At 40.8% G+C, this 144,179-nt stretch overlaps 1 protein-coding gene across 3 annotated transcripts; it reads right to left on the minus strand.

Annotated features, from left to right (window-relative positions):
- Nucleotides 1–14,683: 14,683 nt before the first annotated feature.
- On the minus strand, nt 14,684–89,230 carry NCK2 (NCK adaptor protein 2). Of its 3 annotated transcripts, none has more exons than XM_063126217.1 (5): nt 89,007–89,230; nt 56,544–56,614; nt 42,996–43,237; nt 28,291–29,012; nt 14,684–17,867 (listed from the first exon to the last, which is right to left on the minus strand). In XM_063126217.1, the coding sequence occupies exons 3-5, from the start codon at nt 43,219–43,221 to the stop codon at nt 17,673–17,675; spliced, it is 1,143 nt and encodes a 380-aa protein (XP_062982287.1). In that variant the 5' UTR covers nt 43,222–43,237; nt 56,544–56,614; nt 89,007–89,230; the 3' UTR covers nt 14,684–17,672. The 3 variants fall into 3 exon arrangements, with proteins under 3 accessions (XP_062982287.1, XP_062982289.1, XP_062982288.1); XM_063126219.1 differs by lacking the exon at nt 89,007–89,230 and adding an exon at nt 88,119–88,139; XM_063126218.1 differs by lacking the exons at nt 56,544–56,614; nt 89,007–89,230 and adding an exon at nt 47,125–47,248.
- Nucleotides 89,231–144,179: the final 54,949 nt, after the last annotated feature.

Raw genomic sequence — 144,179 nt, forward strand, 5'->3', positions numbered from 1 at the left:
TTATGAACACCTATCACCCTACACAAACCCTATTCTTTTTCCATGCATCACACCTGGGTGCTGGATCAGGGCTATTGCTATTCATACCATTTCTTTTTAAGACTCTAAAATGGTCATTTAAATTGCCCAGGCAGACGGTGAAGGAGGAACACCAGTGATGACACAGGCACCAATCAACTTGCGCCCATGACAAGCGCACAGCCACATGCCATCCCACACTCAGCAACATGATGGATGTGCTACCTGACGGAAGGACTGGGGTTTCTAAGCAACAAAACATTGCAGATTACGTGCTGGGAAAATGCAGTTTCCCTGAAACCAAAGCACTACCTTAGGGAAAGATGTTCAATTCTCCCATATTTATAGTACACCAAAACACTGGCCTAGGATACCCTTAACACACTAAGGGTGCAACTCCCATAGGACGGGAGTTGTAGGACTTTTTATTGTTATTATGTCTAAGCATGCATAGGATTGCAGCTGAAGTACGTAGAATGGCTGACCAGAGACTGCTGCTGCAAACCATAAACCATTCACTACCTTTTTTTAAAAAAACCTTTTGACAGAAAAGTAGGATAAAAATTATTTTAAATAACAAATATATTTAAAATACGTTAATAACGTATAGTTTGCAGCAACAACCCCAGGTCAGCAAGTAGACGGAAAGGTGATGACACATAAAAGATCTCTAGTCACCTACCATCCAAAGAAGAGAAAGCTGCCACAGAGGTTAGAAGTGCTGGTTTCTTCTACTAAAAGAGTCATTAGTGAGATGTGGGCCCTTCTTTGTCTCACGTTCAGTGTATAATTTGATAAATCATTCAGCACTCACACAGAAATGCCGTACTAGCTGGAATGTCAAATAATATACAATCTAACTCAAATGTTCTAAATGTGCAAGGACAAATGTAAAACTAACACACGTCTCTCAAGCCAGAAGAGCAGAGCTATAAAATGCAAATGGTTTAAGGTGTTATTGTTAACATATAAAGCACTAAACCACTTGGGACCAGGTTGCCCTAGGGATGGCTTCACCCCTTATGTCGCTGCCTGGCCTCTGCGATCATCCAAGGGACCACTCCCAAGGTTGCTGCATGCTCCCAGCTTTGCCTCAGGAGTATTTAAGAGTTGTAGCACCCACCTCCTGGAATGAATGCACTACCAATTGTCATGAGATGGGCACCCATTGTTTTGACATTCAGGCATCTTCTTCAGACCCATCTCTTCGTACACACTTTCCCTGAAGTGTTAACCTAGCCAGATACGTTCTGCCGCACACAGGGTGCATAGTTTTTATTGCTAATTAGTAATTATTTATTACTGCATTGTTTGATGGATTTATTGTTATATTTGTGATTTATTGTTATATTTTAGAGACAAAGATACTGTATGTTCATTCCTTTGATAACTTTGAGGGAAGCAGTACATAATTTTGCATGACAAAGAATTTAAAAAACTATTCAATGGCCCAGACCTTGTACTTCATACTTTAAAAACGCACACACACAAACACACACTACTGTGACCTTTTAAAGGATGATTTGGGGGAGTTTGGGGGCCTTCCCCAAGTCCTCCCTTTCTAGACAACTTGGCACCTTACAAATTGTGTTGGGGCTACAACTCCTATCACCCGCAGCCAGCATTGTTACCTGCTCTCTGGGATAATGGGAATCCTGCACTGTCAGGTTGGGGGGAGCTGCATTAGATGTTACATCTGGTGCCCCCAAAAACATTTTGCAATTGTATCTGGTATTGTAAGACCCTTGGGAGGAGATTTGGAGGGTGGGGAGTGAAGGAGGGAGAAGAGAGGATGCAGAAGGCCCATTCAGCAAGTGATACCCTCTGCTTGTAGCACCATGATGCTGGATCCAACCCTTGGACTGCAACTCCTAGTATTCCTGACTATTACCCCTGATGGCTGGGGTTGATGGGAGCTGAAGTCCAAACTATCTGGAGGACACTAGGTTAGGGAAGACTGAGTTACACAATCCCTGATGTTACCTGGGAAGGGTTTGGAGGACTTGTCTTCTTTTTCAGTCCCACAAAGCAGGTTAAGCAATCCCTTTAACCAAAACAAAATTTGCTGGCAAGGGGACAGGTGAAATGATTCACAGAGCTCCACCTTTCCATTCTACCTGGGAAAGAACTTTCTCTTTTGGGCGGGGAAGTGAAACAATCTGCATTTTCCTACCAACGGTGGCTCACAGTCAGAGATAGAGGCACCTGTCATCTTTGCACCATCCCTGCAAATGTCATCTAGTTCCACCAACAAAGTTGTTGTTGTTTGCCCGCCCACCCCCATCCACGCTTTTAAAAGTAAAATATAAAGGTGCATAACACAAAAAACACTGCATCTATTTGTCTGACTCCTGAGTAAAACCTTCCTAAAGGGCTACTATACCTGCAAATTTCACCCCAATTTGACAAACAGAAAAAAGTTATAGCCATTGTCAAAATTTCCCATGATAGTCAGTGGAAGGCACAAAGCCTCAGATTTCTGAATCTCAACTCAGGTCAGTATCCAAGTTAAAGCAGGTAGCTTCTGAATCGGTCCGAGCAGGACTGTTTTCCGAAGTGTCAGATCAGGGTCCGAGTCAAATCTTGTGGTCAGTGCACACCAGAATCTAGTTTCAATTGCTTAAGTCAACCTACACTTAAGGCCTTCTCACTTTAAAGCTATACTAGCCTTATTCTTTCCATGCTTGGCTTTTCTATAGGTTTAATTGCAGCCAATTGCTACAGCAAAGTTGTAAATTGTTACAGAATGACCTTCCCAAGACCCATCTCTTCATGTGTTATGCTCCCAAGTTTAGCTGAAAAGTTAACTTACCCTTTTCCTTGCACAACTGCTTAACCAACTTGGCTCCTCTACTGTTTGAACTTTGCAGGTGAGGCTATGATGTTTTACCACTGGGATCCGTTGAGATCTACTTTTGTCCAGTTCTCAGCCTTTACTAGGGCCAAAGCTAGACCTAAGGTTTATCCTGGGATCATCCAGGGTTCGCCCCTGCCAGAGCACTGGATCCCCTGTGTGTCACCTAGATGAACAGGTTTGACCCCTGGACGATCCAGGGATAAACCTTAGATCTAGCTATGGCCTAAGACAGTACAATACTTTCTAGTTTGGCTACAATTATCCCCCCCCCCCTTTCTATAATGTTACAGAGCAAGAGTGCACTTTTCTTTTAGCTGTAACTCACATGGCTGTTTTTTATTGTTCCCATCCAAATATTTCTAAAGAACTTCTCAGATAATGTGTCCTTGCTGGTCCCATTTGTTAGTTAATAGCATTTAACAGCTGTACTCCACAAAATCTCACCATTTCTTGGGCTTGACCCATCTCAGTCTGATATCTGCAAATCTGCTGACGTTAATGCAGGAGTGAGTAACTTGCAGCCCTCTAGACGTCTTGGCCTACAACTCCCATCAGCCCCAGACAGCACAGCAAAACCTGAGGGGTGTGGAAAGCTGCAGGCCAAAACATCTAGGACCACAAGTTGCCTGCCCTTGCATTAATGGGATGGACAGTTCCTTAAACACAGAATCATAGAATAGCAGATTTGGAAGGGGCCTACAAGGCCATCTAGTCCAACCCCCTGCTCAATGCATCTTAGGATGCTACCAGTCAGAGGCAATCAGAAGCAAACCACCCCCTTTTCTGGCTCCACCCCATTTCCTTCAGTTGGTTGGTTTCCTGGATTTTGCCATTCCCCCCCCCCCATTCTAAAAGGGTGACATGCATCTCCTGAGGATGAGTTACTGGCAGTGAGCGCATTAAGCTAAAAAATATTCTAGTCTCATTGGTATTTTTGTCCCTCCCCATTTTGCGTTTTGCCCCACCCACCATTGGGATTCAGCCCCAGCTGAGAGCGATTCCGACATTGAAGTCGTCCCTCAGGCTCAAAGAGGTTCACCACACACACACCTTAAACAACCTAAACATTTGTAATCCTTGGTTGCTGTTGTTGTTTTCTTCTTAACTCATTGCTTTATTGTTCTTATCAGGACCTTGCGCCTGAAGTAGAATATGCCTCCAAACTGTGCATAGCCTAGTGAGTGAAATTCCGTCTAGTAATTAAGTAGGGCTATAACGACTCCCATAATCAGACCGCACGTTCCAGCCAAATATGCTATTCCAAGTCATGGGTGCAACGGGACAAATCAACTGTAGAGTTCCTCGTTTCCTCAGCCACTTCTTTTTTGTATTCAGAGATTACTCTCTGAGTAATGTATTCAAATGAAAATGAATAATCACCAGTTTAACAAAAGTCATTAATCCCCTTTAAGTGCATTCCTGCATGAATCTATTACTTTGCATTTCAGAAGCTTCGGAGCTAAAAGAAATGTTTGATGTAATATGTGCTACCTACTCTGTTTTAATTAAACAACCTCCGCAGCCTTAGTTGGGGAGATATGTCATTAGTCAATAACGCATTCATCTTCAAGGAGAAAGCTTTGAGGGCTGCCTGATAGATACACTTTTGAAACAGTAGGAACTATCAGTTAAGCCTTCCCAAGCACTAATACCCTTTAATGTAATGTGAACTGGGATCCCACCCCCACCCTTGCCTTCCCTCGGAGTGCAATTAACCAACATGTCTTGTCCTTCTTCCCTGAAATGCAGAAACAAACGAGGGATTTTGGGTCTATATGAACAGTTTACACTTGGATGGATACTTAATAACCACTCCATATATTAGTCAGTCAGTCAGTCTGTGGTCCCTGGATTTGAGCAGCCTGGCAAGATGTGAGCTCTGTCCTGATTGCACCAGTAGTTGGAATACCAACCCTACACTGCCCAAGCAACGCTACACAAACTGGGGCCGCCAACTCGGAACTCTTGGGCTCCAATGTGCCCACAGTTACTGCTCTTTGCACCTGCCACGTTCCTTGACCCTCCTGATTTTTATTTTAGTTTTAAAGTTTTCTTTAAACAAACAAACTGGGAGGGGGAAACAGGCATGCTGCAAAATGAAGCACTGTCCTCAACTGCCATTTTTATTTGGGTTCAGATGAGTGGTTTTGTGTTTTAGAGCTCAGACCCCACCTCGGCCTTGTATTTAGGTTCTTTGGAAAGTTACTTTCCATTTCCTCAGTTTGCCTGTGAGGAAATGAGTGTTTTGTGACAGGCTGTACCCACCATGGCATCAGAAGTACAAAGAATCTTTAGAAAAACTCCCATTGAGAAAAGAAGCCAATGAGGACTGAGCATGCTCAGTAGCTATGGAATGCTAAAGGACTATTGAAGAAAAATGGAAAACTTTAGTGGACGGGAGAATGAAATGGAGTATATAGAGGAGGACATGGCTGGCTGCAACATTGTATTACAGGTCCCACCTATAACTAAAATGTAGGGCTGTGCACCCACCCCCCGATCCGCCTTGGAGGCTGATCTAGAGCCCCCGAAGCAGCCATGATCTGCCTCAGGGCTGCCCGACCCACCTTCGTGCCAAAGCCGAAGTGAAATTTGGGCCCTCTGAGGCGACTCAGACTTTTCTGGGGGCCAGCTGCACAGCCGGCACCCAGAAAAGTCTCCCCACTTATTTGATGCTGCCACAGACAGTGGAAGCACCAGGTAAGCCCCCCTTCCCCACTTAACTGCATCCACCAGCGGCTTGCGTCCGGTGGCTTCCATTGCCGATGATGCAGAAGCCCAAAAGTAGGCTGCAGCCTATCAGTGGCCATACAGGTATTAATCAGCAGGGGCCACGTGATACCTTAAAACCACACGGCCTACTTCCTTTCACTTCCAGTGGCAGAAAGATGGCAGTGGCGACAGAGGCAGCAGGTAAGGAGACTGGGGACAGCAGCTCTGAAGCACCAAGGCGGTCCAAAGCTACGGAGCCAATTGGCTTCAGCTTCAGACCGACTTGGCCTTCGCCTGAACCACCTCAGATCCATGATCTGGAGCTCCGAATCACCCCAATCCACTTCGGATTCGGGGTTCGGAACGGAGGTGGTGCACAGCCCTACTAAAATGTATACACTTTAAAAGCAGTGAACTGAGGAGGAAATAATCAGGTAGATCTTGAACAGGCCAAGCACCCAATTTTTCAGTTTAGCACTTCTTCACATACCAGACCAAGCTTCCGGAAAATTCGAAGTATATTTATTTCAAGAAGTTCACAACACAGTATTGCATCCTAGTAGGGGAGGAGGAGCAGCTGTGGAATACAACTGTATTTACCTGGATTTGTAAAGTGGACACACAACAAGATCTATCTGTAAATAATTTTTAGAGCTTCCATATTGATGAGTTTAGTGATTCATATAAAAATTGACACAAATCAAACAAAAGTCCTGCAGTGTTCACTGCGAGTTGCCTCCTCCCTCCCCAATATTCTCTAAAACTCTGGAGGCAAATTCATGGCATCTGTACTCCTACTTTGCAACAGAGGAGGAACATGGATTTTAAAATATTCTAAGATATCTAATATCTACATTTTGTGTAACCAGGAAGTTTGATTCAGGCTTTGTATAAGCTGAAATGAGTTGTGTCAGCGGTCTTCAATACCCCAGGTGGTTTCTGATGGATCCTTTTCTCCTGTCTGTCTTCTGGAAGGTATGCAACTATTTTTTCTAACCTTTCCAGTTATTCTCCGATTCAGGTTTTCTTTGTATAAAATTAGTACCAGATTGCCTACAGCAGTTACTCTGCACTTCTGAATAGGTTTACCAAAGCTCTGTAGTTACAATAATTCCTATAAATTGCATGTATGCCATTTTAAGGCAACACTGATACTTTTGAGCTAGTACAAGCAGTACAATGGCCATTTTCTTTGTCAGGTCCACTTTCCACCCATTTCGTAAAATCAAGAATAGGACACTCTCTGGAAATTTGGTAGGCCACAGCTATTGAGAAATGCCTAGCCACTTAGGCTGACACTTCATGCTTCTGAAGAACTGGTCCACAAAAGCTTATGCGATAATAAATATGCAACGAAAGGAGAACTGGATTCTCTCTTGTGAGCCCAGCACCAAGTCCAGAGCTTGTGGCCTTTTCAGCAACAGAAGACATTTTTCTCCCAGGCTTTTTTTATCCTTCAGTTTAAAAATAAAAATGTGTATTTTAAGACCTTTGCATGCTGCTAGTTTTCATTGTCTTTTTTTAAAATTTATTTATTTATTTATTTTACATTATGAACCATTTTGCACAATTAAAACAAGACATGGTGGCTTATTTAAGCTATGAGAAAAAGAGGCTACTAGCTCTGGTGCTAAGAAATGCCAAAAGAAATCTCTTTGTTTTTATCCGAAATATAAAAATTTAAAATGTTCAAAACAACTTTCAATCAAACTTGTACAATGTTCAACAGTTTGACTGCTGATTGAGACAGAATGAACACCACTGTGGTTTTGTAAAGAAATATCTAGAAAGTTTTTTAAATTTATAATTACTTCAAAAAGTAATTTATTTCGTTGTACAGCTCCTGATGAAGAATCTCCGGATCCGAAATGTTGAGCGTTGTACAAGTTTGATTGAAAGTTGTTTTGAACATTTTTAAATTTTTATATTTCGGATAAAAATAAATTTCTTTTGACATTTCTTAGCACCAGAGCTAATAGCCTCTTTTTCTCATAGTCTTTTCATGGTGCTTTCCCCCTCTTTTTCCTCAACTGGTTTATTTAAGCTACCACGGCTAATTTTAATTCCCAGCATGTGTCAGGCACTATTTAGAGAAATAGCGCTCAACCCACACTGGCACTTAAAACAAGCCACCTTGGCTTGTTTGATGGTTCAAATTGGCCCTATGTTTTATTACATTTTTGCAATCCATCCAGACTTTGGCTATTGGGCAATATGGGAATTTAATAAATAAAATTTTAAAATTTTCCTCTTTGGTTTGGGATGGATTTTTATGGGGAGGAGTGTTATACATAGGAAGTGTGTGTATGCAGGCAGGTTTTTATGCATCCTGAGAAGCAGGGATCTAAGGGGGACGTGAGGCTTGAAGGAAAGAAATAAGCAGTTGACAGCTGGAGGGTGTTCTGTAAGATTGCAATCAAACTGAGTGGGGTAGATATGCAAGGGGAATTTTCAAGGTTGGGGGTTGGGGGAACCTAAGAAGGGGACCAGGAGGCTGAGATGATGCTCCATTTTCTATATTGATTGGAACATGCCAAGTTTGACTTTATCAAAATTCTTAACAAGGAGGACTCAACATTATAAATGATTGATCTACAGGAAATGAATAGGCTTTACTTGAAAAGCAGCCCTTTCCCCTTTCCCCTAGGAGTTAACCTCCATTTCAGCCACATTGATTTTTATCATACTTTTGAGTCTATATAGTTCGCATTTCTAAGAAATTAGTTCAGCCCTGAACATTTGTCTGCTCTCCGCTATTAATGTTTGAAGACAATATATTGTCAACCCACAGATTTCTAAATATACACATCTCCTGGTTCTTTTTGATTGCTGCATTGAATTGTTACTGATCTTCGTGAGATGCAAGAAGACCAAAGAAGACATATCTGGTCAGCAGTTAAGAGAGCAACCTAAGGTCCCTAAACATTGTCTGAGGGGGGGGGGGAGAGGGGGCATGTCAGTGGTTGGGGAGTGGGGTGTGTGAAGGAGGACAAAGGCCGGGATATGAGCTATCCTGAATGTGTTCCAGCCTTCTTTCCTCCCCATCTGAAGCACCGTCCCTAGATGGGCAAAAAAGCCCGCCCAGCCAAAAACGCAGGGCTGGAGGACAGGGAGACAAAGAGCACCTCTCCCGCTCCTCCCAATCATTGAGGGTGCAATCAATAGGATTGCGCCCTAAGTCCACATGGAGTTCAGTGGGGCTTACTCCCAAGTAAGTGGGCATACGACTGCAGCCTAAGTCACTCTGATAGCGCATGCACGCACGCACGCATGCACACACACAGCTCCCAAGCCACTAGGAGAACAGAATCGCAATGACTGTCTGCATTTCCATTTCAGATCAAGACAAGTCCATCAGCTATATCTGAAAAAGCAACAATACTTTTGTCTTCCTCAGAAATGTTAAATACTTTCAATGTAAGTACAATGAAAACTTCTTATTTATAAAACTGGCATAAGAGGGACATCAGGCAAGAAACGTGAAGGAAAGATAAGGACATTACACTTCAGTAACAACTTGCAGACACACACACAGAGAGAGAGAGAGAGAGAGAGAGAGAGAGAGAGAGAGAGAGAGAGAGAGAGAGAGAGAGAGAGAGAGAGAGAGAGAGAGAGAACATAAAACATGAACAGCTGTGCTGGTTCATGGGGGGGGGATCCACAGTTGAGTAATATTTTTAATAGGAGCAACCAAAATTCCACAAAAGATTGTGCAAGCTTTCAAGTTGCCCAGAACTCTTCATCAGGCTAGTGGTTAAAAAAAAAAGAAAAGGGAATGGGGTAAGAATAAGAAATTCTTAGAACATTATTCTCTTTGGAAAATACAGTGTTCAGCTGTTCAGGGTAGACTTAACCACCAGAGGAAAATGTGTTTCTTTCTACCCCTTGAAGAAGGACTTTGCAATCCAGAGCACTAATTAATTTGGCCTCTATTGACTTCTTCTTTTCTTCTTTTTTTTACCTAATGCACCACCTAAAACTCATCTCTGGTTTTGCTAATCTAAAGACTACTCTGTTTCTCTTTACCTCTGTTCTCTGCCTGCCCTGGAACCGGTGTGCTTCACACAGAGCAAGAGACAGATTTGAATTAAAACCAATCAAGCCTTTTCTTTCAGAAATGGGAGTCAGCTATTGCTTCTTTGTTTTAGATTGCTAGATATAAACGGATACCTGCAACACTTACCAGTGACCAGTTCATTCAATCTGCAATCACCATTTTGAGACTGAGATTAACAACTGACCTTATTTTTGGACTTTTCTGTTCTTCGCTTATCTCGGGCAGGGGAATATATTGCCTGCTAGATGTTGCTGCAACTCTCTCATCAGCCCTAGCCAGCAAAGCCAATGGAGAGGGATGATGTGAGTTCCAGTCCAACAACATCTGGAGGGGTGCACATGCCCCATCCTTACCCTGATTTTTGCCACAAATTCTGGAAAACTCGAAAGCTTGTGCAACCTTTTGTGATATTTGTGCTGGACCTAATCAAAGGTACTGCCCAACTGTACATTTTTTTAACCTAAGGATAGAAACCGTTTTAATCTCTGATTCACTTGTTGGTGCCCAAATCCATAATCCGAGAAAGTTGTCCCAGAATTCTCAATACATTTATTTTGAGATGAACTTCCTATTTAATAGTACAAAAAGGCTTACATTAAAAATATGCAACTTGAAAGTCCCCTTTGGATTATTATTGCTGTTTGAAATACTGCCAAAGTACAATTCTATCATTATCAAATTGCCCCTACACGTTTTATTTTTAAGCCTCCTTAAAGCTTCTGTTTTTATTGTTTTCCTCAGCTTTAAGCTCCAAGTCAAATTCAACACATTTGATGGAACCTTCCTGTCCTCCCAAAAATAACAAAGGCAAGCACAAACAATGAGTTCAGAAGTGGCCTCCCTCAATCTCATTTCTGTGACTGACGTACGACCGCAAGAAATGGAAGTGATGAAACCTGAAATACAATTTTAGAGCTTTGCAGATTATTGAAATCTAGCATAAATCCAAGGTTGCATGCCAAATGAAAACAGGTTTCACATTTCTATAATAATTAATGTGTCAAGCCCAGCACCCTTGCAACGTCAGCAACCAAACATGTGTTAAAGAAACAGTGAACTCATTACAGTAGGATACAAAACACAAACAGCTCACCAGAGTCCACAGATCAGAGTTCTTAGTGAGACCAAGTTCAAATAACTCAGATAATCTAAATAGAAGCCAGACAGGGTTTTATAATCCAGCAGTATACTCCAAAACAGGGTCCCAAGGCACTGGATTCAAGGCATGCAATAGTTCAGGGTTCAAGAGTAGTCTCCGCAAAGGAGTGGCCAGGATTAGCGATGTTGTAACCATAACCCTCCTTGCCTGCATGCCAGGTTTATGTGGGGGTGGAGAACCTAGCTTGGAGTCAAGAACACGACCTAACCAGTTGTTTTTCCTCTTGCCTTTTCAGATGCCGTCTTTGCTTGAGAGACGGTCTTCAGCATGGGCTTTCCTTGGTCGAGTCGACCCGTTGACCACCTATCAAAGAATAGTCCTTGGGCTGCAGCAGCTTGGGTGCTTTTTCCCAGGCTAGCTTTGGTTGAAATTGGGAAAGAGCGGCTGCCTCTTTCAGGCTGCAGTCATCTGGGAGCAAGCCAGAGACAAATTCCCAGGATCCTGCCCCTTTACAACGCCCCAGTTCAGATTCTCTTATCTCTGAATCCAATTCTTCCTCTGAGACCACGCTGTCAGCGAAAGGTATGACATTATGATTGCAACAGTGAGTTTACTTCGTACAGCAGAAGGCATTTTGCAAAGTTCTGCACTGATGAGATTTGTCCAACTAATCCTCACCATCCATATGACCAGCTCCCAGTATTGGAATTATGGGGGCAAAGGGAGAGGGAACCCTTTGTGAAATCTGCAAGGCCTTATCCCTGCCTCCCCTAATTTTACCCAGATCAGGATTCCCCTGTATGAGGGATGAGGAAACTACAGCCACGTGCCTAATGGGGCTCATGAGGCTGCCCAAACTAGCACGTGGCACTCTGGCAAGCCACACCCCCTCACAGGCATGATTGATCTTCATGCCCATTTGGGGCGCCCTGGACAGAGAGCTTTAAACTGCCCCAGCCAGCGTGTCCCAATGCCCTATATACCCTTCTCATAACTATAGCTAGGGGGGACAATACCAAAAGGTAAGGAGATGGTGCCCTCTGGGTACCGCATCATCCAAGATGCAGCAATATGCACAGCACAGACTGCAACCTGAAAGGCACACTTATTGGAAAGGGCATTGGAAGGTAACAAAAGTGTAACAACATAGATGTTATTTTCACTTCCTAAAATATAACATTGCAATCGCATTTTACAGTTCTTCTGCATTTGCAGTAATTACTTCTCGTAAATGCTGATTCTGGATTACCCAAATGTGTAAAAAGCTGTGCTTAAAAGAAGTGGTGAGCAGAAGGCATAATGATAGTTTATTCACTGTATAATTTTCTGGTAGGCGTTCAAAGAGAATACCTAGCTCATTGCCACTGGTAAAAAAAATTAAGTTAAATAAATGAGCAAAAAGATGGTGGTGGTGGTGGGGAAATCTTAGTGTGGCAAAACAAATCAATCTCTATGGTAGCCTTCCCCAACATTGCGCCCTCCAGATGAGTTAGAATACAACACCTTGCTGGGAATTGTAGTCCCATCACATTTGGAGGACACCAGTTAGGGAATGGTGCTCTAGAGGCTCAGTTCACACAGAAAGAATGATGGAAGGGATGGACCTCCCTACCACTACCAGAACAGAGGTGATTCAGGATGTATCACTAAAACGAACCAAAAGAGTCATCTCTGTTTCTCCCCACCAATCCATCATCAGGAACTCCAATTTATTTCCTAAGTGCAGCAGTTTCTTCTTTGCTCCAGCAACAGCCAAACATTATAAAAAGATGCTGATGGTATTGGCAACCTGGTGCCTTCCGTAATCCCAGCCTGATGTGAGTTGTAGTCTGCAATACCTGGAGGGCGCTAGGTTTCCTATCCTGGTGTAGGGCATCACCTGCCCTTTTCTCCTCTCTGAACCCAAGGCAGCCCCCAAAGTCAGACTTGCCTCACCAAGTAGTTTGAAAGAGAGAAAATCCTGAGAACCCTTTCCCTGGAGAACTACCAGCCAGTGGAAGGCTGCCATCAATATATAAACCAAGCCAAAGGTTACTGCTACATCTATCATGTATGTGCTTGAAACAACAAAACAAACAGAAGGCAAATGGGAACTGACACAGTCAAAGAGCTGATTCAGAGTGGTATAGTCCTCCCCCTGAGACTGTAACCCCCTCCATTTTCATGTGGGGAGTTCATCTCTTTAAAAGTAACCCACATGAAAAACACAGCTCAGTTAAAACAGTTATTGCAGTGAGAAGACACACAGATAGCCTTGGTGGCTCTGACTGACGACCTACTCCGGGTGAAAGATGGGGGAATGCTACCCTGTTGATCTTTCTGAATCTCTTGGCATCTTTTGATACCATTGGTCATGGTATCTTATTGGATCGGCTCTGCAAGATGGGAGCAAGAGGCACTGTGTTACAGCGGTTCTACTCCTACATGCAGAACCGATTCCAGATAGTGGTATCGGGGGGATTCCTGTTCCACCCCATGGCAATTAAGCTGTGGGGTGCCACAGGGTTCTATTCTGTCCCCCGTGCTGTTCAACATCTATATGAAGCCATTGGGTGAGGTCATTAGGGGTTTTGGGGTTGGGTGCCATCAGTATGCTGATGATACTCCGCTCTACTTCTCCTTGTCGTCGGAGTCAGCTGGGGCTGTGAAGGTGCTGGACCAGTGCCTGGAGGCTGTAATGCGCTGGATGGGGACCAATAAACTGAAGCTGAATCCTGATAAGACGGAAGCTCTGTGGATTGGTGGTTCCTGAGTTCGGGAATTGGGTAAGCAACCTGTTCTGGATGAGGTGGAGCTCCCTCTGAAGGAGCAGGTACATAGCTTGGGAGTACTCCTAGGTCCATCATTGTCACTGGAGGCCCAGGTTGACTCCGTGGCACAGAGTACTTGGGGTCAGCTTTGGCTGATCTGCCAGCTACGGCCTTTCCTGGGCAGGGACAACCTAGCCACAGTGGTGCATGCACTGGTAACTTCCCGATTAGACTACTGCAATACATTCTATGTGGGGCTGCCCTTGAAGACGACTCGGAAGTTGCAGCTAGTGCAAAATGCAGCAGCTAGACTGCTGGCGGGTACATCTTACAGAGACCACATAACACTGGTCTTAAAGGAATTGTACTGGCTGCCTATACATTTCCGGTTGGAATTCAAGGTGTTGGTAATGACGTTTAAAGCCCTAAACGGGTTGGGACCTCGATACTTGAGGGAGCACCTCTTCTTATAGATGCCTGCCCAAGACTTGAGATCTGTTGGAGGAGCCCTTCTCCGCATCCCACCAACGCAACATATACGCTATGACGGGACAAGGGGGAGGGCTTTCTCTGTGGTGGCACCCCGACTGTGGAATGCCCTCCCCTTGGAGGCCCAACTGAGGCCAACACTGATTTCATTTCGACACCAAGTAAAAACATGGCTTTTTAACAAAGCCTTTGATGGTTAAATTCACTAAGATGGCACATTGTTTTAACTGCTTTTAAATTACATATTGTTTTAACTTGGTTCATCGTTTAATTTGTTTTTAGCTGTGCATATTTATTGTTTTATACTGTATGCTTTGTCTGTAGGCCGCCCTGAGATCTTAATGATATAGGGCAGGATACAAATGTTTTTAAATAAATAGCCACCTCAACGTCTGAGAAATGCGGTAGTATAGCTGCATGAAAGGACTGTGCCACTTCAAAGACTGAACCTTATTTCATCACCATGGAAACACAGTACACCTTTTGTAAAATAAAATGATGCCTTAACAACCTTTAAAAAGCCTTTGGAATTAATGTTTTCTATATTTTATGAAGACTCGTTTTTTAAAAAATCACTTTTGAGATTAAACCCAGAAAATGTAGCAAGTAACTTCAAAATGTCTTAAAACAAGTCTGATGAATGTGCAACTCAATTACTGAATTCAGTGTTGACAAAGTCAAGCTGGTACCCACTGGAAGGAATAATTTGAGCTATTTATTTTTGCATTTGAGGTGTGATAAATTAAGCTATCAGTCAAGAAAAAAATTTCACATCTCACTGTCAAGAGCTCCATCATCACATTTATAAGTAATGGCAAACAGATTCGTGTTGAAATAGTAAGCAACATGAAGAATATAGATCCATTATACAAAACTTATTGCAACCTTTTTGACCCAAGCAATTTGTAGGGTTTGGTTTTCTAACCTCTAAAGAGATTTTTTTTTTTAAGTGTTGAGTACAATTCATCAGGAAATGCACAAGCACCATTGAAATAAATTTCAACAAGGCTTGAGCATGAAAAAGTTTTGGTGGATTGCAATCCAATTCGTTGAGCATTCCCACTGGAATTCTTACTTGGACTGTTCAATTTTAAACTGTTCAAGTTTAAAATCACAATCCAAAGAGAAGAGTTGGGTTCACTTATTTCTCTCCAAGAAAATAAATACAATAAAAGTGTGTAAACGTAAAAGTAACACCATTTAAAATCAAAGAAAGCATCTGTTGTTGTTTTATATCCATAGTGAATGGTTTTCTGAGGATCTGCCACCATGCTAAGGCCAGCCGCGCACTTAATAAGATGCAAAATACATTAGACATTCATAGATGAAATCTACTACAGTTACATCAGAGGAGCTGGAGTCATTTTAAATGAAGTGATTATACATGTAGAGCTTAAGCCAGTCTTTAAGTGGTGGAGGTGGAGAAAAAACCTGCCTGTGGCTGTGGACAAACGGATGCCTTGCCAACTGATTCTCAAGTGTCTGCCACCAGCTTCTGTTAGACAGGATGTCAGAATAAAGGGGCAACTTCCTGATTTGGCTTCAAAATGACTTTGTTCCTGGCTGTTGGCAACTGAGCATGTTTTCAGCTGTGGCACATAAGCTAAGGAGTGTACATACTTGGATGTAAGCCTATTTAGCATCAGTGATGCCTACGGCTGGATGCCACAATCATCTAAATACTGAGTATTCCCATTGATGTCAATACAAGTGATTCAAAATAAATTATTGTGGCCTAAATATGTCTGTGTCTAAATATACATGTGGCCAGACTCTAAGATGATTGTGAGACTCCAATAACTGCAACACAGCGAAAATCTGTGAGAGCAGCCCTGCAGGCTCTTTCTAGCATCTTATTTGCCACGGTGACCAATCAGATGCCCTCAGGAAGCTCACAAGACTTCAGGATCTACCTAGCAACCAGTAGTCAGAGACATACCAATTCTGAACATGGCGGTTCATTTAACTATCATGGCTAAGAACCATTGACTCATCTTCCATGAATTTTGTTTATTCCCCCTTTAAAGCCACCCAATACTATTAGAGCTAAGCCAAAAGGATTTTTCATAATCTTGAGAAGATATCTCACGCATTTTCTTGCTTCTGTGATACAGAGCACTGTGTACAATGGCTATTGCTGACAGGAGTTAAAGAACTGCAAAGCCTACTAGGTGACAGGCCCTTTAACACGGGCAGTAATCAACTATAAAGGGTTGCTGAAACCCCAGCACAACATTGCATTAGATTTCAAAAGAATGAAAGAAAGCATCCGGCCATACATATAAAATTCTACCTGCTCATGAAGTCAAGAATTATTACAAAGAATAATGATATCAGCAATTTGTTTTACCCAAACTGTTCAAGTTACTCAAATCCTACACAATATATAAATGGGGAATTTTAAAAACACATTTCATCATGCTATACCAATCTCAAGGCCATTACCAAAGGATAAAGTCAATACTCCATCTTCACATGATACCTTTTTTTTATTACAATATCCAAAAAAAAACTGGGTATGCAAGTTTCTGGGATCAAGGTCTTTTTTTTTCCTTTCAATGTTCAGGAATGCCATCAAGACTATATTTAAAACCATAAGAAAGTTAAAAGTAAAGAAAAAGAAAATGCAATTTCTTCATATAACATTCCGTCTGTCTTATTACCAATCGCACCACCTTTTGTAAACCCTGATTTTTTTCTGTAATGCAAATATATATATATTATATATATTATATGTATGCATGTATGTGTTGGAAGCCCCGCCCACCCATAATTAGTTATGTTCATTAAACTTCTGTATTAGTGTCAATCAGCTACAGATACATATTACTTTAAGAATTAAATACATAACTGTTTAATTCAAACAAGCAGAAGGGCAAGAAGAGAAAGCATTATGTGGATGGCACATTTGGCTGTAGATTACCAAAACATTCAACCATTACAATTCAATGATTCTCTAAGTAATCAACTTTCAATGAAACATTTCTGTTGCAATTACATGTCGAAGTAAGCTAGATAGTTTTCTTTTACTACAATCTTACCGTAGTAGTTTAGGAAGTACTATTACAAAATGCTTAGTTAGTGTACTCTTCACCAAGAGTCAAAGGAGGCAATGTAATAGTTGAGTAGAGAGTGTAAAGAGTGCTTCTAGAAACTAGGAATTGCTGGAATATACTACTTGGTAAGCGAAATAGGTACAGAACTCACAGCCACAACTGTTATGTCTACTATATTTCACTTAGTTAGCTGCAGGTTCAGTGCATTCAAACTGTGCCCAGTCTCTTAACGATGAGTTCTGCCAGCGTTCCGCCAGCGTGAGCTATCTGAACAATTTAACACTGTTTTAAATTGAGGACTCCCCTCGTTTATGTGAACTAACTATGTAAACGTACACAGAAGAGAGGAGTTTAGAACCCAGGGAAGAAAGCGAGTGCTTGCAATGGCCACTTAAGTGAAATTTTCAACCTGAGGGGAATGTGAAACAACTAAATTTTTTAAAAAGACAAAGTAGAAAAAAAAGAGGGGGCAGGGCAAAGAGAATATATCCAACAGAGCAAATGCTTTAGGAAGAGTCCACTCTCTGTCGACTGTCTCAGACTGGTGTAGATTGCTCTGCATTCGAAAAGTGAATTCAGGACCTAAGGCTTGTAAGTTATAAGGGCCCCCAGCAGGCCTAGTCCATCTTCAACGTCACTGAAGTGCTTTGACAAGATATAACTTTTCCCCATGTTCACTGGTGAAGATAGGAGCCTTTTTGTAGTGTTCCACCAACTCATCCATAGTATTAAATCGACGCTGCCCAATGCAATAGACATTGTCCACCAGCTGCACCTTGAAATGTTTGTTCTTCCCTGATGCCTTTAGAGATACTGAAAAGTCACTGGGCTGTGAAGAGAAAGGAAAGGAAAATGTTTAAAGGAAATATACAAAAGTGTGATTTTAACTTAGCAAATTTGCTGTGCCCAAACTAGAGACCTACATGTGTCAAAAGAAAAACTTATGATGCATTGAAACATTACTGCATGCTCATATGCAGAAGGAGTGTAAGTATACCAGCACGATATTTAAATCCATGGCCACAAGAGGGCCTGTCTTGCTTTGTGGTGAAAAAGCACCTCTCTCACCTATAATTCACATGAAAATGTCTAACAGTTCATACAATTTTACAACAAGTCACAGAGCAAATAAATGCAATATCAAGTTATTTACATTTTTTTTAACATTTGTAAATCTGTTCAACTATCTGTAATTATTGTAATGCGTTTCTCTTATTCCATTATAAAACAGATATGCTGAAATTGCTTCAAGAATTAGTGCTTCAAATGCCTGATTTCCAACGCCACCACTCCTGTGTGCTATGTATAACCTTGTAAAGGGAAAAACCACTCAAATAAGAGCACTGTGCAGATATAATTTCTCTTGTTCCCCCCTCCCTTTAATTTAGGATATGCAGTGTTTCAGTCAGAAGCACTGAATCCATTTCTCATTTTTAGAAATTCCATATATGCATTTTTGGGCCCAATTTATTTTGTGTAGCCCAATTAAATATTCCCTCTGTCTATTCATTAAGGTCAATGCATGCGCTAGTTGTTTGAGGAAATAGAGGAAATAGGAAAGCTATTTTAAATTTTAATTTCTGAGTCAGTTATAGGTTGCCAAGAGTTTTTATTATAATTCTTCTTCTTCACCATCATCATCATCATCATCATCAACATCAAAGAACTGGATGACTAACATAGAAGATCCATCAATTACTCAGACTGCCTACTTGTGTAGGCTATTAAGAAGCACCTATCACTGTTAATTTCTCTATGGTGATTGTTCATGAACATGACTGCAGTTTTAATTTATACTTCCTATGAATTATCTCAACTCTTTTATCTCCACCTTCACAATGAGGCAGAGAGCTATATACAGCTCTTTGCTAAAAAGCAGTGACATCAAATTTACCAGCAATTATTTTGGATAACACTCCTTTCATGGGTGGAGCTTTTCACTACCCTATCCAGGCAATCTGGTAATTCCAGTAATTTAGACCCTCCGGTTGTAGCTGACTATTCCAGACACTTTGTCTTCCACATCCAACCCATTTCCCAAATTGTTAGGCAGCTTACACACTTCTGGCTCATTCTTACTGAAGTACACTAGGCACTACTGTCTAGAAGCAATGCAGAGAACAAGAAATGTAACACCAAATACCTATTAGTTACTAGTGTAATTCTAGACAAAAAAGGCACTAGAGGGATATTTACATCAGTTAGGAAGGAAATGGCTCAGAAACACCATCAAAAATGTATAGGCTTATCTTAATAACTAAAATGTTTGACATTGAAGCTCTGCCGTTTTCTGGCAACAAATTCTATTGTTAGAAAATCACTAAAGTTACAAAGGATTGATTATGGAAAGTGTATCTTAAGTATGGAAAACTGCATCATTGGCCACTAGAAAGTAATTTTGATATGACTGTAGATTAGATATACAGTCTATATAGGATTGTATGTATGTGATACAATTATGAATGAAATATAAACTTGTATTGAAATAAAAAGTGTCATTTGCAAAGATAGAATCTGAGAGCTGAATACTATGGCAAAGAACTAGTAACCACATCTTTCTATTGTTTCCCTTTCCTCTCTTAAGGTGCAATCTTTTGCATGTTTGGATGAAAAGAAGTCTTACATGTTTGCTGGGGATGCTAGGAGGTGCAGGACTTTGTTCTGTCTGAACATGCTTAGGATTGTGCCCTTAGTTCACTTATATTTCACCCATCCCTCAAGGAGCTTAGCTGATATATAGTATATGGTTCCCCACCTCCATTTTATCTTCATAACAATTCTGTGAGGGAAGACAGGCTGAGGGAGAGTGAGTTCTTAGAGGTAATTTTGGTTAGCTAGTTCATTACCAGTTTGGAGTGGGTTACATTAATTCTAACTGGATTTTCTCTGCTTTGCCCTTATTTCTTGCTCTGGGTTATAACGTGATATACTTCTCTCTTGCACTGTTAGTCTTTTTGAATAAAAGTACAGCTCGTCTTTATTGATATGTATAGCTAATGAAAGCTGGAGCCACAATAAATGCCTTAGTGTTTAAGATGCCAAAAGTTTTCTTGTTTTTTGCTACAACACTGCTGTTCCTCAGGAATCTCAATCACTGGCCATCTCCAGCTAAAGGAGGTGAAAGTCAGACTTCCACCAACTGGGAGAACAATGTCTTTTGGTAGTGGCTCCCAAAATTGTTGTAATTTTATTAGTATTGTATTTTTCTTTTAACTGTAACCTGCTTGGAGAACAATGGTTGAAAAGCAGGCCATACAGTGGTGAAATAAATGAATAAAACTGGCAATAACAGAATGTCAAACAGTAGGGCTGTGAAAAGTCTTCTCCTGCCACAAGAGTATCCTCTGTATACATCCCTATATTTTTGTGGTTTTATAGTGCATTTTATATTATGCTTTTATACTATTTGTTTTATATTTTGAATGGTTTTTATGGTTTTAATTGTTGTAAACCGCCCAGAGAGCTTTGGCTATTAGACGGTATAAAAATACAATAAATAAATAAATAAATATTGCTGACTGGGTATTAAACATCATTAGTACTCTCTCTTAGTACTGTAGTATTGCCAAATCCTTAGAACAGTTGATCTCATAAATAAAAGTCAGATTCATTATAGATAAACAAAACTAGAAGTCAGACAGACCTGCAGGAGGATCTATGTTAGTACGGCACTGTGTTTTCACAGAGCAGCGTTATGACAGCCACATCAGCAAAGTGACATGGAAAACAAAGTACAATGCCACAAGCTGCTTTCTATGCCAGCATCGGATAGTCACCCGAAAGGGAGGGGATGGGGTGGGGACTCAAAAGAGAGTGGAGCAGGGGATTCGCAACTGCTCCAGACCAATCACTTGCAAGGCAGACATAGAAAATCGAACAGAGGTGTGTTTTTTCCTGTTTCTTGGATGAAGTTCATGAACGTTTTCCATGTCTACAATTCACTACTTAAATTCACACGAAAAATAGACACATATATATCACTTTTCCTTCCGCCACATTACAAAGTGGACATTCTTTCATTGACTTTATACCTTGCAGGGGGTGGGGAAAGTAGAGAGAAGGCCTCTTTAGAGAGAAGCATCACCAGATACGAGGATCAGAAGAACTTGAAACAGCTGCTGCCAAATAATAGCAGCCTCCCACTCCCTTCCTCACTATGGGCCCATATTTTCAGTAACACCGGAAACATGAAGAAAACGTAAAAGTCATTGGGCTTATTTGTGCTCCCCTCCTTCAAATAGTCAATTAAATTAAAGCCTGAAAACTTAACACTGCCACCCTGTATACTATCTAGAGGTTAAATGCAGTCCAAAGTTATTCCCTGCTGTCTTTCCTGAACGTGTTCCAAGAGTGTTTATTTTTATATTTTGTTTCTGTTTGCCTTTTTCATTTCAGCTCTTGGCAGATATTTTTGCTCTTTTTCCCACTGGACATAGCTGCTACAGTTGGCTGGCTTGCACGCAATCTTTCCCATGCTTAGAGCTCTAGAACTGCACACAGTGCTCACAGGCTCTTTAACGGCACGTCTGAACTAGTTATTTGCCGCGGTTCAATGCCTACAATTGGCACCTTGAATACGTTGTCTGCACTGTAGTGCAGGGCTGATCTGCATCATCCACATTGACACAGCTAAGGAAATCTGTGTGACAGTACTGTTCAACGTTTAACTATTAAAAAACCCCGTTATATTCATTTGTAAAACCCTGCATATTCATAGGTTATGTTTTCCCTGCTTGATATAAATTGTGTGTGGATATAACAGAGTACAAATAATTGCCTTGTCCACTCCTACCTTATTGAAAGAGTGATGTGTCTGGGACTTTCCTCTCCTTGATTATACTTGTAACAACTGCACAAATTCAGTCTTACTAGATCAAATTGTGAGAAAAACCAGTACAAGAACAACAGCAACAGCAGCAGCAGATTAAAGGGAACAGTTTCAGACAGAGAAAGAAGAGTGGAAACAGTGTACATTTCTAATACAGAAGTAGTAAAAGTAGCAGTGAAGATATAAATACCCTGCAAGAAGATAAACCAATACAAAAAACAGGCAGGTTGATGAAGTGACAAGATAAACCTCCTTCCCCACCCCCACAAAAAAAGAAATCTTTATAAGGCTGACTGTTCTATAGGAAATGTTTTTTGCTAGAATTTTTATTTTCAGTTTGCTCCTTAGTCTGTCCTCTGTTCAAATTAGAACTCATCCTTGGGCATGTCTAGACAGGGCGAGATCCCAGGGATCTTCCTGGGATCGACCCTGTGCATCCACATGATGCACATGGGATCCCGGGAGCAGGGAGGGATGATCCCTCCCTTTCCCCAAGACATCACCCTACCCTTTAATCCCAACTTTTCCTGCGGTTTCGGGATCATCCCGAGACCACGGGACATGTGGCCGAGCATCCTGTTTTTGTCCCGGCTCCTCACGAGGAGCCGAGACCCAGGCATGGGGTGTGGAGCTCCTCAGGAGCTCCATGCAGCTATTGGGGGTGTGGGGAGCGGGACTAGTTTTTTTTTTAAAAAAAAAACAAACGACTTACCTTTGCGCTCAAGCGCTCATCTTCAAAACAAAACAAAAAATAAAATGGTGGGCACGATGTTCTCCTGGGACGTCGCATGTAGGCTGAGGGGGAGGATCTCACAATCATCATATCGCGAGATCATCCCCCTCCACCCCCCTCGTCTAGTCATGCCCCTTCTTTTTCATTCACAGTCTTTGGGATATGCATATGTGTCCTTAAACCTACTGTCTGCCCTCTCTCCTCTTGACTCAGCTCTGCCAATCCAGCACAATCCTTTTCCACGATCTGAACTCATGCATGGAAACCCATCTCCACTTATAAGCCTGTAAGGCGTCCTACTGGATCACATCAATAGTCCATATGCTGCTCAGCCTCCTGTCTTCCAAATTGACACAGGAAGTTATAATAGTACAAGATTACTGACAGAGCACTCTATTCCCCCTTCCCTACTCTCTAAGATTTCCCAAAAATTAGTTCCAAAAGCAGACCTGCAATGGCATATTCCGAAGGCTAATTTCTGAGCATGTTCAAGTCACCTTAGATTCAAAATAATCAGTAAAAATCCTATTTGAGAACAACAAAGAATTACAGTAGCAACATATTTTTAATATTAACTTATCCAATGCAATTTTATACAGAAGTGATGTTCTCTTCTCTCTCTCCCTTCCTCCTGCTACAGAATAAAACGGTACGTACATGTAGAAGTACTTGAACATTACAGATCAGATGCAACAAAATTCACAATCAGCAACCAAGCCCACATGTATACATTTTACATTTACAAACGTGGAAAAAGCTCATGCTTTCTCATCATCATCTTGCACCATAGGCTACCTTGGCTAGAGCTGTTAGGAGCTAGGCCAAAACCTCTGGAGAACCACAAGCTGCTGACCCCTGCACTAATCAATATACGCTTCAATTATTTCCTCATGTGGCAAGCAATGAATTGCACATTGAATATGGCATGCTCTGGTGCAGCCTTCCCCAGCTTGGCTTATGCATTGTCTAGCTTATGCAGGGCAATGCTTGATGGGAATGATGGTATTTGTAGTGCAACACACCAGGTTGAGAAACACAGCACTAACGCCATCGACTCAGTCAATATATTTTTTTTTAATGTTTATATAAATGAATGTTTAATTTCTCTTAGCAATGACAGCTTGAGGTTTTTTGGTCTCCCCCACCCCCCAGTAGAAGTGATTCTGGGTGAAGACCAGTGATCCTCCTGAGGCTGATAGACTCTAATTCCCATGAGCCCTAGCCAGCATGGCCAATGGCCAGGGATGACGGAAGTGAAAGTACAACAAGGGGTAGGGTAGAGGTTCCCCATAGTGAAGTAGAATAAAACCTTGTTTTTCCATATTCTTTGATAAAGAATACAGCTATAGCTTCATATTCTATCTCTGAGCAGTGAGAGATTCTTGGCTTACCAGTGTATACCATACCCTGACCTCCTATAATTAACTAACTAAACAAATAATATTGTATTTGCTTTTATATTTAGGGTAATTCATGAAACCTTTGCCCCATACAGCAAATGTCCCATACAGTTCAAAATGCATCTCAGTCTGGAAATGTGTTGAATATTTTCAGAATGATCATATGGGAAACCAAACTTTGCTTGTTCCTGCACTGGAACATGCAAGGGACATTATTAGTCAGCAAAGGAAACTGAGAATTCATGGTTAGTAATAAGGCTTTGCATGCAGTTTCTAAAACCCAGAAGTTACTTGAAAGCAGATTTGGGGACTTGGAACCACAACTGGCCGCCTGACAGTCTTCTGTGTCTAAAATTTCATAGGAAGGCTCGGTTGCCTAATAACTGAGTATTGACTTAGAACATTGCCAGAGACTAAAAAAGGAAGTAAAGTACTGAGGGTGACAAAGGCAACATTTTAATTGTATTATTGTTGTAGGTTATGTTTTCAGGATCTGGCGTAGAGCACAAAGTATGAGCAAGAGTCAATGATCCCCACCACAATCATGAGATCACCAGATGGCTTTAGCAAACTACTGTTTTCTCACCCCCATCTATAAAAGGGGAAGGTGATGTTATCTACCTCTCAGGGTTATTGTATGGGTTACTGAGAGCTTTGTGTGAGGCATTATGATTTATTTTTATGTTTTTAAATAGCCCATAAGTAATATTTGAGAATTATGCAGCATCTCAATATTACTATTACTATGTTGCATAATTCTGAAACAATTTTTATGGGGACATGTAAAAACGTAATTGTAAATCATGAACTTGAACTAATTACTTCAAGTAATTGGAAGTTTCCCATTGGAAAACTGTATGAATGAGTATGGTTTTATTGATGAAGTTAAAATATTATAAGAGGGCGGTATGCAGATCAGGGTTTTTCTTTGGTGGGATGTGTGGTTGTTTGTTTTTACAAAAAAGCCAGGTGACAAATTCTGGCTCAGTGCACAGAGCCAATTCCCTACTGAACCCCATGAGCTCCTAACTGGGTAAAAGGGCAATAAAGTGACAAATTTCACATACACAACATGAGGGCTGAGCTAGTAGTGACTGATCATGAAAGGACCTTGGGATCGTCGTGGATAGCTCACTAAAACACCATCACAGTGTGCAGGTGCTGTGAGGGATCGTCAGAAAAGGGATCGCAGTGAAAGCACATACAACGTTGTGAGCACACTTGGAATACTATATTCAGCTAACACCGTACCTCAAAGAGGATATATATGGTAGCGGTAGAAAAGGTACCAAAAAAGGCAACCAAACGATCAGATGGCTGGAACAACTCTTCTATAAGGAAAGGGTACAACGTCTGGAGCTATTTAGATTAGGAGAAAGGTGAGTAAGGTGGGACATGATAGAAGTGAGAGATTTTTCTCCTGCCTCATAATATTAGAACCTGGGGTCCCCCAATAAAGCTGAAAGGTGGGAAATTCGGAACAGAAGAAGGAAGGACTTCTGTATATGGTGTTTTGTTAAACTCTACAACTGGCTACTAAAAGATGTGACGTTGGCCACCAAAGTGGATGCCTTACAAACAAATTTATGGAGGATAAGACTATCAATGGCTATTAATTATGAAGGGTATATACTACCTTCCAGGATCAGAAACCACATGCCAGTTACTTGGGAAAACAGCAGCAAAGGGCTTTTACTTGTGGGCTCCCCATAGACATCCTGCTGGCTGCTGTGGGCAAAAGGAAGCTGGACTAAAATAGGCCTTTGATCTGATCCAGCTGCGCTGTTCTTATATTCTTATAGAAAGCACAATGAAGCAGAGAGAGAAATAGTTAGCATCTTTGCCAGCCATGGCGAAGTTATTTTGTTTTTTACTTGTAATTTTACTTGTTATTGTTGCTCTTCTAGCTGCACTAGAAGTGTTGCAGGGATGGGTGGTAGTGGCAGAAAGCCGTTCTGTTCTAGTGCAAATCACCCAGAGATCTACCAACAGATCCCAATCTACCTTCTACCATCCCTTTTATAGGAACCTGCAAGAAGAGAGGACTCCAGATAGATTTGCAGAAGCTTTAATTATGCTTTGGAATTGTAACTCTCACAAAATATTCTTACTGCTTTCTTTTTATTGGCACTGCACACTATGTTCCATCATCTGATTTGTTTTAAAATAAATAAATAAAGCAAGGAAGCACGAAGCAGGCACACATGAAAACGGAGATATAATTGTTAATCCTAGTGTGGGGGCATGGATTAAGAAGGGACAGCAAACTGCATGGAGTTGGGAGCATTTTGCCTCACTGTCCAAGCTGTGCAGAGCCCAGCCGTTGTCTGTTGCTGGCTATGATGGTCAAAACTGGTATCTTATTCATTCACTCCCTCTGAAGTGGAGTGTGAGCCTAGCAAATGTTTTCCCTAAGCCCCTTCTAAGTGCAGCTGGTCTTAATTTCATGCCCTGTGAACATACATTGGACCATTCAAACATACCAGGATGCACACAGCTATCCACCATAAGATGACTTTTAAACAAACACACACACACAATTTCTCACGGTGGGAGGGAATAAAAGTAGGTCAATGACTGTTTTAGTAAATCTGCTAGGAAAACAAACCAGTAAAAATAAAACACGTGCAAAAAAGCAACAATCATATCAAGCTGTTGGGTGTATAACTACAAAAAGCATTACCATTTGTATGTGTTATAGGGCTGCTTGCTTTGGCAAAGTACCTACTGACAGAAATTGTTAGGTGCCCGGGCATTGTGGTAAAGTGTATGGTTGCTATAGAAAAATTATTAAAACCACAGACCATCATAATACCACCATGTACAGACATCTCATATTTACCACCCACTGTCAGCACAATTCTGTACATGTTTTGTCAGAAGTTAAGTATTTAATGGGGCTTATTCCTAAGTAAGTGTGCATGAATTGCAACCCTGAGGTTTCTTTTTCTTTTCTTTTTAAAAATTTTATAGCCTGCTCTATATCACAAGGATCTCAGGGAGACCAAAGAAAACGACACCAAACTCCAATGGGCAAATTTTCCTTTTGCTAGGCTTGGCTTTGTAGCAAACGTAAGTTGCAGGCTGACAAGCTCAGCAAACAGTCAATACACACTTGATAAATGATACAAGAAATTAAATAGGTCTGCTTAGCACATGGGAGGATATCACTTGTTTATAACATATAACCCAAGCATCAGTCTGTAAGAAGGTAACTAGCAAAAATGAGAAAAGGTATTAAAAGAACTACTGGAATAAGCAAGAACATTTACAGATTTAAATCTAACTAAAAGACTTGATTTTTCACTCAGTGTTACTTAGGAGTAGTCCATTTTGTGGTGGAAGGTGTAAAGAGCCCTAGCGTGAAACCCACAGGAAGCGGCAAGAGAGAAAGGCCATCTAAGCAGAGTTGAAAGTTATTCAGCTGTAACCAATGACAGCTGCTGCTCCAATAAATTAATTCAGTCTTTAAGGTGCCACAGGTCTCTTTGGCTCCAATCCTATGTCCAGTACAATTTCAGGGCAATTACTCCATGTATGCATAAGACTGGATTCCTTGTCTTCTTGGCTACAAGAAACTAACATGGCTTTTCCTTTGGAAGCTTTTCAAAGTTTCTTATATGACAAAACCCAAAGCAAAGGAAGCAAATTTAATGAGTATGTAAATGCATATAAGAGGGAAACAGATTGAGAGAAGTATAATGTTTTGCTTTGGCAGAGCCTGTTCAGATTTTGAATGCATACTGCAACACTGGATTTTCATGTATAATGGAACAAATACAAATAATTAAAAAATACACCAAGAAAGTTCTTTCAATTAACAATTGAACTAAAAATCAAACCTTTCCTTTGTCATGAATGCAGGTGTCTCAGTATAGGTGAAACCTATTTTGTGAAGTAATTGCTAGGAAACCTAACAAATTTATAGATTCCAATCTGCAGAGAAATTTCATTTTTAAACTTAACAGAAATCCCACCCACTTCCAAAGAAGATTAGAGGTGTGAAATGGAATTGATCTAAAATTCCAGTGCTGTTCCCCTTTAAAGTGTACCCCACACATTAAGTTTTTGCTCTGTTTTTCTCTAAAGACAACAGCTTTTTCAGTAATGGATGAAGGGGATCCTACTCATATAACACACATACGAATATATTAGTTATAACCAATTTGCTCTCTTTCCTGTATGAGAAATGGTTGCTTTCTCTGCGATTTCACACCATTTCCACGATACACTGCAAAATCAAAAGCAAACACTTTGCAACATTTCACGTTCTGAAATAAGGGTCACTTACCGAAGATTCACTGTCTCTGACGAGGAAGTCCCCTTCCACTCCCCTTTCATTTAGAGCACATTCTGCCTGATGCCGAGTAACGTTCCCATAATACCATTCTCTTCCTGCAAACCGTCCTGTAGAAGAGGGCCCTGTGTAGCTTATTGGAGGTGGATGGGAAGTGTTAATGGTAGGGCCATCACTTACGATTACTACATAGTTTTTGGGAACAAGACCAATTTGCCCTCGGGAATTTTTACATTTCCACCATTCTGGGTCATTTTCAGGTTTCTCTATGACTTCCATGGTTTCACCTTTTTCAAAGTTGAGCTCTTCTTCTGTGACAGAACTGAATGGATACAACGTCTGAACAATGTGAAGTACTTTCATGGCCTGACCATTACTCATGGATGCTCCCTTCCTCAAACTTAGAAAACTCGGTGAATCAGCAGTTGCTTCTTCAACTTCCTCTACTACATAGTTTGAAGGAAACCAGCCAATTTGTCCATTGTAGCTCCCTCTCCACCAGCCATCGCTGCATTTTTCCATAACAATGACTCGAGATCCTTTCACAAGAGACAGTTCATCCTCTCTCTCTGCTACATAGGCAAATTTAACATATGCCGGGATGTTCAGATCATAAATCCGATCAGCACTGCTACCATTGGATGGGTATTCGGCATCCGTACTAGGGGTCGGTGAGGCATCTCTGGCACTTGTCTTTCGCTTTGTTTTACCCAAACCTGTTAAAATGAAGGGGAAAAAAGTAGAAATTTCAACTAAGCATTCAATAAAAAAAATAATCTAGCAAAAAACTGGGAAATATCCCAACTGCTTCTTAGAACTAACAACAAAAGAATTCAAACACACAAGACTACATGGCCTGGGACCACAATACCTGATGGAACACCTCTCCCAACATGCACCTACCCATACACTGCGCTCAGCATCCTCCTCCAGGTGCCTATTCCGAGGGAAGCTCAGAGGATGGCAACAAGAGAGAGGGCCTTTTCTGTGGTGGCCCCCCAATTGTGGAACAATCTCCCTGACAAGGCCCACCCGGCACCGACATTGTTACCTTTTCAGCACCAGATCAAGATTTTTCTCTTCTCCCAGGCATTTAGCAATATGTAATTAGCCTGGGTTTGTTTTTGCATGTTTTTATGGTTTTAAATTGTGTGTTTTCGTGATTTTAAATTTTTGTATATTGTTTTTAAGTGTTTTCATCCTATGTAAACCGCCCAGAGAGCCTCAGCTATGGGGCAGTATACAAATGTAAACAACAACAACAACAACAACAGAGCTATAACTCCAGAAAAAGCTGTCTGGGGCGGGGTGGTGGTGGGGGTGGAACCCTATAATATCTTAAATTTTTTAAGAAGTTTCTTTCAATCTCAGAAGGATAGCTATTAAATGAAGCTCTGATGTGCCTTTTCAGTGCATTTCTTTTCAAAGTCACAAGAGCCTTAACAAACACACAGAATTGTATGCAGCAAGGAAAAAGAAATACTATTTTTATAACCAGCCATGCTTTAGGTTGCAGTATGGGAATGTAATCCCTTAAAATGTAACTAGCCAATTTTACTTTAATTTTAGTTGCAGCGAGTGAAGTCGAGAAATAAAGCAACAAGTTAACGAAATATAAAGTTAGTGCTTTGCAAGTTCCATCTGGCTTCTCCTTGTCCTTCAATTTTGACACCACTGCATTATAATCTAATAAAAACTCATTTCTACGAAGAAATGGTGTACACACATCAGTTAGACTTATGCATCTTATAGGAAGTTTTGACTCTAAAGATATACCCACATGGGCACAGTTTACAAGGCCATTTTACAGGAGATGCATTCTGACATGTAGTAAACCTGTCAGAATATTGGCAACCTGCCAATATGTAATCAAGCTGTGAGATCTCAAATGCAGAGTAGTATGATCATCATACTACTTAGGGGATGGGCCATTGTTCAGGGGTAGAGCACATGCTTTGCATGAAAAAGGTCCCAGGTTAGATCTCAGTTATTTCCCCAGGAAGGCTGGGAAAAACTAGTGTGGTGTAGTGGTTAAAGTGTTGGACTGGGACTTGCGAGAATCAGGTTCTACTCCTCACTTGACCATGAAGCTCACTGGGTAACTTTGGTCCAGACACTGACTCTCAGTACTAGCCTGCCTAACAGGGCTGTTGTGAAGATAAAATGGAGAGGCAGAGGATTATGTACACCACCTTGGGCTCCTTGGAGGATAACTAACAAACAGTAAGCTAGACAGTCGAATGGTTTGGCTTGGTATAAGGCAGCATCCTACATTGTTACAGTTCTGGATTAGAGTCAGCACAGGGACATCTAGAACCTTTCATTCTGCTTGCACCTCTCATATTGCTTTTAGTAGTGCCTGATCTGCAGCAGCAAAAGATTCCAACAATTACTAAAAAAAACCAACCAACCTGGTACTAGTGCAACTTTCTGAAAGAAAACACTTAAAAATAGAATCCCAAGGTATATATTGCAACAGAATCCCAAGATATATACTAAACAGTGGGTACTATAAACCAGTAGTATAACCTCAATCATTTCACACAATATTATTCTCTCCAAATATTACTGTAATCAAATCCAAAACAGGAACAATGTCTCAGTACCCCACCCACAAACACACAATCCTTATTTCTTAGTTTACACCACTGAACCTTATGGTATATCACTTAGGTTGAAGGCTCAGGTTTATCTGGGGACAAGCTGAGCCTAAGTCTACTTTGCAATTTCAGCTGTGGAAAACACACCAAAACAAAACATCCACCCCTCATTTTAAACATAATAGGCAAACAACAGGATCTAAGGTGCTTTGGCTAACATAGTGAAAATAATTCCAATGTGGACAAACAGAAAAGGATCACAAAAAATACCAAAAATAAAATAAAATACAGCAGCATTTTAAAAATACATCCTATTCTAAACAGTGCTCTCTCACACATACCAATTTGGTTTGATTACATCACCTTAATTACACACTAAAATTTCAACTTAAATGCTCGTCTAGGGTAGCTCCACATACCTGGTGCATTCTGGCAGATTATTCACCTAAGTGGCATAAACAAAAATCTGCTGGGCAAAACGGAAGTTGAAACAGTAGAAGCAAAGGATTGGGGGGACACAATCACGCTAGTGAAACTATCCGAAGGAGCTTCAAGCGCCACAGTAATTAAATGAGGAAAAGAGCCTCCTGATATGTTCCACACCGGCATGTTCCAACAGTTCCCCCTACTTCCCTGTTTCTGTGTGCTTCTCTAAATAATTGTCAATAAAGGCTTTCCTAGCCTAGAAGCCATCGGCTGGGCTCTATGGCAAAGTGACAGAAAAGAAACCATGTTATTGTCTGTGTGATACAATCACAGGAAAACAGTACTTCTACTCCTTGACAAAACACAATGCTCCAGTAGACATTGGTCATGGTCTGATACCTGATGAAAAATGCTTGCCTCTGTCGCTGAACAAAGTTTGACGATTAGCATACTAAGCACCATACAGGAACCACAGATGTTAACTGAAGAATTATTACTACCAAGACATTATATAGAAACTGGACAAGGACGCAGATCTGAGGTTCATGACCTTATTACTTCCTCATTCAACTGTGATGACTAAACCATTTCCCATTTCAGTGGACAATTCTAGAAATTAAGATTTGTAAACATTTAGAACAAAACTCTCCTTCTAACATCCATGACAAAGTGCAATTAATACGAGGCGACAATCCTAAATAGCAGCAAAACTCCATAATAATGCCATAAATAAACACATAAACACACACACACAAAACAAGGTGCAGTAGATCTTGATATATTTCATTAGTGAATGATTCAACACTTTTTAATGTGGTAATTCAAGAAAAGATTCTTAAAAAAATTATTTCTATACAACATTTGGCTACCCTGGGGAGAACTTTTAATGATAATTGTTGGGGAACTCTGAGACCACACAACACTGCTTGTAAAGGTTTAGCCAAAATGCCTCTCATTATGACAAGTAAAGTAAGTGTCAAGAACAAGAGGACCACAGTGGGTTTCTTATCAGCTATGAGCAGGCCACCTACTGTCATGGAAGGCAGTGAACTCTATTGCCCATGTAGGCTTCAAGATTACAAATAAGAAAAAGTTAATTTATTCACATTGGGAACAGATGCATTCAGTAAGCATGAACAGAATCAAGGCTTACAACTAAGAATGTTCTTTTGCACAGAATCTTTTCAAGACTTAAGTTTCAAATACAATAAAATATCAATTCAATTCAGATATCTGTCACCCATGGCAATGGCAGAGCACATCAGGACACATAATGTCTGGAATGGGCCAGTGCCTGCAGTCACGGCCTCTTGCTAAAAAAGCAATAACCCTCCAATGCCCTCTTAGCAGCACTGACAGGCTGGCCATATGAATGCAACCCCTGCACATGTGTACTTTTCATTCCTTGTAATTTGGCAGCAGATAAAGTTACTGGTTTCTGTAGACTTGTATGCTATTTTCTAATTATAGCCTGCAATAGGTTGCAGTGAAAGCAGGTTTATACAGAGGAAGCCTCACCTCACCAAGCCTTCACATGTTTTTGCACATTTGTAGGTTCTGCTGATGAGTTACCTCATTGCAGCATTTTAAAATCTCTATGTTATCTAGGTGGATGAGCAGAAATGCTGAAAGCGGTAGTGCTCAGGTTAAAATCTATTCTACGCCATATCATTTTACCTACAATGTATGTGAGAAAGACTTAGTGGAGCTTTAATTATTCAGCCATAGCAAGTTCATATCTGGTCATATACAATCAGTAGTGCATTTTTGTTTTAAAACCAATTTTTCCAAGGAAGAGCAGACTTGCCTATATGCAATTCAACACATTATATATATTTTAAAAGAAACTGATGAAATAACTGCTAAAGATGCTCTAAAGACACATGGATCTCCAATGACAAAGTTGGATCAAGGAGCACCCCTGAACTGCAAACATGATCCATCGGGGGAGTGCAACCCCATTTCAGAACAAGTTGAACACCATTTCCCTGAATCTGCAGACCATCTGTAGAACTTCCATCTTGTTGGAATTGAGCTTCAGTTTCTTGGCATTCATCCACCTTATTGCCAAGTTCAGACACTGGTTTGAAAGTTCCACCACCACAGTTAATTCAGATATGAAGTTTAGATTGTGTTTAGATTACTGCAGTGGTTTTTATGCAGGATACCTTTGAAAATGGATCGGAAATGGCAGCTGGTCCAAAATAGAGTTGCAGGGCTGTTAACTGTGGCTGAGGCATGCAACTGTATTATGTCTGTGCTTTATTAGCTGCATCAGCTTCCCAGTCTGTTTCTGGACCCAAGTCATGATGTTTTTTCCCCTCACCCTCATTTAACAATTTGGGGGCCAGGTTATCTGAATATCACCTTCTCCTACATATACCTACCCGATACTAGAGATCCTTTTCAGAAACCTTGCTCTAAGTGTCCCTGCCAAGAGAAATGGCAGGTGACTTCCACGGAGAGAGCCTTTTCTGTGGTGGCATCACAGTGGTGGCATGCCCTTCCCCGAGAGGCTTGTCTTGAATATAACAATGCTTACTTCTGAGTGTGTATGCTTAGGATTGTATTTGCTCCACTTTTCCAGAAGGAACGGCAGGTAGTTACTGGGCAGAACAGCATTTATATACCGCCCAGAGAGCTTCGGCTGTGGGGCGAAGCTCCACAAATAAATGTAAAATAAATTACATTTATTTTATGTAATAAAATAAATAAATAAATAATAAGTAAAGGATTTGGGGCAAGCACTCAGGGGCTCCAGCAGGCCTTAACCACTGACTTTTCTTTGCTACATTCTTCAACCAACAATGACCCCCACACCACCATCCTTTCCCATGAGGAAAAAGGTGGCAGGAAAATGGCTGGTTGGACAACGCTGTCTGGAGGTGCCTCAAGTGTCTTCAGTCAGGCGCACCCAAATTTACCCACCTTCCTTTCCTACTCCACAGAGGAAAGGCTGGTGTGTGTGTGTGTGTGTGTTTGATATGGTTTGCCACTTATCACACTTGCCAGAAGGCAGCATCATGCTTGCTATAGTGAATGGATTTATTGGACCCTGTCTATTAATTTCAACTGGAAAAAATAACAAACAAACTGCAAAGGGACAACATTTTTTGAATGTTTAGCTCCTATCCCCCAAAGGTACACCCCTCCAAACATATGCCTGTTGCAAGTGATAGCAAAACATCAAGTAGCCTGGACTCCATAGACCTGGAGTGGGGAACTTGGATGGAACTTCCTGTCTAATTATGGTAGTCATTATAGCCCTTCTTTTATTAACTCCCAGAATTTCACCTGAAATTTTATTCACAGTCTGGAGACATATTCTATATTCTACTATGGTTAAAAGAACAACAATAAAAACCCTTAGGGATTACAAATGTTTAGTTGTTTTAAGATAGGGGTGGTCTCTCAGCCCAAGGGTCAAATTTAATTTCCCAGAAGCTCTTGGGGGCTGCATTGCAGTGGCAGATGAGCCAAAAGCAAAAGGCATGGGGCCAAAAAGACATAATTATCAAAGAAACAAGCATATTGTATCTTAAAGCTCTTACTGCCAGTAACTAAGCCTTAGGAGTCTAAACATTTCAAGATTTTATAATGGGTAAAAAATCTGCATAAAAGCAAAAAACAACAACAAACTACTATGCAACAATCAGAAATGGTGAAACAAAAGGGAGACAAGCCATCTGGGGAACACTGGAGGGCCAGATTAGGACCTGAGGTTTCCCACCCTGTGGTAGGCAGAGAAGCCACAAGGTCCAACATCTCTTGTGTGTAAACCGCCCAAGGACACATAATGGCCCTGTTCAGACGCCACAATAGTCAATGGTGGGTTAATAGTCAACTGAGAGTTTGTTATTTTGCGGGTACACCCCACACAATCAGAGAAATAACCAACCATGAGTTGGTTATAAACAACTGTGAGTGTATTATTAATCCACGGTGCGCTGAGTCCTTTGCCCTCCCTCTTCCTCTCAGTGGTCCTGCTTGTATCCCACCATTCCTTGCTGCTGAAAATAGAGTTCTGCTGGCTCGAGTAGAGTGGCAGCTGTTACCACTCTTCCCTAGCTGACAAAAGTAACTAATGGTGCTCTCCATATCACGAGATAACCAACAGTAGTTTAAATAACGCACTCTGTACGTCGTTGGTTATTTGCATAGGTTATATTTCAGCAAAATAACCTACCGTAGGTTTTAAAAAATCCTACCACACGACACAATAACGGACCGTCGGTTATTTAACTCGCCATGGGTTATTGTGACATCCGAACCCAGTCCATGTATCTTTTTCCTCCCTCCCCACCCCCATGATGCCAGTGCCCCTGAAAAGCACTGTTCTTTCCTCCACTACCTCTCTCATCTTATCCTTAATTATAAAAAGAGGCATTTTACTGGTTTTGTTAATAATACTCTGGAACAATTGCCTTATGCCTGCTTGAACTATTGGGTAGGCGTACATTATTTACCTTGAACAAGTAAAGTTAAACAGGAAGCAAACTGTGCTGAATGAGGAAAAAACACTTGCTATAATCATACCATGATTCTTGTATGGAGAAGGGGACAATTAACCATATCCTTTGGAGGAGAAAAGTTGCTTATATAGCTGCTTAGGAAGTCTTCAAGGCTATGTTTGCATACATGGCATTCAGTATTTGACAGTTTATCATATTATACTCTGTAAATAGAATTGTTTTAAATCAGGTAACCATAACTTCCAAAAATGTTTAATGTAAAGATATATTTATTTGTATTTTTTTTTAGATGCTGATGATTGTTTTGATGATGAATTTTATTATTTATAGAATACCTGTATAATTTCATGCTAGCCCCAATTCTATGTTAGTTTGGGACAAGGTACACCATCACATCATAAAAATGAATAACATTTGGAAGCTTTATATTAAAGATCCCAAAGATTATAACGTTACAGAATTTATTGTTTTAAATTGCTGCACATTGCCTTGATGGGTTTTTTTTAGCAATAGGGTGATATATATAAATGTAAATAAATAGATAAATAGTTGTCATAGGTTTGCAGATATTTCATTAGTCAATTTAATTCAACATCAATAAAGACAATTAATATAATGGTAAGTATGTTTGGGACACGTGCTCCTATAAATTCAATCTCATTGAATTTAGCAGGACTTAATTCTGAGTAAATATACATAGAATTTCTTTTAGATCCAGGTTATCTAAAAGACCGTATTCTCCCTTACAAGCTTGCCCATCCTCTGAGATCTTCAGGGGAGGCCCTTCTCTACCACCATCACAGGCACGCCTGGTGGGAATGAGGGAAAGGACCTTCTCGATGGCTGCCCCGGGGGCTCTGGAGCTCTCTTCCCAGGGAAGCTAGACTGGCTCCCTCCCTGGTGTGTTTTCAGAGGCAGGCTAAAACTTTTCTGTTCTGGCTGGCCTTTGTGGGTAGTCTGGACGTCTGTCTATGCTTTGTTTATATATTAGTGGGTTTTTTTTTAAAAAAAAATCGTATGTTAAACGTTTTAATATTGTAGCATGTTTAATTATTTTTTAATTTTTGTATAACTCTATCTGTTTTAACTGTACATGTTTTAATTTTCGTGAACCGCCCAGAGAGCTTCAGCTATTGGGCAGTATAAAAATGCAATCAATCAATCAATCAATAGTAAAGCTGCCTTGACTCCCAGTATTGGGGAAAAGGCAATAATAATAATAATAATAATAATAATAATAATAATAATAATATCATCATCATCCCATTCTTCCACCAGAGGTCTCCAAAATAGCCCGCAACATATAGTAATGATCCATTACATTAAAACAGAGCCAACAAAATACTACAACCAAGAGCAGATCTAGCAACCAAACCACTAAATAAGGGAAACACAGAAACCAACACCAATCAGATGCTGTCAAAGAGCTGGACAAATAAAAATAAAATACTTAAAAAGGTAACAAATGAAGGCAACTGATGAATACGCTGGGGAAATAGCACCAGATTCTGGGTGCTATCACAGAGAAGCTCCTATCCCCAGTAACCACTGACCTCACCTTCAAAGGCTACCTAAAAAAAATTCTTAGCAAAGGTCACCTGTCCATGGATATCAGCATGCAACTCAATGTTGGCCAGATTAATATGTTCTGACCATTCCCAGAATAGCAAACCAAGTTCAGGTCTGAGAAATGGCAGCAGTGTTATTGGTAGAGGCACATAAACGGAGATATTTTTCTAAGTAGCTGTCACGAACTGAAACTTTAAATATACATAAAGCATAAGGGCATAATTGGCACAGACAATGAAGATCAGAAGCAAAAAATGTATGCAAGAATATGAATGACAAAATAAAGTGAGACCAAAAAAAATGACTGACAGCACAGAATGAGGAAATAACTCAATTATCAGCATGATGGATGGGCATTGAGGTAGGATTCCTCTTAAACAAACATGTCAATCAGGGAAATTAAACATTTCTTTTTAAAAAAAAAAAAAAAAAAGATGTACTTAATAATAGGAGAAACAAACTAATAGCAAATAATTTGTGGTAAATTAAACTAGGGATCAAAGAAGTCAGTAACTAAGAAAATGAAGAAAGATAATTCATATACTTAACAGGTCACTGGCTGCTGGTCCATGTAACTCAGAGCCAATCTTGATGTGACATTTATCACAAGGTTTGCCGTTTTGTGTTTGATATTTTTTTAAAAAAAACTAAGAGACTGCATGGAGAGGTCTCTGCATGGGGGAGGCTTTAACTCTTTCTCCCCCTCTGCAGTCCAAGGCCAGATCTACACCAAGCAGGATATGACACTTTGAAAATGGTTTGAAAACTGTATATGGAGTATGTCCTGTGCCCCAACAGTTGTCACTACTGTTATAAACCATTTTAAAGCAGTATTGTAGATCCGGCTCAAATCAGAATTCCTCACCTGCTCACATGCCTCCTATTTGTAATGGGAGGAAAGTGCCCATTGACACTGACAAGAGCTTTAACCACCCACTGCAAACAGCAGGGACAGCTGGTTGATGCAAAAAACACAGCGATAGCGAAGGATGACAGCCCAATTCTACCCACGCCATGGACCTGATTTGGCTTGCCACCCCTCCACATCAACTGTTAAAAAGCTATCAGCCTACAGAACAATGCTTGTTCTGTGGGCTAGACAGTCCAAAGATGCTTTCTTCTAGCAGTTTAGCAGATAAAGGCAGAGTGGGAGATTTTTTCTGCTTGATTGTGCTTCTGAAAGTTACAGTTGAAGATGCAAGAACTTCTCCTTTCTCTGAACCAGAAGCTGAAGAAAGGCAGTTGTGGGAGGTGGGCTGACAGAAGCAGGAGACAGGGCCTGGCCTACCTCCTCTCCAGGTAGACTAATTGTCCTCGCAAGAGGCAGGATGGAAGCACCATCATGGTGTTTAGCCGCTCAAGTCTCTTTTCTAACCATTCTTAAGGCTATAGCAAGATGCACTGAACAGGACATGTATTTGTATAGTGAGCTTTTTTGATCACAACCGTTGAACATGTTAACATACTGACATGTTGAAAATGAAAGGTACCTCTCGTGCAAGCACTGAGTCATTACTGACTCTTGGAGGGATGCTAGCTTTCGCTGACGTTTTCTTGGCAGGCCTTATAGCAGGGTGGTTTGCCGTTGCCTTCCCCGGACGTGATTACCTTTCCCCCAGCTAGCTGGGTACTTATTTTACCGACCTCGGGAGGATGGAAGGCTGAGTCGACCCAAACCGGCTGCCTGAAACCAGCTTCCGCTGGGATCGAACTCAGGCCATGGGGAGAGTTTCAGCTGCAGAAACTGCTGCTTTACCGCTCTGCGCCACACGAGGCTCTACTGACATGTTAGCTTCATATTAAAGAGCACTAAAATCCTCACTGAAGCAGTAAAGAGGCTGCATGATGTTCACTATAGTTATTATTTATTGTTGTTTATTATTATTTATTATCTGTAGGTGTGAAGCATCAAGTAAAAAGAATCTGCTATACTTGCACCCAAATTCTTTGTTACAGTACCATTTCACTTTGAAAATTACTTTGAAGTTCAATCCTCACATCTGAGGATTCTAAGACTTGAGGCTGTAGCCACAAGAATCCTCATCAGGCGAAACAACTCTCTTCCAAGTGAGATTGGAATCCAATTTAACAATAATGTAAAATCTAGATCTGAAGACCATGTAAATCAGGCCTCAAAGCAGGCTGTGGGGAGGAGGTACAGCAATACAGAAAACATTATAGCAAGAGTTTTAGTGAAATAACAGACTGAAGGCCCCCAGACAACAAAGCCAACCTCTAAACAAATGCTTCATTTCCTTTGGTGGCAAAATGGGGAGGGGCAGCATCTAAAGAATCCTGTCTGCTAACAACCCTCGTTGCTTCGAAAAAGGAAATCGCTGACAGTTTCTAGCAAATGTTCAAAATAAACAGGAAGTGAAAAAAAGCCAGAAACATTTAACAGACATGCATATTTAGCGTTAAACAATTGGAAAACCATAAAACAGGCAATGTGAACGTTTGTGCTCCTAACTTCAGCAATATTTGGATTTGAAATAATTACCACACACCACTAGTGCAATGATATATAAAGAGCTGTGAAAAAACTGGTAAGCCTGTTATAACAACTTCACAGCAACCATCAGAAGCCAATTCTGAACAACATAAAGAATATATTTCCTACGAATTTCAGATATTGCTACTTCTTGTGTTTATTGTCATGCCATTTGGCAAAACCTATGCTGTCAGTATGATTTCAGATTGCTGAAGGAGTCAGAAGCACTTTCACCAACACTATCTGGAGAAAAGGTTGTGACCTTTTCTTTCAAATTCACACTGTCATTGTCATTCATGCCTTCCTGACCTCAAGGCCAGAAATGCACTCTAAGCAAGGCTGTTTGAAGGCTGTAGCTAGTGACCTTCAAACTGGCCCTTCGAACTGGGGGCCTTCGAACGGAGTAAATGGCTGTAAACACATAATATTGGAAGTCTAAAGTTTATATTGGCTTCTTCCAGCCTTCCAGGCACAATTCATGATGCTGGATTTGACCTATAAAGCCCTTTGTCCTAAATGGCAAATGTACATAACAAAAGAATTTCCATGACTAATCTACAAATTATGGAATTATCTCCTCAGGATGCCAAAAACTATCTTCTGAATGTACATTTTTTAAGACTTATTTTATGTCAAGGGTTTTTTTTAACTGGGTTAAAGACATGGGGTGAGATTTATACCTTGCCTCAGTTCACTGGCCCAATCCGATTCAGTGGCCGAAACAGTTGGTATTTTTTTTAAAAAAATTAAAAAATCCATAGGTCTGAATTATAGATCTCCTACATAACATACAGTTTGGCCCTAAGTGACACAAACATTACAGATTTTAACAAAAAATTAAAGTTCTTTTTCTGATGTTGTTGTGCTAAAAAAAACACAGCTATCAGCCCCAACGCATACAGAGAGACATCTAAAATTAAGAAAAGCACGGTTGATAATTCATTTAAAACATACCAGGGCTGATAGGCTATCAGGGCTGAATCGTGTGGATATTATCCTACTGTTATCCAGTAGAATTGAAACAGTTTGTTGAAATTACTGGTGCAAGGAAGAGGGGAGAGAATGATAACTAAGTTGGCATAAACCTTCTGCTGTGTGCCATGAGAAATGGATACTTGTCTTTTTCCTAACAGATTTCTTTATCAGTGAATGGTAGGGCAGAACCAAGTGTTACAAGAAACATGGAGCCCCTTCTTGAGTTCCCACTCTATAGAGTCTGGAAAGAACAACTTATCCCATGTCCGGACATCATTCCCTCTGTCTGCTTTCACTCTGGCAATGACAACCAGTTATGTGAATTGGAAGGGGGGGGGACGGGACAGCAAGAAACAACGTATTATGGGCAGTATCCAATACTACCCCATGCTAGCAAGACCTACTTCTAGCACAATTGGTACCTAGCAGTTCCCCAAAGCAATCGGAAACTAGCAGAAACATTTGTATCCACATCAACGCAACTTGCAAAAGAGATCTCTGCTGACCTTTCCCATTCCAGAAACAAGTGTTTCTGATCATTTTTGAGGGGGCTTTAAAAAGCTCTAGTTCTTCTTGTGCTTGCAAAGGTACAGCAGCAGTATTAGATGCTGGCTATTGTATTAGCAGAATATTTGGATAGCAGCCCAGTATTTCTCGTAACATTTAACTACTGTCTTGATAATCCTACTATTGGAGCAGGATATGCTATTTTTACCTTCCAAAAATTATACTTGCTGTATGGACCAAGGTACAATAAAGAGCTAGTTTAAAAACATGGACAAAATTGCCAGTTTTAAACTGGTCAATGAGTCACATCAAAAATAAGAATGCATGGACAGAATCCAACGGTGTGCTAATGCCTTTCCTGATTCTCTTGTGGAGGTGGTGAGTCCTGCCAATTCTGTTGTATGACTGAGGCCCACTGTTCGTGCAAGAGCGATTTAGCACTTAACCAGAGGAGCCCACAAGCAGTGGGTGCTGCTTGTGGATGGAAATTGGAAGGGCATAAGGCAGCCTTCCTCAACCTGGGGCGCTCCAGATGTGTTGGACTGCATCTCCCAGAATGCCCCAGCCAGCTGGCTGGGGCATTCTGGGAGTTGTAGTCCAACACATCTGGAGTGCCCCAGGTTGAGGAAGGCTGGCATAAGGGAATTGGCAAAGTGCCCTGTTGGATTCCGCTTTATATATTTTCTCATTATTATTATTATTATTATTATTATTATTATTATTATTATTATTATTTACTGCCCCATAGTCAAAGCTCTCTGGGTGGTTTACAAAGATTAAAAGACTGAACACTCCCAGATAATCACATAAAATGCACCCCTACACACAATCAAGTATGTACATACATTTTCTGCCTCTCTCAGGCACACAAAGCTGCACATCTGCACACTCATCTAAAGACAAAAAAGTAGACCTCCAGCAGGCAACAGTACTGAGCAACAACTAAACTGGAGGAATAAACACAGAACATAGAGAGGGGTGTGGGACACATAAACAAAGATACAGAAATTAAAATACAGTAAAGGAAAGAGGCATCACTGAAGCCACAAATTTCCTCAAGTGTAAAGTATGACATTTGAAATATCCAAGCTATCTGAATTGCTCAACTTCCTTATGATCACATCAACTGAGCAGATACCATTTACAGCCAAAATTAAAAACAAAACCAAAAAAACAGCCTAGCATAGGAAACGTTAATAAGGAAAGAAGTTCCTAGTGTATGATGTAGAAGGTAAATGGGAAATACTTCAGAATCATTTTTTCTCCATTACCATTTTACAGGACTAGAAAAAATTCACTATGTCAGAAACAAGAGCTGGGAGCGAACAGGTTTCATAGAGTGGCTTTGGAACATACAGCTTCAGATGAGTCTAGAAAATAAACCTAGATATAAAAGTTATAAGGAAAAGAGGAAAACAGATACACAGGATTAAGGACAGAAAAAAAAATAGACACTAGTTGCATTTCCTCTGAGGGGAAAAATATCTCCTTACAAATTCAAATCCTCTTGTACTTAATTTATGTTTACTGAATTGAGAGAAGCAATTACACACTCCTTTTCATATGAAACAGTGACATGCTGCATACCCCACAGGCGTTTTTTTTTGACATACTTTGTTTCTTGATGAAATTAACATCAGTTTCCAAATAAGGACTTACCCAAGGTGTCTTTCAGATTTTTAACTAAGGACCCTTTCTTCAAGCTGTTCTTTCTCTCAACATAATTCGATGGCACGTATCCTGTTTTGTTGGCTGCATTTCTTACTCTCCACCATGTCTTGGAATCATCCAGCAGCCAGAGGCGTTCGTTCTTCTTTATGTCAAGTTCTTGGTCCTGTTGTGCAGTGTAATCCCACTTTGCTATAACAATAACTTCTTCTGTCATCTTTCATGGAGTCCCTCTGTCATAAAACAAATACATTCATTGAAACACTGCACATTTTCCTCCACCACTTTTTCAACACTAAGCCAGAAAACATAAAACAAGCTTTAAACAGTAAGAACCTACTGGCCAAGTACAGCAAACCCATTTCATTTTTGAATCAGCATTAAATCACATTGGCTCCTAGAATGCGTGATCTGTTACTAACAATTCTGTGAGGATGTGGCACAAGCCATGCATCCCATGATCTCTCAACCCATTGTTACTTTTCAGGATTCCACTACTAGGTTTCTTTGTGCAAAATCTTGCTCTCCATTCAAGAAGAAACAAACCTTCCCAAAATTGGTCAGGACAGACATTTTGCACTTCTTCTACTTCATTTACTGGAGCTCTGCTCATCCCCAATCACACACCAAATCGTTAATTGGCAACATAGAAGCAAAGCACCATGGATAACATGTTTATTTTGTTGCTTCTATTAAGCTTTTTTCTTTTACCAGAAATATACCCCAGCCACTATGCATTCTAAAAACTTAGCTACTTCATGATCCTGTCTCAAGGTTCACCATTACACCGCGTCAAATTTATTGCATCAAATGAATGGATGCAGATGCTTAACTTTTGCATCATTTCATGGGGTGGGGTGAGACTACCATTTTTATGAGGATGGGACGATTAGAACCAACACAATGAGACACAAAATGAAAGGAAACACAAGGATGCCCAAACTAGTTTTTGCTATTACTGAAATACCCATAATCTGAACTCTAACGCAACAAATGAACGTGGATGAAATATTTCCAGAACCTTTTCCAGAACTCTGTGCCTATTCCTTACTGCCCGTAAAAATCAAGGCCCCACCCATGATTTGCTAAATTTCAGCCATATCACGCTACTTATGATTCTCTTAAACCAAGACACAGAATTAAAGTACTCCAGCAGTGCTACCCTGATTCAGAAACATGGGGCATAACTTTTATTTTTGTTTTTCTTATGAGAAGGTACACATAGTTGTAAAAGCAGAGAGTGTTGCTGAGAATGTGGAAATCCCCATATTGGGTGAGGTACAACTGATTTTCCCTATTCAGTTATAAAACATGAAGAACACAAGATGTGTAGCTTATTACAATTTCTTTACTAACAAGATAATTAGGTTTCACCAAGTATAGGCTGAATCGAAGGATTTCTGCACTTACATAATGGTCTGTCAAATTGCTACTTTTTAAAAGGTGGAGGAATACTTGAGTTTCTAGAACAACACAATTTGGTTGTTTACATGACACAACAGCCCACTGTCATTTTTTTTATTCCAGTGAGGCTGTGGTGCGTGCAGCAGCCATTTTGAATATACAACCCAGCTTGGGGGTTGTTGTGTCATGGGAACCAAACGAGCAAGGACTCACCTCCAATATAGTCCAAAGGAAACAAGTATCCTCCATTACCAGAAGAGCAAAGGGTAGAGAAAAAGGCCAGTAAGGATAGTGGAGTTCACAAGAGTGATAAACTGCTTTAGGATTAGCATGTGGCATATCATTATTTGGCAATAAAACGTTATAGCAAAAGATAAAGATGAAAGCAGCCATGTTGATCTGTTGGGGGGGGGGGTGGACCCAAAAGCAACAGCAGCATGCCTTTGTTAGGGCCAATTAAATCATTAAGAAGTGAGCATGAAGAGTTGATCAGAAAATAATCTCCTACCACCACTCCAATGATTTTACTTTGCATGTGGGGGAATCAATGCACCCTCTTAACCACCAGATTATTTATTTATTAATTTATTACATTTATATAATGCTTTAGGGTGGATTCCTGCATTGAGCAGGGGGTTGGACTCGATGGTCTTGTAGGGCCCTTCCAACTCTGCTATTCTATGATTCTATGATTCTATACTGCCCCATAGCTGAAGCTCTCTGGGCGGTTTACCCAATGTACCTTCTACTGACTCTATAACTACAGCATCACCTAAAATTAATATCCTGTTCTGCAAATATAAAAATGACCATGTTTTGATGAATTTAGAAGATATTTGCTCCCATCTTTGTGTTTAAAAACCAACTTTTGCTTTTAGATAAGCACATCCAGTTTGCTTTTCAATATACAATCAACAAAACTGCCTTCTCACTGAAGAACTGAATTTTGGAACACTTGATAAACAGCTGTATGATATCTAAACCAACTATTCTAGTTTTTAGAACATTTCCTACATGAGTGTTATACAAGGGCAAAGCACAATTTCTGAACAAAGTCAACACATTGCAATTATAAAATAGACAAGCTACAGGTCAATAATATGATCTAGCCATGGGGAGATTACAGTTGAGCCTGCTCTGTATCCTTTTATTGTCAATACACATTTAGATTAATTTAAATTATTTCAAGTAGGGGAAGCTGAAATTCTCCATTATCAACAACTACAATATCAGCATGAAGAGTTGCCAAATTGTCATCAATAGGGGTAACTAGGTGCATAACGATCGCAACACCTCTCATTCACCCGAAATGTTCTCAGTTCAAAAAGAAGTTAAGTTGCAACACACATTTAAAAATATCCTTAGAATAAAAAAGAAATAAGGTGCAATAAGGCAAGGTCCTCTGCGTAACCACCAGGGCCCCACAAATGCTGATCTTAGTAGCCAGCCAAAACTGGTCATTGCCAGAACTAGGGGGAAGGGTCTTGCCTTCAATGTATAAACCAAGTTTTAGAGGTGCTCACAAAATGGGTGTGCAGTTATGTGTGAGGCCAGATAAAAGCTGTACTACCAAAAATACCTGGAGACACACTGGGTTGTATACAATGTTAGTGTAACTTAAGTCCCATTCATTTCCATGAGTCTACTCTAAGCAGGACTACTATGGGATACAACCCATTCTCTTCTATAGCTTTTACCAGAGGTCTTAGAGTAGTACAGAAATGAAAGGACTGATCCATGGTGATGTGGCCATGTTATTTTATAACTTTCAACAATGAAGTGACTGGACAAACCACAAGGATAATGTCCCATATTCCCAAATATTGCCAGTATTAAATTCTATTTTGAAAAAGATTTTCATATATGAATGACAGCTTATGCCATCTCAATACACCAAAATCTCTATTTAAATTAACAGCACAGCTGTTAATTTATGCAACTACAGCTTAGTTCCCAATATGGCCTGGTGCAGACATACCACTAGCTCCCTGGAAGGCCAGCTTCAGGAACAGCTGTTCTTGCGCCATAGCCCTGACCCTGCCTGGAATAAATCTCCACCTCCAACCCATCATGGTGAACCAGATTGTCAGCTTCTCATATTAGCTAGGCTAAAGTTTGTCAGCGTTTCCCTAAAATCATACTGAGCGGGAAGAAAATGTAGCATGGAAATAGGCCAAAGGCAATTAGAGGACTCATACAAGACTAAATTCAATATCAGTTAAGTCCCACATGACAGAGATACACTCCTACTTTCCAAAGTTACCCCTAAAATTCTCTCCCTTGGTACAATACACCTATGGGCACATAGCTGCATTTTTGTAAAATATAATCTCTTGATCCCGAAGCATTTATGTTGTTACTGGAAATAAGGAATGTGGAAAGCACCCACACACTTTATATTTATGCATTGAACCTGGAATACATTAAATATTTAGCATATCTCACTCCACTATACAGTGTAACATTGCTCCCATATTTGCAATAATTCATGCTAGAATATGAACATTGCATTTGCTAGAGCAATGCTGTAAATTTACTGTAAATAAATAAGAAAAGGTCCTTTATCCGAATTACAACTGATAAAAATGATTAGGATTATGTTTCCCCTCATCTTTATTTACCATCATTTATCATACCTTTCCAAGATTAAAATTTTCAACTAATTATTTCTCATTTTACAGCACTGTAATCAGATAAACCAGGTCAAATATCCTACCTTGTTTGCATTGTTTCTCTGAAATGCAGGTGTTGGGCACTTATTTTTTTAAAAGATTTTAATACCAACTTTAAGCAACACCTGGTCTTCTATCCAAGTGTGCAATATATCTGATAAAAGACACAGAACTTGCGTATTCTTTGCTGCACAGATCTGCTTACAGGAAACCTCAAGTTAGTTTACTGTTGTGGCAAAAAAAGTAATATGCAGTTCCCTTACAAGAGGAAAGTCTGTTGCATGCACCACTAATGGTACAGTTGTTGTACATGCACATTTCCTTTAAAAAACAAAACAAAAAAAAGCATTACTAAATGTATTTGGTACATCATACTACTAAAGCTTAAATGTGGATGAAATGATTTATAGCCTTTGCTGCTTCAAAGTGTGACCATAATGAAATCTGAAAGCAGTATTTTGTCAGTCATTTCCATCAGAAAGATAACCAATCTTTGAAATGTTGAGCATAAACTCTCACACGCATAACTTAGCAGACCTCTCCTTGGCCCAAACACGTGGTTTCAACCCCTAAGTTGCAGGTAAGTTAATCAGCACCCTGAAAAATACATGTGCTGGAAGTCAAAGAGAAGGCAAGGCATATTTCATCAAGATTACAAACCCAAATGCTTTAGAACAAGCAACATCCTCTCTGAAGAAACACACACACTCCTACATGATCCAGAACAGTGATAAGCATTTTAGTCCCCTGCAAAAGCAACTTGCTGCCCACAACACATCATTCTGGTGCTTATTCTGAGCACTGACTGTACACCTGTTGTCAGTCAAATTTAAATGGTGGTCTATACTCCTAGTGCCCCCAATGAAGTGATGCTTATAAAGCATTACAATACAATGCACCAAGGCAAACAGCTGTCTCAAGTCAATGTTCTGCTCTGGAACAGCTATATAATTTCTGTAAAAATTGTCACTTGATTTTCCATGCCTTCAGGGGAGAAAAAAGTTTTAGAATTTTTCTGCCCACTCCCTTTCCTGCTTGTTGCACCATTTCTCCTCTTACCTCCATATCTACTGCTACTACTCATTGTCTTTCCCATCTCAGGCGTCTGTTCCAACCCCACATGAACCACCCTTTCCCAACCTAGCGCCCTCCAGATGCTTCAGACGACAACTCCCAACATTCCTGACTATGGACATGCTGGCCATCAGTTTTCCTTAACCTGGTGTGCCCTCCAGATGTTTTAGACAAATGAAGAATACATCTTTCACAGTACTGTGGTGCTACAAAAACTGCTTACAGTTCTATTCCTTGTTGAAGGGACAGAACGTTATGCCATGAATGGAGATACTGTGTTGTAACTACCTGAAGGTGTCCAGTAATGTTCTAAACTACAAGCAGTTCTAAACTGCTGTGGGTTTTTAAAAAGGAGAAAGCATTACTGTCTGATGATTAACCAGATGACTTCTCAAATTATGACAGCTGAAAACCACCCCTGATAAATATCAAACTGCTAAAAAGAATGTAACATAAGATTTATCACAATGGACTCTAAGGGCTCATCTACACCATGAAGGATATTGCACTATGAAAGTGGTATATAAAAGGCAAGAGCCACACCATACTGGATATAGTGGTATGAAAGCAGTATATACTATGTGTCAGTGGGCCCCAACAGTTGTCAGTGCACTTCAATACCGCTATAAAGCAGTAGTGTGGCTCCTGCCTTTTATATACCACTTTCATAGCGCAATATCCAGCATGGTGTAGATGAGGCCCAAGTTGATTTGATTTAAATCATGTTTTAAATTATGATTTAAATCGCTTCAACAAGTGTCTGGATTGTATATGGCTTGCTTGTTGTTTTTCAAAATGCTATTTCGTTGTTTTCCCAAAAGAGATAAAGATGCAAGTTTGGAGCAGGTTTTTTTAATTCTTCCTGAGAACATAACCAGATATTAGGAGCTTGTAGTTTTAACTTTTGTACTGCTGTTTTTGTATTATCTGGGGAGATTGTGTTAGCTGGGCCAGAATTATCTTAAGAGACCGTGTGTGTGTGTGTGTGTGTGTGTGTGTGTGTGTGTGTGTGTGTCTGTCTGTCTCTCTCTCTCTCTCTCACACACACACACAGAGAGAGAGAAAGAGAGAGAGAGATTTGGATTGTGCTGCAGTTTGGGAGTGCATTGCTGCATTTTTTGGCTTCCAAGGCATCTAGCCAAACTAGGCACCCATTTATGTGTGTATACATTCCATAGACTTTGCACTACAATCCCCCACAACAACTATCATATTTAGACCTACCTGGAGTCTCACATGTACCATGGGCTTGCTGCTGAACTGGTCACTCAAATTCTGCTATTAGGAGGATTTCTGTTGAGGGAAAGCCATGAAGCAGCATCCCATCACTGAGCAAAGTATTATACTGCACAACAAATGCACAAAGGGAAATTCACATAATGGCCTAGGTAACTTGCTATTTCCTCCAAGTCATGGGGGGAGGGGTAATACAATGCACATGTATATGCACAATCCTCATGAGTGTATGTGCACAAATATGAACCAGGAAAACAACAACAATCAGCTTTCACCCCAGTTCTTGCCGAGAAAGCTGGTAGGTGCCAAAGGCATACCAAATCAAGCCATTCATCACTACAACTACGTTCTTCTATAGTTAAAGCTTTTCTGATCATCTAGTACCAGGGAGATCATAGGATTACTGGAAAACAGATAGTTCTGGTAGCGGTATAACCAGTGTCATTAACTTATGTACATAGAAGAAAAATTCAGTTAATCGTAGATATAATAAAAATCTAAATGTTCAGGCCTATCTTTAAATGTCAAGACTTTTTTTTTTACGTGTTCAAGGGAAGATGAACAACTGCTACAATTATATTGAAGCAAAGACAGCCTCTCACAAGCAGCACAAAAATCTGCTAAGACTTTGTTTCTGTGTAAAAATAACTCAACCTGCTCTGACCTTTAAGAGTGAAAATGGCTAAGGCTGAAGACTGCTGTCTAATATGAAAGGGTACGACAGTATGCTCAGCAAATCTGGGAATGCCTGCTAGAAAAAGGCCATCACTGGGAAGTCTAGGATTAGGAGTAAGAGTATTCACACAGCCTTTCTGAAATTAAAACGGGAGGTGGGAAAGAAAATGGAAGGAAGCATCAGTCACCTCTCCACATACAGTATGCAAAAGAAAAAGAAGAAAAAGAAAAAAAAACCCACCCAAAAAACACTAGTCCAGTAATTTGGAAAACAAGGAGTGTGATATAGTCTGCCACAAAGCCACTGCTAGTAAGCCAAAGGCAAAATCGCCCTCTTGTACAACATTTAACTGAAAACAAATTATCAAACCAGGATTACCTAGGAAGCATTTTTAATTGCAATATTCACAAACAGTTTAGCTGCCAGCACTGCAGCAAAGCAACAGAGAGAAAGTCTCCTGTTCAAGTCTATTCGCACCTGGAAGCATCCCTTCCATTGCTCTCTCCAAGGCTTGCAAATGAGCAAGTGGCATGCCAGTGGCTGACTAAAGGCAGTAGTGTCTAAAGATAGTAGCTTCATAAAAGGTATTTGCCTTCCACCATTATTTTTGCTATGAGCATTAAGGATAGGGACAGAATTCAGCATGAGGTCCGCAAAACAATCCTCAAACAACATTGCTGTTTACTTATACTAGTTAGATCCATCCACCTTTAAGAGTCCACCGGCAGCAATAAAGGAGGAAAGGATTAGAATTATGTACAGCCCAGAAAGAATACATCAAAAGTGTTAACTTGGGGAGGGGTTGCGGGGGAGGGAACTCTTCAAGGTTGGAGCAAGAAAATTGAGGAGGGTGGAAAAGGCATATGCTGACCGATAGCTACAGCCTCTTAGCCCGAGAGAGACAGAACAGAATAACTGGGGAGTGAGGAGAATTCTTGGCTAGCTATTAAGAGAAAAGATAACCATTTAGATTACAAGAAGAGAAATTTTACTTTCCAGTTCCCCAGTTCCAATGTCAGCCCACATCTGCCTACTTTAAATAAGGAGCCTTCAGGACAGAAATTACTCTTTTATGTTTGTGACTGTAAACTCCTCAAAAAGTTACCCAAACAAACTGCCAGGTTTCATAGCCACCTCAAAATTCTAGGTTTCATAGCCACAAGTCTAAAGAGGCCTCTCTCTAGAATCTTAATACATCACAGCTAGAACTTGGTCAGAGCACAAGTGCCACACAGGAGCCTAGTCCTTTCCTTTCCTTCAAGTCTCTTTCCCATTCCACCCACCACTGCTTAAGAAGCAATCTGCTCCCTGGCTCAGCAGGAATCCCTTGGAATCCACCCTTTAGGAAAGGCCTTTGCCCATCACATCATGTTTCCAAACAAAGAAAGGAGAGATGAAGATTTGGCCACCCAGATCCAAAAAAACCCCAAGATAAATAATGAAGTGAAGAAGGACACAGTCGAATTCTGCTTGCAAAATGTGTTCTCCAAAACATTCTGCTCCCTGTGCCAGTTCAAAATGTTATGAAAAGTGGAGGAAGTGGAAGGTGGGTGGCAGAATACTCTTTAGAGATCATCCATGTCACATGAATCTCCCCTTTGGTGAGATCTGAGAATGTCCACTTCACATATTAAATCAGAAAAGATGATCATGCTTACTCGATTTTCTTAGGCCAAATACCATCAAGGATTTGCCATGTCAGGCAAAGGATCAGCGATCCTCTGCTTGCTAACTCTCACTGTCACTGAGGCTCTAGATTTCCCCCTAACGGGGGGGGGGGGGGGAAGGGGAGGCAAAGCCTGATCCTTCCACAACAGCTAAATCTCATCAGTCCCCTTTGCTTATGGGAAAGAGAGAAATCCTACCAACCTGATGCCTTGGCTATCCCCTGAAGTGGTCAGGCAATGATTAATGTAGGACAAAGCTTAGAAACCTTATATGTTTCTATGTTATTACTAATCCCCTGGACCACCATTACCTACTTTCTAAGGGATTTCACTATGTGCTGTCTGTAAATGCTACTATTGACCTTCGGTTCTTTAACAGGAAAACAGGTATTCATTCTGTGTTATAATCAGAACAATGCACATATTTTTACCATTTAAATTAAATTACAAGCTGGGTAGAGGGAAAATCTTGCATGGCTTCCATATTATTAAGTTACTTATTCAGTTCTGGGTTCATGTAATATATGCCATAAACTAGCCCCAAATCAAAATTATAGCTCTATTTTTCATATTTGGTTCATGTGCTTTCATTCCTTTTCATCCATTTCTTTTGCTCTCTTCACACCAGCCATTTTAAGGGTGCAGTTTTTCTCCCCCATGCAAATTAATGGAGACAGTGATGTGTATGTTAAACAACACAATCCTATATGTTCTACTCAGAAGTGCCACTGAGTTCAACGGTACTTAATCCATGTAAGTGTGCACAGGACGGCAGCCTGAATTAGTTTTGCAAACCTCACTCATTACATTCAATGTTAAAGACAGCTGAAGAATCAGCAACAAATTCTAAAAATGTGATATTAGAAATTCTATTTCATAGGATCAAAGTCCCCCCCCAAATTGTTTCTAACAGCTAACACTGCACAACATGATTTTTAAACCAGCAAAGTAGCATCGCAAGAAAGGGGCAGGTAGACCAGAAACTCAGTGGCTAGAGACATAGAGAACTTTTGCCTTATTCACAAGCATGGGTGGATCAGAGGGGAGAGGTCTGCTCAGGTCTAGCATTGTTCCACCTCTGAACTTCCAAATGATTGGCTGAAGGGAGGAGACTAACTGCATGAAAGAAAGGCAGAGCTAGTCATTGGTGGCTGGTTGGCTGACATGCAGTGTTCCTTCTGCCCTGCCCTGCCCTGCCCTGCCCCACCCCAGCACACCAAGAAGGTCACTGGTGCAAGTGGGGACCCAGCCTTCTTCTTGGACGGCTCTTGTAAAACCTCATATTGCCATGTGCCATTAAGTCCTTCCAGACTTTTCTTCACAAGGTTCAAGCCCAAAATCTATTCTAACTGCAAAATAAATGACTATGAATAACATGAGCCAAACCAATGTTCATTGCAAGATATAGAAATGTGCATACTTTGGTCATAATAGACAAACAGCCTCATGACAGCATTTTAGCTCCAGTCAGATTGTTCTTTAGCTATTCTTGTTATGATTCAAGTACATATTTCAAACTTACTACAACTTCACACGTATGCTGTGGAATCGTTCCTTTATCACAGTAAATCTCCATTATCCAAAGAAGATTAAATAAAGAATTACTAGCAGAGCTTAGGAAAGCATATGGCTATTTTCCTTTTTAATCTGCATCTTTAAAAGACAGTAGATTCTGAACTTCTGACCTATCTTAAATAAAATCACCCAGTAAAGATCATGGAAGTTCTGCCTTTAGTGATAGTGTAATACAAACTCCGTAACACAGTGTTAAAAAACACTTTGGTAACCTAATATTATCTGGGAATTTACCTATAATATTCTGAAGTATGATACTTGTAGCATACATTAATTCTGGCACATTTTAAACCCTAGAGTCATTTCAGCTCAGGAATCATCAACTGATATAGTCAGATACATGACATGTTACGGTATGAACTGTATAATCCCTGCAACAAAAAACACAGAACTATCCAAAGAATAAATGGCTTACTGTATAAATTGCTCAAAATCCACGTGACTTCAGTGATTGAAGGCAAAAATTATTAATCCTACTAATTAGCCGTGTGTGCCAATTTTAAATATCAGAGTTCACAAATTGTGTCACCTTTAAAACTTCAACATATACCAAGGATGTCATGTAACACATAACTGATGCCATTTTCCCACTTTATTTCAGACACTGATAAGAGATTGCCTTTTTGATTAAGAGATGACAATGGTTAGTTAGAACCACCACTTCATAAATTTTTAAAACAAAGATGAACTTCCTTTAAATAAACAGAAAACTGTTCATGTCACCACAAGTGTAAGAAACAGTGCTTCAGCCCAAGCTGGTGGCTACTGGCACTAACTCAGAGTTAGAAACAGCCTGTTTCCATTATGAAAGAAAGCCTCCACTTTCCCTTTTACCAGAAATATGCAAATCATTTATCTAACAATACCCCTACGAGAAAAGCAGAAAACTCCCTTCCTTGCAGTCTTGTGAGTCTTTGGGACATCAGTGATTACCAGAGAGAAGGATGGGTTTGTAGAAATCTGCTACTAGTCTCTAATTGGTGCTGCGTGGTCTGATCTGTGTCTCATTTTTCACAAGGAAAACACCTTCATGCAACAGATGATTCCCGTGGGTTCATTTGCTTCCTTCCCCACTCCCCAGACTAAAGATCTGCAGAATAGTATTTATGGCTCAAAATAAGGAAGACTCCCACTGTTTCTTCCCTTTAGGAATATGGCTGCCTCAACAGTGTGGTTTGACTGTTCAAACAGCTTCATAGTCAACTGCATCTAGAGATGTAGCTTTTCACCAACGTTGCACTTTTAATTTGTTTCTCTTTTTCTAGCTCATTTCTCAGCTTAAGCTCCAAGTGCAGTTTTAGCACCAAGGAACTGGCTGCCTCTACATTTTAAACTGCTGGCTGCCTACAGCGTTATTATATTCTTCTAGCTGGCTCTGATTCTGCAAGGTAAACAACCAACACACCACCCTCTAAACGATCACAGAGTACTCATATAATCCAAATGCTTATTATTATAACCAGGGTAGAATAGAGTATCAGATACCAACCACCTGGAGGCAAGCACAGTTAACAGTAAGAGCACAGATTACAAAGAGTGTGCTATTGTGAATGGTAGTTGCAGCTGTGTTAAGAGCATGGACAGCGGTCTACTGACATTTACATAGATTTCTTTAAATTAATAAAACATAAGGAAGCTTCACTGCAAACACACCTGCAATTATTTTCTAAATATATGTGAAAATGTGATTACTGAAAGTTGCATTAGAGTGATCGCTTCATCTCTTAATAATACCAGTGTCATAAATTTACTTATTCTTCCTGTGCTTGGAATTATGGTAGCAACATGAAGATAAATTCATCATACCATACAGACACTTACGACTATCCTCATTAGCAAATCTGAGAATGAAAAGATATGCAACCAAACCCTGCTACTCATAAAGACAGCAGAATCAAAGATATGATGCACTCAATATGTTTACAGACGTCATATACTAAACCTTATGAGGTGGCTATTGAAACAGAATTGAGAGGGAAGGCATGTGCCCTCCCCTGTAGGCATGCACAGGGTTTCCCCTTGTAAGGGTAGGAGCTAGAACTCCTTAAATACTGTTTCTAAACTTCAGTAATATCCAAAACGCTAGTTTGAACAGCCATAGTTCCCACATGTGTACCTGCAAAAGACGTAGAACCCACTGTCCCTAGCAGCAGTGGGAATAGCCTCACAGGATCAACAAGAATCTCTTCCTTATGCCTCTCAGGTGCTGATGTTAGAGGTGCCTAAGGAAAGAACTGGTGAACCCTCTGTTGCTATTCACTCATGAATGCAGGATATTAAGGACCTCCTGGGCTGTAGTTAGACCTAAGGTTTATCCCAGGATCATCCCAGGTTCATCCCTACCTGAGCGCTGGATGCCCTGTGTGGCACTTAGATGAACAGATTTGACCCCAGGACAATCCTGGGATAAACCTTAGGTCTAGCTACGGCCCTGGGTTGTATATCAGAATGAGCAGTTAAGGAGAACAGCGGGAAGGATCTTCCAACGGCTCTGCTGAAGTGCCCTTTGCTTTCATTTCAGTTTGGCTAAGGGTCACAATGGGATCAGAGGCTATGCTTGAGATCAGACAGCCGTCCAGTTGCTCATCTCTGCATTAAACTGTCACTGCTACACTTTTTATCCACTCTGTGTTTTAGAAAGCTTACATGCAATACTCTCAGTAACTATAGTTTTCTAAAATTAGCAGCGTGCTATAGCTTTGCCAGTGAGCGACACTGAAAAAATATGAAAACAAAAACAACAGAGGGGTCCCCAACCCTTACAGGCACCACTGCACCTGCCAAGGCCAGGCTGAGGGGCCCGCCAAACTATTTTCCCCTTGCGCAAGTAAATGGAGTGATTCCTCCATTCACTTGTAAAGGCGAAAAAAAGCTCTCCTTGCTGAGAAATGTGAAGTGCACCCCCCCGCCCAAAGGACCTTTGGGGCAACAGAATCCTTGGTGGGGGAAGTGGACTTTGTGCCTGCCCCCTCCAGCCAATTTTTTTAGCAAGGAGGCTTTTCTACCCCCATGGAAATTATTGAAGAAATTGCTCCATTCAGTTGGATATCTGTGCTATAATATATAAACCACTCATATGTATATTTAAAACTGGACATGAGGAACATGACAGAGGCTGCTGCCAACCTTCTGGAATTACCAATAAGGCTGCAATCTTAAGCACACCAAATTTAGCTCAATAATGATCACAGGGAAAGAATAATTCCAATTTAAATGAAATAAAAATGAAACTTACCTTTGGCACGATTCAGGATCTAGACACTGAAAGTTAAAACTCTTGAGCAAAGTTATGCTTGCAAGAAGATTCTGAAAACAAACAAAGACAATTTAATTAAAACGATATATATGACTTTTTATCATGCTAGTTTACTCAGTGTATGCTTTAGTCTTAAGTTAATATAAATCAGTATGTGGACACAATTTTCATTTCCACAAAATGGAATTATATCGAAGAAAAATCATGGAACTCTAGCCACCTTAACATTTACAAATTTCATCCCATGATTAACCTTCGAATACACACTGTTTAGAACAACAACAAAATTTAAAAGGCTAGCAGACCATTCCTATATCAGCCTATTCAAAAGTAAGCTCCATTTAGTTCAATGAGGCTTACTACCTAGGCTAAATTGGCAAATGAAAACTTTTGCCCACTTCTTTTTGCTTTACCAAATTGTATTTTTTTATCACACATTTGCTATATACTGCCCCATAGCTGAAGCTCTGTGGGCGGTTTACAAAAATTTAAATACTGAACATTAAAACCAATATACAAAATTTAAAACCATAAAAAGCATAAAAACAGATTAGTTAATATCCATTTAAAACAACTATTCTGGGTCAGTTAAAACTCAGCATATGCTGTTAAATGCCTGGGAGAAAAGAACTCTTGACCTGGTGCCAAAAAAGATAACAATGTTGGCGCCAAGCAGGCCTCATCGGGGAGATCATTCCAAAATGGGGGGTCACCACTGAAAAGGCCCTCTCCCTTGTTGCCCTTCGAGCTTCCCTCAGAGTAGGCACCTGCAGAAGGACCTTAGATGTTGAGCGTAGTGTACGGGTAGGTTCATATCGAGAGAGGCGTTCCGTCAGGTATTGTGGTCCCAAGCCATGTAAGTCTTTATAGGTTAAACCCAGCACCTTGAATTGGGCTCGGAAATGTACAGGCAGCCAATGCAAGCAGGCCAATATATTAAGTTCATTAGAGCTAAACCACAGTTCTACAACAAATTCCATCAAGTCCAACAATAATATATTGCTAATCATATCTGAGTTTCTTGAAATGCTCAAAAGAAGTGACAATAACAAGTTACTCATGGGTCCTTTCTGCATACTTTCAAGCCTTATGTGAAGAAATCTGAATTTGCCTTAGAAATGTGTGATTGCCTGATGTGGAGACAAAACACACATTTCCCCCTATTCTTCAGACCAGTTATCAGTTTCAGAGAGATGAAACACAAACGGTCCAGTATACTTCTATGGAACACTCAAAGCACCCCTTGGTCTAGACATCTTAGTAGTTCAAACTCTTTACATCTGTTAGTTCATGTTGAGCACCAACTTGCTAGCTAAAAGCTAAATCCCCAAATATCTAACCCACTTTTACCAAAACAAAACAAAAAATCCAATAAAAACAATCAGAAGGGGAGAGATACAAGCTTGTGTTTCTTTTGGAGCTGTAACATCATTTTAAAACCAACAGAATTTTTCAGAATTGGCAACCTCAGGAGTTTTTAAATAATATATACTATTTTTTCCATTCCTTTAAGAAAAAAACTTTTCCCCCTTTTTTAAAAACTCTGCTTGTTTGTTCAATAATACGATGCAATATTCTGAATGAAACCTTGCTCCAGACATACAGGTAACTGTTGCTGGGGAAAGAGGCGACAAAGGTCCACTAGTACAATCATCAGCAACCTGTCCTCCATAATGTCCATTCAGACCTAAATACTGGGGGGGGGGGGGGGAGGAGATTAGCACTCGATAGGAAGAAAGAATTAAATAATGTGGTGTTAAAAGTTAAAACATAAAATATTGGAAAGTTTAACACACTCTGAAATGGAGCCATGTAAGTCAAGGAGCGTCAAAAAGGGATTGTGACTTTTGCACTTGAAATTTTTAGGTAATCCTTCTAAATCCTGTTCCTCAACCACAACAAAGCCTGAATACATGCAACTGCATTTGCTCACACTCATTTCTTGTTACCTTTCTCCCTCCTTCTCTTCTGCTTACCACAGCTGGGAACATAGGATATTCCATGACAATAGGCCAGATAAATGGCTTCACAAACAAACAAGTACAAAACCCACCAGTATTGTAGATATATTGTGTTATATTCAATAGTGGGCTTTGTCTTAGCAGAAAGTCAAGTTACCCAGTTTTCGCTCATTCTCCATTTAAGCCCCCTTACACACACCCAAAGGCCACTCCTGAGAGTTGAACGGGGAAGAGGAGGGGTCCAGGACCGAATAGGAAGAGATGGTATATAGGTGGTATATACTGCAGACAACTGCGAGAGGTACTGAGGATTGGTGGAACTCAGGTGCTCTGACTTGCTTGAGCAAAGTGCTTTCCTAAGGTAAAAGAAACCATTGGATACAACCCATTAATTTCAACTAAGGCCTTTACTAGACCAGGGGTTATCCCGGGCTGATACCCGGGATCGCCCCTGTGCGTCCAGATGACGCACAGGGGATCCCGGGCTCAGGCAGGGATCAACCCTCCCTGGGATAAAGCCTACCCCTTTGAGCCCGCTTTTTCTTGCAGTCTCGGGCTGAGCCGAGACCGTGAGGCTCGTTTTTGCAGCTTTTCCTGGCTCCGCGCAATTACTCATGAGGAGCCGGGAGCTGCGCCCATCGGGGGCAGGGTGGGGGGGAGCGGGGAAACCCACCTTTTTTTTAAAAAAACAACTTACCTTGGCGCATGAGTGTTCATGTGCTTTGTTCCTTTAAAAAAAAATGGCGGACGCGACGGCTCTCTGCTTGAGTCACCTTGTGTTACATGTAGAGGAGGGCGGGATCTCATGCTATTCACAACACAAGATCACTCCTCCTCCATCCTGGGATATTCGGTAGGTCTAGCAAAGGCCTAAGTATCATCCTCAGTTGCTCATGGCATTAGCCTGAGCTATTTTACACTGAAAGGCAAAGTACATGCCAGTTTCAAATATAAACTGGAAGACATCTCTCTTTCCCCAAACCTACCACTGCAGCAATTGTCAAGGAAATTTCTTCAAGAAAGCAAACCCTCTTCTTGCAATCTTTGCTTGTCAGTCTTACAAATTGTAATCTACGCTTAAAAGTTTTAGTTGAAAAACACGTCATGCATTCAATTACTTGCAACATTTATAAACTGGCTTACACCTAAAATATTCCCAAGTGGTGAAGAGTGGTACAAAATGCCGTAACAGAAAAGAATGAAAACGTTTAAAACCAGACTACCTCAATAAAACCGTGACTCGACTTTTACTCAGGGAAGGCTTGCTTAAATAAAAAATTATTTAGGAGATGCCGAAAACAAAGTAACATTGGCATCTGCTGACATCAACAGGCAGGGATTTCCATAGAAAAGAAGTCAGTACATTAAAAGCTTTATTCTAAGTGGACTCTAAATAGACCACTGCCCCATGAGGAACCACCTGGAGCACCTTATCCAATAACCTCTGTGATCAGGCACGTTGATAAGGGATAAGAGCCAATAATCAGCTACTGCTTACAGCAAGAATGCTTTTCTTAACCCAGCAACTATTAGAGATTTAGTGTAGGTTTCAATTGCTCCCAGGTTAATCTTCAGCACACAACATGAAATACAAGTGAGAAATAGCTAACGGGGGAGGAGGGGGATTAAAAGAAAAGAAACAATGAAGCTGAGGAGGTTCCATGGCTGCTTTTCTTTTAAATTCTACACAGTCCACATAGACACAGCCTGCAATTGTGTCCCTTGCAGATCCTTGAATGCACTGAATAAACATACCAGAGACTTGGGGAGAAAAACTGTATCCTAATATACAAACACACCTTGGCCTCAAAACATGTGCACTAGATCAGTTGGCTTTGTTCCTCTCTCCCCTTCTCCAATTAGAAGAGTATGTGTGACTTAATATGAGTGGGGCACAAGTGCTTTGTAGTTCCTGACATCATTGTCTGGGCCAATTTGGCCCTCAGAGCAAAGTATGTCCCCAGCCCTGATATAATTCCATTTCTTTGGGGATTAACTTCTCTTTTTTTGAAATCAATTTTTATTGTGAATTTCAACAAAACAGACAAACAAAAGCAAATAATTTTTAAAAGCCAGTGTAAGAACGTGCTTTAAAGGCCTCAGTTTCAAATATTGCCACTTTCCTTAAAAAAAAAAAGGAAAAAGGAAAAAGGAACCACTCTTTCAAATGTTGCTACTGTTGTTAGTTCTTCAATTCATTGCATTATAGTCTTTTATCCTTCCAGTATTGTTAGTATCCGTCAAGGAGGCATGAAAAATCCATTTGCGCTGACATTGTTTTACACTCAAAGCAGGTAAATCGTTTAAGACAACATTTTCAATACAAAGTTTATCCATATGATAACTTCCTCCTAAAAGGAGACAAATCTTGAAAATTTACAAAGCATATGAATAGAAGAAGCACCCCGGCTGTGGAATGAGCTCCCTAAGGTGGTTCACCTGGCACCTACACTATATACTTTCAGACGCCAGGTGAAGACCTTTTTATTCTCTCAGCATTTTAACAGTCTATAAATTTAATTTTAACTTTGCTGTTTTAAATTTGTATTTTAAATTTGTATTTGCGCACTGCTGCTGATTTTATCCTGGTTGTGCTTTTATATTGTATTGTATATCATGTTTTTAGACTGTTTGTTTTATACTTTGAATGGTTTTAATTTTTGTGAACCGCCCAGGCAGCTTCAGCTATTGGGTGGTATAAAAATGCAATAAATAAATAAATAATCTGTATTACACCTCCAACAAATAGCTGAGTTAGATAAACCTTTACTGAAGAGATGTTGTGGCATCCAATATACCTGAAACAAAAGGTTTTGCTGAATAAAACACAATCAGAGGCCCACTGACATGTTGGATACAGATACAGAAACAGTGATGCCCAGCCACATGTTCCGCGGTCACAGGATGATCACAGAGTAACCACAAGGAGTCGGGCATAGGGGTGGGGTGGGCGGTTTTTTGTTTTTTAAAAAACTAACCTTCTGCGATTGAAAACAAAAAAAAATGGCAGGCACCCTCTTCCTCCTGGGACGTCGTGTGCTACGTGTAGACGAGGGCGACGATCTCGCGAGCATAAGATCGTCGCCCTCAAACCTCCTCATCTAGCCATGGCCTTAGCCACAAGTGATAAATTTTCTGTAAGCACTCTATCAGCGGTTTTTACAAACTGTTTCAAATATTTTATCAAAATCAGTAATAGCTCAAATCATAACTTATATCCCATGATTTCATCTATGTCATCCAAGTCTTTCAGTCAAAACCTGGGCATTCCCAATAGAAGCATTGAAAATCAATACTGACAAGATTATATATCCCCCAAACCTAAATCAAATTTATTTTCATAAAGTGATACACCTAACTTTTATTTTATATAAAAGGATATAATCCTATTTTGCCATTCTGTTACTAAGGAAAATCTATATTTTGTCACTTTAAAAAATAGCTGTTTATAGCTGACATCAAAACTAGACTAGACAGCCCAAACACTTCATTACTATCAGAAATAACCAAGCAAGAGACAAAAATGGCTTGCTGTAGAGAACTCATTTCTTTTGTGAAAAGAACATTCAGTGACAAGAATTGCATTCACCTCAATCTGCTCAGATGGGAGCAAAATAATTTCACAGTGTTAAAGAGCACAAAGCTGGGAAGGCTTTGCTGGTGGTGTCCTTGAAGAATGTGGCCTGAGGGGCTATCATATGTGGCAGGGGCTTCTTGGTAGCAACACCTTGGCTTTGGATCTCCCTTCCAGTAGAAATTCATCTGTCTCCCACATTGTTGTCATTTAGGTGCCAATTAAAGACGTATTTATTTGAGCACATTTCTGAGGTGTAAATGCTCTATTTGTTTTTCTGTTGATTGTGCTGATCATTTTATTGTATTTTATTATATATTTGTGATTTCAGAGTTAAGATTTTAAAGCTATGTGTTGTATTGTGCTTTATATAGGTTGTTAGCTGTCTTGGGCTCTTTGTGAGGAAGGACATAAATGGAATCAAATCAGTCAATCAATGCGTACAGTCTTTTTCCTTTTACTTCCAACTTGAGCACCAGTGTAATGGTTTGTGGGATAGCGGAGAGTGGGAAATAACGAAACGAGACACAAGAATGGGATTAAATACGGCCACATTTATTGGAAGATCTGCAAAAGCAGTGGAGGCCTAAGTGGGCATCTTATCCATGCCAGTATGCTGGCGGTTAATGAATCAGGCGAGCATTCACATACTGTGACATGGTGCCTCTCAGTTCACTGCCCCTTTTGAGGTAGAAAGGCTTTCGGTTGTCACACACCCCTCATGCCGTGGGGCTCCAAGTGAGTGAGGAAGGTCAGCCCCAAAGGTAACCCTTATCTTGCCAGCTGGGGCTACAAGGCTCAGAGCTGGGAGCCTCAGGCATTACCCATCACCAGAACCGTTCCTCAGAGTGCTCACCAACCTTAATCCCGCTCCAGATGCCCGCACGTACCTGCCTGATGCCAAATGTGACCAGAACATTTTAAACGCCAGATTGACCTATTTAATACATTCAGCCTGTCTTACCATGTGAAGTAGGCAGAAAAATATATAATTGAAAACATAAGTGGGCATCTTATTCTATGCCAATATGCTAGCAATTAAAGTTTTATTATATTTTATTATATATTTGTGATTTCAGATTTCAATTATATGTGTTGTATTTATTTATTGCATTTTTATACTGCCCAATAGCCAAAGCTCCCTGGGCGGTTCACAAAAATTAAAACCATTCAAAGTATAAAACTAACAGTATAAAAAAATGATATACAATACAATATAAAAAAGCACAACCAGGATAAAATCAGCAGCAGTGCAGAAATACAAATTTAAAACAGCAAAGTTAAAATTGAATTTATAGACTGTTAAAATGCTGAGAGAATATAAATGTCTTCACCTGGCATCTGAAAGAATATAGTGTAGATGCCAGGTGAACCTCCTTAGGGAGTTCATTCCACAGCTGTGGTGCCACAAAAGAGAAGGCCCTCCTCACTTCCTTTGGCAGGGGCTCACAGAGAAGGACCCCTGAGGATGACCTTAGGGTCCGGGCAGGTACATATGGGAGGAGGCGTTCCTTCAGATAGCCTGGCCCCAAACCATTTAGGGCTCTAAATGTTAATAACAGCACTTTGAATCGGGCCCGGACCTGGACTGGCAGCCAGTGAAGTTGGAAAAGGACTGGCGTGATGTGGTCTCGTTTGCCAGTCCATGTTAATAAACATACTGCCCTGTTTCGTACCAGTTGAAGTTTCCGGACCGTTTTCAAAGGCAGCCCCACGTATAACGCATTGCAGTAATCCAAATGAGAGGTTATGAGAATAGCTAGGCTACTCTCGGTCCAGATAAGGGCGCAGTTGGTATATCAGCCTAAGCTGATTGTATTGTGCTTTGTATATGTTGTTAGCTGCCCTGGGCTCTTTGTGAGGAAGGACATAAATCAAATAAATAAGTGTGTACAGTCTTTCCCTCTTTACTTCTAACCTGAGCATCAGTGCAACGGTTTCTAGAAGTCAAGCAACATACTGTACTGCTTTAGTTGTAGACAGAAGCACAGATGTAAAAAGGATTAAATAAATTGGAATGTTAAGTAACTACAAGTAAGTATTTGAAGTTGCTATTCAAAATGCACACACACAAAACGCTAATAAATCTGAAAAGAAGAATTTGCCGCTGAAGAGTTGTCATTGCTATGGTGAAAGTTAAGCTTAAAGTTACTGTTTCCTTTCAGCTTTTTGGCTATCTGTTCAACCATAGCACCTTACACAATAGAATATACCTCCATATTCAGAGGGAAGGAGAAAGACGATGGGCTATATCCAATTGTTGTCAGTTCATTGACAAAATACTCTTTGATTCAGCAGGGGCTTCTGTCAGTGGAATGTGGAAGGAAATGCTTTCCTCCTCCCTGCAGTCCACTGCACCACCTCCCATGCTGCTTCGAAGGGCCCCCAGACCCCTTCAAAGGGAAAAGACTTATGGGTGCATTACAGACTCATGAAAAGCCCTTTTTTCCTGTTATCCAGAGATGTTCAAGTTGAGGCAAAGCTCAACTATGAAAAGATTTAAGCTTGAATGGATATAGCTTAGCAAACATAAGAATGATTAAAAACAGGAGCTTATCATGAAGAGTGTTAAACAGGTTTAATAGCATGGTTTATTATGTGAATACAGTCAACAATATCCTACCACTTACTATGCCCTAAAAATAAATTAAGCAAGCTACTGTCAAGAATCCAGCAGCAATATGGACTGTTTAATTTAAAAACAAAACAAGCGTTTTCCTCTCACTGGCAGATGCGGCCAAAGACATTTCGCTGTCCAAGGCAGCAGCTCTACCCAACCACCCATTCCCTATACAGAATGATTGGGCTAGCAGTTAAATATCATTTCAAAAACAGTGATGGGATTGTGTCCTCTACTGCAGTGGTCTTCAACTGGTCCAGACCCAAGACCCTGTTTGGACTCCCAACCTACAATATGGGCCCCACTTTCACAATTGCCCAACTTGGCAGCAACAGCTTTGCCGTACCCCATTTGGACTGATTTGGACCCACCAGTTGAAGACAACTGCTCAACTGCACCTTAGAACAACAAGCTAGCTTGGGAGGTGCAAGGCAGGGCTTGTGGTGTGCACAGCTCTATTTTGCCAAACCTTGCCCACCCATCCACACACCTCAGCATCCGCTGCCTGAGGCAGTTACGTCACTCCGCATAATGGTAGGGGCTGGCCCTGCTTACAAACTCCTCTCCTTTTCAAATGCGGTTTTGTTGTATTTTGTATGTTTTATTTTACTAAATATGTGTCAAAGACTGATGACAGAACACTATAAGCCCCTAAACAATATTCTGTTTCAGACTTGCTATGGTATTTGTCTTGTCTGTCACTCTATGGCACCTTCAAAGATATCTGAATGCAATATTTGAGCACAAATCCAATCATGTCATTTCTGTTTTTAAACTCTAAGAGAAAGTCCTGCAAGATTAGATGTGGAAATCATACTAAAATATGGATTAGCTTCATAAATAGTTCTGACACCAGAATGCAAACTCTGAGTAATATCCTGATCTTATCTCAATGTGGAAGGAACAGAAGAACATTATGGAAAGTATCTAGCCAGAACAACCTCAACAAGTGATGGGTTCTTTCTTTAGCATTTTGTATGAGGTAAAAATCTAAATCCATAATTAATTTTCTTTTTAAAATGCATGTGTATACATATATTTTTTCAAAAAAATAAGATACTAAATAAATATAACCATCAATGATCAAAACAAAGGTTACTAACATTTTGTTTCAAACCAGAAAAGCTCTTGTAAATATTGGAGTATTTATTTATACTTAGAGTACACACATTGAAATCAATGGGACAAGTTAGTAATGAGTAAATTTTCCCATTGATTTCAATGGGTTACCTCAAAATATTAACTAAGTCTGGATTCAAACCTTTAGAAACTATCTTCTTTCCATAAAATTAATGAAAGAGCTCCAACACGCTGTTGATTTCATCATTTGAAAAACCTTCTAAATAGCCATTTGGATGACACAATTTTATACTAATTCCTAAGCACAAGAGTGTTTGCTGCTGTTAAAACAGTTCAAAGTAACTCATAATGTTCTTGACTGACCACTCCCATTCAAGTATACATGTAGAATATTAATTGGATTGCAGGGGATGTTATAGTAGTCAGTCTGATTATGTATACAACTTCAATAAAGCATTTCCTCTGCCTACTCTTGACTATTATGGTTATGTAAGACTATGTAACAGCAATATAAAATGTTAAAATTATTTCCTTTCACATAGTCTTTTGTAAATATCTTCTACAACTTAATTTCTGTGTGGAATGCACCTTTCATTCTTATTTTAAAGCTATAGTACATCACAGAAATCCCTATTACGCAGTACAGTTTAATAAAATTATTTGTCCAGACATTATATATTTAATGTGCTTGTACATTTCATTTTCACATGTCATATCAAACCTAAGTGCTTCTGGTGTTCAACAGCAGTCTAGCTTACAAAATAATATTATAATCTAGACTGCTTATGTGAAGACTGAAATAGACAGGAAACTGAAATAAATTTAATTTACCTACTTATGGTCACACCTTTTCAGATTCTTATTTCAACTTCCTTATTTCAATTTCAATTTTCAAGTCCCAACTTTGTATCTTTTTTTAATGAGTCTTAATGTACAAGACCATACATTGCTTCCATGGCTGGCATGACATTACTAACACAATCTATAGAAAGCTATTATAGTTGCATTTGAATATTTAAACTGAATCACTAAAGATAATGAAAATAGAGAAAATGATGATGCAAGGTCATCCACTGGATAATGACCTTGAATGCATTATCCAAACAGCACATCTTAAGCCGTTAAGAATTATTTGACCAACGAAGTCAAAAATCTGAGTGTCATTAACCCACTACGCAAGACTCAAATTGAGGCATGATTCACAAAATTTCCAGACACTTCAAAGTCATAGTTGCTTTGCAGTTTATCATTCTTTTTTAGAAACGTAGCTCTTAGCAAGTTAAGACTCAGCAGGGAGATTCCTGAACAGATAATATTTCAGTTAACTGGGATCTTTGGGCCATACTTGAAGTAACAGCATTAAGAAACAGTGCTCAAGAATGCCAAAAAAGAACACAAAATCAGAAAGTAACTGATACCAATCTGTACAAGAATAAAGATCCATTTTGCCTCAGTATCTTGCTTGTACTTCACATAATCATACCAGAATAACTAATAAGCAATGGGAATTCATCTTCATATAGCTCTATGGCAGCAGAAATGTCAAAATGCAAAGGGCAAAATCTTTATTATTAATTAAGATAGAGGCATACAATGACCCTGTTCATATGACATGCTAAACCACAGTGGTTAAGCATTTTGAATTAAACATTATGGCTTAGTGTGTCATGTCAACCATTCCTAGCCATGGTGGCTACATAACCATGGTTTAAACACACTTACTAAACCTTTGCTGCAAAAGGGTTAGTGCCCTAAAAATGGCTTAGTGTGTTGTCTGAACAAGCCCAATGTTGGCACAGATTCTTGCACTACACTGATATCTGAGCTCTTTGATTTAGTGCCACCAGTTGTAGAAAGGTACCAATCCCCATTTTCAACTCCAGCAGCTATTTACGTAATGAAGAACGTAACTGTTGATGCAGAGATTACATGAAAGAACTTCCTCCCATTCTCTTCAACACTGAGGAGTACTTAAGTGTCTGCTCACACTGGATCAGACTAATAAGGTATCTTTCTTGACTTGCTTGTGTGGGAAGAATAAACATGGCCAAAAGCAATAAACTAGAGAAAAAGCAGTTATGAGCACCATATCAGAAATGGGAAAGACAGTGGGGGAAATACAGACAATGAAGCAATTACCAATTTACCATAATGGTACTATGGGAATCGACTAGCATGAGCCCCCTCTGCTTTAACATTTTTATTTATAATTGTTTAAAAAGTACACAATTCTTATTATTAAACTGTTATCAGCACCAAAGAACAAAGAATTTATGACTTGACAAAAACAACAAAACAAATCAAGATCAGACATACAACAATGCTGGAATCTCATTTGCATATTTTAGTCATGTCCTGCTTTTGGGCTTCTCATTGACATCTGGTTGGCCAACTTACAAATACAAAGCTGGACTAGATAGGCCTTTGGTATGATCCAGCACGGCTTTTTAGCTACTGCAATATAGTGGTTAGAATGTTGGACTTAAAACTCAGACTTGTCTCTGCTCAGCTGTGAAGTTAACTAGGCGGCCTTTACACTCAGTCTAACCTAACGTATAGGACTGTTGTGATTAATGGACAACAAAATGAGAACACCAGACCAGGGAGCTCATGCTATTAGCTTCAGAAGGGACAATCATTGGCTTCTCCCCTACCTTCCCTGGGGTTATCTAAGACCGGGATGGGGTATTATTGGATTAATATGTGTTTTAGTATTTAAACATTATAAAACACCTTGGGTGCCTTCACAGAAAGACAGTATAGAAATGTAATAAATAAATAAATGAGGGAAAATCCTAACTATGTCCTTGGAGAAAAGGCAGGAGAAAAGGTAATAAATGAAATATAATACAGCAAGCAAAATGGATGACTAATGTGTAACTAACAGGTTTCAAAAGAATTTTCAGAATTAAGCTGAATTTTCAGAATTATTTTGTACTAGACTGAAGCAGGACAGGGCAGAGGATGAGAAAAATCAATGACTCAAACACACACAATTTGGATCCAAGCCATGGCGTGTACACTAATGTACAAGACCAGAACATTGGACTTGCACACTTGCAGGAACATATGAAAGCTTCCCAATTACAGGGTAATTAATATTCAAATGGAAACATTTTGGGAGAAAATATGTTTCTATTATTTTTCCAAGTGAAGATTTATGGTACCATCTCCAACTTTTATAAGGATATAATCATAACACTTTCACAGAGTTCTACCAATTATAGTAGATGAAATGGCAAGAGCTCAGGTTCAACATATGATGAAATTTTGTGTGTGTGCATGATCAAGACAAGTGCTCAGTTTTCAATCAAAGGAGCAGCGTATTCATTTATTTAAAGGTTTTTTTAAGTAACTGGATGAAACTTATTGCTTTTATTAGCATAATCCTTCACTGGAGAAAATATATTTAAATATAAATGTCCCAAATAATCTTATATTTGAATTTACAGTGCTTCTTCAAAAGGAAGTACAAAACAGAGATAAAGCCAATGGGGAAAAATAGATTGGTGCTATGGTTTTAAGGGATTATCTGTTCCTTTCAGTTCCATTTCTGGAAAGGCAAGTCAGTAAGAAAGCCTTCATCTACCATTATTATGCAGTTCTCCATAGCAGTTCTGAACCCCACAAAATGAACACTCAAACAGTACTCCTGAATCTCAAATCCACCCCACCCTCCTCCTGCTGCAAAAGAATCAACACGATATTAAAAACTTCAGGAAAAGGTAATTGTTTTGAATAAAAAGCAGTTCATCCTTGAGATATAGGGTGGAATATAAATGTTTTAATGAATGAATCACTCCCTGCATCTAAAATGACAGCAACTTTCTCAGATTAATTAGTTTTATCCTGGTTGTGCTTTTTATACTGTATTTTGTATTTGTGTTTTTAACCTGTTGGTTGTTTTATGATGGTTTTAATTTTTGTGAACCGCCCAGAGAGCTTCGGCTATTGGGCAGTATAAAAATGTAATAAATAAATAAATAAATAAATTATTTTTCATCTAATGATTTAAAACACTATGGAATGGGATCTAATCTGACTTTAGAGTTAGCATACATGCTGGGCATTTTGTCTTCCTAACATTCCTTCACTCGTTTTTTTCTTTATGGCACCTTGTCATGGTAGGAGACCATTCCAAATCCTAGCAAACTGATCAGTCTGGTTCTTATGAAGGAACACATTGAAAGGACAGGCACTAAGTTCTGCTTATAACCAACCCATATGACTACCTCCAGCTACTTCTGTGGAAGAGCAGTGTGGTTACCTCTGAAAGCAGCAGTCACACATGTTATTCACCCCAGTAATGTCTAGTAAAGCAAAGCACATTATATGATGTAATTGAATTATGTTTCCCCGCCCCTGCTCCACCTTGTTGACTGCCACTTGTTGCCAAGAGGAAATTTGCAAAGAGATGATATCATGACATGTGTTGTGTTGGCCAAGCAAAGGAAAGCCTTTAGTTTAACTATCCCACTGAGATTTCCATTTTGTATAATGGTTATTTGTAACAAAACAACAACCTTAAATACAGATACACCAGAATGTACCAAATTTTACAATTCTATTTGTGGAAAACCCACACGGTTTGTCTTCTTCTGTTTGTTTTTTTATGAAGAAGGGAGAGGACATTCACTGTGTTTTGATATATGTGTTGAAGCTTGAGATATTAGAATTATAACTGATATACTGTATATATACATTCAAGATTCCATTCTATATTTCAATTTTTTTAAAAAAAAGGTTCAGATAGCAGGTATTAAGACAGACCGCAGTTGGAGATCCCTAAAAACCAATGCTAGCCTATATCAACAAATAGTCTGACAGTACAAGGTAACTTCTTATGTTGACCACACCCCATTTTCCATCTCCTTGCAGATGGCTAGATTTGTTTGAGCACTGAAATATTGAATTGAAATTTAGTATATGTGTTTAGAACATAATTGTCCATTTCAAGCCCGAACACATGCTTAGCATTTACACTCATTTTCTGAGTAGGAGCAGTGCCAAGATAAAAATAGAATAGTAATGAACTACCTGAAGCAGAGCCACTCAAATACCACACTTTTCTACTAATACTATACATTGCCAGAAAAGAGATGACAATGTTTGTGACAGCCACAAGGCTCCCATAAGATCTAGTTAAGCCAGCAGAGAACACATTCACTTTATCCAGCATTACATATTGAAAGAATTTTTATGTCCAGAGAATACTATGTTATGGGGTGGCATAAAAGTACTGATAATAAATGTCAAATATTTAACAAGTCTGCTGAGCTAAAGAGACCAAATGGCTGTACCGTATGATAGTCCAGAGGAATTAAACCTTTCTTTTGGTGGCACCAACACATACTTGAACAATACAAACGAATACCGTAAGGAAACTATGATGGCGTACTGCCAACATGATACATTTTATTGCTGAAAGACGTTGTGTCAGGTTTGGAATAAGACATTCGAACAGCAGTGCTCCTGACTGCATAGCCAGATTAAAGAAGCTATGATTAGCCATTACTACTCAAGTTGGTAGTCCAAGAATTTTTACATTTCGCACCATATGAAAGTAAAAACTAAGAAGATAAGACACTTGACAAAGCCTTAAAGTGAGCCAGAATTAAGTTTCTGTAGATATGGCCAGAGGGTGGGCCCCCAATTTACACAATCCTTCCAAACTTTCCTGGAATGCATATTCACTCACATCCACAATGGGGATGTTCTGATACTGAATTGTAAACAACCAAAACACAAAAAGAACACAAAGCAGGAGTCAGGCAAACCTGTCTGGAGATGGCATTCTATAACCAGGATGTGAAAAGGACAAGCCTCAGACAATGATTTCACAGTCTGGATAGGCATATATGAAAGGAGGTGGTCCTGGCCCCGAACTGCTTAGGGCTTTAAAACAAGCACTTTGGATTGAGCCAAGAAACATACTGGAAGCCAGTGCAATTGACAAGGCACTGGTATAATATGTTATAACCACCCAGACCCATTTAACAACCTTGCAGGGCTACTTTGGACTAACTGAAGTTTCGGGATCATTTTCAAAGCAGCCCCACCTATTACACATAACAGTAATATAAATAGGTGGTTACCAGAGTATGGGTAGCTGTAGCTAGACCAGTCTTCTCTAGCTGGTTGTCCTCCAGATAAATTTGAACTTTAACTCCCATCAGTCCCAACCAGCATAGCCAATGGCCAGGAATCCTGGGAGTTGTAGTCCAAAACAACCTGAAGGGCACCAGGTTGGGAACCTCTGAGCTAGACTATCGCTGACCAGTAGGATCATAGTTGGCTTATCAGCCAAACTGATAAAATGAACTCCTAGCTACAAACCTGTGCCTTTAGTGAATATGGCCTTAGCTAGACTGGGCTTTATCATGGGGCAAACCCTGGGAACGTCCCTGTGCATCCACATGATGCACAGGGGATCCCGGGATCAGGGAGAGATGATCCCTCCCTTGGCCCGAGATAGAGCCCTCCACTTTGGCCTACTTTTTCTGCGGTCTCAGGCTTAGCCCGAGACCACAGAACATGTGGCCCGTTGCTGCGGTTTGACCCGGCTCCGCACAGGGTGCAGCGCTCCTCAGGACTGCTGTGCCCATCGGGAGTAGGGTGGGGGGAGTGGGAAATTAAATCATTTTTTAAAAAAGCACCTACCTTAAGCACACGAGCGTTCATGCGCTCCTCTTCCTTTAAAAATAAAAAATTGGAGGGCGTGACGCCTCTCTTCCTGAGGTCATCGCGCCTCACGTGTAAACGGAGGAGGGATCTTGCGTTAATCACAACACGAGATCTTCCATCCTCCATCCTGGATTATAAGGTAGGTCTAGCTAAGGCCTATGTTTGATCAGTGAGTACCCCAACACACACACACCAATTACAAATCTGATCCTTTTAGGGTGAGTGCAACTCCCTCCAGAACAGGTTGAATATCACTCTTCTAGTCAGATGAACTACCCACTATCAGTACCTCCATCTTGTCTGGATTGATACTCAGTTTATTATCTCATCTAGTCCATTACTGCACCCAGGCACAACACCCACTACTTCTCTTCAATTTAATGACAAAGAGAAATAGAGCTGAACATCACCTGTATATTGATGACAACTCAGACCAACTCTCCACATGACTTCACCCAGGAGTTTCATGGATATGAAACTGTTGCAAGGGTGGGCAACTTGTTGTCCTCCAGATGTTTTGGCCTATACCTCCCATCATCCTATTGGTTATGCTGACTAGGATTGGTTGGGAGGGCTTCTGCCCAGAAAGGCAGCAAAAATGTTTTAAATAAAACAAACAAACAAATAAATAAATGAGATGAATTGGCCAAAACATCCGGAGGACCACAAGTTGCCCATACCTGGTATAGGGGATAAGATGGAATCCTGTGGGACCCAAATAGTTTCCAAGGGGCTGAGCACCTGGAATTGACTGTCCAAGCAGGAACTGAACCACTGCAGAGGAGTATCTTCAATGCCTCAATGATAGGCTTGGATAGCCTATCCAAGACTATCATGGGGGTTGGACTCGATGGCCTTGTAGGCCCCTTCCAACTCTACTAGTCTATGATTCTATACAAAAAGCAATGACCTACTGAAGACTTAAAAGAAAACCAATTTCATGAACAGTTGGTACTACAGTACCCTGACAGTTCCCTGAAAAAGTTTATATATTATAAAGAATGTGGAGAAGTAAACCAAGGGCCGCCCAGAGTAAACTATCAACTATTGAAAGATCAGGATATCTAATCGTTTGGACTTCTCTACTGAATTGTGAGTGCAGTCCCCAGCTTTCCCTGAATTTTGGAACGATTTTCACAATAATTTTTGGGAGCCAAGATAGAAACCTTCTATTGCTAGCTGGCTTTTTTTATTATTAATGTTGAAAAATTAGCTACAGCTCTTATCTAGATTCTTTTGTTGTATAGAAGACCAAGAATGTGGCATTTTTACAGAAGCATTGCTTTACACATGGAAACAACTATATGAAGCAAACTTCAAATAAGTATAAAATGTTAAGTGTTCATTTCAGCCTTATGTGCAGTATGTTCACATTAACTTGCTACAGGCATATACCAATAAGCAGCCAGTATGGTGTAGTGGTTCGACTACAGGACTGGGAAGATCTGGGTTCTAGTCCCCACTCCACCATGAAGGTCACTGGATCACACTCAGCCTAATCTACCTTGCAGGGTTGTTGTGAAAATAAAAATGAAAAGGAGGAGGCTCACATATACTGCCTTGGACTCCTTGGAAGAAAATCCAAGGATACTAAAGTGACAAATACATGTAACGAAGGATGGCAGACAAAGTTCAATAGAGAAACTTAGAGAAGAAAAGAGCTTCATTCATTCCTGAGTAAGTACATATCAAGATTTATTTATTATTACATTTATAGCCCACCTTTTTTCCTCCAAGGAACCCAAGGTGGCAAACATAATCCTCCTCTCCATTTATCCTCACACCTGTGAGGTAGGTTGGACTGAGTGTCTGTGACTGGCCCAAAGTCACCTTGTGAGCTTCCATGGCCAAGTGGGGACTAGAGCCTGGATCTCCCGCCCCCCCAGTTCCAAAATGTATGTTAAAAGATTAACATGTTACGCAACACATTTAAATGCCAGCAGGAAAGAAAACTTTTCTTTGCACCTGAAGTACATCTGTTTCTTTCTTTCTTTTTTTAACATAAGCCTACTGGCTGAGAGAAACCTCTTCCTCGCAGTAATTTAAAATTTTAATTCCAAGGCAGACAGGGATTCATGATGAAGTGAAACAATCCTTGATCTAGTTAATATTTACTACATGACAAAAATCAATAAGTGGCAATCAAATTACATACTATTAGGAGACCAGGCTTCAAAAAGGAAATTCTTTCTACAGGCAGAAATTTTACAAAGAGAACACTCATCATGAAGTGCATACATATGACAGTATCTAAGTGACGGGCATCAGGGAATCCTAAAGAGATCTACTCAGAATTGTTTTTCAGATTTGACACTTGAACGCGCTTGCATTAGTCTGATCAGCAAAGTAACTTAATGTAACAAGGCTGGGGGTTATTAAAAAGATTCACTTTCAATTACTAACGAGGTTCTTAGTCATCCTTCAGATCAGGTGACCCTCAAATTTTAGCACTCTAAAGAGAGCTTCAGCTATGGGACGGTATATAAATGTAATCAAACAATCAACCTTAGGACTGCAGTTACAGTTGCCACAGGGATGCCATCAAAAAGGGAATTCCTGCAGTGAATTATCCCCACCCCTGCCAAAATGTATAGAATTGTTAATTGTACAAATATCCATTAAGTTTGCTGCTGTCATTTGGAAGGCATCGTGCTAAAAATAGACACCGTATTCTCCCTTTGCAGTGGCAGCTCTCTTATGTGTTTAACAGTGCTACACAAAAGAGTGAGCCCAGAACTGTAAAAATAATATTGAAGGGCGACATTCACTGGGGTTTTGTCACAAACACAAGACACAAAAGGTATTGTCTCTTTTTAAAGTGGGCAGGGCTAGAACTGCTAACGTCCTCACTCTCTCAGGCCCTTTTCACATGTAATGTGAAGCCACTGTAGATGAATTTCCCCATGAGCATTGCAGCAGCCACCACTGTAAACATGCTGCAGTGGGGCACAGCATGGGTTGTTGTTACGTGCAAACCAGCGAGGGTTGGTTGTTTGGGTGGTTTAACAAGCCATCTGCAACCCTAGAACATCTCATGGGTTCTGGGTAGAGATGTGAAGGCCCGGAAAAAAACCGGAAAAATTTGGAAAAAAACCTGTTCCCCCCCCCCCCCTGTTTTTTTCCTAAGCCTTTATGGGGCGGGGGGTTTCCAAAAAATTGGAAAAATTGGGAAAAATGAAGAAAAAATGGATTACGGGATGTTTTATTTTAGCATGATAAATAAAATGTTTAAGACAAGGTGTTCAGATATTTACTTCTCCAAATGATTTCTAAAAACTGTACAGTATCAGGTTATTACAATTTCTGTGCATCCAGGACAAGCAAGTCCTAGGTTGTAAACTAAGACTACAACTCTCAAATGCAAGAGCAAGATGCATTTCTGCCTCTAGGGGGCACTGCCACTGAAGCAGAGACTGAAACTAATAGTGATAGCTATAGGTCAGAAAATGAGTCTGATTAAATTTCATGCATATTCATTGAATCTTGGTTCCCCCATTTTTCTCAGTTCTTTTTATAGGAATGGGTACTTTATGTCTTGACACTGGAGGAGTAGCGGAGACATAAATAATTTTCTTTGTTACTAATGTTGGTGGTTTCTTCTGTTGTTTTTTAAAATTGTTTTTTGCCTGCTCTTCATAAACTGACAGAACCAAAGGTATTCCTAACAGTTCAGGAGCTTGTAGCTCCAGTTGTTACCAAAAAAAGTAAAAAAGTAAATTACATTTGTAATAATTGTTTGAATACACTACTTTTAATATACCAAATGTAATAATTTTATGCCAAACCAACTTGGACATAATTACATTTTATGTTCCTAAAGTAACAAAGTGACTTTCAATCTGTAAAAAGTGCTACTATTGCATTATTTCAATTTTTCCGAAAATTTCCATTTTCCCCCCGGAAAAAAACCGGGTTTTTTCCATGGCTTCAAAATTTCCGGAAATTTTACATCTCTAGTTCTGGGTGGCTTGCTGTCCTGGCTTGAATATTCAAAATGGTAGCTGCCACCGCAAGAAGCCCACCGGAAACTACAACCATGGTGGATTCTCCTTATGTGCTAACAAGCACTCTGCGCATGTCCAGAAACAGGCTTGATGAAGGGGAGCAAGTGCCCAGCCCAGTCCTGGTCCTTCAGTACAGGCTCCTGATGGAGCACTTCATGGGTGAATAGTGTGGGCTAAAGCAGTCCCAGCAGGACTTGGCCAAAGTTGTGCATGTCCACTGACAGCCACTTACATCCCCTCCTTGGAGATGCTATTCTCTGTCAAGGAGCAGCATCAGCAACGAAAGGAGGAAAGCGCCTCTCAGAGGACATGGGCACCTGAGGGCCACCAAAGGCATGCTGGGAGGTGTGGTACTGGCATCACTGTCTCTCAGTCCTAACTCAGCCCCCACTAACTGACTTTCCCCAACTGCCACTAACTCCACTCACCATTCCATTCTAGCCTTAGCTGTCAGTCATTCCTCCATTCACTCTTCTGTTTCAATAGCCTTGGGTGGGAGGGAAGATTTATCAGGCTGTGGCAGCCATCATCTGGAAGTGGCTCGCCATCCTGGGCCTGAAGGGAGAGTGTCTGGGTTGGCTGCCTCAGTAACTAGGCCCCATTGGGAGTAGAAGGGAAGGAGGTTGCAGCTCTTGGCAAAAGCCATACTGGGAGTTGTAGTTTTTGTTTTCTGTGGGGATGAAAAAAATCATGACAACAGCTTCAAGACAGCCCTGGCCAGGCGTTGAGGGTGAGAGAGAGCAGAGAAACTAATTTAATTTATTTTAAAGTTACCTCACAGGCCTACCTCACAGGGTTGCTGTGAGGGTAAGAGAAGGCGTGGGAAATGAATTTAATTTGTTTAAAGGTTAACTCACAGGCCTAGCACCAGCCTGCTACTTTAAGATTGTGGATCGACTTCCCTACTATATGTTATTCAGATATCTGGACAATGCTGGGTACATTTTGAAAATATATTTTTAGGTTTGCATCTTTTTAGCTGGTAGAAAGGGTGTTGTGTGTCCTGATTGTTTTTGAAGTTTAGATGGCTGCTCCGGCCAAGGCATGATAGGAGGTGTAGGCTGTTATTTTCTGGATATCAACTTGGAAAAGCTTAAATCTGTCTCATAATAGGAATTCCCAAACAAACAACAGTAATGTGAATGCATTGCTGGAATCTAAATAAGCCCAAAATCTGAATCCACACCGGAGTCTGACCTAGTTTCATCAACTGCTTTCTACCTCTTTATACATTTCTATATTCACCTTTTCCAACCCAACATCAAAGCTAATTACATAGGTCAAAGGTTCAAAATGTTTTGATTACTTCCTTTAAGGATAATTAAAAAGATCACTTTTGTTAAAGTCAGGAAACAAAGTAACTCCCTTTTTAAAAACCCCAACTACCTCATAAAACACAATATAGAATGTAAAAGCTTAAAACTACAATATAAAAGTGCAAGCCAAAAGAAAATTTAGCAACAACGCAGAGATTTAATGTACAGTAACAGACTGAAAACAATAGAGATAAATTGCCTGGGAAAATAAAAAGATCTTCACCGGGTGCTGAGAAGAACACAATGTAGGTGCCAGGCAAGCATCTCCATGAAGCTCATTCTACAACTAGGATGCCACAGCAGAAAAGGCCCTCTCCAGGCAGATACACATGGAAGGAAACGATCCTTCAGATAGCATGGCCCCAAGCTGTTAAAGCTCTGGATGTTAATACCAGCACTTTGAATTGGGCCCAGAAATGGACTGGTAGTTAGTGGAGATGGAAAAGTACTGGCATGATTTGATCACAATGGCCAGTCCCTGTTAACAGTCTCGCTGCCCTGTTTTGGACCAGCTGAAGTTTCTGAAGGCAATCCCAGATATAATGCATTGCAGTAATCGAGACAAATCTGCTTTGCAACACAAGCCTGTAGCCACTAAATTAAAAGTACTTTACCCACTCGGTAAAAAGAAAGGGTGAAACTTAATGACCCTGCTAAACTAAACAAAAGACCACTTCATATAGCGACAGTCATAACTATATTTTGAGAAGTGTGGAACTTTAATTTCAGAAGGACTATCTAATTTTAGAAGAACTAATTGAAGAAAAAAGAGATGCATACATTTGGAACAGTTTACCATGATCTGGCCCTACATGTAATTTTTCTGAGGCAGATGGTTTCCAAAGTCTCATTATTGTTGTTTATTTACAACATTTGTATATTGCTCCACATCTATACAGATTCCAGAGCAGTGAACATAAAAGGTACAATAGTACAAACGTAAAAAAAAAATTAAAACACCATATTAAAATTATTAAAAACAGTGTTATCATTTTCACATACTTAAGCACAAATGTCATGCTTAACATTTATGCTTAGTTGTTTTAAATGGATATTGCTGTTGTTTTTATACTTTTGGTGGTTTTAAATTTTGTTTATGTTCATTGTTTTTAACTTTTGTAAACCGCCCAGAGAGCTTTGACTATGGGGCGCTATATAAATGTAATAAATAAATAAATGCACACCGAAATGATGCAGAAGTAACAATAATGCATCACAATTCTATGCAAGTTTACTCAGAGCAAACTCAACTGGACTTGCTGCCTAGTAATTCTGATTAGGATTGCAACCTTAAATGTTTAACCATGATTAATCAATTGGGAACAGACTGCTGAAATCCACCATCATTACCACTCAGTGAGCAAACCCCCCAACCTACTGGAGGCCTCTGCAATATTCCATACTAATTCCGGAAGGTTCCCCCAACTCCCAAGAACTGCTTTTCAGAGGGTATAGGAGAATAAGTGAAAATCAGGTGCGTACTCTTGCATGAGCGGAAGTGGTTTCACTAATTTGAAAAACCATCACTAGATATAAACCATTATATTTTTACATTTTGTTAAAATCAGGATTGAGCAGAAACGCTTTCATATCTTCCAATCTACTTCAACTTTGAGATTTAAGTTTTCTTTAGTCTATTTAGGATAGAAGCATATGGATTGATAACACAGCCAATTGACATCAAATACACAGTCATTTATTTCAGTCCTCCTCCAAAATGGATTAAGTGTAGGTGGTAAAGAGAACAAAATGTATTGCCATGCACAGCTGTCTGCTAGAACACTGACTCCTCTAGCTTCTAATTCTGGATCATTTCCTGTCTACCAACTCTCCATTAATCAGATTCTCTACTAATTTACTGCAAAATATCAACTATAACACCATCATAGATTAACTTGAAATGTTAAAAGTACATGAAATACCTTAACCAATACATACATATATTAGACCCTCACAGAGCAATACATAAATAATCATAAACTTTAATACTGATATTCATCTTAACAACAAAAAAGACCAGAATTCTTATTTCAGAAACGTATTTTAAAAATTACTGAAATATTACCAAGATGGACTAGATGCTTGGAATATGGATTAGTGAAATAATTTTTCACTATTGGGGGGGGGGGATGTTGCTTGTAGCAGAACCTAGCAGACTTTTGTAGCTTCACGAGAACTAATTTATTCTAAAACATTTCCTTTTGTAATGCATATATTATGCTTCCATGATTTCTTTAATTGTGTTGTTGACTGGGTCGTACCATAAACTATATTAAACTGCTGCTTGTTTCTATGAGAATAAAATTGAGGTGTGTGTGGGGGGGAGTGAACCACATGCACTGCCTTGAGCTTCTTGCAAGAAATTCAGGATATAAATGTAATAAATAGCCATGGGAGAATGCAGTGGTTCTTTGAACAATGCTGACTGAAGAATATATCCAAATAAATGGCCTTATAAGATTAGCAGGGCCACACCCAGAAACGGTGCCTATGCCTTTCAAGAAAAGAAGCAAGTCCATAGCCAGTATATCTCATGTCCACCCTTCCTTATTTTAATTACAAAATTTATTTTATTTATTTTAGAATATTTATATGCCACTTCCCATTTTAAAAATCCTGAAACAGTTTACAGCAAATTATAAAATGATACATTATAATAAGGCAACAACATTTAGACAAGTCAGCGAACTCTAAATGGTCTGCAGGCCCATGAGAAACCACTAGGAGTGCTTTATACGATGATTTCTGTGACTGGGCAGGTTGATATGGGAGAAGGTAGTGTCCTGGTCAAGTTGTTTAGGGCTTTATACACCAATACCAAAACCTTAAACCAGGCCCCGCAGCAAATAGGCCAGTACAGTTCCCACAGCAAAGGGGGAAATGGACAGCCCCAACAACCACTGAACTACTGCATTCTGCACTAGCTACAGCTTCTGGACTAACTTTGGCTAGTACCACTGTGACTAAACTATCCCTTCTGTACTCATCCTGTGTAATGAGGATGGGCAAAGGGATTGGATGAAGTGGCAGAAGACATGCTGAAGTCATATTCAGTATATTTGAAGATACAGGCACCATCCCCAGGTGAGAGCTTGGTAACTTAAAGCATGTACTATACTGCTTGTGCAGCTTGAATCAAAGTAACATTATTGAACTGGAAAGAACTCATTTATTGAATGCAGCAGTTTCAACTGTATATTACCTTATTTAAAATGCCTACAACTTTCTCTGGGGAAAGTTTTCAACTCCTGGGTTTCAGAATATATTATGCAAGAACCTTTGGGGGGATTATAAGGAACAGCACTGTGATATGTGGCATTCAGGTACAGAAACAAAACTGCTTCATTTCAATAAATAGCTATTGATTATATCATATGAGCCACAGCTCTAAAAATATATGAAACTTCAAACTCCTTGGTCACTTGAGCACTTATATTATGTTAACACCTGTAAAACTGTTTGCCACACCCCTATTAGTTCTGAACAGGCTTCTCTCCTAAACTCTAATGCTGACATTCAGCATTTGAAATATTTTCTAGCCCTGATTTTAGTGTTGCATTCTAATTCATTTCTATTATTCTGTCAAAAGTACAAAATTGAATACCTGGTATCTTTCATAAGACTGAAAAATTATATCAATGCAATACATAAACGATGGACTTCAACCAAAGAAGAAAATGTTATCTGTTCAAGTATACAGTGAAACACTAGAGAATAATGCATGACAAGATGATTAAATGTAACTAATTAAATCTGCAAGAGAAACTTGGATCAGTAAAATGGCACTACACAAAATGGATGCTAGTTCTTTGGTTCATATTCCTTGAATTTTAAAGTATTCTAAGTTCTTTTATCTTTAGAAGTTATTAGGATAATTTTTTCTTTAAAAAGCTCCAGATATCTCATTGGAAAGCCTGGGTGATTCATAAGTTACAATGACACTTTTAATCACCTAAATCCTTTTCCATAGAATCTAAAGTATTCATGAAGTGTTTATTGAAATAAGGGTACATTTACTTAACTCAAGCAGATTTGAAAAGAAAATCTGATAAAGATTTTGTAGCACTTTTGTCTGTATTTGATAAGATTGTGCTTTTTTGTTAAATTCAGATAAAATGATGTAAACCCACAAAGCATTTTGACTCATACTCAAGAGGCTCCACCTCCAGAATAAGGTTGAGTTATTTTGATAAAGCCCACAGATGCTGTACTCACTACGATCAGTAGACATCAAGTGCAATGCTCATTATCTAAATAGGGCTATATCATGCTTGCCTCTAGCTTGTTCCAACATGCATAAATGAATTCTATTCAAGCCTTCTCAATAATGCAATGTTAGCCTTCAAACCCATTGCTGGGAATATTTGAAACCTGCAGAAATTATAGTAAACCACAACAATGATGCCCAAAAATAGTTCTGCTAGTTACAGCAATACATTCCTAAAGTAATATAAGCAATGAATACAATAAAGTTTTGAAAATACACTCCCAAGTGAAAAAGATGTATACAAATTTTTAGCCAACAATATTACCTCTCTGACAATGTATGCTTTCTTTAACACAGAGGAAATGTAAAATCAAAAGTTTTTGTCATGATATGAAAAGCATATCAAAATGTGTCACTCTAATTAAATGCTTAAAAATAGAAAATATTTTACACAAACAAGTTTCTTTTTGTACTTTGGCAATATGTTCAAAATTACAATTATATAAGAACCCAAAATAGCTTTAATATTGTTGCTTGGACAACAGTCAAATTTAAATCAATTGGCTTTTAATACTATTTTTGAACTTCAAATAAGTGGTTTGAAAGGGCATCCTTTTTAAACTCCTCCATAAATCTATAGTTATTAAAAGGAGTATGGAATAGCTATAACGTTTTATCAGTGTGAAGCAGACAGTAGGATGAAATAAGGTGAAAGGATAGCTAAATCACAACAGAATTTGCATGTGGATATTATAAAAGCAGAGTAGTGGATGCTGAAGCTTCTGTCACTGGAGCAGAGTTGTGGACAGAACCACAAAAGGTTCAGCTGGTTTTAGGTTCACCAAAGCCAGCGAAATCAAGAAAATTACTTTGGTAAAGACTTTGCACCAATTTACCACAGGCAGAAATTCCAGTTTCTAAATTTCAGATTCTTTATGGGCCACTTTATGCATGATTTATTTCCACTAAGGAAATAATCTTTAATTAGGGGAAAAAACATGTACACCATCACCTTTTAACTGTATTTATTATGTTAGATTGGGACTCTTCCACACACATACTGGCTTCCCAACCCACATACTCACAGCAAAACACACAGCATACTTTATGACTGAATATATATGGTTCACAGTTTGCCCATGTTTGTATGTTCCAGTAACCATCATTTAGCGTGACATGAATTAGCCTAGCCTCCTCCCAAACCTGTCCACTCCCCCTTTCCCTCTGATTCTCCTGTGCAGCTGGTAGAAGAAATTCTGAAACTTTTGCTTTATTTAACTGTGGTTTGTTGTGCCATCTGGAGTAACAAACTTGTTACCATTAACTATTATTAGTTCAAAACAAGCCAACTAAGTGTGGTTTCTGAAGCTGGCTTTTTTTAAAACTAATCATAGTTAATGTAAACCATAGTTCCTGTTTCAGACACATGAAGCCATGGCTAATGAGAAGAAGAAGCTTCTGAACTCCTCTCAGTCATGCAGGAAGAAGTGAGATGGAGAGTGTGCTAGTCTGGGAGACGCCTAGGTTCGTTCAGAACCATGGTTTAGCCCAGTCTTCCCCAAGCTGCTACCCTCCAGAAGTGTTGAACTAAAACTCCCATCATCTGCCAGCCAGCATTCCCAGGCCCAGTTTAGCTTGGTGCGTGAACATGGCCATAATCTACAGGAGGAAAAATGTCACATGTGAAGCATTTAAGGTTCAAATATTTCAGCAGCAAGAATTTTTCTTGTTTTATTTCCTATAGTATATGTTAATACAGAACACATTTACTAATATTTTTCAGTACTCTTCATTATTAATACTATTTCCATGGTCTCAATTTTTAAACCAGTATTTACCAGCAACGATTGCCGACAGATATGTGTTGGATATCGGCTTGTAGATCACTTGATGATATGCAGATCAACAAAGATTTCTAATTCCCAACAGTTTAACAATAGCAACAACCAAATAACTCCACCCCTCCCCACCCTAATTTATATTGCTGAAATAAAAAAATAGGTTGGGATAACCAGAAGTGGACTTGTGCGTAGAAGGGCCATGAACTTTTCTGTTTTGGTTCAAAAACAAATTGCTAGGCTCAGAATTGTTTGACTCTAAGCATACAACTTTTGCACCAGTCTCTTATCGGTGGATCTTGGAGTTCTATTAAAACACAAGTTAGTTCCCACAATCTTGAAGTCTGACTAGTCCTGACATACCACATTAAAAGGGGGGATCAATGCTATTATTCTTATAACTATCCACTGCCGCTGAATAACAAACAATCCCTGGGAATGCCCTAAGTACTATACTAAGAACAAAGAAACTATATGATGCTTTCTAAAACGGTAAAACGGTTTACAATCTATGTAACATTGTTATAGGTATCAATTATGTAAAAGTCACCACAATCCTAAAGATAATTTACTTATTATTCTATTGAGTTTAAGTGCATGTGTTTGGTATTGCTTTTATAATATAAAAAAAAGAATATTGCTTAAAACTGAGATCTGTTCTTCACTAGATTGTTACTCTAATTTACTAGGATATAACAAATCATTGGCTGCATTCAGACAACACAACAGTCAATAGTGGGTTAATAGTCAACACCACAGTTCATTATCGAGCAGGTACTCCCACGTAAATATTGCAGATATCAATTATTAGAACATATGACTTAAAATCTCAAATGAACTATCACAGTATAACTAACATTTGTCTTTATTTACTAACTAGCTAAAGACCTATCAAGATTTATGGGTGGAGGAAGGGTTGGCAAGTTCAAGACTTTTCCAAAATTCACAATGACCACACCTACTCCTGAAGCAGAGCTGAGCTGACCTCATCTCCTACAACAATGTTCTGCAAGATTGTTAATACATGCTAATCACAACAGGCAAAATATATATGGAGAGGACTTCATGAGTTACCTGGAGGCAGAGGCTGAGTCACCATGTTAGAGGACAATGTTAGCCTCAAGTCCAGGACTTTACTTTCATAGAGAAGAATGGAAGCTGTTCACAATTGGGTTGCAACTAGGAGCACCACTGAGATGAGACAGGCCTGGTTCTCTGCCTCTGGCTACTTCAGTCATTAAGCATCAATAACCAATCAGCACAGACCTATCCGCTGGCATAATTTATCTTCTTGGTACTGATCTCTCTTTCTCTCTCTCTCTCTCTCTCTCTCTATATATATATATATACCATCATATGTTGATTTTTCTAATGTTCTTAAAAAGACATAAACAAATATGGTAAAGTACATGAGTCACCAATTTGGACAGCTTTAAAAGGGTCTTAGATAAATTCCTGGAGGAGAAAGCTATCAATGGCTACTAGTCCTGATAGGTATGTGCTACCTCCAGTAGCAGAGGCAGTAAGCCTATGTACACCATTTGCTGGGGAAAATGGGTGGGAGGGTGCTGTTGCACTAGTGTCCTGCTTGTAGATTCCTGGTCAACAGCTGGTTACCCACCGTGTGAACAGAATGGGCCCTTGGCCTGATCCAGCATGGCTTTTATGTTATGATTTCCAGAATAAAAATGTACAAGATCTTGAAGTTCTATTGTCAAGAGTAAAGACCTCCAGCTAATTTAGAGACCAATTCTTTTGCCCCCATGTTCTCTAAAGAGCATCAAAGCTGCTTTCACATGTATAAACTGCCCAGAGAGCTTCAGCTATTGGGCGGTATAAAAATGTAATAAATAAATAAATAAATAAAAATAGGCAGAATTGGGTATTTATGTAAAGGAATTAAGGAATGTGCACATTTTAATGCTGTACTATTTATACACACCATCCAGGAGGATAATGACCACTGAAGTCATGTGAGTATATCACAAAATTCTGTGTTTTCTTGATGATGATGATGATGATGATGATGAAGAAGAAGAAGAAGAAGAAATCCCCTCTATGGTGTCCAGAGGCACAAGTGAAGCAACTCTACTCTGGTAATGCTCTTATGAAGAAATAGTTCAGGAGTAGGATTCTATATTCTTCAAAGCAAGGCCTGCGGTCTTTGACTCTTGCAAAGTGAGTCCAGGACACATATTTAAAAGCATTAATGACATGGTAAAATGGATCAATGTAACAATGACCTCATTCACACATCACAATAAGCCAGATTTCCTCGAACCATGGTTCAGCCCATACATACTTCCATGGCAAACAGGAGCAGCTAAACAAAGCATGGACATTTAGTCCATGGTTTGTTTACTGTAGGAGAAGAGACAAGCCAGAGATCTAGGTTCGCTAGTCATGCTAAATAAACCATGTACCAAAGGTCTGTGGGGGTTTTTCAGCAGTTCCCTTTGTAAGCAGGAACAATCAGGCAGGATTTACTTCCATACTGCTCATAAACAATAAGCCTGGGTTATGAAGGAATGCTGGCTTATTGTGACATGCATGCATATCCCCCAATACTTACAAGTTGAGTTCAGGGTGATCTGTACTATGGGCTGTTTATGATATAACCTGTAATGTGTTTCAATGTTAGGGAAAGTAGCTGATGCATTACTACAGCTTTCACCAATCCAGATGTTTTGGATTTCAACCCCTATCAGCCCCAGCCAGCATGGCCAATAGTCGTAAATGTTGGGAACTGTCATCCAAAATGTCTGGACAGCAACAATTGGGGAAGGCTGCATTACTATAATAATATTTACCATCCTCCTGAAAGCTGGAATGCTAGTACCCAGCTCTGTCCATTATTGATTCCCAATGAAACTCCCAACAATGACATTCCTTCCTGTGTGAGGGAGTGGCATTACCTCAGACTAGCATACACTACATACCAGCATACATCAAAAATGTGAAGTGTGAATTCAGCAAACATGTATATCATATAGGTATACTTTGTCATGGAGCCATGATTGGCTGCAGCTTCCTGCAGAGTATACTTGGGCCTCCTCCACATAAAATCTGAAATGTCTTCAAGTAAAAGCTAACAAAGAACGGAGATTTCAGTATTTTAAGAAGTCACATGGCCATATCTTAAGTGCAAACTTACACATGGAACAAGAAAATGGTTAGCATTTCACTAAAATATCCTAATTTAAACCACTGTAAAAGGCTACAACCCTATGCACACTTATACAAGTAACTGAACAGGATGTACCACACTAAAAGACATTTATTTATTTATTATTTATTTATTACATTTCTATACCGCCCAATAGCCGGAGCTCTCTGGGCGGTTCACAAAAATCAAAAACAATCAAAGTATAAAACAACAGTATAAAACCACACTATAAAATACAATATAAAAGCTCAACCAGATAAAAACAGCAGCAATGCAAAATTACAAATTTAAAACACCAAGTTAAAATTTATTTATAGACTGTTAAAATGCTGGGAGAATAAAAAGGTCTTCACCTGGCGTCTAAAAGCATATAATGTAGGTGCCAAGCGAACCTCCTTAGGGAGCTCATTCCACAGCCGGGGTGCCACAGCAGAGAAGGCCCTCCTCCTGGTAGCCACCCGCCTCACTTCCTTTGGCAGGGGCTTGCGGAGAAGGACCCCTGAGGATGACCTTAGGGTCCAGGCAGGTACATACCGGAGGAGGAGTTCCTTCAGATAGCCTGGCCCCAAGCCGTTTAGGGCTTTAAATGTTAATACCAGCACTTTGGATCGGCTGGACCTGGACTGGCAGCCAATGAAGCTAGAAAAGGACTGGCGTGATGTAAGGACTGGCGACATGCATAGGATCAGACTATAAAACCAGTAAGTGGTTACTGGGTAAAATAACAGAATTACTTAACATCTATACAAAACTTTGTAGCATTTTCAGTATAACTACCCTGTAAGGTAGATCAGTATTATTATTCTGTATAGATGAGAAAGAACGAGGAAAAAAGGTAGTGCTCCCTAGTCACCACTTCATGCTAAGAAGCCTCCATTCCCCACCCTGATACAAAGCAGCAGCTCTCTGACAAAAACTCAAGAAGTGAGAGCTACTGCTGCTCCATCTTTATTTCAAACCAGAAATGGCAGAGGTAGAAATAAATAATTCCCAGCCCTCACTTTAGCTTGCCCAATACCCTGTTCCAACCTCTTTCCTATTCCCTTCACCATAGCGCTCCTCCAGGGCCACCAATTGTCCCCTATTTCAAAACCGACTCATAACCCCCTTTCTGCACTTCTCCCACTTCACAATGGAGTCAGGAAGCTGGACTTGGCATCTCCCCACAAGACAGCAAGACTCCTCTGCTTAAATGCTTAAGGGGGGGGAGGAGGAGAGAGTTGGCTCCCACCTACTTCCAACCTTTCCCACCCACCCCTCCATCTCCCTCTAAGTACACCTAGCTCCCTCATGCAGGGCTTTGCAATACTCAGCCAGCTACTGAACACTTCTCTGTGTGGACCGTCCCCGCCTCTTCCCTTGTCCACTCCTTTCCACCACCACCTCCCCCCACTTTCTGGAAAGACAAACCGAGCTCTTCTTTCCCTTAAGAGCCCTAATAAAACTCCTTCTTTGGGGAAGATAAACCTGTGTGTGTATACACGCACGCATCGATTTCCGAGGCCCCCACTAGACAGTAGTTTTCACCCCCAACAGTTTCTCGGAAAAAAGAGAGAGGAGAAAGCCGCTTTTTCTAGGAGTCCCCCCCCACTCCCGTCCATAACAAAACTGATCCCTTAATTCAGGTTACCCCCACCCCAATTCAAATCTGCATTTTCATCCTTCTGCTTCCTTCTTTCCTTCTCCACCCACCCCCCTTAAAATCCCCCGTTTTTTTCTCCCTGTCTCAAAACCCCGAAGGAAAGGAAGGGCGGAGACACGGATCCTCAATGCTCTCCCTCTTTCTTCCCTTCCTTCCTTCCACACGGGCGCGCTAGCTAGGCCCGGCGGCGATGGGACGGGGAGGAGGGCTGAGAAAGGCTTCGCCTTAACGAGAGCCCGAAATCCGCCTCTCTGAACTCCTCGGACGACCCCGGCGGGCGCTACAAGTTTATGGCGGCTCATGATCCCCCCCCCACCTCTCCCTTTTCCTTCCTTCCCCTCCTTTCCTACCTGATTGCGAGGCGTTCTGCTGGTCGCGGGCTCCTCCGGGGGCTTCGGAACTCTCCGGCCCAGGCGGAGGGAAGCAGCGAAGGATTAATTATGGCAGAAGAAGGCAGAGGAGGAGCAGGAGGCGGCGGAGGAGGAGGAAAAGAGAGGGGCGAGGAGAGGGTTTCTCTCCCCGGCGGGCTCCGCTCTTTGTCTCAGCGGCAGCGGCGGCTGGTTTCTCTCCCCCTCGCTCGCTCCCTCCCTCGCCCGCCCCCCTCCCGACTGCTCTGCTCTGCTCGTTGCTTTTCCTCCTGGTGCTGCTGCTTTCTTCCCTTCGCCCAGCGGCCGGGCGCAAATGGGCCGCGTCCTCCCGCGGGGCCGCCGGCCTCACCCCGCTTCTTTTCTGGCTTTCCCCCCTCCCCTCCCGGCTCGACGTGTCCAAGGCCCCGGCGCTCCGACTGCCGCTCAGCTCAGCTTCAGCAGCCCGGCGGCGGCGGCGGCAACAGCTCCGGGCCCCTCCCCCTTCCACCCAGGCAGTTCCCTCCCTCTTCTTCTTCGCCTTCCCCCGCCTGCCCCTTCCCTTCCTGCCGCCGGGAACAACCAACCCCGCACCCCTCCTCCGGCTTCCTTTTCCTTCTCCCTGGCAGGATCTCTTCCTGCAACAACCTTTTTCATTGCTGCTTTCCTCTTTCCCCGCCCCGGTCGAGTAGGGGAGGAAAGGCCGAGGAGGGAGGTGGGGGTGGGGGACACCACCAAACACTTTTTGGAGGAGACGCTGCGAAAGCTGCACAGCCTCCCTTTCTAGCCTCGTCTTCCCTTCTCACACACCGCTCTTGTCTTCACCACCGTAGAAGTTTAGGAGGGACGCTTTGAGCAATCGGCGTGCAACTCTTAAGCACGCGCCCTTCCTTCAGAGAAAATAAGCCCCGTTTGCGCTCTGTGGGACTTACTTCTTCTGGATCGGGGATGCGCAGGATCGGATTGCAGGGGTGGATGGGGGGTGCAAATTCGGCGCTAGGCTGGGAGCCAAAGAAACGCCTAAGCCTGGTTGAAAGCTTGGAACTCACTTAGGCGTGTCTAACTCTGCGGAAGACCAGGCATCGTACACGTGTGTATTTGCTAAGGTTCAGGTTACGTTCGCCTGTACACTTATGTGGCCCCAGAAGGTTGCATCCCAATATTAGCCCAACTTAAGTCCCATTCATTTCAATGGGTCTACTCTAAATAGGACTAGCGTTGGATGCAACCCTGAGGTTTTCTGTTTTTTAAGGCACGAAGCCATGACTCGTAAGTCTGAGAAAATTTCAGCCCAAGTGTCGGCTGTATAAAACGGGGCAGAATCTAAACTGTTAACATGGACTTTAACTTGTGCAATATTTTTCTTTGGAAAAAAACAGATCCGCGCCTCTGGCAATATCAGAGCTGCCAGAGTGACTCTTCCCCCACTCGCTTCTTACTTAAGTCACCGACTGTCGAAACGATGCTCATTTGGAAAAGAGGCGGAGAGGCAAGTGCTGGGTGCCGTCTTTGTTTCGCTGGACACCAGGATCAGTTTTTCACATCTCTCCAGAGAAACTGGATTGGTTTGGAAGACATCGGGTTCGCTGCGGACACAGTAGCTGTACTTGCCAACTAAAAATAGAAAGCAACCAATGTTGTCCTTCCCAGAAGTGCCACCTTAGAGAAGGGAACTTTCAGGAATAGCGTCACCGCGTCCGACGGGCCTGATTGGCCAGGGTTGTGACGTCCTCTGGAAGCACTGCCTCCGCGCGGCTGGACAGGCGGGAAAGAAGTGATTTCTACCTGTGTCAAAAGTGGGATGGGTGTGTGTTACATGGAGAGAGAGAGAGAGAGAGGGTGTGTGTGTATAAACCATGAAAGCAGTAGCAGACAGACTTAACGTTGCGAAATACACAAGGCTACACGTGTGGCAGTTTGAGCCAGCTCAATTCAGTTTATTATTTGGCTTGGATCCAGACCTCATCATATTTCAAGTAAACCCACTGAAATCAATGGCCTGATTAATTCCCATTGTTTACATTGGTCTTACTCTTAAGTACGACTAAGTCTGGATCCAACCTTTTATTTACAGTGCAATCCTATGTATGTCTACGCGTTCCATTGAGTTGAATAGACCCCATAAGTGGGTGTAGAATTGCAGCCTTAATCACTGGGGGAGGAGGTTAGACTTCAGCCAAAGGCTTGCAAAACAACTAAAAAATAATTAAAACATACAGATATCAAACTAGTAATGATGCAATTATAAACCGCAATAATAAAAATAACAAAAAAGCAGTAAACAATGTAAAAGCAGTGATAAACACAAATCTACGCATTACTGAGAAGTAAGTTCTACTTTGAAGAACTCCTATGTAAGTGTAGCTAGGGCTGCAATGGAAAACAGTAAGATAAAACAGACCGGCAAAATTAGATAATCCATAGGGAAGAGGGAAAAAATATAAAAAATACAGCAATATCAGTGTTGGATGAGTGTCCTTGGGGAAAAATTTCCAGGAAGGACTGAGAAAACTGACTGAATCCCTGGAGCACAGTTGAGTATATATGTATCTTCAGTAGAGATCTCAGAGGGTGGGGGAGAGTTAGAGAAATTCAAACTGAAAACATGGATGTAACTGAGGAGCAATTTACATGAAATCACACCACATAAGAACAGTTACAATATAGCAAGCCATTTGTGTAGCACCTCACTGTTGGTCAGCCACTTTTACCACCATAATTACACACACATTCTCCCCAGATATATTTTTTTAAAAATCAGTTGTATGGTGAGTACTGCCAAATCTATGTAGTAAACCTATGCACAGGAATATTATGCCACAAGGCGACAGCTATCACACAAGTGGAATGTAAAGCAGCCCGCCCATGAAAACCAGCTGAAATTTTAAATGCACTTACTCAGGAGTATGTCCAATTAAACTTAGTGGGCCTTACTCCCAAGATAGCATAATTAGGATGCTGCTGCACATGCACAGACATCCCCGAGATGAATTTAGGATGCTATTAATTTTTCACTACCAAAATTATTTTAGACAGGTCTTCACTTGTATGTATTTAAGAAAATATCCTCTTTCCCTTGGTATAGTTAAACAAATATTTTAACATATCTTAGATATACCATAATATGTTACAATGTTCCCTTGGACACACAATCTCCTTTAATACAGAAATATTAAATAAGATGTATTATGTCTTTTTCTTTCTTTCTCTCTCAAGTCTCAAGAACAGAACTCCTTCCCTCCTTTGGTGCCTTCCAGGTGAGTTGTTACAACTCCCATCGTTCCCAACAAGGATGACTGATACAGGATGGGAATGATGGGGGTTGCAGTAAAACACATCTGGAGAGCACCACGTGAGAGAAGGCCGAACTTGTCTAGATACCCTGCACTTAAATAGCATTAAACAGTTCCCAGAAATTTTTAATTCTTCGATCATGTTTTAAGAGTAAATTGTTTTGTGCACACTCCCATAAAAATGGAAGTTGCTGGCATAGGTGGCAGACAGATAAAACAGACAGGTGATGTAAATGTAGTACATCAAGCTAACTTCCTTTTCTGACAGTCTATCTGACAATAGAGTTGAGAAACACTTCTTTTTTGTAAATAAATAAAATAAAGCTATAGATACACTCCAAAGTCATTTTCCTCAATTAATCCAATACTATTCCGATTTAGAGTAGATCACTGAAATTAATGGAACTTAACTTAGATTAACATTGGATTCAACACATTGGATACAACCCACAGACAATTTTTCATTCTCAAATTCATTTGGGAGCATTTTCTGTGTTCTGTGCTAGAAAAATGCATTTCAGATTAGCACAAGTTTTTTGAAATTAGCACAAGCTGTCGCCCACACCACACACACACACAAGCTAAAAATAAAGAACTGAAGCATGATCAAAGTCTAAATAACAGGTGGAGTCAAGGAAGGCAGGATTCCCTCCTTCTGTCATCTGGCAGGATAGTACTATACAGAAATCACCAGAATAAATATTTTCCCCTACTAGCTATATAAAATATTGCTATAAAAGTTGCACCTTTTAAAACTTCTTCTTTGGAGTATTAAAGTTATAGTAACACACAGGGCCCACTGACTTAAATTATCTTTTGTTGTATAGTAATGTAGTAATGTAAAGTTACTATCCCAGTTATTTTTTTAAAAAAAATAGAGACAGAACTACAGGAGTTCAGGTTTTACAGACTCTTGACATAAAGAGTGCTCCATTGCCTTTAACAGAAGCAGAGCAATGTGGATTATATTTTAAATTTGAACAAATTAGAATTTAACATTAGAGTAGTTTCCAACTGGTAGCCTGGAAAGTAAGAAATAGATCAATACATGGTTTCTTTCAGTATCCTGCCTTCCAAGAAAAATGGAATCAGATAGAATAGTAGATCAAAGGACTAATTGTGAAAGGTTTAGTTGTCAAAAAGAACTTAACCTTCCAACACTAGAAAACCTGATGTTACCAAAAAAAGGAAGAACCCACACATACTCACACCAACAGTCAAGGGAAATACCAGCAAATATTTCCATTTGCTCCACACATGTACATGTGAATTGAATAGGAGTCTCTCTCAAGGCCAGACATTTGCAACTCCACCTGAGATATCTGCTAGATTAAAATAGTATTCCCTGGCAGATTGACTTCAATGGCAGGGAGGAAAAGGAGGCACAGAAGACACCTTCAACCATGGCTTTAACCAAGGTGGTTAAGCCAGAAAGCCAGGTTGTGTTCAGAAGACACTTTAAGCCATGCCATAGTTTAAGGTGTCTTCTGAACACAGCCTGGCTTTCTGGCTTAACCACCATGGTTAAAGCCACGGTTTAAGGTGTCTTCTGAACACAGCCTGGCTTTCTGGCTTAACCACCTTGGTTAACCATGTCTTCTGAACAGGGCCTATAGCTGTCTAGGGCAGAATCTACACTACTGATTATAATGGTTTATAATGGTTATGACAACTATTCAGGCCCAGGACACATTACATATACCATTTTCATACCGTTTATAAAGTGTTCTATCCTGCTTGGTGTAGATTGGCCCCAGGATAAATCCTGACATTTAACAGGTCTGTTTACTGCCGAGATATATTTTTAAAAAGTGTAATCCACTTAAAACTCAAAGGTTAAGATAACAATTCCTGCATACAAGTTTGAGTTGTAAGGGCTTTTAAGGTTAATAGGAATAATGCCATTAATTGCTTCAGACTCAGGGCCAATCTTCATGAGGTGTTTTGTTTTTACCAGCATTCTAATACCTTGCTTACTGGTACATCATACGATGTACACCCCAAAACGTCCTCCTCATGCTATTTCTCCCTCAATATTCTGTTATTCTCCAAACTACTTTTATTATAGGTTTTCTGGTATTTGTGGTTTCTATGTGCTACAAATATGTGTGTTCCAGTCTAGCGGTATTATAATTCTTACTAGTTGGGGTGGCTCTAAAACTTCTCCTCTTCCTCTCATTCCTTGCTCTTTCTTCACACTGATTTTAATGAGATTTGTGGACAGATTTCACTTGCTCTCGCACAGCACTTCCCAGCAAAATGGCGTCTCACTGCTGCCAACACCGAGGGAAAGAGAGGAGGAGGAGGAAACAGACTTGGGGGGAGGAGTTGAGAAACAGTAGCAAGCTGTTTTGCAGGGCAGTGACATATAGGTGAAAGTGAGAAAGGGAAAGGGCATTGGGGTGATGAATGGGGATCCCTCACCACTTGGCATATTGAACAGAAGAAGAGAAGAGGCTGAAATGCGTGACACAAGAAAGGAGCTTCTCCCACATATACCGACCTGAACCTTAAATTCCACTTCAACGGTCCTGCATCGTGTGCCCTTGCTAAGTGAAGTGAGATGGGTGATTCCTAGGGAGATTGCTTTGAGAGCCCAGTGGTGGTACACCAGCTATGGAATGTGGCTTGCTTTTTTTCTTTTTTGGTGTCAGGTGAAGACCTTTTTATTTATCTTTTTAATTGCATGATATGCATTTTAAAAGAAAGTCAAACTAAAAAAAAAAAACCTGGGCTCTTAGTTTTTAAGTTCTGATTACTTTGTAATTTGAGCTGCTAATTCATTTTACTTTCATAGTGCTGATTTTAACCTTTAAAGTTCTAACTGGTTTGGGGCCAAGTTACTTGAAGGACCGCCTTCAGCCATATCAGCCTGCCTGCACTTTAAGATTAGAAACAAGAGGCCCTTCTCATTTACTCAACTGTGAGAGCAATTAGGTGGGTGATCATACGGGGGAGGGCCTTCTCTGCAGTGGCCCCATACCTTTGGAACAATCTCCCATTGGAGGTCCCCCATGCACCATCCTTGCAGGTTTTTAAGAAGGCTTGAAAACATTTTATTTTAACATGGCCTTCTCATTTGCTGATTTTATTGTTGGCTTTTATTGTTCTTAATTGCTATCTTATTGTGTTTATGTTTTTATTTCTTTTAATATTTTAACTGCTTTTATGTATTTTATTGTTATAAACTGCCGCATGAGGGCTTCTGCCCTGAAAGGCAGCAAAGAAATCAATCAATATGTATATTCCTGCTGTGGTAAAAAGATTTTTTTATGCTGCTTTTTATTGTCTTTGCTGTTGCTTTTTATTATTATTATTATTATTTTAACATTGTATTTTATTCTTTGTTCTGTGAGCTGCCCAGAGAACATATGTTGAAAGGCAGCTATACAAGTTCAGTTACTAAATAAATCATGACTAAAACAAATGCTCTCGTACTAATTTTTTCTGGTGTCATACTCAGTGAATAACCTTGGTCACATATGTAGATGCAACTGAGCAGTGCATCAGTACAATCAATTGTTGTAATTAATTAGCAGTGGAATTAACTGAAAAACATAGTCTAAAGAAATAATCAGCACAGGGCTGAAATTGATATTGCCTCCTAATGCCATTGATTTTAATTTAAATGGCTAATCTAATCTATGGAAAGGTAGGAATATATCACACTAATAAGGGAATTATAGAAGACAATTGGGTCAAATAGAAAGGTTTTCAGAAGGGTAAATAAAGTGATCGTACAACAAAGAGACTTGTGGCACTTTAGAGACTAACAAATTTATTCTGGTATGAGTTTTCACAGACCTTGTCCATTTCATCACATGCATGAAGTGTTAACCTCAAACTCAGAGATCTATATACACATTCTGGGGTGGGGGAGGGGGGAACTGAAAGGCAAAAAAGTACAGACAATTATGATTATCTTAACAGTTGCCATTCACAAAACGTTGTGGCAGGCTAACACAGACATCATTACAATGATGAGCCAATTAACCTATGTACTATGATTAAACAACACCAACACACACACACACACACACACACACACACACACACTTTTGTCATTCAAATCACAGGAAATAGAATTGAATCTCTTCATGAATTGTACTTTAGCAATTTCATGTTGGTATCTGTCTTTGAAATTCCTTTGTTAATGAATGGATACTTTAAGGTCATTCGCAAAGACCCAGTTCGTACAATCACCATGACTTAAACAAGCCACAGTGGCCTGTTTAAGCCACAGCGCAGGCCGGGCACGGCTCGAGTTGTACAAACCTAGGCAGCATGCCATGTTGGAGGGGGAAACAATGTTCAAATAATCTAACACCAGGTTTGGGTAACATGATAAGCTGTGCCCAGCTGGGTAATTAGGCAAATTGAGGCTGGCATGCCCTCCAGCTTAAGCTACTGTTTAAGCTGCAGTGATCATGCAAACTAGGTGTCTTGGGAAGCTGAAATGTTCCCCCACTGGGTTTCCAAACATTGCAGTTCCTTATTTATTTGTGTAGAGACTGTCTTTACAGTTTCTACACAATGCAGAGTGCATTGGTGGCAAATGATCGCATATATTACATTGGAAGATGAGCAGGTGTATGAACCCCTGATATTGTGAATGGCATTAGTAGGTCCTTCAATATTGTTGCCAGAATAGATACAGGGACAGAGTTGGCATCTGGGCCTGCCACAGGTCTGGTTCCTTTCTCTGTTGCAAGGCCTGTTGGTGGCTGTATCGTTTTTAGGTTGGGCGGCTGTCTGTAAGCAAGTGCAAACCTACCACTGAAGGCCTATATATACACGTGTGTGTGTGTGTGTGTGTGTGAGAGAGAGAGAGAGGTCTTAGCTGGGAACTATAGATGAGAACAAGTAGTGTTCGTAAAGTACCCATAGTTATGAAAGGAGGCACTAAAAACAGGTCTTATGTGTGTGGGGGGGAAATATTGAAATATTTGTTGCAGTTCTTTATAGCATAGATCATAAAAAATTAAGGTTTTCTTTCAAAAAGTTAATCACACTGCAAATACTATTTTAATATGTTAATTATTACTCATGAAAGAGAATCCATTGCTCAAAGAAATAATCATGTTTTACATAGCATGCTAAAAACATTGATATTTAAAATGTTGCAAATCACCTGTCAGTTGCATCTTTCCCTTTCTTTAGCCAAAGATGTAATTACTGAACCGGGATCATCCAATGAAGCTGGATGATGGGAGATTCAGAACAGATAAAAGAAATACTTCTTCACACAGTGCATAGTTAAACTATGGAATTTGCTGTCACAAGCAGTAGTGATGGCTGTCAACATGGACTGCTTTAAAAGGGGCTTAGACAAATTCATGAAAGATAAGGCTATCAACGGTCATGACAGCTATACAGTATATTACCTCCAGGATTAGAGGCAGTATGCCTCCGAATACCAGTTGCTGGGGAAATTAGCAGGACGGTGCTATTGTGGTCATGACTTGCTTGTGGGCTTTCCATAGTCCATCTGGTCGGGCACTGTGGGAACAGAATGCTGGACTAAATAAGCCAGCTCTTCTTACGTTTTTTACTTTCTCCATCTATTTAGGATGCTTTAAGTGCATCTGGAAAGTATTTGGCACACACCTGAATTCAGCCTTTGCCTTCACCGTTTATACTGGCCTTAAACTAAAACTATTCTGGTGTGAATCTCGATTGCAGTTATTTGATTTTCATAATAATGACACCAATATTTGCATATATCCAGCCTCAAAACTCACTTAATCCTCTCAGAGGCTATTGCTTTACATAGCCCTCCTGAACCAGATGCCCTCCAGATTTGTCACCTGGCTTGGAATGATAGAAGTTGTAGCCCCACACATCTATAAGGCATAAGTTTGGGTAAGTCTGGCTTAACAGAACAAACACAGAGTCCAGTGAGAATCTTCTGAGAACATTACAGTTGCCCAATTGCTTTTTCTATCCATGGCTTCATAACACACCTCTCAACTCCTATATAAAAATAAGGACAATCTATCACTTGTCAAACCTATGGATAGTTGTTGGTTTTTTAAAAAGCAGCACATGAGTCTATGATGTACTTCCAAATACCTCATATTTGGAGGTACAGTAGGAAAAATGAAGAGTGTGAGGGAAAAGCAGGTACACATGAAAGCTGGCCCCAAGTACAGAACTTGGCAGGGATTGTCTTTTTGCATAGTGCTGCAAGTGCTTGGAAACCTATTCACACAATACTAATCACATGGAGTTGGCTGTCATATGGACGTCTCAGCACATGGCGGCCAATGTGCACAGCGGCTGCCCTACCAGAGAATGGGTTATGAAAATAGGCCTTGACACAGCCCTACATGAAGGACTGGTTCATGAAAAACAATCGTATTTAATACTGCTTTTTCAGTTTACATGAAGGTGGCTGGGCATGATTAATTGGGCATTGTTTCCCCACCCACCCTGATCTACTCCTGCCAGAATTGAGCAAATAGATGTATAATTACAGTACGTTGGTGATTGCTTTTTCCCCCCTCCCAGAATTGTTACCTTTCCTTTTTGTAAACAAGACAGCGTTGCCAATTTTCCACGGAGTGGAAACTTTCTGTATGCCTTTGCAAGAATACACTAGATAGAGTGCATAATGGAAATGCTATTTTGTGCCAGCAAAAGGAGAATGGGAGAGTTAACTCTTAAATAGGAGAGTTTGAACATCGCAATCTGGAAACTGAGTAACAAATGAAAGCTAAACTCCCAGACAGCTTGAGTACGTTATTCAGATGCAGGCAGGATCTACACTACTGCTTTATGACAGTTAATAACAGTAGTGACAACTGTTGGGGCCCAGGACACACTCCATATACAGTTTTCAAACTGTTTTCAGAGTGTTATTTCCTGCTTGGTGTGTAAGCCTATGCGGCAGGGTCTTGCTATTTACTGTGTAATCTGTACAGCACCATGTACATTGATGGTGCTATATAAAATAATAATAATAATAATAATAATAATAATAATAATAATAATAATAATAATAATAACAACAACAACTCTGGCCTGAATCTGGGTACTATAATCCTCTGACTTAGGGATAACAACTTTTGAACTGCCTTGTAGTTGGCATATTAATAGCAGTTTGGTCTATAGCGATTATCAAGTAGGAACATAGGAAGCTACCCTATATGGAGTCAGACTAGCAGTGCCAGGAATTGAACCTGGGACCTTTTGCATGCAAAGCATGGGCTTTAACAATGAGCGTCAGTGACATTTGAACCTATTGCCTTGAACCTATTGCCTTGGGCTTCACAGCAAAGAGCCCCTACCCAATGAGCTACCGGCTCCACCAAGTAATAATGTGACTTGAAACACTTCACCTGCTTATTTCTGGATATTAAATCTCTGTTAAAGATACAGAATCATCCCATGCCCATATTTTCTTCTGGAAAGCTGGCAGTCCTACTTTGACTTACTCTGCGTGTTTGGAGAAAATGCTGTGGCTCATTGAGGGTTATATAACCTACAATGAGCTGCAGTGCCCAGGGGGGTTGTCACATAGTGTGAAGGTGGGTTATGCAGGGGTTACACAATCCTCACATAACCCTAAAATGAACCATGAGATATGTGAGGATTATTTAACTCTCGCATAATCTACAACAACCCCAAACTGGCAGTTGTATGTGCCTCAGCCTCACCATGGGTTACCCACGATGGACTGTCATGTTGTGCAAACAGCTCCACAGAATTTCAAGAGGCAGGGGAATGTTTATGTTTATTAGTTATGTATTAAGTACTAAAAAATGACTTTACTTGACACACTGAGACAGGAGGAGCTCTTTCCTTTTCTTTTAAAATCTAGACCATAACATCCATTCACTTATATATACTTGAATTCCCACTATCTGAAATTTCTTGCAGTTCAGACTTAAAGCCTATTTTCATGATAAACTCCTGAATTTGTTTCAGCCTCTCAGGGCCGGTCAAAGCCGGTAATAGGCCCGGGCCAGATGGGAAATGTAGGCCCCATTTCAAACTGCTCATTAGGTATTTTTAATCAGTTCTAAATACATATGAACTAGAACAATTTATAAAAAAAGGTCATGGCAAGCACTTTTATTCAAGATGTATATAAGATATCACTTCTTCACATTCAGAAATGCTTTACGTGCTTTTCTTTGGGCAAATTCTTCATCATCATCATCATCATCATCATCAACAGAAAAATCAAGCAACTTTGCCTTGTCAATGTTAATGTTCAAAACTGCTAATCCATTCAAACACTCGTGTACCATTGCAGACCGAAAGTATGACTTGATTTGTTTTAGGACACTGAAGCTACTTTGTAACAAATCTTTACCAAAGGGTCCCCCTTTGCCTCTACCTGGGGGACTCGGAGTAGGCCCCCTCAAAATTGTAGGCCCATGCCAACTGGCCCCACGGGCCCCCCTCTGCCCAGCCCTGCAGCCTCTGATTTGTTTATTCCCACTACACTCAGATACACTTTATTTATTATTAGTAAACAGACCCAGCTTTACAAAGGTTGGAATAGCCATCTGAGTAAAGTTATGTCTACTGGCACCTCTAAGGCATGGCCCTTGACATGGTGCATCCCAATAGTCCCCTAAGGGAAGGGCCTGTCCACTCCAGTCCCTAGGTTTACACAGGTTGTAAGAGGCCTTAGTTTGATACAGTCAAGACTTAAAGCACAAGTTACACCGCTGTCAGAATTGAAGATATTGTGCCGCCCTGTCTGAGTGAAGCCATGCCTTTTGGCACTCCTAAGCATGGCCCCTGCTGTGGGGCACCCCTATAGCCCCCCGAGGGAGGAGTCTGTCTTCTTTATTTTCCTGAGGAGAGCTGCCCCAGAGAGGCAGGTGTATATTTCTGCCCTTCAGCCTACTAATGTCCAATGGCTTCAGGCTGTATCAACCGCAAAGCTATATGCTTACCAAGGAGCTCTCTCTTCTTGGACTGACTATGGTACTGCAGGCTTCAAACACAGTTAAATTAATTTAAATGATATTTTTAAAAACACACACACAAAATAACCTAGAGGTTCATGCCCCTAGGATCCTTAGCACACATTCCAAGTTTTAGGTGTCACGTTCCACGATCTTGGTGCCATGGTGTGGACAAACAAATACATGCACATTCCCTTTTATTATTATAGATAATTTTAGCAAGGATATAATGTTTAAAAATGCACAACCACCATAGGATGTTGACCAACACAATAAAACCACAATAGTATTTTATATATATATCACATATAATCATGTGTTTTTATTTACTAAATAAATGAATCCAGAAACAAAAGTTTTGATACAAAGGGAAATTGAAAGAAGTAGAATAAGGCTTATAACCACAAAATATACTATCAAATCATCAGTGGTCACTAAATTATGAAACAAACAATATTCAGATTATTTGTTTCCACAGAATCATAGAGTTGGAAGGGATTTCAAAGGTCACCTATACCATGTTTACAAGATTAATGATAAGCAATTATGACATGAGCTGAAAGTCCCCAATCCCTGGCAAGATCAGGGTTCTTGACGCACATCTATTTTAAACCATATGATTAAAACACATGCTCATGAGTGAGCATGTGGGCACTCTGATGGGTGCACTGTACAGACCCCAGTGACCTGCGAATAACACAAGAAAGTTGGCGAGTTCATGTAGCTGAAGTTTATTATCTCTAGATAACGATATGGCCCAAACCGGAGAATGAATAGTAGGGTGAGATAATTTACCAAGGTCTAGCTCCTTAGTGCTTGCTGGCATTTTCTGTCACAGAACAAATAGGATCTGGCAGCAGGAGGGAGAAACAAGCATCATAGTTTATTTATTTATTTATTTATTTATTTATTTATAATATTTATATACCGCTCCAGAGCAGTGAACATAACAAATTAAATAGTACAAATATAAAAAGATTAAAACAGCACATTAACATTGTTCATCTTAACTCAATGCCAAAAACAAAAAACGTAGTTGGTCAGTTAAGGAATGCTTCCTGGAAAAGAGCTGCTTTCAGGAGGTGCTTGAAGCAGCACAATGTTGGCACCCACCTGACCTCCAGGGGCAGGGAATTCCAAAGAAAGGGGGCCTCCACACTGAAGGCTGTTATCCTGGGGCATGTCTAGACTTGCCGATATCCACATGATGCACAGGGGATCCTGGAAGCAGGGAGGGATGATCCCTCCCTTTCCCCAGGATATTGGCATACCCTTGTATCCCGACTTTTCCCGTGCTCTTGGGCTCATCCCGAGACCGTGGGACGTGTGGCTGGCCATCCCGGTTTGTCCCAGCTCCTCACGAGTAATCATGAGGAGCCGGGTCCCGGGCACGGAGCTCTTCAAGAGTTCCGTGCCCATCAGGGGTGGGGGGGAGTGAGATTTTTTAAAAACAAAAAACAAAAAAACCCCACTTATGTTTGCGTTCGAGTGCTTGTGCGCTCTTTTCCAATGCAAAACAAAAAAAACAAAATGGCAGGCACAACATCCTCTTCCTCCCGGGACGTCACGTGCCACGTGTAGACTGAGTGGGAGGATCTCGTGATCATCATTGCAGTTCCTCCTGTGACCAGAACAGGCTGCCTGCTCTGCCACAGAATTCCCCCTAAAAGCCTTCCCTCTTCCTTCTCTCCTTCGCAACTGGGCTACTTGGCCTGCCTGACCAGTCTTATCTCTATTGCTGCCCTGACATAGAGCAAGATTTTACCTTACCATGATGGGTTTAGACTCTCTTCCAGTTGGGCTGCAGACCTACTTAATAAGAAGGCTCCTCCCTTCCAGCCTCCCAAGGATACATTTTGCACCAGCTTAAAGCCTCAAATTAGCATCTACTCTGTTTCATACACGACTATGTAACGTATTTACTTCATCGTGGCTGGGGAGACATCCCCTTATGTCACAATTACATGTTGAGATTCAGTGTCATCCTACACTCTAATTTACCATTTCCTCTTTTTATGAAAACTTTCAACAAAATACCAAGAATTCTGGTGAGTAATGTGGCAGCATCAGGGCAGGGCCAAAGTTACACCAAGGAACTGAGTCAGGGGAACCTTTGCTTTGTGGGGGCTTGAGGGAAATTACTCCATTTGCCACACACACACACACACACACACAAACACCTCTGGGCAGCCTGTCATGCTTTGCAGTGTTACCAAGTTGTATGGCAAAAGACATCAAAGTGGAAACTGGAAAAGAAAATACTTTAAAGTGAATTGAAGGAAGATCATTTTTGTAGTTCATACTCAAACCACCTGTAGAACCTTGAAAAAAGGTTAAAGACACTTGTTTTTTTGCCACCCAAGCAGACAGTACCTTGGTGCCTCCCTCAACTCACCTTGGTGTCCCCTTCCATTCAGTTTGGTGCTCCCCCAGCTAGCCAACCCCAGGTGACCACCCAGTTCACCCACCCCTAAGCCCAGACCTGACCGTAGGCAAGGCCAAGGGGTCACCGTAGGTGGAATCAACTGGATCTAGTTTTCTGCCCATTCTCCTTTCTTTCAAAGACTACTGCACATCAACAAAACAGCAGTATTTTGAATCCAGCAGCAACCCATTCCAAAGGAAAAACTGAGGCAAATTCATTTTAAGACCATGCCTGCAAAGCAGAGTGTTTATATGTGTGATGAAATATATGTTTATATGGGTGATGAAATCTGCACATTAAAACAGGAAAGGGGTCTTTGGAATCCACAGCAACATTGCACAATAAGCTCAAACTGTGGCAAACTAACTTCAAGCCCCTGTCTTGACAGCGGTGCTTTGGCACCACGAGGCCTCCAGCTCCTGCACTTGTGTTCCTTCCCAGCATCTGCACAGGAAGGAAAACAAGTGCAGTCTTTCTGCCACACCTGCTGTTGCACTGAGCACCAGGAGGGATGGGGTTGGAACGAGGCAGCCAGAGGAGGATGAGGAGAGGGACACAGGGTGCCCGAACTACCTCTCCTCTCTCTGACCTCCCTCTGACCTCCCTCTGGCTGCCCACTCCTTCATTATTATTATTATTATTATTATTATTATTATTATTATTATTATTATTTGTGTCTGCGCAGCTTCGCAGACACAGGAAAAAAATTGGGGGGTAACAGGCCCCATTTCTTTCCTCCCCCCTGTTTTTATTTATTTTTTTATTTACCACAGGGCTCTCCTGAGCTCCTGGAGGCCTGCCTCCTTCCCTATCCAACCAATGGCAACTAATCAGAGGGTGCCATCTGCTGTAACATTCCTGGCAGCCAAAAAAAGTCAGGGTAAGTGCCCAACTTTTTTCAGCGGAGTTTCCGGGGTTTGACCCCGGATGGCTTCGCAATGGTGGCTGCGTCATGTAGATGACCTGCCTGTACTCTGAATCCACCCCAGGGCAAACCCATCAGTCTGTCTCTGTTCAATGGGGTTTACTCAAAGGTAAACATGCATTGGATTTTAGTATGAATTGGATGTAAATGCACTTGAAATCAATGGGATTTACACAACCCTCTCTAGTTCATGCGCCAAAGCCTCCAGGCAGGGTGAGGGGAATAGGCATAGCCTAGGCAACAGGGAATAACCACAAAAGTACGTAGGAGAGAGACAGTTTTTCCCCAAAGTGAGTTCAGTAACAAGAGAAGCTACTTCCTAGGAAAAAGCAGTGCAAGACCAGGAGTGCCCCATGTCAATTACTTGGGAGGGCGAGGTGTCCACCTCGCCCTCTGTCTCAGTGGACAGAGGTGTTCACTGTAGGGGAAGGTACAAAAGAGATCTGAGAGTGCATCTCAATGGAACAACAGCGATACACTGGTGCGCAGGAGAGGAGTGATGTAAAGATGAATGAAACTTAAAAGCGCAAAGGTGTAAGTGTTCAGGCTTTCATACGCTATGGAAACAAAGGCGGATAATTCGAGGGCAAACCAGGGCTAATATGTAGGTGTGATTGAGCTCTGACTGTGCTGGCTCAGAGTTTGGAATACTTCTGGTTTGGTAGAGAAAAACATACTTATTTTTAGAGTTTTACAATCATTTTACATGCATCTGTCTTGCACTGCAAACTCCCCTGTTACTGCCATGTAAAGCACATAGAGCTGTCTGAACATGTATGTGTTGATGATCCTATAGGTATACTTTTGTATACAAAGGTTATGTTATGTTTATAATGGATAAACATTCCATTAGGGAAGTATTTCCCAAGCCAGCAATAAAAGCAATGCAACTATTAAATGCAGGGTGTGTGCTTTTTCTCCTCTCTTTGTACCTCTGGCTTCTGAAGAATGGAATAGATTAGATGTCAACGCAGCAAATGAGATGTAAAAACTAACAAAATTGAATTTCTCCATAACTTCATAATTCACCCACAAGCTGTATAAATGTCCATTCATTAAACAAAGATCTGAAGGAAGAGTTTCTCTTTCCATTTTCATGTTGAGTTATGCTGTAATTTTCTTAGAACCTCTGCAAATAACCTACATATATTGACATGTTGTGCAAAACGTTAAACTGAACTAGGATTTGCAATCACAAAAATGTCACACAATGGTATGTTTAAAAAATAATAATTTGACAAGTTACAAGCAAATAAAAATTCAGGGGGAAACACTGGCATCTTATTTGAAGTGGTAATTCTTCAGAAGGTAGCGTCCTTTGCATGCCTGTTTGCTTATCTTCTGTATATATAGTATATATATACTATATATACAGTATGTATATAGTATTAAAGAAATTATCTGTCCGTAGGAGAAGGAATTTTGAATGATAATGAGTGTGACAAATACAGGAGAATCACCTATAAAAGATTGTACTTGAGAGTTTAACACTGGAATTGTATACATTTCTTCCCAGAAGACGCAGTTTGCATGACACAACTGTCCATCGTGTGTTAATTTGCCCTTGGGGAGCTGCCATGCGTGCTAATTGCCACTATGCAATATACAAGAACATAGGTTATATGAGGGTTGTTTAACCCTCAAATAACCCCTGCTGGCCGGGTTTGCACAATCCAACAACCCTTGATAAACCCTGCCCAGGGTTTGTATATTCATAATGGCAGCAGCATGCGCCACAGCTCCTTAAGGGCAAATTAACCCACAATGGGCTGTCCTATCACACAAAATAGCTGAATAACTTCAGTGGACTTCATCCATAAGATTGCAGCCCAAGTTTTTCTTTAAAAAACAATCCACACAATTCTTTGCATTTTGTAACTTCAGAGGTAAGCTTGACAAAGTATTGACAGTGCCTGCTGGGAAACTCAGTAACTCAAAGAATGTTGAGGACAACTTTGAAAATCAGAGTTGGACACCTGAGAATTCAACCTAATTCTGCAAATTCGATCAATTTACCTAGCATAGTATCCAGTGCTGGCCATCTGCCAACAGAAGGGAAACTGCTAGCAGAACAGATTTCCCCTCTCAGATGCAGCACCCTGTTTATGCCCCAAATCTGCACCAGAGGGATGGGGAAGCCCCCGAGCAGATTTGTGGGTTCTACCAAACAGGGAAAGTCCCGTTCTAGTCACCGAATTTGGCGTTTCTTGGTATACAATTTCAACTTTATTTAAAAGCAATTAGAACCAAAGAGTCATAATCATGACCAGTTTTAAGAATAATTCTATGAATTTTTCTCTTCCTGAGTTCTGTGAGCTGTCTTGGTGTGAATGAATTGTGCATATGATATTTTTTTTAATGAGCTACTGCTTCAAAATATAATCTTCAGAAAGTACAGCATGAATAAGGGGAGAACCCCACAGGACATGCATATGTATAAAGACTGTAGAGAAAAAAGGAAAAGCTATTAAGCTATTTTAAAATGCAGAGGTTTTGCAGCATATTTAGAATACGATATAGGCTTTCAAATAGCTCAGATCCCCAGAGAACCTGCAGCCTGCTTTTTCTAAGTATAAGAACTGATACTAAGTATATAAAATCATTTAGTAACTGATTTTAAAGGTAGTACTATATCTAGATTACAAAAATTCTGAATTCAAGCTTTTGTTTTAGCATTGAAAGCTTCACTTTAAAAAGCTTCACTTCCTTGTTGCACATACTGGCTGCAGAATAGTCAATAGTGGGTTAATAGTCAACTCCATGGTTGACTATTGATGGGTTACTCCTCACACGACATAATTATAATCAACCATGATGTGGATTAAGGCCAGTGTCGAGTCAATGGTGTGTTTGATTGACACATCTCCCACCCTCTCTCTCCCCTCAGTCCTCCTGCTGGTATCCCATCAGCCATTGCAAGTTCTGCTGGCTAGATTAGAGCAGCAGCAGCCGCTTTGGTCACTCTTGCCAGGGGACTCTACAGTTGCCAAAATAACCAACTATGTCGAACAAAATAGTCAACAGTGCCCGACACACAACACAATAACCATCAGTTGTTCAAATAATGAACTCTGCAAGAGTTGGTTATTGGCACTGCTTATTTCATCTGAATAACCAACTGTGATATGAAAAACTCTCAACAGATGACACAATAACCAACCATTAACTATTTAACCCACCGTTGGTTAACATGTCACCCAAACCCAGTCGCTGTCTTAGAAGAGAATAGTTATTCTGGGAGAAACGCAGCAGCTGTAGTATTCTCAGACGTGGACATGAGCATGATGCAAGAACATGTTGCAAGGAATGAATCATACTCATGGCTGAAATCTTAAAATAATCTTTGTAATCTCATTTTCTCCCATATAACAGTCCATGACTCACAGCTTATTATTTTGCAATGAGAAAGTAATGTTTTCCAACTTGTTCCCCTGGGACTGATGACTTTGTACTTGGGATCTGGCTCTCAAGAGGAGAACTCATCTGCTGTATGTATACAAGTCGGAAATTATAGGAGTCAATTGCCAGAGGTTGACCCAAATCAGATGCTCCATTCCACTAGAGTGGTGGTTTTCAAATCTTTCATTTCACAGAACCTTTTCAACTTCAACTGATTTGTCAAAGAACTGTTGCAGGTTTGCTAGGGAACTTCTTTTGTGTTGCAGAGCATCCTGGGAAGTACTCTACAGTGCACACTCAGTTCACAGAGGGCACTGGCCAGGCCTGACACAGTTCACAGTTGCTCAGAATGAAATATGGACTGTATTCACTGGTGTCCATCAGCTGCTAGCACAGGGGTGGGCAACCTCAAGCCATGGGCCAAATCGGGCCTGCCTGGGGTCCCAGTCCAGCCTTCTGGGATTCATCAGATGGCCCTGCCTCTTCTCCCTAACACCAATCATTTGATGGTTTCCCCAGTTTTTGTGTAGTTCCCCCCCCCATTCTAAAAGTTTAAATGCCTCAATGGCAATAAGAGCTTTCACCTAAACTATGCCGATATTTTTTGTACTTTATGAGTCCAGCCAAACTCATAAAGGAGTGTAAAGCTACGGAGGTGTTAGTACTATATTAATCCTGTCCATGTCCCTGGTCATATGCCCACTGAAAGGTGAGGAAACCAGTATTAGCACTGCAATCTTTACAAAGAGCTTTCTGCTATCAAAGTGGGTAGAGAGGGTGCAGGTTCCTTATTTATTTTTAAGGGTACTTTCTAGTGTGAAATGAAACTGCTGGAAACTTCTATAGGGGATACTTAATGGCCTTGTAATGAATGAATAACAATGAAGCTACTGTATCAAAGCCCTTGATACATTATACAATAGTCACTTTTCATATTAACATAATGCCAATATTTGTGTTACTACATGCTAGGCAATCCGTGGAAATTAAAAATTTGCTGGAGTAGTTTAAATTGGGAAACCTTTGCTGTTTCAGAATATGTTAAAGACAAAAAATATTATACTTTAGGTGAAATAGTATGGATAAAAACATTAAGCCATTTTACCCCAATCTTATCTTGAGCTGCCTTTCAGTCCATTGGAATAAAAAATGACATCTCTTACAGTACACATGTTAATTTTGGAAAGTTTTTGGAAAAGAAGTCAGATCAGAAGAAATCAGCAATTTTGCTGTAAGGAATAATTTAAAAAGCACCGAAGGCTATTATTCATCTTGCAAAATATTTAAGCATACACTCACCCACATGCTGAAGCTAGTTTATAAGAAACTGTATATGGGACTGCATACCTAAATTCTTTTCAGAGGGTCTAGTTCTGTTAAATGATCATGCAAATGGCAAGAGCAAGCACAATTTATGACCTCTTTTTTCAATGTTAAATCACTGAAAAACTAAATCTACCTTTCCTTGGCAGCTAACAATAATTATACAGCTATCCACTGCAGACAAGGCTGCCAACTGATTAACAATTTTTAGTTGATTAACTGTCTTGCTTCAGTCAATTTAATTGATGAATTAACCAGCTTAAGCAAACATCAAATTATCTCAAAACAGGTGACATTTTAAGGATATTATTGAGAGTAACTGTCTCTTGACAAAGTATCAGAGCAATATCATTTATTGTCTATAACATAAGTTATCCATAATCTGTTTTACTAAAATACTGATTATTTATCACACAACAACACAGTAACAGTCTGACATAATATATGAATTCTACAAATCAATCAATTAAGTGTCCATTTAAGCAAGTATTGCTTTTGTTTCTAATTGTAGTTCTGAAAAATCTACTTTAAAATTCAAGTTTTAAAGTATGCATGTGGCAGATTATACATATGGCCCAAATCCAATTAATGTTAGTCTTGACTAACATGTTCCATTGGGTTCACATGATCAAATGGTTTGTTTTAATCCCTGGAACATGCCTAATTACCTGCCCAGGTGTGGCTTATGGTGTCATCCAGGCAGCATAGCTTGTTTGAGGGGGAAACAACCCTGAAACAGCCCTACAACCCCACCCCACCCCAACCTGGTTTGGAGGCCAATTCAGAGCTTCTGAATCAGCCCAGATCCATGTCAGCCCAGATCTTGCCCGATCCGGATCCAGAATGTGATTTGGGTGTCTGAATTATTAGCTTTCCCAGGCACCAGCTGAGGCCCACCCCCCTGCTTGAGCCCCTTGCTCCTTACCTGGACCCGCCATGAGTGCCTGCAGCCATCCAAGCCTTTTCAGGGGAATCACTGTTTTTAAAAACAGCCTTGTTTAGCTGGGAATTCAGATCCAGAGCTGAAACAGTGCACAGTCCTACCTACAATCCAATTTGAGAATAATTTCTTTCTCAAACAAGCCATGCTGCTTGAGTTTGTACAACATGACAAGTTGCGCTTGGACAGTGCGCAATGCTGGGAATTAAAATAGTTTTTATTGTATGAAATGGGACTCTGTGTAACCTCAAATCTCATTCTGCTATAATTTCTAAATATTTTAAAGATTCATCTTTCCATACTTCATAAAGGTGTTGTAAAAATGAACAGAATACCTGTAAGTAAGCATACAGAAGCTATCGCAAGATTTTATTTATTCATTTGTTATATTTTTCATCCGCCCAACGTTCTCTGGGCAGATTATAAATGGTTGAAAGAATAAAATACAATGCAAAAGGTTAAAAGAATACAATAGAATACAACGTAACAAACAGCACAGGATATATAATAACAACCATAAAATCTAAAAACTATAATTATGAAGGCTACTTATCTTTCTGCAATATGTCTTATTGACAATTTTTTGATGTAGAATGCTACATCAGATAGAAACCTTCTCTCAGGCAGTGTAACAATGCAGCTGTGCACCTAGATAAGGGATGGAGAACACGTGGACCTCCAGATGTTGGACTTCAACTCCGATCACCCGTTGCCAATGGCTATGCTGGCTAGGCCTGATGGAAATTGCAGTCCATCAGCATGTGGAGGATGATGCATCCTCCATCCTGATGTTTCCCCTTTAGCTCTATAATGATAACTTTTAGGGCTGTGCAAGGTTCAGGCCTCAGATTTGAAGTTCAAATCAAGGAGGCCATTTTCTGGCAGATCCACCATTTTATGACACCTGACAAGGATCTATGTTATTTTTCATGAGGACAAAACTTGATTTGGCATCACCAGCTCACCCAATATCAGAAAGGATTGTGATGCAGTCCTGAAATGCCATTGGTGCTCCCAACTGGGGAGATCCAAGCTCAAATCCCCACTCAGCCATGGAGCTCACTGACTGACCTGGGTCAGTCAGTCTCGCTTAGCCTACCCTGTATCACAGTGTTGTTGTGAGAATAAAATAGGGGAGGGGAGAAATGGGAGAATCATGTACACCATCCTAGGATCCTTAGAGAAAAGCAGAATACAACTGTATATAAACTAATAAACAAACATACACAGTGTGATCTGGGCAAGATGCAGGAAAAAAATGCCACCTGGGCATACTGAGATTGATTTTGTGATTTTTTTTTTTTTTTTTACTGCAACAGCTGATGTGGACTGGCTTTCCAGTAGATACTCAGAAATGCAAATCTCTTTCTGGAATTATTCTCTGTCCATGTTGTTTTTTGTTTCTGTGGCCATAACAGAGGCTTGAAGTACTGCAACTGTTCTTCTATAGACAGGTACAATTTGCTCTCTTTGTTATTATTCATTTGCAGTTTTTCCTCTGTGCAGCATAGAAACATTCAGGCACTGCTCTTCATTTGAATCCAAATTTAGGTCAGCTTTACTAGTGCCAAAACTTCTAGTTTTCCTGTTAAACTAATTAGCAAAAGATTTACTTCCCCCCTCTAACAGTGCATATCTCCTTTTTCTTTAAGGTTTCTAAGGAGTAAACACTGCTAATTGCTAGGTAATTCTGCTGACTCTGTGGGATGTATGCAATCAGAGGTCAGGCCTGCTGATTAACATACATCCGAATTTCTTAGTTACTCTTTATCCACAGCTACATTTGCACCATATTTCGTAATTGAAGACATCTGTTTCCTTTATTTTTCTTGCTAACATACAGTTCAAAGCTACCTACTTTGCCAACAATATTCCATTCCATTTTTCTTAATTATGTATGTACTAGTCTGCCTCTTTGCTTAAAAATTATTAATCTGCCTTTCATGATTTCTTTTCTGTCCTTATCATTTCCAAAGACATTTATTACTGAACCTAAAATGAAGCCTCATTGCCACTACCTAAACTGACCAAGCAAACAAGGTTATCCCCTCTGCAAGATTTTTTTAAAAATAAAAACATTAAGATCATCCCCCATAGTCAGTAATAAGCAGTTGATAAACTTGTGTGTGTGTCAGTAAATTCACACATGCAGATGAAAAAATGATCCAAATTTGTTATTTAGGGGTACTGTTATCAATCTGGTTTAAGAACCAGCTCTTTCCCATGCATGTATCATATTCAGCTCAGCTGAGTACCAAGTGATAACTTATCACTCCAGCTCAGTTCAGTCAACACAATAACCCCCAGTGGTTTTAGTTGTCAATCGTGAGTTGAGCAGTCAACGGTTGGTATTTGTGTCATCTATTGGGCAAAAACCACCCCACAGTTGACTTTTTCATTAAAAAAAACCCCAACTAGAGAAGCACACCCAGCTGCAGAGTTGACTAGTTGCACAACTGGTAGTTATTGTGTTGTCCAAACTGAGCCAGTGGAGTTGTTCAACCCATTGAGTGGACTATTTCGGACTAGTTCCCTGGCAAGAGCAGCCAAAACCGAGCCAGCCACTCTGCTACAGCAGGCATAACTCGCAGAGCTTATGCCTCCTGGATAGCACCAGGAGGACTGAGGGAGAAGGGAGGAGGGAGGGTGGGGAGAGGGGCAGGGTGGGGTAGTTCACTCAATGCCAGCCCCAACCAACCACAGTTGTGTAGGAACATGTTGTGTTGGGAGTACCCGCAAAAAACTCAAGCTTGACTTGACTACTCCACCCACCATTGACTAATGTGTTGTCTGAATGCAGTCAGTGTATATATAAATGCTTTGAAAACTGGTTGTTTATAACATGGAATGAAGAGAACATAACTTTGGGATCTACTGGTAGACTTCCATATGATTCACAGTAGATCAGCAATTTGCTGTAGCTTTCCATCCTCCAATGAAACTTTTCAGTCTGGTCTGCAAAGCTAGGTCCCGCTAAGGATTTTCTTTACATTGCTGTTCTTCAGCTAGGCCCCCTTTTCCTCAAGTTGCCTTGGGAACAAGTGACTATTCTCTCACATTAATTACAGACTCAAGGGAGGTTCTTCCTCACTGAGAGTGAAACTCCAGCAGCATACGCAGGGACTGTGAGATTCACCCAGTACTTACTACAGGGGTATCAGCCCTTTTCAGCTCAAGGGGTGAATTCAGTTTCAGAGAAGCTCTCAGGGTCTGCATTCCAGTCATGGCCAGGTTCTAAAGCAAAGGGGGCAGGGACACAAAGAAAAAAGGGCTGGGGCCAAAATACAGAAAAATACGAGTGTATTTTAGCTTAAAGCTCTTACCACCAGGAACTGTGGTGTAGTGTGGTGTAGTGGCTAAAGTGTCGGACTGGGAGTTGGGAGATCCAGGTTCTAGTCCCCACTTGGCCATGGAAGCTTACTAGGTGACTTTGGGCCAATCACAGACTCTCAGCCCAACCTACCTCACAAGGTTGTTGTTGTTGTGAGGATAAAATGGAGTGGAGGATCTCGGGAACGATGGAAGGATGGATTGGAACCCAAGCCAGGCCAGATTTGGTCCATGAGCCTGAGTTTCAACACTAGTGTCAAGTCTGCTAGGTTGTTTTTTCTTTGTGAACCGCCCAGAGAGCTCCGGCTATTGGGCGGTATAGAAATGTAATAAATAAATAAATAAATAAATTACTAGAATTTAGCAATATTTGATTGTTATTTTCCTTCTCTGAAAAGGTGTGATTATGTAAAATAGAATTTTTTGCTTCATGTTTTGCAAAAACAGCCTTTCTGCTTTTGATATCATGTAGAAAAGCCAAGAAGTATGAATCCTGGGCTTGTTTTGGTGATGTGCACTAAAATGGGAATGATACAGGAAAAAGCACAAATCTAAAATTAGCCAGGTTGTCCATGGTTAAGGGCCATGACCTAGTCAATTTCTAATAGTTAACTGAAACTCAACATCATTGGTTTGTGCTGTTATAAACCTATTATCTCGAGCTTTATACTAAGGTTTCTCTAGTTCCGTACTAGTAAAAAGCAGAGGTGTAGATAGATAACTTAATGTTCTTACAGGACCCCCTCTTTAAATGGTATGTATTATTTCACTCTCTTTAAAAAGTCATATATCAGTCCTCCTGCTTTGAAGGTCCTCCTGCTCATTCTGATGAGCGGAGCCCTGCCCCCAAATCTTGCCCTGGCATCACTAGTAGGAAGTAATTGTTCTACGGCGTCACTGTGTTTCAATTCTCCCTTATCTAGGTCACAGAGAAACCCTGAAAGTAGTTATAAGAAACTTCTTTAATGATTTATATTTAGTTGTAGCTGTCATTCCACAGATGTTTTGTCAAATCCCACATGAGTCCAATGGTTTCAAGCTCTTTGATAATTCGTCCAAGTCCCCCCCCCCGATCTGTTATTTACCAGTCCTTTGAGGCTACGACAGCTGCCCACTCCAGTTTCTTTTTGTGCATTTTTAAAAATACGCTTGACCCCATGTTTCTTGCTCAAAACCTTCTTAGAATGAATGCTTCTTCCTGTAGCCACCATATTTTTCAAGGGGCTGCCATGAAAAATGTAGTAGGGCCAATTCACACAGGTCATTGTTGATGAAGTGGAGAAAAATAAATATTTTGTAATTTCATGGTTTGTCCACCTGGAGCAGTTTCGAAAGTGATACATGGTGGGGCCCTTGATGCTCCAATTAAGGTGCAATTCACAGACATGTGTTTTCATAGTCAGTAACAATGCAAACCTAGATTGCATTGTGAACATGGTAGATGGGTCATCGGATATATTTGACACAAGCAGATTAAGATTTGATCCAGCTCTGCACTCCTTCCCAATTCAGTTTGGAAAGAGATGTACAGAAGCATGCAAGTCATGCTTATAATAATTTAGGGTGACCATATGAAAAGGAGGACAGGGCTCCTATATCTTTAACAGTTGCATAGAAAAGAGAATTTATTAGATTGTAAGCCTATGCGGCAGGGTCTTGCTATTTACTGTTTTACTCTGTACAGCACCATGTACATTGATGGTGCTATAAAAATAAATAATAATAATAATAATAATAATAATAATTTCAGCAGGTGTCATATGTATGCAGCATCTGGTGAAATTCCCACTTCATCACAACAGTTAAAGCTGCAGAAGCCCTGCCCTCTTTTGTATCTGGTCACTCTATTATAGCTCCTGCAGCTTTAACTGTTGTGATGAAGAGGGTATTTCACCAGGTGCTGCATGCGTACAAATGGCACCTGTTGAAATTCCCTTTTCTATACAACTGTTAAAGAAATAGGAGCCTTGTCCTCCTTTTCACAAGGTCACCCTATATACTGTAATACCTTTTCACCATCTGCACAATGCAGCCTGAACTAAAAGGAAAAAAAGAAAAAGAAAAAAAAGATCCTGGCTGTCAGCCACAGTGTGAGGCCTCGTTTGGATGACATGTTCACCAACCCTGCCCTCAGAGACTGCTCTATGGATGACTATTTGCATTGTGCACTTGGGCGACATGCAAATAAATCCTCCCTTGAGTTGGCTATAAGGGCAGGGTTGGCTATTGCTCTCTCCCCCACCCCGACCTCCCTACCAAATGGCAGTGATGGTTCCCTCTTACCTGATTGGGGTGCCACCATTCTGTGGGAATGGGTGGAGGGGGGAAGAGAAGCTCCCCTGCCTCCTTCTTGCTGCAGGGATGCCTGCAGAGACCATGGTGCATGTCCCTCCACTGCAGCCAGAACCAGGGGACAATTCTCCTATAGTTCCCTGGTTCTGGCTGTGGCACCTGCCAAGGGATATGTGCTGTGGGCGCCGTGGGCACCCTTGCAGCAAGAAGGAGGCAGGGAGCTTTCCCCCGAGGAGATCCGCCTGTTGATTCTTGCAGCGGCGGCCGCAGATGAAGACATGCTGCTGCCGGAACCATAGAAATAAGGAAGGGGCTGGCTTTGGCAATGGTTGCTATTCACCCGCAGCGTGATGGTGTCCATCAGCAGTGAGAGTGTTCCCATTACTTTTGAGGCTGAGGACAGAGGGACCAGTCAGCATCAGCTCTCCCCCCACTCAGCCTTGAAATTAATGGGAATGCTTGCACTGCGGATGAATACCGTACCTGGATTGAATATGGTATCCATGTGCAGTGCATGCATAGCCATTAGATTTGCAGCTGGGCGCCGGGAAAGCTGCATGATTTCCCATGCTCAGCCCCAAAACAAATGGGGATGCACGCACTACAGAGGGTTATCATTCCCAATCTGGGGGTGATATCCCTGCTCAGCGTGTGTGTACACCCATTTGTTTTGATGCCGATGCCAGAGTGCTCTTCGGCCTCGATTTCGAAATGAATGGGCCTGTCCCAGGAAGCATGCGGGGAGCCACGGATCATGGCATCCCACCAAGGGACGGCATGATTGGTGGCTCCGCAAACACTTCCCAGGCCAGGATTATTTCCCCTGCCTATAAAGCCCCGCTGGGCAAGAGCAACAGGGGGTTCTGCCGCTCTTGCCTCAGGGGAAATAACCCACAGAGCCCAAGAGACAACACAATAATCAACGGTTATGGAGATAAACAACTCTGCACAGCGTTGATTACTGGAGTTGGTTATTGAAATAACCAACCATGGGGTGGTTTTTCCCCCACAGACGACACAATAGCCTACCATTGACTATTGTGTCATCTGAATCAAGTCGCTGTATTTGCCATGAGCCATCTGGACAGGCACATTATGAAACTTTTATTTACAGTCAGCAATTAAAGGCACAATCCTATGCATGTTTAGACAGAAAAAGGCCTACAACTCCCAGCATGCCCCATTCACCCACCCTCACTGGATTCAGACATCACAACAACTCATGCCTGCTGAGGGTAATTACACTTACTAAGCAGCTCACAACTAGCATGTGGGGGGAGGGAAAAATAGGCCACTGTGCCTGGGATTGGACGACACAAGAGTCAACCATCTGTTGCATTGCTTATTGTGTCATCTGGGGTGAGGACACGCAATGGACACACAACTCACGGCATGCTATTTTCTCAATTTAAGCAACAGATAAAAACAATGGGCTACTCTGTTGCTTATCCGGAGACCCATTGCTTAATATGTCATGTAACGGGTTCCATTGTCAAATTTAATGTGTTGAGTGCGCTATTTCGGTAGCACATAAAGTTCTCCGTCAAGAGTGGCCGAAAGCGCCCTGGATGCTCCTCTACAGCCTGCACAACTCACAAGGGCTGATGGGATAGCCATGCAAAGAAGAAGGGCGGAGCAACAGTCAGCGGGAAGGACGATGGGAGTTTCAGCCGCACAACGGGGGAGGGGGCAGGGCAACATGTCAGGTGGGGAGTACTGGCAACATGACACACGGTGATTGCTTATTCCCCCCTCCATTGCTGAAAGTGTTGTCTGAACTCAGCATGTGACTTATTTTCCCTCCATGACTGCGCAAATCCACCTAGTGTGAACTGGGCTAAGAAGACCAAGGTATGCCATCAGCAACTTGCACAATGGAATAAGTTTATTTTATTTTATTTAAAACAATTTTTAGCTTTCCTTTAAGGGTGGAGGCCTCCCAAGATGACTACACTCAAGCCAGAACTGCAGTAAACCAAAAACCAGCATAGGAGTCTCATAGAAATCAATTGCAAGAAATGGTTCACCTGTGGCCATCAAACAGAACAGCACCACACATTCTTAGGCAACTGCCTTTAGAATAATGGTTTCTTTGTTTGCCCTTACCCACAGAATGCCACTTCTTTCTGTAGCTCTACAGAAGAAAAAAATGCAAGAAGGGAAATTTGGGATTCTAAAGACTTTAAATGGAATGGCAGGATGATGAATGTTTATTGTAGAGCTTGTTCGCTAGCAGAGCTGTTGGGGTAATACCAGAGTAGAAGCTGAGTAATAAGCTGATGACTCTTCTATGGTGGAGAATGTGAGGACAGATAATATAAAACCTGGTAATATTGCAGTAAGACTGATGGATATTTGGAAGCCAAAGTATATAATAGCTTCCTTGGTTTCAATTTGTACGTGCAAGTACTATTTATTGTGTACCCATTATGTGCAAATGAATTAAAATGCTTATCCCCAGCTGCCCACATATATAAGGTATTTTACAATGAAACACTGTTACATGATGAATAACCATACATATAAGAGATGTAGAATGAAACAGGGTTACATAATATGTATACATACTTCTGAAGGGTGGAGTGGTTTAAAACTAGGGCAGGCATCAGGAATGGATTAACCATTGTGCTAAGCAAGTTTTCAAGTATTGAGTGTATTTCTGTCCTGCTGTTAAAATAGGCTCCTTTACAATTCATTCCATTTCAAAACATGACACTTTTCCCTTATCCCAAGACAACAGAGAGTGACTGCCTCCTCCAATGGAGAAATTTAAAATAATGGTAGGTAGGGTGACCATATGAAAAGGAGGACAGGGCTCCTGTATCTTTAACAGTTGTATAGAAAAAGGAATTTCAGCAGGTGTCATTTGTATGCATGCAGCACCTGGTGAAATTCCCTCTTCATCACAACAGTTAAAGCGGCAGGAGCTATCCTAGAGTGACCAGATTTAAAAGAGGGCAGGGCACCTGCCGCTTTAAATGTTGTGATGAAGAGGGAATTTCACCAGGTGCTGCAGGCATACAAATGACCCCTGCTGAAATTCCCTTTTCTATACAACTGTTAAAGATATAGGAGCCCTGTCCTCCTTTTCATATGGTCACCTGATGATGGACTTGTTTGTGTTGGAGAAGAATTCCAGGACAGGATAAGAGATTATTGGTATATAGAAATCTTTTTTGCATCTGCTGTTACTGAGAGCAGAGTTTACACCTTAATGAGCATGCATGGATTTTTTTTTTAAGTTTGTTATATTTCATTATATTGGGAATAAGGTGTGATGTGCCAAATGTTACCATTTTTGATATTTAGCTATGAAGATGCATTCTTGGGCTTTAGCAAAATGTCTATTTTGATGAGTGGGGAGGAAAAGTTCACTCCCACCACCTCAGTAAATTTACTATAGAGGAAAATTCTCCTGTTGCAGAAACGTAATGTAGAATTATGTAGTCACATGACTCTTCAGTTCATAGTTTGTTTATATGATCTAAGGTGCATAAGGGGAAAAGGGGAGTCATGCGAATTCTCTACTGACTTTTTAACTGTTTTTTTCTTTCTTCTGAGCACTGCTGCTCCATTTTGGGTGTCATTTTGTGACTGATTTTGTCTGTGTTTCAAAATTTACCTTTGAGAAACAAATCCATACTGTGGAGTTTCAGGCTCCAAGCACGTGGCAAGTTGCTATGGTAACCAATTTTCAGGAAAGTGAGGGGGGGCAGCATAGCTGCTGGGCCAATAGTTCTGAGACACAGCCTGATGAAAGAACAAGTCCAATTAATAGGTAGTAAGTCCTGGCCAGCCAGAGAAAGCGAGAAAGCCAGAAGAGGGAAAGCCCATAGCAGTGTAACTGATTGTGGGGGGGATTGCTCCGCTGGGTGAAATCATGGTTATTACTAAAATTGGCATTTGCTGAATTGGGCCAGTGTAGGTATCAGACTAGTACTCCTGAGAAAAAGAAGTGAGGAGGAGGAGCAGAAAGGATAAGGGGCTATTCATTAAAGTAGTTTGCTTGTCAGATAGAAAAGTGTGTATACGGAGGAGAGCAGACTGGAGAACAGCTAAAGGTGGTAAAATATGAGTCTGCGGTGAAATCTGTTATGATGGATATTGCTTAATTAACTGCAGTCTCTGGCATGGATAGAGAAGCTGAATTACTGCGGCCTCAACATGGGACTTTGCATTATTATTATTATTATTATTATTATTATTATTATTATTATTATTACGTGCATATCTCACCTTACCACCAAGTTACTGAACAACTTGGCATTTCTCTAAACAACTCTGAAAGGTAAGGTAAGCCAAAAGAAAGAGTGATGGGCTTATCACCCAGTGAGCTTCATGACTATATACAGATAGAAAACAATTTAAAACAATAGACGTTAAAAAAATCCCAGGACCAGTTGCCTAGGAGTAGAGGAAAGTCTTAACATAAAGCTAAGAGGATGACAGTGTCGGCGCCAGGTGGACGTCATTGAGAAGAGATTTCCATAATGAGGAGCCACCACCAAGAAGACCCTCTTCCTTGTTGCCATTCTTCCTCAGGAAAGAAAAAACAGCTTGGTTACGGTAACCCAACAATGAATTTTCATAATCTTATTTGCTGCAATAAACTGATGATTTTCAGTCAACCCATCTGCAAAGGTATCTTGAGTTTATGAAAGATTAGACAGGAGTCTGATGGGTACAGAAGCCTGCAAAAATCAAGGGTTTAGTTTGCTTGCAGAACCATACACAACAATAGGAAACAAAGAGATCCAGATATATATAGTGCAAATATATATAGTGCAAATATAAACAAGCAGGTTGATCTCTGGTATTTACATTTGGGTCAGGCTGAAAGTCCCTCAACAGGCAACTTTCCACCCATCCCTGCATCCCTGCACCAGGAAAAATAGAATTTTTATCGGCCATACAGCTATTAAAGTGACAGAACTTCTTTCAAGAAAAAAGTCACAAATCCTAGATATAAATTGTTTGAAAAACTGAAGTAGTGCAGCTTTTTGTAGCTACATCACAATTGTTTTCAAAAGACAGTTAAACACCACAGATATATTTAAATAATATTACTGTCCACAATCCACAATGTTTTAAATCTAAGTCGTTGTTGTATTTCCATGCAGAATCCTTCGCTAAATCATTTGGTAATGCAAGGTCGCATTATGCCTCAGATGGCAACTTGTGGCCCCCAAGATATTTTGGCCTACAACTCCCATGATCTTTCACTATTGTCTATGCTGGGTAGGAGCTGAGTAGGAGCAATAGGCCAAAACAGCTGGATGGCCCTCCCCTGCTAAGCTTTTGTCCTTATAACTTGAGGCATCCTCTGTAGAGAGACTGCAGCTTCAGCCAGGGGGTTTGGTGCAGCATACCATCAAGTGACATTGGTTTAATTGAGTATGTTGTCTCCACTGCTAGCATGTAGTGATGAATGTAGACATCTATTTGGAAGCTTTGTCATTACATCATTTTTGGTCAATTGATCTGTCTTGTGCAGTTCAGACGACTAGATCCATCAATCGCCCCTGAAAAAGTGTGAATAGGTCTTAATCAATTAAGCTGGGAAGTACTGTTTGACAGCCCCCTCGGGGACACAGGCTGTTCTAGACATGGCTGCAAGAGCAGGAATTAGCAGCTTCAAGAACTACAAAGCTGACCTTGGACAAAGGTAAATGTCTGTCTGTAAATGTTGTGAGGAGAGCAAAACAAAACCTATTTCTCATTTTTTTGGTGTTTGTGAGTTCTGTCCAATATATATTGTCAGTCTGACTGGACTTATAATAATACAGACATTTTCAATTTCTGAGGGCTGCTGCTTGCTTCCTTGTCATGATTTTGTCTGTCTGTCTGTCAGTCTCTCTCTTTCTCTCTCTCCACACACACAGAGCACTTTTCTTTTTATTTCTGATTTGTTGCCTGAAAAGGGGCGAGGGTGAGCTTCACTTCCTGGAGGCTGTTCTTATTTGCCACACATGACTGACTAGATGGCTATCTTCAAAATGAGTCTGCATATTTAATCTATTTCCAGGCTTTGGGTTCATCAGACTTTTCCAGCTAGTTCAGCCAAGATCCATAGTAAGTGGGGGGAGGTTCATTCACACTAGCTGCAGAGGCTCCAGGGGGGGATCTACACTACTGCTTTAAAGCGCTTTAAAGCGCTTTATAACAGTTTTGACAACTGTTGGGGCCCAGGACACGCTGCATATACAGGTTTTGAAACGTTTTCAAAGTGCTTTAAAGCGCTTTAAAAGCAGTAGTGTAGATCCCCCCTCCTCCCTCGAGTACTTTTTTTATTTATTTTATGTTTTATATTGTGTTTTGGAAGTTTCAATCTTTTGTAAATCACCCAGTAAGCTTTGTCTATTGGATGGTATATAATCGTTGTTGCTGCTGCTGTTAGCAGCCACTTAACATTTGGAATTAGTGTAGCTGCAGGTTATTGCCAGAAAGTCATATTTTAGTTTATCATCTGTTGTTGGCTTTGAGCCCAAAGAGTTTCCCTGGATCTTCATATGTACTTCCAGGCGCAAAACCCGACTGCCTTTAGTACAAATGCACTTTCTGTCTTGATCTGTGGTTTTCCTTAGGTTTATTAACTGAACCTACGCAGACTTATGCTGTCAGTGAGCGAAGCTGTTTGTCTTAAGGCTATTGATATTAAACAGTTGTGAATCAAAGCCTGATAGAAATAGCTCTTAATTGCACATGCGCTCATGAGTACTGCTTTAGGTGATGCTACGTTATGAGTAATGGCTACTTTTAAACCCTGGGATCTAACACATGTAATTTACAGTCCTAGCACTCAGGTTGGAATTTCACTAATTCAGTGCTGCAGAAAGTTTGGCTCTGTGACAAATGTTTCAAGCAATGCCAAAGAGACATTTCAATAAGGATTTTGCTAGCCTTTCTCTTGCTAAGAGTTACTCTAAAAGGAATCTTGTTGACTTGAATAAAACCTCTCCTGGTACAGGAATATATACTATATGCTGGCTGGGCGTGATGGAACCTATAGTCCAATCCATTTCGGGGGTACCAGTTTGGGGAAGGCTGAACTTACAGTGAGCCCAGCCTCACTGTAAAAAAGCTACCCAGGTCTCTACAGGCATGAGGGGAATCTCACGGCCCCAGAGCTAAAGCAGGTGGAAGGAAAGTGACGGGCATATGCAGCAGCATGTAGGGTGACCATATTTTGGAAACCAAAAAGGAGGACAACATGGCCAGCCCAAAAGGGGCATGCCAATCAACATGGCCAGGCCCCCAGGGGGCGTGTCCAGCCCCAACAGGGCGTTCTCACCCAATCATAGCCTTGGTCACAAGTCTGATTTTATAGCACACAATTAAGACAAACCTGTTCTACATAACATCTTAATGTTAAAATCACAGAAACAAAGAACAAGTGAGACATTCAATGTATCTGAAATTAACTTCACTCACTCCTACTTTTGTAGCTTTGTTGTACTTTGTGTGTTTCAGTCTCCCCTTCCTTCAAATATCTTTGCTGACTGCAAATCCTTCACTGGATGACCACAGGCCCACCTTTCTGAACATTTAACACTCTTTCCCCATCACCTTTCCCATATCCATACACTGTGGAGGACCAGCGGAGACATAAATAATTTTCTTTTTTAATAATGTTGATGGTTTCCTGTGTTGTTGTTTTAAATTACTAGCTGTACCCGGCGTAACATACGCCATTGTAGCATATCTTAAAGTTTATTAATTAAATATCGCGGGGGTGCAGGCTGCTTGGAGGCTGCTGATACAGTGCTGTCTGACAGACCTGGGAGGCAGGAAGGTCAGGGGGAGCGGGAGCAAGTGTCCCCCCTCTCCCCGGGGTTCCTGTCAGCCTTGGATGAGATTAGGCCGGGGCCTGGGCTCACAGCAGGCGAGCGGCCTCCCACCCGGCCACCAAGGGCCCCAGCCGTGCCTCACTCATGCGCTGCCCCCTTCGTGGGGGGGAGCGAAGAGGCAGAAAGGGGGAGTAGGATTACCTTGGAAAGCCTGGAGGAGTCAGGCAAGGGGCTTAGCAACCTGTATCAGCTGACATTACATGTTGTTACTGTTGCTTAGCAACCTGTATCAGCTGAAGCCTGTACGGAAACATACCTAAGCGTTTTATATAGAGAGTTTTTTGCCTGCTCCTCATAAACTGGCAAAACCAAAGAGGTTCCTTACAGTTTAGGTGTTCCTAACAGTTCAGGAGCTTGTAGCTCCATTTGTTACCAAAAACATTTTTTAAAAAAACTTTTTTTAAAAAAAAGTGCATTCAGTTTGTAATAATTATTTGAATACACTGTACTTTTAACTAGGGATGTGCTCCGCTCCGATTAGGAGCGTAGAAGCAGTAGCGGATTGGCCTGCTCCGCCTTACCCAGAGGCGGAGTAGGAGCGGACCGCGGACCCCCTAGAAGCAAGGCGAAGAGAAGCGGCCATTTTTCGGAGCTCCGAGTTCAGGCGGAGCGCTCCGGTCGCCATCTTGAAAACATTTCGCCATAGGATTGCATTGCGGCAAATAATCGCGCATAACTACGTTGTTTTTGAAGCTATCATTCTGAAAATTCTTGTGCACAGAGAGTCGTGGATGGGGGTCATTTTGAGACCACTCTCACCTCTCTGCATCGTACGGGTCACGGGCTATATTTTTGTGAAAATCGGGTCAACCGCGCGGCTCAAACTGCGTTTTCGGCTTTTCGCCCATAGGATTGCATTGAGGGAAAGAATCGGAGCGGAGCGGAAGTGGGCGGAGCGGGGGCGGGGCGGAGCGGCCCGATCCGAAAAATGGCGGATCTGCAAGTGAAGCGGAGCGGGGGGTCCGTGCACACCCCTACTTTTAACATACCAAATGTAATAATATAATGCCAAACCAACTTCGACATAATTACATTTTATGTTCCTAAAGTAACAAAGTTACTTTCAATCTGTAAAAAGGGCTAATATTGCATTATTTCAATTTTTCCAAAAATTTCCATTTTTCCCTTAACCCATCCATCCACCCCAGAAAAAAATGTGCTTTTTCCCAGGGCTTCAAAATTTCCAAAATTTCCATCTCTAGGCAATGGCAGTCTGTTGGTGTGAGTAGGAAAAATACTGCATTTTCCCCAGTTTACAATAAAATGAGTTAGGGGAGGGGAAATCTCAAGAAAGAAACAGTAGAATGACAATGTCATGTAAAGCTTCCAGTAAAGTCCATGCCTGAGGAATATCAATTGCACGACAAATTCATCATGTAGAAAAACCCTGGGGTTACCAGAACCTGAATAGCACATTGGGGTACTTCCAGTGGAGGGGTCCAATGATCAGAAGCTATTGTGCAGCTATTCTGTCTTTTCTTCCTCAATGGATGGCACATTGTTTAAACTGTTTTCATTGTTTTTACTGCTTTTAAATTATATATTGTTTTAACTTGGTTCATGGTTTAATTTGTTTTTAGCTATGTATAGTTATTGTTTTTTACTGTATGCTTTTATCTGTACGCCGCCTTGAGATCCTAATGATATAGGGCGGGATACAAACGTTTTAAATAAATAAATAAATGTTCTAAGAAAAAAGACGGAAGAAGTCTGGTAGTAAAACACAGGAGGTTTATGAGTGGAAGACAAAGATGTCTGGTCTCTGTAAAATCTCATGAATGAGGCAAGAATCTAGAAGCGCCCTTTACTTCAGAAACCATTCTTCTGGTGTCATGAGAACTGGCCTTAGACTGAAAAATGAATAAAGGTAGAAAAAGTTATTTGACTCTTAAACTATGTGAATTGACTTCATTTTGCTTAAAGACAAGACTGCACAGTAAAATAGTCTCTATTTATATTCTGCAGTGTATTTGCCATTCAATGCTCAGAGCAGAAACAAGAAGGAATGCAAGTAATCCAAAGTTTCAGGACTACAGCAGTTCTCCTCACACCTTTTATCTGTGGATGTTTCTGCTATTCTATTTTGGAAAGGGAGGATCAAAAACTGTAACCATTTTCCAATGCTCTCAGCTGCTGAGAGAGAGAAGCCCTAGGCTAGTATGGACCACAAATATTGGGCAGAAATGAGTTATTGAGCTAAACTTTCAATACTGAAGGCATTCATGGTCAGCTGAGATGTTACAATCAGAGGTACCTAGAAAATCAAATGTGTAACTGATCTGCTGCTCATATGAAGTATTTCACTTCTTGTAACTTTACTTCAGTTTTCACTTAGCGCCTCTACAACCCTTTCAGACCGTTGAGGCCTCTGATTTTAGCGAATTGCTCCTAACCTCCAGCAACAGTTGCCAAAGGCTTAGCCAATTGTGTACATACATACCAACAGCTAGTGGAGGCTGCAATTCTGACTGAAACCCGAAGCTGATTCACCACTCCACAGACATCGAACCACCAACCTCTACTACCAACACCACTCTTGACACAGATCAGCAAACAAGAGTTCTCTGAAAGCTACTCCTGTGCTGGTGTCCAAAAGCCAATCCATGTCGAGTCCTGCAAGTAAGGCATTGGCATGCACAGGACCAGCTCAGTGTGTGGCAGGTCATCATGGAGCATCATGTCCTGAGAAGGTAATGAGATAGTCAGTTTGGCCTACAGTTATTAAAGCGTTAGATTACTAAGCCGACTAAGTAAATAAAAGGTATGTTTTGCATCGTGTGGCACAGAGCGGTAAAGCAGCAGTTTCTGCAGCTGAAACTCTCCCCACGGCCTGAGTTTGATTCCAGCGGAAGCTGGTTTCAGGCAGCCGGCTCGGGTCGACTCAGCCTTCCATCCTCCCAAGGTCGGTAAAATGAGTACCCGGTTAGCTGGGGGAAAGGTAATAACGGCCGGGGAAGGCAACGGCAAACCACCCTGCTATAAGGCCTGCCAAGAAAACGTCAGCGAAAGCTGGTGTCCCTCCAAGAGTCAGTAATGACTCAGTGCTTGCAAAAGAGGTTCCTTTCCTTTCCTTTCCTTTCCTTCACAATGAAGCTCATAAAAAGGGAACAAAATGTAGATTTGATTCTTAGCCAGCCCAGCCTGATGCAAATTTTTTGGAGCCAATCTACTGGGGAGGAATTGTTCTCCTCACTCTCAGAACTCCCAATCCTTTTCCCCTAAGGGGTGAAGTACAGCTTTATGCAATGGTGCAGCTAAATAATTTTGGACCCTGGATACTAAATGGACTGATGCCTTTTAGACAGCCACACAACTAATATTTCTTTCCTTTCCCACCCTCACAGTGATTTCATTCTTTACAACTGCTTCTCTATTCCTGATACGTTAGACCAAAATAAAACAACTTGCCAAGCATGATAAAAAGAAGAAATACTCTTAAACTCACTTAAAATCATAGCATCCATCAAGACGACAGGAATGTTTTCTTCTACTTCTAAACACATTTAGGGCGCAATCCTATGCATGTTCAGACATTTAAAAAAAAGTCCTACTACTCCTAGCATTCCTCAGTCAGCCATGCACCGTTTTGTTATAGAAAAGGATACTAATAATTGGAAAGTTAAAAAATACTGACATGAGCACATATAATATGTACATGCCTGGCCATTCGCCCCTGGACTATAACATGTTTTTAAATATAAGAAGAGAGGGGGGTGCTGCCATGAGCAGTGGAGGCCTGTTAGTCACTGCCCCAATCACTTGCCATTTGGGGTGGGGAGCAGAACCGCTTGGCCTTGGACTTCAGCCCTGTTATCAGTCCTAGCTGCACCACTGCCTGTATGAGGTTTGGAGGTGTGTCAGCCAGTTCTGGATGGGGCTACACTCCCCCTGAAAGACTGTGTTCGCAGTTTGGGGGTGCTCCTGGATCTGTCGCTCCAATTGACAGCCCAGATAGATGCGACGGCCAGGAGTGCCTACTATCAGCTTCGGCTGATACGCCAGCTGCGCACCTTCTTAGAGTCAGAAGACCTAAAGACAGTAGTACACGCGCTGGTAACCTCAAGGCTTGACTTCTGCAATGCGCTCTACATAGGGCTATCATTGTACCTAGTTCGGAAACTTCAACTAGTTCAAAATATGGCAGCCAGGTTGGTCACCAGTACATCTAGGGGTGAGCATATTACCCCAACATTAAAATCACTCCACTGGCTGCCAATTAGTTTCCAGGCAAAGTACAAAGTGTTGGTCATTACCTTTAAAGCCCTAAATGGTTTGGGTCCAGGTTACCTGCGGGATCGCCTTCTCCCATACAGTCCGCCCCGCACACTCAGATCCTCTGGGGAGAACTTACTTCAGTCAGCTAAAACTAGGCTGACGTCGGTTTCCCAGAGGACCTTTTCTTCTGTCGCCCCCAGATTGTGGAATGGCCTGCCGGAGGAGATTCGTAAAATTAACTCTCTGTGTGATTTTAAGGCAGCTTTAAAAACTAGCCTTTTCCGGCAGGCCTATCCAGATCAATGTAAAATCATGAATTTTTAAGATGTATTGATTCCTGTTCTAATGTTGTTCCCCGCCTCAATCCAAAGGGAGAGGCGGATAAGAATTATTATTATTATTATTATTATTATTATTATTATTATTATTATTATTATTATGAGAAGCAGAAACTCCACCAATAAAGCTTTCCCATTTACCAAATATTCTTGCCAGGGCAGGTTTTACCAGTTGAATTCTGCGTCTCTTGCAGCTGTTAAAGTTTCAGAGCCTGAAAGCTCCGTCAGATGCTCGTTGCTGGGCACTCACGGATTTTTGCGGGTCCCTCTCATGAAGTCTGCCTCCCACAAGCCTCTCGCCCCTTCTAGCCTTCTTCGCACCACAATAAAAACACCCCCGTAAGTCTGACTTACTTTTAAAGATGGAAGTTGCCGCTACTCCTGTTGTGTGCAGAAGAAGCAGTGGGATCAAAATGGCCCACTGAATGGGCCACGTGCAAGTTGTTTAATTCCGCTTTCAAAAAAGGAAGTAATGAGGGACAAATGTGTGGGTGGAGAAACGACGGTAAGCAAACACGATTTCCCCCTGTGAGATAATGCTCTCAGTGGGGGGTGGGGAGAGAAATAAAAATGGTAGATCTTTTTAAATTTTATTTGAAAGATCTAACCTGCACTGTAGTCCATATCAAGGCAGTAGTCACTGTCACTTACTGATACCTTCTTTAGGTAAAGCATACCGTATTTGAACAGCAAGCTGTCCATGCATATACTGCCCTTTGTTTGAACTCAATCAAGAGAAATCTCTGCTTGGCAACTTGTTTTTAACAGAGCCATGTTTCAACTGGAGGACTGATACCATTGGCTCTGCTCACTGGCTCATGTAAAACAGCAGTTAGGTTGCTATCTGATCAGGAAAAGAAGTCCTGTGCTGGCTTTCTCTGGTCCCTTTAACAGAGATTTGAGCTAAAGTCTCTCTCTCTCTTTTAATGCCATGGGAGAAGGCATTGTCAGAATTGGGCCAGATCAAAACTGTTGTTAAAGGGTACATGTGGAAACTGTGTTATACCAGGTCAGACTATAGCAGGATCTACACGACTGCTTTATGACAGTTTATAACACTAGTGACAACTCTTGAGGCCCAGGGCACACTGCATATACAGTTTTCAATGTGTCATACACTGCTTGGTGTTGATCTGTCTGCCTAGCCTTGTGTATTGTCTAATCTGACGGAGAGAGGGTTTCAGGCAGAGGTTTTTTCCCATCGCCTGCTACCTGATCCTTTAAACAGGAGATGCCAGGAATTGAACCTGGGACCTCCTGCATTCAGAGCATCTGCTCTACTCCTGAGCTATAGTCCATTTCCTACTGAGGCAGCTACAAGGTCTGGATCAAAAGTCAGCAACTCTAGCCAAGGCACAGTTAAAGGGCTCTTTAGTCTGCTCACTCCTCAAACTGAACAGCAAGAGAGATTTTGGCAAAGCAGTCCTTTCGATGCACATCAGCTGCTTATTCCCATTTACCTGTGTCTTGGAAAAAATACAGCAATTGAAAAACACAAGGAAACAAAAATAGCAATGACACACACCATGAGCTCTGTCACACCTACATTTTTGTCCTGGTTTGCCCCCACGTTATCCATCTTCATTTCATTAACGTGTCAAGTGCTGGTCACTTTCACATGTGCATGTTGTTGCGTATTTCAGCTCTTGCATCTTTTCATCTGTGCTGGCTTGCGCTTCCTCATATTGCTACTATTCTGGAGAAATCTCTCTGCCCTGCCTTCTTTCGTATCTGGTCACTCTAGTATAGCTCCTGCAGCTTTAACTATTGTGATAAAGAGGGAATTTCACCAGGTGCTGCATGCATACAAATGGCACCTGCTGAAATTCCCTTTTCAATGCAACTGTTAAAGATACAGGAGCCCTGTCCTCCTTTCCATATGGTCACCCTAGCAAAGAGCTGTCCTCCATCGCCATCTTTATTTGCATTCACACAAGTTGTTTTGTGTTTTGCAGCTCAAACTTGTATACATAAGTTCTTGGGAAGGTTGCCTTTCTTTTTGCCTCACCATTTCACATTCTGGGAAATTAATGGTTTGTGACCAGCCATGCCTACCATTGAAGACATTTTAGGAGTGGGCAAGCCGCCTATGGCAACCATTTTGTGAGAACACCCACAATACTCTCAAAATTCCATATGTGCCAACTGACCCAAAAATGTTGGGAATCCCTGGGCCTAGCACAAGGGTGGGGCACCTATGACTCTTCAGTTGTTAAACTATAACCTCCATCATCCCTGACCATTGGCCATGTTGGATGGGCCTGATATGAGTTGGAGCTCAACATCTGAAGGGTCCAGCCATTTTTATCAAGCAATTTTTATATTAACCAATAAAAGCAGGTGCATCATCATCATGGCACTTAGAAGCCACAGATGCAAAGTTGACTAAAAGGAGTTAGTGATGCTTATTTGCAAGGGAAATGCAACCAAGAGCTAGTTGTTGTTGCCTTAAATGGAGAAATGTGTTAAATCTGATAGCAACCCATCCTCCCACTCTCTCTTTTCTTCAAGTGACACGTTGGCTTCCCCACCATTCTCTTCAGTGTGGGAGGAAGATAATGTTTTCTCGACAATATGCATAGGTAAGAGGTAATTTACCTCGCTGCTGGAAGAGAGCAAATCGTTATCTGAAACTCAAAACAAACCTCTACTTTGCAAAGTGTATTTAAACTTAATCTTACAAGACTTACCATTCAGTTGGGGATAATCGTATGGATAATTTTTTTTTTCATTTTAAAACATTGTATTCCCTTCCCACACACACATAACTTTGAAAAACTCCAGTTATGAAATAAATAAAAGAACAAGAAAAGATAGTAAAAATACAAAAACAAAAATCTCTGTTGTCAAAATGAAAATCCACAGCAGCCATTCCCTTATCCCAATGCAATCACAAAAACTGGGCCATACAGAGATCCTATACTCACTTATCTGGGAATAAACCCCATTGAACACAGTGGTACTTACTTCTGAGTCCATCTTCTTAAGAGTGCAGCCTGAGCTTCCAAAAGCCTTCTGGAATAAAACAGATGTCACTGAGCCATAATGGCCATTGTTGCTCCCAGGAAAGAGTTCCATAAGGTAGGTGCGGGTGCCACTTCTGAAACAAACATACAGCTTGATCTGCAGTTGTGCCTTTAATTTGCTCATATCTGAAGATCAGGCTGCAAACTTCGCTGGGCACAAAGAATAGATGCTAGAGTTTGCCGATCAAGCTACTGTCATGGGAGCAGAGGTCACTTAAAGGTAGGATCCACCTTGTTAAATAGACTTTGTTCGAAAGAGTAGCTTTCAACAGCTTGTGCCGAAGTACACAAGGAACAACCCAGTAAGCTGATTCATTTTAGGATATTAAAAGAAAATGTGAATGAAATAGTTCTACATCACTGAGATACCAGGAATTATAAGCAACAAACAGAAGTCACTTGTTTATGGCAGGGCTGTTGATGGCTGCATGACAGAACAGGATTTCTGCAAAGGAAACAAGTTAACATCACTGCCATCTCCATGGTAGAAAGAACTTTTCCTGTTGAACTTCTGTCTGTCAGGAAGCTAGTAAAAGCATGGGAGTTCTGCAGGAAAAAAAGGGCAGCAACACATATAGGTTTGAGCATCTCAGATAAAAGCACTGTACTTGATTGCTATGGAGAATGTGTACCACAGAGCTTTAGCCAAGCAGTTCTGTAATGATTAATATATTTAATATATGTCATATGGATAAGTGTTTTAAAAAATAGCTATGCATATACTTTTAGAGATAATGAGCTCCTTCTTGCTATTTGTTTTCCTAGATTGAAACAGGTTTCTAAAATTAACATATGTTGGCTGATCTTGCGTGTGTAAAAGGTTTTTTATCTAGGTGACACTTACTGGATGTATTTTTACTAGCCTACTTTGCATAAATACAAAAGAGTTTGATTAGTATTTGCCAGCCAGTTTTAATAAAATGCTGAAGAGTTTAATCTTCCATTTACATGCTGAAAACTTAGTACCAAAACAGACGTTACTTTAAATCTGTATCTAAGAGCTACAACTTTTTTTTTAAGTACTCTATAATAGGTGCAGGGCACCTGATCTAGATTGCGACCCTAATGTGAGACTAGGGAGACTTTTAAGATCTGGGTTGGGCCCCTTGCACCTACTCTAGAATGAAAATGGGATTGGATTGGGTGGGGGGGCGGAAACTGACATAGCTCCTAGATATGGATTTAAAGTAACATCTGCTTAGGTCTGTAGATATGGTGTTTCACTTAGAGATGTACAGATTTCTTTTTAAAAAAATCCCTTTTCAGATTATCAGGTACGTTTTGTTCTGTCCCCCGCTTATTGATGGAATCAGATTTTTTCCAAGTCCCCAAATTTGCACAAATGAACATTTATGCAAATTCACACTTGCCAAAATGCACAAATGTGTAACTCCCCCGAAAATACACATTTTCATGCTTTACCCTAAAGGGGAAATGCACACTTTTGGGCAGTGGGGTATTTTATTTTTAAAATTAAGTTTTTTCTGCAACTAAATTTGCATAAAATATTACAGAAAGTAAAAACAACAACAAAAACAGTCCACAGGTCTATGCAATCTGTGAGACATGGGAGAAGCCAGTCTGCTGCAGAATCCATGGGTTGGATTCATAAAAATTTGAAGTCATTTGATTCCATTGCAGATTTCTCCGAGGTCCTTAGTTTCACTACGGAACAGTTATACCACAGTCATTAAAAGACTGAATGCTTTAACAGGAGGCCTCCTGGTTCAGACTGTGGCTCTGGCCAGATGGCCTTAGTAAGCCACCATCTCTCAGCCTCAGCCCCATCTGCAACTTTAGAAGAACAACACTGTCTTACTTACCTTACATGGTTGTTAGATAGTTAACTAGATAATGTATGAAAGGTACTCTGACTTCTTCAAATGATCTCTACATTCTTAGATTAAAAATAAAAAAAAATCCCTTAGCAGATAAATATTTCTCCTTTTTAGGCGGATTTTCTCTGTTAGGTATATACTGTCTTATACTGGGTCAGTCCATGGATTTATCTACCTTAGTTTTGCCTATACTGACTGGCAATAGCTCTCCAGGGCTTCCCAGAGGGATTTCCCCGCTCCAACCCTACTTGGGGATTGTCTATATGACTTATTTTCCCTGCAGTGGCTGCACTGTGGCACTGCATTGGTTATATGATGCAGCCGCCAACCCGCAGCCAATGCGGGGCTTTTCCCTGAAGCTGCACATTTATAAAGCCAGGGACTTACCCTGACTTTTTCCTTTGAAGCAAGGTCACCACAGCCCTTCCACTGCATGACCTCACTTCGGCATCAAACTGGGGGTGCTCCGCGATGGATAGCCAGAAGAGGGACAGATGGCAGGTCTGAGGAGGTGAATGGCCACTGCAAAGCTCGTGCTCCCTGCTGCCATAGGAATTTCCTGCACCCGGCTCACAGCTGCGATACTGTTGGGTTTTACTCTCGAGTGGCAAAGCGGCTCTGTGAAGGCTGTGGATTGAACCTGGAACTAACTGCATGCAAAGCAACTGCTCTAATCACTGAGTTCCACCCTTTCCCCACAAATGTATTCATGTTGACTGCACACTCATGTGTGAGTGTTGTGATTCTCTCTCTCCCCCCCCCCGCCACATTCACCTTGATAATGACTTCTCAACTAAGCCTATATACATACAAAATGTATGCATGAAGGTTCTGTGCAAAAGCTATGATGAGCGTGCAAAGCAGGCAGGGGCTGGTGAGTGTGATCCTGACCTCCCTTGTGTGTGTGTGTTCAACCAACACAAATATGTTGCCTAAACTGGACTAATCTAGACTTTGGGCACTGTAATATGGTCTGTGTGTGTATGAAGTAGATCACGTCTGCAAATTGTGCATGCAGAATGTGTCACCAACAACTGGGTTAAAATTAATCTGTACCTGAACACATTGATCTCAGTGTTTCTAGGATATGGCTCTATTGTTGACATTACTATGTCAGTATCAGAGCGTGGAACAGATTGTACAGTTGTAAGAGTTCCAGGCATTTAGCAAAAAAGCTGATGAGTCATTATTTTATTATTTGGATGGAGTTGCACGAATACATGTATGTTAAGCTTATCTGTTTAGGTTATTGATTGACTTAGAATTGATTTAAAATGAGACAGGTGTTGATGGGAGGTAAATATATGGCTGTGGAAAAAGGCAGGGCTGAACTTGGGAGGCAGCAGCTGGTGCTGATAACTTGATGAAATGGAAGATTTTCCCACTTGCTCCGAAACACAGAACTGGAAGAACTGGAATGCTTTCGGGCAATGTAAATTGCAGATGTGCTGCCCTCCACAAATCTGGATCTGGACTGTAGAGGGGGCAAAAGGTTAAAGCCCCCTAACCCCATGCTAGAGTCCTGATCCAGATTGTCTCCCCTGTATTTACTTTTGAGTAAAGGAAGGAAGGAAGGAAGGAAAAGAAAGAAAAAAGACTGCTAGCTACATCATTAAAGTAACTTGCAGTTTCACCTGCATGGAATAAATAGCCAGGTGGAGCAGTTTATGAAAGTCCCTGTGCCAGGAAGGTGCTAGGACTGAGCTAAAGTGCATTGAGTAATAGTAGAGAAGGCAGTGCTTAGGAACACTGCTATAATAAGTGTGATTTTGACATGTATCTTAGACACTATGGTAATGGGTATTAATTAAATATCTAAAGCCAATGAGTAGTATTTTCCAGCAACTCATAAATAAGCATCCACATCTAAGAATCTCTTAATAGTAACTTGGGGTGCCATTCCTATTTGCTAGTGCAACACCAAGTAAGATTTCAAGTAAAAACAGATAAAACTGCTAATAGCTAGCATTGTGTTAATTGCTTCTCTTTCGGATGTTCCTCACTTGTAAAACAGGAGTACTTTGACCAGGTTGTTTGTGCAGCTGTACTGGCCAGGAAATGTACAATTAATGTTACACATAATGCAGTTTCACAACAATAAGGTGCTATCACTAATTGCTGCCAACACATCTGTACACCTTCATTTTTATAAAAATGGTGGCAGGCAGCAGCCTGGTTGGGGGACCCTCTCTCAAGAGAGATTGGAGTGGCCCCTTCATTGATGGCTTCTAGGTGGGCAGTGAAGGCATATTTATTTTGCCAGGCTTTTCATGGGTTTTAATTAGGGCTGTGCTCCACTTCGCTTGGGGTCGAAGAAGCTTCATTGGAGGGTCCTGATTTGACTCCATAAAAGTGAGTTGGGGGCTTAGCGAAGCATCATGAAGTGGACCACCCACTCGCAGAGCGATCCCCTTGTTGCGAAGCTCCACCTGCCATTTTGGGAATTTTTCCCCATAGGATTGCATTGCCCAAACTAAGTGCATATAACTTTTTTGTTTTTCAAGCTACATCCTTGAAACTTACTGTGCTTAGAGAGTGATCATTGGGAGTAACTTGTGTCAATTTTCAGAAGTTTTCATCATGCAGTTTGCTTGCTATTAATTTCTTTAGAATGGGTAAAAGCAGGAAGGGGTAACATTTTTTTGAAGCAATGAGAGGCAGATTCAACTCCCATTCGTGATGATAAGTGATCACCTGATGTAAAGCATCCTCCAATCCCAATGTTGGAGGGGGGGACTAAGTAAGAGACACCGGACACACTTTTCCTTTCTCTCTCTTTGTGGGACTGGAGTTCGTGGAGAGAGGACTGTTAGTTAGTTAATGTGCTGTAGCTGCATTTGTTTGGATTTAGCTTGGGGTGTGTGTGTGTGTTTGTTTCTGACTTCTTGCTTAGCTTTCCTGTGCTCTGTGTTTTGCCTTAGTTTGATTTATATAAATTTATAATTTTTCATTTTTGGACTGTTTGTTTCCCAACCCTCACCCCTTCCCCCTGTCTTTCAAACCCTGTGTTCTGTGACTATGTTTATTCATTTCCCTTATTTCTTCTATATAAATAAAAAATTAAAAAATGAAATTACAAAAAAAAAATCTATCCTCTCTTTCTCTCTCTTACCCTGTGTGGGTGTGTTTGTTTGGACTGTGTGTGATTGTGTTTGCTGTGCACTGCTTGTTAAGTGCAAAAAGCAAATAAAGTTTGACCATTCAAATGAAGTTTGGGCAAAGCACTTCACAGTTTTCCCATTTCCCCAAATGATAAATACATTTATTATTACTATTGTTGTTGTTGTTGTTGTTGTTATTATTATTATTATTATTATTATTATTATTTGATAATGAGAAAAGGCAGTGCTTCAGGGGCATAGCCGCCTGCTGCCTCTCCTCCTCTGAGCCCACCTCACAGGGCCGGTTTGTGCATGTCTTGCTTTGACTCAGGGCATTAGTCCTTCCTGGTGATGAAAAGGCAGCTGCATTGCAGCTGCGCGCACCCTGTTTAGACTTCTTGAAGTTCCTTGTTAATTTTTGAAGTGTTGAAGATTCTTATTTAGGTTTATCTTTAAATATTCCCCACAATTCAGGGCATGTTCAGATTTTCTTTGAAATGGCCATGAATAAGGATCTATTTAGAAGCCCAGTTAGCTGTCTGCAGCTTACAAAATCCCTGAGATATTTGCATTTCTGAAAATGGGGTGGGAGAATATTTATAAAAATCCCCCCAAAATCAGGGCATGCTCAGATTTCCACCAAAATGGGCATGAATAAGGATCTAGGTGGAAGCTGTGATGGTGCCCAGTTGCAGGTCTGTATCTGGAAAAATGACGAAGATACATGCCTTTCTGAAAATGGGGGATTTTTTTCAAATATTCCCCAAAAATCAGGGGAAGATCGGATTTCCTTCAAAATGGGCATGAATCTGGATACATTTATAAGCTTCACGGTGCTGATTTTTATGTTTCTAACTTTAAAACTAAAAAAGTTATAGGTGTTTGAAATTTTCAATGCAAGTCTATGGGGGGGGCACACGGAGCTCCGATCCGGAGCCCCGCCACGGAGCAGAGTGGACCATAGGAGGATCAACGCGGGGCGGAAAGGCCCGATCCAGAAGTTGCGGATCGAGATCCAGTGCGGATCGGGGGGTCCGTGCACAGCTGTAGTTTTAATTGCATGTTAACTTTGTTGGCTGTTGTTTTCTATTTTCTTTTTACTGTTCTTTACCTTTTTGTTGTATCAAGATTGTCTTCTATTGCTGAGAACCACCTTGGGGGCTCTTAACGGAGCTGCAAGGTAGTATATCAATCAGGGATGGAGAATGTGTGGCCCTTCAGACATTGTTGGACTGCAAATCCCATTATTCCTCACCATTGCTATGCTGGCTAGGGCTAATGGGAGTTGAAGTCCAACGGCATCTGGAGAACCATACATTCCCCACCCATGATATAGATGTTTCTATAAACAAATACAAAATTAAGAATTGCCACCTGAATATAAAAAAGGGGCAACAGATTAACATACATCTCTCTGTCTGTAATAGATTAAAATATGGGCAACCTAAGTAGTGAGTTTATGGCATGAATCAATTAACCACACCCATTGTTCTTTACAAATGTCTACCTGCAATTCCATAAGTAATGAACCTGAGAACAATAAACAGGCATGGGAGACACCCAAACCTGTTGGACTGTTCCACTCTGAAATGTGTAGGTATGTCACACTTGTTAAGTGTTGGGAGGTCTAATTCACTGTTTACTATTTAAGAACTGAATGGCACTGTGTATTTCTTCGGGTGATGTGGATATTCAACAGATGAGATCTATGCATTGTCTTTGCCTTATATATCAGGTCTATGTATTGTCTTTGTCCCTGGTCATGCCTACAACTATTACCACCATCCCTGCCCCAGATAACTAACTTATGTTGGTCCTGAAATATAGATACTAGAAACTGTCAACATTGTTTGGTGTCCATTTCCCAAGCAAACTCTCCCAAAAACTCAAATTAGCATTTAAAATGTCAGATTGATGTTGCCCAATTCATTTTTCCAACATTCTCAACTGGGCTGCTGTTGGATTTAGGAGGTGTTGTTGTTTAAATCAGAGTATGTAAGTACTGAGTTTGGGAAGGTGATAGCTACCAATTACTGGGTTGGATAATGGATTTTAATTGATGTACTCTAAGTGTGACTACATAAGAATATTAGAAGAACCATGCTGGATCAGACCAAAGGTCCATCTTGTCCAGCATTCTGTTCATACAGTGTCCAACCAGCTGTTGACCGGGAACCCCCTACAGGACATGAGTGCACCCTCCCACCCATGTTCCCCAACAACTGGAGCATATAGATGTACTGCCTCTGATACTAGAGGAAGCACATAGTCATCAGTACTAGTAGCCATCGATAGCCTTCTCATCCAGGAATTTATCCAACCCCTTTTAAAGCCATCTGAATTGGTGGCCATCACTACATCTTGTGGTAGTGAATTCTTTAGTTTAATTATGCACTGTTTGAAGAAGAATTTCTTTTTATCTGTCCACCAATCAGCTTAATGGGATGACCCCTTTGCTAAAGTCATGTTGTTGTTTTCAGCAGGGCTTGTCCTTCTGTATGCTTGCTAATTTTATCTTTAACAATGCTTTCAACCAATTTACCCGGAATATATGTTAAGCTAACTGGCCATTAATTTTCCAGATTCTGCTGGATCCCTTTTTAAAAACTGGCATTACATTGGCCATCTTCCAGTCTTCTGGTTCAAGTGGAGCCCGTCCCTCTTGTACAGGCCTGGCTTGTTCTAAAATGTTCCCAGTCTTTAAGAAATCTGAACCCACCCTCCCTGCACCAGCATGTTATCCATGCATTGAGACTCCTCAGTTTCACGTGTCTAGCTGTCCCTGCAGGTGGAACTGGTAGCATTTCAAAGAAAGCCACCATAGTTGTCCTAGATTTCAACCTCCTATTTAGCAATTTGGCATGACTACCTTTCCCCCCTTCATTGGTGCCTATGTGGATCATGACCACTGACTCCATCTTGACATGGCCTATTAGGCTACCTAGACATTGTGCGATATCCAGGCAATTCACCATTCAGTCTACTACCCCATCACAAACCGAGCTCTCTATGGGTCTAATGATCTAATCTCCCACTACCACAGACCCCCCTCTCCTCAGAGGCATATCCTCGGCGCAAGAGGATACTCGCTCATCTTCTGAGAGATGGGGCCCTTCCGAAGGATCATTTCCCTCTTACTCAGAATGATACCCTCCTTCCACATTCTCCATGATTGCAGAGGAGCTGTTACCTGTGCAGAGGGACACTGCTATTATGTCCCTGAAAGTCTCATCCACCAACCTCTCTGTGTCTCTTAGCTTTTCCAGGTCAGCAAACTTGGCTCAGAGGAATGAACTTTTTTTCCTGAGAGCCAGGAGCTCATTCCACTGAGCACACACCCAAGACTACAGTCCAGCAGGCACACAAGGCAATACAGTGAACTAATACTGGATCAAACCTACTGCCCTTTAAATTAATCAACAAGATTTAAGATTTGATTATTATTATTATTATTTTTAAAAAAACAATGCCGAAGTCAAATATGAAATCTGAAATTTTGCTATATTTTTAATTTCTTTCAACTTTAAATAATTACCACAGAGATATACAGACCAATTGCTGCTGCTACTAATTAATTGATTGATTGATTTATACCCCACCTCTCTATCAACAAATGTCACTCAAAATGGCTTACAGGCATATTTAAAATTTATTAAAACAATAAAGTACAATAAAAGCATAACAATTACAGAATTTAAAAAAAATCCAGAATGAAAACCCATATCCAGCCCAACAGGAGCCAGATCTACACCAAGCAGGATATGACACTTTGAAAACGTTTTGAAAACTGTATATGGAGTGTGTCCTGGGCCTCAACAGTTGTCACTTCTGTTATAAAGCGTTTTAAAGCAGTAGTGTTGATCTCTTACAGGCCAAAGGCCTTCTTGCCTGCCAGTGGAAGGAGAGCAGAGGAGGAGTGAACCTAAACTCCCTTGGGAGGGAGTTCCACAGCCTAATAATTATCTGTTTTTTCCAACCAGCAGAGATTGTAGTGAGAATGAACAGGTCTATAATTATGTGTTCTATCTGCAGTTCAAATCTATATGAGAACTAGACTCTAAAATAAGTACAACAGAGATATACAGACTCCTTGCTGTTTTCTCCCTTCTGTACATTTCTGGGCTGCTTCTCTAGTCCCCCCTCCCCGTCTCACCTAGAGTCTACATCACTATTCGAAACAGACTCTAGTTGAGAAAGGGGGGACTAGAGATCCAATCCAGAAATGTACACAAGGGAGAAAACAGCAAGGAATCTGTTGCACTTATTTTTAGAGTCTATTTCTAATATAGATTTGAACTGCAGACAGCACACATCATTATAGATTCATTCATTCTCAGTATGATCTCTGCCGGTTGCAGGAGGAAAACAAATAATTATTAGCTTTCAAGGGTACTGGAAGTTAGCTCCATATATGGATAGGTCAATCTCTGGCCCCCTAACATTCCTTGTACATTTCTTCTCCTTTGCAGTTCTCCCTCTGAGCATCACAACAGCACTGCCAAGGCAACCTTGGGTTCTTCCTTCATATTGAGCCCTAAGTTGCCATAGCAGGACAGGGCACATTGATAACGAGAAATACCATCTGTCTTGCTTTCTCACCATATTTTAACCGTCTGCGTGAAGTCACAGAGTCTTTCGCAAAGGCCAGCATTATGTCGGCAGCAGTACTGAGAAAGGTCAGTCTCCGAAGGCAGCTGATCTCAAAGGCCTTACGTGGGACGCAGCACATGGCAAAAGCTTTGCAATTAGGGACACAGAAATCATGGATGCAAGAAACGTAAAATGCCACATGATTCATTCGTTCTCCTGGGGTTAGCTATTACGTTTACACCTGAGGGCTCTTAATATCTACTGTTGTGCAGATAGCAGAAGCTTTATTTTTGCGTTCACTCTCATTAAGTACTAATATAATACAGACCTGGCTGGCCTGAATTTGCTGTCAACATTTGCTGGGCAGGATAAGTTTGGTGGACAAAGAAAGGCGGATGAGAAAGCTCCTTGGCACAAGGAAGTTGTTATTGTTTTTTTGAAAGCTGTTACAAAAGGAAAGCAGAAACCTCTGAACAGGAAATGCAGTCGGCTGCATCTATTTGTATAGCTGTGTACTAGAATGATCGGCAGCAGGCTGCTCTTTTAAATCACGCCGTGCCTGCCAGTCAACATGCCTTTCTGATACAGGAGCACTGGAAGGAGCAAATGACAAGATATAATTGTGCTGGGTAAGCAATATTGCACCAGAAAGAACTGTGAGGCTAACAGTGCAACTACAGCTTAATGGCCTGAATTTCAATCTCATCTCCCCGCCCACCCATAAAGCTTTTACGCCACACGCACTGAATTTCCTGTCAGTTTCTGTAAGATTTGGAGCCAACAGGCATTGCACTCCTTCCTCCCACTTACCTCTGTGTTGGAACTGATCAGTGTCAGGCACAGGCAATGCCCCACAGTCATTTTATACATCAGGAGTGATGTGTGGTTGACTGTTTTTCTTTTCTAGAAGCTCCATGATTCATTGATATGGGTTAAAATTAGCAAGTGTGCATATGCAAATGAATTTACCCCAAAGACCTGGCTGCAACGCATGTTCAATGATTTCTAGGATCTTCACAATTTTGAGAGCCATTGTGCCATGAGAGTGACCATTGCGGCATGTGTGTGTTTCGGAGGTGGGGGTGGTGGAATAGAGTGAGAGGAAATTGGTGTGATGGAGCCATTAATAGTGTATTGCAGACTTCCCCAACCAGGTCCCTTCTAGATGTGTTGGATTACAACTCCCATTATCCCCAACAAGTTGGCCCATGGTGGCTAAGGATTATGGGGCTTCTAGTCCAATACATCTCGAAGGCACCAGGCCGAGGAAGACCAGTGTATTGTATCCTGGAAAAAAGATTACAGTCAATGGTAGCCGCAGGATACATGCCATTAGATTTAAAAAAAACCCACTTCCTATGCTATATAGCAAGGGTGCAAAACTAGAACCTGTGGGCCACATGAGGTCCTCCAAGCTGTTTCTGGCAGCCCACCACACACACACACACACACACACACACACACACACACACACACACACCCCGTGCACCTGCTGCCTGCACAACATCTCTCATGTCACATTTTCCCACATTCTCATCCTCCAGAAATCTGTCATGCAGCTCAGTCAGCCCCAAGCCTGAACTCTTTAGTGCTATATAATACAGTAAGGAAAGGGTTTTGGAGGGTGGCAAAGAAAAAGACTGCTCTTTTCCACTCTCCTGAAACCTCATTCCCCTTCCCCTCCCCTCTCCAATTCTGCAAGCCCTGAAGAGCAATACAAATAAGGGCTGGGGTTTAGGATCCTGCACTTATTCCAGTCTACTAACCATGTAGTATTTGCCCTTTTTGGCCTTCCTGGTTACAAGTGATTTCCTAAACATTGGAGTTAAAGCCAAAGAAATAATTTGTAAGAAATAGGAAGTACCAAATAAAAGTACCAATACCTATGAAAAACAGAAGTGACAAGGAACAGCAAAGGAGGATAATTTGAAACAAGAAATCCATCACAATTAAAAAGTTACAGAAACATCTCCTTCAGTCCCCATCACATTACCCCCTATTGCCTGTCAGCGTATCAACATTATGTGTCTTTAAAGCCTAGTGGTTAGCAAGAAGAAAACAGTCAAAATGGCAGGCAGCCACTCCTAAAACTTGGGCCCCTGTGAAAACAACAGTTGTAGTAAAGCCCATAAGGTTATTGATGAAGAGCTTTTCTACACCAGGCTGATAATCGACTGTTAATCCACTGTATCTACTTTTGGTTTCATCGTGGAATTGAAATCTGAGCACTGCACGAAGAGCATTTCCTTCTCGCTTTTCCACCACATAACCCCTAGGTAGCACTGTGGTATAGTGGAATAGTGCAAATACACAAGAGGAAATTGACTTTCTTATGCTTTCACAATTAAATGCCACATTTTCCCTGCTCTAAAAATGAACTCCCCAAAAGTGAAGCTGAAGGGTCACAATGTTGTCTAAAGAACCCAAAAACAATTGTGAGTAGGGAATGACGAGCGCACGATAAATGCCTCCTGTAGAAAAGCCCAAGGTCACAAGGAGGAAGCTGGAGGCTCTAGAAAACAAAACTGAAGGGCTGGAAAGGTGAGAATAGAATAAAATGGGTGGCATTAGTCAAAGAAGAGAGTCTTGATCTAGAGCAATCTGGTGCCTTTCTTATGTGTTGGACTACAACCCTCTGTCACCCCCAGCAAGCAAGCAAATGTTCCTGCTGACTGGGGATGATGGGAAGTGTGGTTCAACACATATGGAGGGCACCAAGCTGAGAAAGCCTGCTATAAACGATGCCTTGCAAAAGCACATCTGAGCTGCAACAGGAGCATGTAGGCTGAATCTACATTACTGCAGCTGTAACGTTATAGATAGCTCTGGATGACGTCAGTGATCATGTGATGTGTTCCTTATAACATTACACAGAAAGGTTTTGTACCGTTTTACCTTTCATTGTAACACTTCTGCGTCGTTAGACTTCTTTCAATGTGCTCCGTTGTTACGATGTCTTCTGTGTCGCATTGTGAAACTAATGTCACATGATCCCTCACCGGGCTTCCTGTCTGATGTAACTTCCTCTACACACCTTCAGTAACCGTTGTTAGAACTGGTGAACAGAATGTGCTAAATCTCATTTTTTAAACATTATTTCCATGGCATTACATGCAACCTACCTCGGGTAAAAACTTTTTTTAAAAAAAATATATTAAAGGATGCGCATCCTTAATTTAATTTTTTTAAAAATAAATTAAATTATGTGCATATGCGCATATGCACATCCTTTAATATATATTTTTTTAAAAAAGGTTTTACCCAAGGTAGGTTGCATGTAATGCCATGGAAATAGGCATCCCTACACTTTCCTCAAGAGACAGACAACTCCAACAATCCACAAATCATTCTCTCTGAAGAACTCCTGCCACAA

This window comes from Elgaria multicarinata, chromosome 5, assembly GCF_023053635.1.
Source record: "Elgaria multicarinata webbii isolate HBS135686 ecotype San Diego chromosome 5, rElgMul1.1.pri, whole genome shotgun sequence".
NCBI classification, from domain to species: domain Eukaryota; kingdom Metazoa; phylum Chordata; class Lepidosauria; order Squamata; family Anguidae; genus Elgaria; species Elgaria multicarinata.

Coding starts and splice junctions, on each gene's coding strand:
- NCK2 (XM_063126217.1), bottom strand. CDS start 43,221: ATGACAGAAGAAGTTATTGTTATAGCAAAGTGGGATTACACTGCACAA. Junction 29,013..42,995: donor AAATCTGAAAGACACCTTGG/GTAAGTCCTTAT, acceptor TCATTTTAACAG/GTTTGGGTAAAACAAAGCGA. Junction 17,868..28,290: donor TCAGAGACAGTGAATCTTCG/GTAAGTGACCCT, acceptor TTCTCTTCACAG/CCCAGTGACTTTTCAGTATC.